Here is a 144,179-nt window from a genome sequence, read left to right on the forward strand (position 1 = left end):
ATCTACTTCTAGGAAATCCCAAAAAATCCAACGGAACTCAAAAACTTTGCTTTTATAGATGAAATTAACAAATTTTTTTTCATACCTCTAAGCTTTTGTATTTCACTCTCCATTCTCTAACCTCTGTGTTGCGTCTATGCCCATCTTCCTCGTATGCATTGGCAACCTCTCTGGCTCTTCGCACCGTCAAATGTTGAAGAACTCTGCTGTGTAGTCTACATTTTAAAAGGTAAACTAAGCTGCAACTTGCCGTTTCACGTTTGTTATTTTGTATAAAGTGAGTGAGTGTTTTATCTGTATTATATACCATATATGCGGTGAATAACAGAATAAGCCTGTGAATATATGTGGCAATAAAACAGCCACGTCCATGTTACTATTTGAATTCTCAGAAGAAATTTCCAGAACATGGGACCATGTCCCCTGCTTTTTTTTTTTTTTTTTTCCTTCAATTAATTGATACTTTACAATTTGCATGCAGCATGGCCCATGGGCCACGACACCTATCACCTATGCATCACTTTTCAAACTCTTTTTCTTTTTCTTTTTATGTTTTTTAGTTTATAATTTATTTGTTGATTTTAGATATTAACAATAAGATATTTGATTTTATTATGCAGATTAACAATTTTATATAAAAGTGAAGATCATTTGTTATATAAAAGTGGATCTCGTTTGCTAAATCAGGTTCTATTGTTTTATATTAATATTTATTTTTTTTAGACTATTCATAATCATAATAAGTTTTATATAGTGGATATTGTTCTTTTCTAATAGAAAATATGTCTAATAGAAAATATGCATCTGGATATGAAAAGCTTAAAAAAAAGAGAAGAATAGAAAAATTGATTGAATCTCAAAAAGGATCTTTAAATAAATTTGTTACTACTAATAAACAAAATATAGTAGAAAATTTAGGTGAAACATTTGTAAATGATCAAGAAACACACCAAATAGGACCACAAGATGACAAAATAAATCAAGAAATACAACAAAAGGAATATGGAGATAATGAAACAACACAACAAACCCAACAAAAGGGATATGAGGATAGTACTCAAACATGTACTGCTACAATTATTGATGGAGAATTTGGGAAAAGTACAGAAGAAAATAAAAATACCGAGGACATATCTGATTCTATTCCTTCAAATATTTATGACCCAGCTCAATGGAAATACGTTGATACAAAATTCAGAGATTTATTAGTAGAAAAGGGTCCAATTAGATATAGCGATATAAACTTTCCTAAGGATGAGAACTCTAGACATTTTTCTACTACATATTATATACGAAACTTATCAAATGGGGAGAAACATGATAGAAAATTGCTAGTATATTCAAAAGACTTGAATAGAGTATTTTGCTTTTGTTGCAAGTTGTTTAATTCAAAACTTAGTATAAGCCAACTAGCTAATGAAGGAACCGATGATTGGAAAAATCTTAGTGCTAAGCTTAAAAGCCATGAAACAACCAATGAACATATTACTAACATTACTGCTTGGCTTGATTTAGAAATGAGATTGTTAAGAAATAAAACGATTGACAAAAAAATCCAAGAACAAATTAAAAAAGAAAAAGATCATTGGAAAAAAGTGTTAATGAGAATTGTTGCTGTAGTAAAAACCCTTGGTAAAAATAATTTACCATTTCGAGGACAAAATGAAAAGGTTTACCAAGAAAATAATGGAAATTTTTTAAGTTTAATTGAAATGATTTCTGAGTTTGATCCAGTAATGCAAGAACACATTCGACGTATTCAAGATGGTGAAATTCATAATCATTATCTTGGGCATAATATACAAAATGAATTAATACACTTGCTAGCAACTGAAATTAAAAACCATATTATTAAAAAAATAAAGGAAGCAAAATATTTTTCAATTATACTTGATTGTACCCCAGATGCAAGTCATCAAGAACAAATGTCTCTCATACTAAGATGTGTTAATATTTCAACAAGCCCAATAAAAATAGATGAACATTTTTTAGAATTTATTAAAGTAGATGATACAAGTGGAAAAGGTATTTTCAATGAATTATTAGATGCAATAAAAAGTCTTGAACTTGATATTAATAATGTTCGAGGACAAGGTTATGATAATGGGTCTAATATGAAAGGAAAAGAGCAAGGGGTGCAAAGAAGATTGCTTGATATAAACTCCAAAGCATTTTACACGCCATGTGGTTGTCATAATCTTAATCTTGTTATATGTGACATGGCTAATTCTTGTCCTAAAGCTATATCATTTTTTGGAATAGTCCAACGTATTTATTCTTTGTTTTCTTCATCAACAAAGCGATGGAAAATTTTACAAGATAATGTGTCAATTCTAACTCTTAAGCGACTATCACAAACACGTTGGGAAAGTCGAATTGAAAGTATCAAAGCAATAAAATTCCAAATTCCACAAATAAGAGAAGTTTTATTGCAACTAGCAAAAATAACTGAAGATCCTAAAATAAAAAGTGAAGCTAATTGTTTAGTATCATATGAAATTGAAAACTTTGAATTCATATTAGGCATGACCATATGGTATGATATATTATTTGCGGTCAATACTGTAAGTAAAAGTATGCAATCTAAAGATATGCATATAGATGTTGCCATTGATCAGTTAAAAGGTCTTATTTCTTTTTTTCAAGATTATAGAGAAAATGGATTTAAATCTGCTATGATTTCATCGAAAGAGATTGCAATTAATATGGAAATAGAACCTGTATTTAGAACAAAACGAATAATTCATAGAAAAAAACAGTTTGATGAAAATGTCAATGAGGAGATAACACAATCTGCTGAAGAATCTTTTAGAATTAATTATTTCTTATTTATAGTAGATCAAGCAATTTCTTCAATTCAAAATAGGTTTGAACAATTTCAAATATATGAAAATATTTTTGGTTTTCTATTTGATATAAATAAATTGAAATCACTTGACGATGGTAGTTTGCAAAAAAATTGTTTTAGTCTTGAAAGCTTTTTGAAATATGATATTGATGGTTTAGATTTATTTTCTGAACTAAAAGTTTTAAAAGAAATTTTACCAGTAGTAAAAAGCACTCCTATTAATATATTAAATTAAATAAAAAGACTTGATTCTTTTCCAAATGCATGTATCGCTTACATAATTTTATTGACAATACCTATTACTGTTGCTTCTGCAGAAAGAAGTTTTTCAGAATTAAAATTAATAAAATCTTATTTAAGATCAACAATGTTGCAGGAAAGATTAAATGGACTAGCCATATTATCAATTGAAAAGGAGATATTAGAAAAACTTGAATATAAAAATTTAATTAGTAATTTTGCATCTCAAAAAGCAAGAAGAATAATTTTTAAATAAAAATATATTTAAATATAAGGTAATTAATTTGATATAAGAAAAAGGTCCAATTTTAACTTATCGCCTTAGGCCTCAAAATCTATTGAGCCGGCCCTGACTAGTTAGTTCCATTGTGACAGCAAATTAAAACTAAAAATATCATGTTACAACGAAGCATTAATTAATACAGATAAGTCCACGGTCGTTTTCATTTTGTTTGTAGAAATTAATGCTTGCTTGCAAGTGTAATGTCAAAGGGTACTGGCATTCTTAAATAGAGATTAGTGATAATATATATGGGTATATACTCATTGATCGATTTGAATCCCCAGCTCGTTCCATGCATGCATCAAATTTATCAAGTCATGATCATCATCAATCTACTTGGAACACGTACAGTACTACTGTATAACTAGTTAGCTATACAATATATATTTATATATATATATATATATATATATTAAGGGCACTTAAATTTTGCAAATGAATATATAAATGATATGCCTACAAAAAAAAAAAAAAAAGAATATATAAATGATATATTGACCAGCTTTCCGTTCTCTCTCTCTCTCTCTCTCTCAATTTTATATTTTTATTTTTATTTATAACTTAGCAAGGAAAAATAATATTTCAAGGAAAGGTCGCGCGCAATCAACGCTGCGAATAAAATGGTTTTTAGCCAGTGATGAGTAAACCAGTTTATATAATATATACATATATTAATTTGATCATGGAAAAAACGAAGTACCACTCTCACCACCAAGAAATTCAGACACGAAACCAGCTTTAACCTTAATGTCGTGTCGTTTCTGTCCCATGCAAACACATGATTAATTAGTACTGTATGGGCCGGAATGTTTCTAATGGCATGTGAGGTGCAGGGAAGATTCATCATATATAGCAATATCATATACTATATTTACAATAGAAATTTACAATAGAAATTATTTTCTTTATGTAGATCTTTATGTAGATCTACATAAAGAAAATAATTAAAAAAAAGAGTAATAATTTATAAACAGGCCCTATATATTACTTCTTATTTTATATAGCAATATGATCTATTTCACATTAAAATTAGGAACTTTAATTTACAATATCATATACTATAATACCATATATATATCAAAACCTACTTAAGGATTTTATTTTATTTTCCTAATTAGTCGCGCGAGTACTAAAATTTATATATCTTATTTTATATACAGTTTGAAGACGGATTATAAATAGTTCTGTTGATTGGATATCCGACAAACAATATATATTATTTAGCTATCTATCTCGACAAACACTGCCTTGGCCCAGTCGTACCTAAATTCATGATCTTTTTCTACGCCGACGCGTTTTTTTCCCAACCTAGCTAGCTAATAAAGCATATGGAATCATGGATTAATTAACTTGATGGAACAGTAATATTGAAACTAATCACAAAGTAGATAACACAGTGAAAGTGACAAGCGCCGAGTCATCTATCCTACGTTCTTCGATAGCTCGCGCCATATCAATTTCTCTTTTGGGAATTCCATTGGCCAGCCAATTGTGCATGCATTAATTAAATTAAATTAATTTAATTTAATTTACTTGAAATTACTAAGAATCTTTTGAGCAATTGAATATAAAAAAAAAAAAAAATTGACAATTAAGTTTAACGGTTCTTTTAATAATTTATAGGACAATATAGACTAATTTGTACATGCATGGAACTCGCTAGCTAATTAATTTATTGTTTAAACCAATAATTTAGAAGTTGAATTATACCCCGAATGGATACGGCCTCCTAGCTTATATATTTACGCAAATATTTATGCTGTTTTTATTATTATTATTCTGTTTCCTCCTAACGCTGACTCAATGCATGAGGAAAATGCATACAAGCCGACGGTCTTCTCGGAGCTCCTGATCTATAAATACATGTCTTTCACCTTATATATCCACGCACCAAGCAAAAGGCTTCCTTCTTCTTCCTATTCTTCTTCCAACCAAGTCATTAGTCATGGCATGCTATCTGCAGCCCACCTCGGCCTTCATTCCAGCCACTGCCACTAAATTATGCCTTTTCTTTTCACTTGTTGTCGGACTGGCTTCTGCTCAGTTATCCTCTAATTTCTATGCAACCTCGTGCCCTAAAGCCCTTTCCACCATTAAATCAGGTGTTGTCTCTGCTGTGTCAAGTGAGAAACGCATGGGAGCATCATTGCTACGTCTTCATTTTCATGACTGCTTTGTTAATGCAAGTCATCTCTCTCACTCTCTCCTTTTCTTTTCTTTTTTACCTTATTTAGTATCTTATCAGCATATATGTCTGTAGACTATATAGATCTGTTGCGTGAGGAGGCGCCATGTGTGAGAGAGAGCGCATGCAACAAAGTGACTACTGGTGACTGATTGACCATTTTAATTTTTGTCTAAGCTGCAAAAATCTGTGTCTTTAATTAAGATATTTTGAACCAGTTTTATTTAGTTTCACTGTACAGTTGTCTTTACATACGTTTACCAAGTTTGGTAAGTATTTGCATCTATCTCTCTTATTTGAAGAGGCTTTTACTAAATACTGCATGCTCATGATCTGTTTTGACTTTTCCAACTATACAGTTCCTATCATGTAAGCATGACAGAAAAGAAATGAAAATGAAAAATCCTTAGTTTATGATAATATCTCTTTTCTTTTCAATCAGCACGCCTTTCCCAGAATTTAGACACAGACCAAAAAGGTAAGCTGGATATATAGTTTTGGTCCCAACCCAAAGACATGACCGAAAGGTGATCTCCGCCTTCCCAATATTCTTTTTCCATTTTCCCCTTTGGATTAAAGGAGAAGGAATGGAAAAATAAAAAATAAAAAATAAAAATAAAGAAGAAGAATATATACAGCTATTAATATTGGACACGCGCGCCCCTGTTAATCTGTAACCAAAATTTAGACACACAGTACACGTGTGCGTGCGTGTGTGTAGATGTGTATATCGTGTATATACAATCTTGTCGGTGCTATTTATTTTTTTGCATGCATTGCTTTTATCAAATAAAGATTAACTCTTGATTATGCTGTACTTTATAAGTTCCATATACGGTAGGATTTCAGAAAGTAACATTAATATTGTCGATGATCTATCTGTAACAGGGGTGCGACGCATCGATTCTGTTGGACGCGGGAGGAGAGAAAACTGCGGGGCCCAATAACAATTCAGTAAGGGGATATGAAGTAATAGACAACATCAAATCTCAAGTGGAGAAAATCTGCCCTGGTGTTGTGTCTTGTGCTGACATTGTAGCAGTTGCTGCGAGAGACTCCGTCGTCGCTGTAAGGAATTAAAAAAAAAAAATCTTGCTGATCTTTTTGTTCAATTTTACTGATATTATCGAATAATTAATTATATTGCATTCTGCAGCTAGGTGGACGTAGTTGGACAGTTCAATTGGGAAGAAGAGATTCCACAACCGCAAGTGCAACTGCGGCAAATAGCAACCTCCCTCCTCCAACATTGAGTCTTAGTGGCCTTATTAGTGCCTTCTCAAACAAAGGTTTTACTGCCAAAGAAATGGTGGCTCTTTCAGGTGTGCTCGCTTAAATCATGTTTTATAAATGACTAAACCTAATTAACCATACAATGTTTCGCTATATATGATTTCTTTCTGCATGCAGGATCTCACACAATAGGTCAAGCAAGGTGCGTAACCTTCAGGCAAAGGATTTACAATGACGCTGACATAGATTCCTCTTTCAAAACATCGCTGCAATCCAAGTGTCCAAGCACGGCGCCAGCAGGAGACGACAACCTTTCCCCTCTTGATGTTATGAGTCCGGTATCTTTTGACAACGCTTACTTTAAGAATTTGGTGGCCAAAAAGGGTCTCTTGCACTCAGACCAACAGCTCTTCAGCGGGGGTTCCACAGACGCTCAAGTTAATGCTTATATCTCCAACCCAGCAAGCTTCCAAACAGACTTTGCTAATGCAATGGTGAAGATGGGAAACCTTAGCCCACTTACTGGTTCAAGTGGGCAGATCAGGACAAATTGCCGCAAAGTCAACTAAGTCAAAGCATAATTAAGTACACTAGCTAGCTAGGATCCTTTTCGATCGATATTTCTTTTGCTGATAATTAGAACACGAAGTCTAACATTGTGGCTTCGATCTGCATCCACAATCAAACCAAGTCTTCGGCAAATAATAATTGAAGCTCTATGGCGATGCCTAAAATCCTGATCATCAGCATCCACAATATATATCAGTACTACGTATTCAGCTTGTGTTGCACATACGCTCTTGGAATCTAGTAATTTGTCGTCGACATCATGATTTAGAAAACTTGATTTACACGTTCAAAGTGATCAAGAAAAGATCAATATTAAAAGAAACGTCCTAGTTGAAAGTCCTAGTCTGTATCTATAAATATATATATATATATATATATATATATATATATCAATATATATATATATCAATATAGATGAGACGTGTGGATCACTCTGCAAATCCTTGTAGGAAAATTTAATTAAATATATATATATATATATGTGGATGCTGCTTCTCACTTTCATGAATTTGACCTCTCAAACTTACTATTAGTGTAATATATATATTTTTAATTTATTTATTTTTTAAATATTTTTTAAAAATCTATAAGCATTTTTTAAAAACAAAAAAATTACACAATTTCATCAATAATCACTTATTATTAAAAAAATAAAAAATAAAATAAAATACCCAAACGTAATTTCAAAAAGACAAACTCATGATGATATATCTTGCCTATATATATATACACACGTATATGCAAGCAAATGGTATATTTTGCCTGTTTATTCAAACTGATCAGCTAATTAATTTCTTGAATTTCTCTAGAAATTAACCTCATACTTTTGTACATTGGATTCCAGAGCTAGCAAGCTGCAACACTTTAATTAACATTCGGAAAATAATTAAAAAAATGGAAAGAGACGTACGTACGCGCGTGTGAAGACGTACCTCTGATCCACTAACTGTGTTATCTTAATATATTTTCACTTTTTAATTTAAACTTATCTTATTTTATTATTATAATTTTTTATATAAAATATAATAAATAATTCAATTTTTTTTAATTTTTAAAATAATATTTTAATAATATTTTATAAAATTTATTTAAAATCACCTCAACCATCTTTCTGAATCTTTTAACATGTCGAACAAAGTTCACGGCCTACTTTCCAATCTGCAGGCATACAGTTTATAACCACGGCAAAGAATCTTCGTTGACAACTGCGCACACAAGAGACGTAAGTTGAATGATCATTAGAGCGGCTTAGAAGATCGAGCTAGCTAGGTTGCTAATTTCTGCCATGCCAATCATGACATATATAATGGGAACGTTAATTTGAAGTCTTGTAGATCATGCCATGCATGTTAGCTAGCAAACAAAGATATTGCCCTGCAACTTTAAGGAATGGATCAAGCTACAGCCCCGCTAGTCTCGCTGGACTTAACGTATTTTTTTCTGTGTATTTTTTTAATTTATTTTTTATATAATTTTTTTATATTTTTAAAAAATAAAATAAATTTAAAATATCATTAAAAAATATTTCTTTAATTAGAAAGTTAAAAAAAAATCATTAAAAAAATACTTCTTTAATCACGAAGTAAAATAAAAAATTCTACTTCGTGATTAAAGAAGTATTTTTTTAATAATATTGTAATTTTTATTTTATTTTTTTAAAATATTTAAAATTATTAAAAATATCTACATAAAAAAAAACTAAAAGAAAAATACATATAAAAAAACACTAGAGGCCAACGGGAGCCCCCAGTGGGGCATCTAGCATTTTTCATATAATAAATAATTTAATTTTTTTAAATTTTAAAATAATATATAAAAAAATAACATTATAATAATATTTTATTTAATTTTTAACATTTATCTCAACTCATCTCATTTCAACCTACTATCCAAACAGTACTTTAATACTTTGAGATCACCCTTTCTACCAAAGAATATTGCAACTATGCCGTCCAGCGGTGAGTGTTGGGCATGCTGTTTGGCCAAATGCCACTTTACTATCATTTTTATTATTATTTTTCATATTTTTTAAATGTTTTTAAATATTTTCTAAAAAATAAAAAATATACTAATACATTATTAATCACTTTTTTAATCATTAAAAAATTAAATATATTAACAATCAAAATAGGAGGCAAACTCATTTTCCTTCTAATCAAATTAACAAAGTGGTTGATCGGTCAATCGGTTAAGATCAGTGTCGACCAACTTGAACCACCCCGTTGACTGGGTTTAGCCAGTGCAGGCAGTCCCATGCATACCAATCGAAGTTGCATGGTTTGGTCCGTTCGGAATACTAAAATAAAAAAAATTCGTAGTGATACAGTAATTATAATTCACCAACTCACTACAAGAAATTAGACTTTTTCCAGCGATTTTAAGATTGCCGCAATCAAAATCGCCGTAAAAAAAGACTTTTTACGGCGATTTTTAAATCGCTGAAGAATTCCACCACAAAGTTGACGAATGTTGAAGGAGAATTTAGTGTTTATTTTTTGCGGCGACTTTTGTACGTTTAGCGGCGATTTATATCGTCGCAAAAAAATATTATAACTGTAGTAACTTTTTATTTGCGGCGAATTTGTAATCGCCGCAATAGATATTTTTCCCAGCGAATACTGCCGTTGTGAAAATCATTTTCTTATTAAGGGCGAATCAGTAACGCCGGGGAAAGTGATAAAATTAAATCCCCCGCGTTTTCCCCTCATTCCTCTAATTCCCTCCGTCTCCTCCCCCCCTCCCGTCTCTTCCGAATCCCTCTTCTCCCCCGATCCCCACTCTTCATGCCTCCACGCCGCAACCACTGCACGCCGCTGCCGACCCACCGTCGCCGTCCACCTCCACCGTCGCCGTCCAACCCAGCCAAGCCCCTTCCTCGCGGTTTCTGTCTCCCGCAGTTCTCCCTCGCTCTTCACGATCGAAGTCCTTTCTCCCTCGGGTTCCCAGTGCCGCCACGTCACCTCCATATACCGGTGTAGCTACCCCCCCCCAACGGTCCCCAGCCCCTCCACCGAAGCTTTCCCTCTCTCTCACCGTCGATCTGCTCTCCTCCTCACATATCTCGCTCAATCTCCTCGTACAAGTCCTGCGCCGCCTTCCTCCACGGCGCAATTTATGGTATAAACCCGTCTCCTTATCTCAAGGAAAATTATGTTTATGTGATTGAATGGCATTATGTTTGCATAATTGGACATATATGTATATATTCATTGCGTTGATTATGGTAGACTTAGAAGAAGTGATGTGTGGTTGGGATTGTAATGGAGTTGGAGGTGAAGTATAAAGATTGTGAAATATGAGATTTGTGTTATTTGTTCTGTGTGGAGTTTAATTGGACCTTGTTTTGAGTTCAAGCGAATTCTAGTCTTCCAAAATTTTGTTTTATCTGTGAAATTGTTTCACGAGGCCTCACCTGTGTGATGTTGTCAAACTTGATAAACTTGCATGGATACCTATATAACTTACCACATTCACACGTCTGTTTATGTGATTGAGAGTTTTTGCTTGCAAATATTAACATATCTTTTATTTACATTTGATATTCTCTCAGCATTCAAGTAAAATTTATTTTATGTATTTTTTTCCTGAATCTTCATGTATAGCAAAATATCATGATATATATATATATATAAATATATATATATATATATATTTATATAGGTCATGTGTTGACATATATAAGTTATGAATGACCAGATTTTTATTTAAAAGGTTCTAGTGTTGGCAGCTTGGATTTTTAGCTTTGTTGAATGCATCAATTCAGGTTAATCTCAAGATTGGTCCTTACGTTTAAGCTGAGTGGAACTTTGGATAATATTATAATTGTCTGATTTGCAAGTGTGAAAATTTCTCTTAATTTACTGTAAAGTTTTGACACATGCAAATTTAGCATTAACCTTTTTCCATAATAAATAAGTACTTGTTAGTAAGAGAGAGAAGAGAGGGGAGGGGGGAGGAGATGGATACTTGTCCTGCCTTGTTAATCTTCATACATATGCATGTTTATTTTATCTACAAGTCACTATCATAATGGAGATAATGTTATAATTGTTATTTTTTATTGCTCTTACTTTTGGGATATAATCATTTTTATATTGTTTTCTAGTTGTTCAAGTGAGGTTGACACATTTCCTTCAATTATTACATAACATATCGAGAACATTAAACCTCCATTGATGGAAGGTTTGGATGGTTTAGTAGCTATAAGCAATCTTCCATTCTTCCTTGGTACTTTATGGTTGAAACTATTAATGCCATTGATCCTTTTTCTTGTTCCTCTTATCTCAGAAAACCATAAAGCTTTGATGATAAATGGCCACTCTGAATTAAATGGTGCGTAGATCTCCCAGCCTATGGATGTTATGAGCGATTTTTTTTTTTGCAAATCTGTCTCTTATTAAGTGATTTTACCACTGTGTAGCAGGAAGTTTTCAACTTCATCCACACCATCAGCTCAAAGGTTTGGTTTAAAATCAGTAAAGAAAGTAAGTTGTTGATCAAATCAAATCAATCACATTGCCATGTTAGCACCAATGAATTGCTGCCACATGTCATTAATAATTGTTTAAATACTGAATATTATAAAAAACAAAACTTTGCTGCTTGGGTTGTGCTGCTCAGGTCATGTGCTCAAGTCCATGGGGACTATTTTAGTAATTCTTTATTTTATATGGTTGCCTTGCTTGTTGTTAGTAATCTCAAAAATTTTAAGTTATTGTAGCCCCTTTTCTTAATGATTTCCTAAATGCTTAATTTTTGTTGCATAATATCTTCTGCATGTAATTTTAAGTTATTAAAAGTATAGTTGCCCCATATCAATACAAATTATAAGAACTTTTAGTATAGGACATATTTATTTAAATTTGTGTACTTTGGTATCTTACTAACAGTAGGATGAAGTGCAGATTGGCGAGTTAATCATGATTATTTTGTTATACTTTCTAGGGAAATTAGTGCAAAATCCTCCGATTCTGATTAGCTTGAGTAGTTGTGACGTGAGTGCAATGCATGGAGGCAATTACCATGAAAGCAAGTGGATATTCCAGGTGCTTCTTTTGGAGAGTTCCAAAGGAGAACCATTCCTTCCATTCTAAAGGAATCAAATTGCACAAATATGCAATCTGTTTGAACTGCTATTAAACGATTTTTATTGTTATTATTGAACCCTCAATCTTATTGTCAATGCTCAACATGTGCCTAAGATTTAACTAGTTTCCATGTTCAGGTTTTATTATTGTTATGATAAGCTACAATCAGATTTTAACTTTATTTTTTAACTTGGTGGAAGGCTTATGCAGGATCACAAACACTGCAGAGTATCATTTTATTGAACCTTGTTTCAATAGGCTCACATTTGTCAGTCTTAGTGAGTTTCTTGGATGGTTGTTTATTCTGCTTTTCTAGTTTTTTTTATCAAACTTCTATGTTCTTATTTGTCAACTTGCTTCTGACAGTTGAGATTGGTTGGTGGCATGTTTTGGTTTGATGTCAAATGTAATGAACAAAAGGTTTGCAAGTTCTGGTAATAGAAGCATGTAAGTTTCTAATCCACTAATTTTCTGCACTTGTAAGTGTTGTAATAATTATTACAGCATATATTTGGCATGCTTAGAATGTTCTTTGGGATTGGAATAAAGATTGAATATTACTAGTTACAATAAAATTTGCATGACATGGTTTCCCATCTTTCATTGTTCACTCAAAGTCCACAAAGGAAGACAGTTGTGGACACACCCCAACAGTCCCTCCTTCATGATGACGTTCCCGCGACTCGAGCCTATAACCTTTGGCTCTGACGCCACTTGTTGGACGGTTGAGTTGCCAATCCACCTAAAACCAATTGGTGTTAGGGAAGGTTCATTCAAGTATTTTATGACATTCAATATGCACCCCACAAGACTGTTTTTAGTGGATATTGAAGAGGTGCCTAATCCTTTCAGTGGAATGTATTGCAGTTAGTGTGTTTGTTTGATTTATATAGTTTTGGTTGTACAGTTGACATTTGGTTATATACATATTTTTCCCTTGTTCATAATTTCAGAATGGAATCAGCATACAGGACATGGGTAAGAGAGAGGCGAGAAATACTATCACCAGAGGATTCGGATGAACTCTGTACAGAGTTGCAAACTGCTTTAGGTACTTCCAAATGGCAGGTACATTACTTTTCTTGTTTCTCTAATTTCTGCATCCCACCTATTCCCTTCTCTTTAATTTACTTTCTTTTTGTTAGTTCAATAGGTGTGCAAAGTACAATGTAATTATTGTATTACCTGTAGTATGGTTTCTGGAGGATAAAGGATCACTCAACTTAAGCCAATGTTGGTTTTTTTATTTTCTAAGATCAGTTTTATGCTTTCATGGGTTTCAATCATCGTCAATTTCTGATCCTTATCATTCAAAGCACGTCTGGTTTCTTATTCTACTTGTTCTTACAAATCGAGTTGCATTTAGAAACCTAGTTTTGGTGTTTGCCTCTGAATCCCTTATGGTGGTCATTCCTTGATCCTGCACTATTGGAACAAGACTGTGGTTAGTTAATTGTTTTCTACAAATCTAATTAATGGCCGTGCGGCCAGGTAGGCTATAGCATGATGTGAAATCGATCTGAAATAAAACAACATCTTTCTTCCAATTTATTTACAACCACTCGTACGTACAAACTCATTATGTATCTGAATTAAATAGATCCTAAATTAGCGGTTAGGAACTTCTATTTATTTATTAGTTTAGTACAAGCTAGTACTCTTTCCCAAACGGAATTAAGAGAATTAAGTTCGAATTAAGTACAGTTACAAGTAGTAGTACTACTCTACTACTAATTCTGTGGGATTTTTTTTTTTATTTTGTGAAATATATTTTCCGGCGATTAAAATTCGCCGGAAATTCTTTTTCCGTCAATTTACAGTATTTGCGGCGAAAAATATTCGCCACAAATAAGCTTTACCAGCTATTTTTTGAAATCGCTGCTGTTGACTATTAACTAAATTCCAGCGATTTTTAAATCACCGGTATTGATCTATACCGGCACATTTTTATCTCCGCAATTGTTATTTCAAAACATTTTAGTCAATAGCAGCGATTTCAAAAAATCGTTGTTGAAGCTTATTTCCGACGATTTTTCCTCTTTTTGCGACAGTATTAAATCGCTGGAATTAATTTTTCCCAGCGATTAACAATTGAATCGTATCTTGCAATTGTGGCGATAAAATGTCCTTTTGGCAGCGAATAAAAATCGCCGGTAAATAAAATTGTGTCCCGGCGATTTTTGGCTCCCTTTGGAGTAGATCAAAAGTGGAGGTTTAATACTGGCGAATATCCAGCGATTTATAAATCGTTGGAAAATGTGTTAGGCAGCGATTTTATAATTTTTCTCAGCGAAAATAAATCGTTGGGAAATGTGATTTCCCTTGTAGTGACTTCTCAAATATAATATTCTTTTCTTTTAAATTTCAGTACATTAAATCAAAATAAAACTTAAATTTTATTCACTAGCTACATATATAAAAGTTGTAATTAATTAGTTGTTACCTAGTATATAATGTTTGGGAATACAACTGTTCTCAAATTATTTTATTATTATTTAAAAATTATTTATTATAATTTATAAATTATTTCACAACTATTTATAAATAATTTGATATACACTTAACATTCAAACCGAACTTTAATCATTAATTTCTAAAAAAAAAAAATGTAGGAATTGTTATCATGTTTTGTTGTCCTGATCAATATTTATTTTGCTGATCATAATTAGAACACCAAGTCTAACATTGTGGCTTGGTGGCCTGGCCACGATCGAGGACGTCAAATCAAACCAAGTCTTCGGCAAATAATAATTGAAGCTCTATGGCGATGCCTAAAATCCTGATCATCAGCATCCACAATATATATCGGTACTACTCAGCTTGTGTTGCACATGATACGCGCTTGGAATCTAGCTTGTCGTTGACAGCTTCATGATTTAGAAAACTTGATTCACACGTTCAAAGTCAAGAAAAGAATATTAAGAAACGTCCTAACGTGTGTATGTATGTATATATATCGATCTAGAAGAGACGTGTGGACCACTCTGCAGTAGCAGAACTAGAAATTTGTTGTAGGGGAGCCGAGTAAAACTAAAATTATAATAAAATATTTTTTATTCTATTTTTTAGTCAAAATAATTTATAAGATCAAAATAATTTTGTAGAGGAGGCCAAAATATTTTTTTAGAGAGGGGATCAACACAATATGAAATAATATAATCCTATTAAATCATAAAAAACTAAAATATATTAATTTTTTTTCAAACTTTGGGGGGGCATGCAGGTCCGCCACTGCCACTCTGCAAATCCTTTTAGGAAAAATATGATCTATATATATGGATGCTCATACTCAGTTTCATGAATTTGGTCTCTCAAACTTACGAGTAGTGTAATTATATTTTTTTAAATATTTTTTAAACATCTTATAAACATTTTTTTTTAAAATAAAAAATACATCACTTCATTGATAGTCATTTTCTTAATTATTAAAAATATAAAAAATAAAATAAAATATCCAAACTAATTTAAAAAAGACAAACACATGATGATATATTTTGCCTATATATACACACACACGTATATGCAAGCAAATGGTTATATATTTTGCCTGTTTATTCAAACTGATCATCAGCTAATTTCTTGAAGTTCACTAGAAATTAACCTCAAACTTTTGTACATGGGATTCCAGCTAGCAAGCTGCAGCACTTTAATTAGGAAAATTCTACACATTATACTATCATCCTAATTACTTTCATCATACTAAATAAGATGTTGTACATTTATTACTATTAAATAATTATTTATTATATATTTCTTTATCGTCTAATGATAATAAATGTATCACGTATTATTTAATATAATTAAATTAAAATGAGAGTGTGTTATATATTATTATTCTTTTAATTAACATGCATAAAATTAAGGACATAGAGAGAGACGTACGTACGCGCTTGTGGGTACGTACCGCTGATCCACTAGCTAGATATTACTATTAAGATAGCACCGCTTTATTTCCTTTTAAATCGATTTCTTCACCTGCATCCAACTAATCCGAATGGCCTAATTAATTAATTAATTTGCTGACCGCTGTACATATTTAAAAAATAGTACCTTTGTTTGTCACTTTGTATGTCGATCGAGTACTAATGATTTTGTTCTCAACGTCGATACAACTCCTCAATTTTGATTTGATTAGCAACAATATATATAATATATCACCAAATAAACCTACCTACGTAGCCTATTATTTGAAAAAAAAATTACTCTTAACACTAGATCTAAATGTACATCATAGCTGACATGATAACAGGTAGCTAGTCCAACTAATTAATCATTTTTTATATATACTTGACGGAACTAAAAATTTTACTACATGTTTTTAATTTTCTTATTTAATAATTAATTAAGTATTTTTAATATTTTTAAGTATTATTTAAAATTATTTAATAAAATATATTAAAAAAACAATACTGTCGGCAGCCCATTTGAGCCACTCTTTATTAAATCCCGTTTGAATTAAAAATTCATATCATTTTATTATTATAATTTTTTAAAATTTATATAAAATATAATAAACAATTTAACTCTTTTAATTTTTAAAATAATAATAATAATAATAATAATATTTTATCTACTTCATTTAAAATTATCTCTATTTATTTCAACTTATTTATAAATCTAAACGTAGCGTAATTTAACATCTCTGGCTAAGTACACCTACTTTCCAATCTGCATCTTAGGATAGGACGTACTTGCATGCAGGCATAGTATCTAACACGCTATTGATGCAGTGTATAACCTCGGCAAAGAATCTTCGTTGAATAACTGCGGACACAAGAGACGTACGTTGAATGATCATTAGAAGATCGAGCTAGCTAGGTTGCTAATTTCTGCCATGCCAATCATATATATAATGGGAACGTTAATTTGAAGTCTTGTAGATCATGCCATGCATGCTAGCTAGCAAACAAAGATATTGCCCTGCAACTTTAAGCGATTGGCGTGTGGGTCAGCATATACTATACAGAGTGGCCGTGGAAATTCGATCTACGTGATCTTCTGCATGGCTATATATGTTTCACCCTATTCACATTTGTCCAAGTATGAACATGAGTACGATCGATGATCATAATAATCCTTAAGAAATGCATAATTAACTTTAAACCAAAGAAAACGAGTACAAATTAAAGAGCCTTTGGAAACCATGCAAATTTTACTTTTAACAAGATTATTCGTTGCAAATTTTGTTCACGTATGTGTTGAGGATTCTCGGATATCCTCACCTAAATTGGATAGACTTTCTATATGTGTAATGATTAATCCTTGATCCTAGGAGATTGATCATTGATTTTTGTACATGTTGTCCATTCTAATTGTAATTACCATAGATGTATATTTCCTGTATACACTCTATAAAACTCTAGAAATGGAAAACATTCACCACCCTCAAAGGTGTGGTGGTTCTTTGAAAACATTCTCATGGCATCAGAGTAATACCTGAATTAACCTCCTTTGATCCCGATGGCCTCTTATCTTTCTTTCTCTACTCTTTCTTTCAACTCCATAATTCACATGGTGACCATTAAGTTGTTCCCTTCCAATTACCTACTTTGGAAGAGTAAGCTTCTTCTCTCAATGTGGACATACACAACTTCTTCTCTCAATTATGTATCCATTATAAGTAAGAGTGAGGCCGGCCTAGTTTCAAGAAGAGTACTGGTGGTATCACTTTTCATCATCATACCCGATCATACTTCTTGATATAACTTAAAATATTTTAAGTGATTTTATATATTTACCATATAAATAAACAATCACTTAAAATATGTCACATCAAAAGAAGATGTGATTGGAGATTAAAAAAAATTAAAATGAAAGAATGGTATTTTTCTTTAAAAAATATTAGTGATGGTACTTTCATTGACGAAAAAAAAAAATCATTACATATACTTGATTTATGTAAAGATCAGTCAAATTTATAATTAATAAAAAAAAAAAGATGTATATTGGGTTAAACAGTGACTGGATGAAATTTGTTCATTTGTTCCTTTCAATTAATTTCATATTTTTATTTATATATATAACAAAAATTCTATATACAGTCACTTTTATTTATTTTTTATAAACTCCATTGATGTGATTAGTTGTATAATAAGTATGTACAAGAGACGTTCTGAAATATTTTTTATTAAATGCAAGCCAAACTTACATAATTAAAAATAGAGATATATTAATAAGACTTTTAGCAAGGGTACACGCTTGCGCCCTTTTGTTTTTCTCTTGTGTCCGTTTGCTCTCTCTACCCCCGACTTTTGTCATCCCAGTATCTCCGACCAGGGGGAAGGAGCCTCATCTCCTCCTCCCTTCCACTCACCTAGCTCTTATGTATAGGTCTATTTCTGATTTTCCTTTACTTTTTTTGAAGATACTGCCAAGAGATATTGATCTACTGCTCGTTGGCCATATACAACCACCACACACCCCTCCAAAGGAATCCATAGCCGCTGATCTGTCGGACGGTAGAAGAATTCTGTCCAGCCAAGTGGTGAGTGTGGTTCACGCGAGGATTACAGTGCGCATAGGCCTCATGCACTGCCGCATCAGAAGGAGATTCATGCCGCCACGCGCGGCGTCACTGGTGCCAACGGCTTCGAATCTTTCTGATCTGCTGCTTGTTTTGTTCTCAATGCAGTGCGTGTCCCGCAAGCGTCACCATCGTTGGTGGTGGTCCTTTACCGGTGTATCGGATTATCTTTAGGCTGCTATTCTCCTATGTTTCTGTTTTCCCTAACGAGCGATCAAGACGATGTGATCGTGATAGTCTCTTACAATTAGACCGGATCAACAAAATGCAGTGCACCCCTCTCAACTGTGGCTATTAAAAAATATTAGTACAATGAATTAAGAATAAGTAAAATACTGAATTTGTGTAAGAGATTGTCGACGCTTTACTGTTCGTCGAATTTGAGTTAAGTTTATAGTTTATTTATCAGAATATATTAAAACTGCTTTAAAGCAGCATCCCCTGTAGGATTGGGTTGGAGTCAAGTTTTTGGCTTAATAACTTGCTTTTTCATTTTTATTTTTAGTGTTGTTTTTGTTGTGTTTGAGATGATTATTGGGTACTCCTACCTCACTTAATCTTGTACACTTATAACTGTTTAGTTTGTCTTTATAATGCTAATTAACTTGTCGAGAAAAAAAAAAAAAAAGTAAACACGAGCGCCTGGTCACTATTTCTTATGTAGGACTGTTACTGCTCATTCTAAATTTTATAATCTCTAATCATATTTATTGATGTGACAATATCTTAAATGATTTCTTTTATCAACTACTTACCTAAAATTCATTTAAAATCATGTGTCACGTAACAAGCGTGTTTGGAAATGACAAAATGTTAAAATAGAACAGTGGATTATTCTTCCATGATTAGCGGTACCCTTTCTAATTACAATTTACTAGTACGCTGGGCCCTGGGGGTATTTTGAACCGGTCAAGAAAACCACTTGATCACCATATAATATATATCCACTACAGCTAGTGGACCTTAGACAAGGATTTTCCTTCAATATCAAAGTAATGGAAGTTGGTGTATAAACAGTATTATCTATTGAATCTAATAATTAAAATTGTGGACCAGAATACCCCCCCAAAACAATAAATAATGTTATTACTGACAGCAAATAATGAGATCAGACATTAGGAAGCTCCACAAAATGAGAAAAAGAGGCGTAGCCCAGCGGTGATGAAACTAAAAATCTAATTTAGGGGTCAAAAGTATATGTAAAAATTTATATAAAAAGTATGACATAAATCTATATATATAATAAAAAAATACATATTTTCTAACTACAAGTTTGAATGCATAAGAAAATAGGTAACCAGTTATGTTAATTCATGAGCTCATCTCTCTTTTATTGAATAAAACTCATGATCATTAGAAAATAGGTAACCAGTTATGTTAATTCATGAGCTCATCTCTCTTTTATTGAATAAAACTCATGATCATTAATTATGGCATTCTTATTAAACCTTTCAGTAATGTCTTTCTCAATATAGTCTGTCAAAAAATCTCCAAGGAAGTTATCTTTCTTTTTTTTGTTTCGAAACCTTGTCTTGATAATGTTCATAGCCAAAGAAGCTCGTTTCCATAGCGTAGCTATTGAAATTGGAAGTGTCAAGACAAATCGAGTTAATCTGTTACCTGGATTCAGTTTGGATCTCAAATTCATCTCAACTCATCTTATCTAATCATTACACTTTTTTTAAATTTCAATACAAAATATAATAAACAATTCAACTTTTTCAAATCTTAAAATAATAATAATATTAAAAAAATAATATTCTAACAATATTTTATTTAACTTTCAAATTTTTTCTCAACTCAATTCAGTTCAACATCTAAATGCAGCCTAAACCTTAAACTTCTCAATAGTTTTCAATACCCGACATAAATAAAAAATTGTAGGCAAGTATTGTAGATTTGGATGATAAAGAACATCGAATATGTAATATTGTAACTGAAATTTTAGTTGATCTTTCCTTGTTAAGCAAAATCTTTTGGATAAAACTTTTCTAGAAGATCATATATATTATTGTCAATTTTAAACGATTAAGAACAAATATGAATATGCACATATAGTGTTTTGCTTTGGGTCATGGATTAGAAGCTCATTACTTTGAAACATGATCATAATTGCCACTTTTAAAGTTACTCTATATTTATTTATTCTTTTTTAGTACTCTACATGTAAATCTTATACCATCCATCTCTATTTAATCATTATGCAATTTGTCATTTTTATTATTTTATCTTGCTTAAATACGTGTGTATTTAGATAGAAGAATAAAAGTGATAAATTATATGTTAATTCGATATATATGTGTGGTGTAAGACTTCTTTATATATAGGGGGTTCGCCACTAGTGTGGCCCGACGCGTTTTTCTCCCCAAACCAATTATAAAGCATACGAATCAAATTTCTTCAGCGAAACTTTTCCACTAATCAAATCAAAGGGAACAATGAGTCATATCTAAATTAATGAGTTGAAAACGCCATGAGAAAGTGAAATTAGTTGATAGCACCATGTCGTCTATACATATATATAAAATATATATAATCAGTACCTTCGAGACATTACTTCTATCCATTTGTCTCTTTCGGGAGTGTCGTCCAGCTACAATAATATGCAAATCTTGACTCAAGTTTTTCTGTGAATATATCCCAATGATCACCAAATTAAACTCCGGCCACAGAAAGTTATGAAATTTCTTTCGGAAAGATAAGCATGCACCATGCTTGCAATGAATCTACCAGTCCATAAAAAAGATCGAGAACCACAAAACAAGTACAAGAAAACAACTACTTTTAGATTCCATTATTATTATTTTCAGAAATAAATTACAATATTAGTCTCTGCATGGGTTTGGCGTTGTTAAAATAGATCCTTGGCATTTAAAAAGTTGAGTCCAAGGAACAAGATAAATCTCCTTCTACATATTAATTAGTCCTCCCATCCATTTTCTTGGGGCCGGGGAATTTGATGATATATAAATATATAGATCATGTGCACATCATCTTTCCTACAATGCTAATATATGTGCTTTATATATATATATATATATATATATATATATATATGGTGTCATCCTCTGAAACTATCATTTGTCCTAAAAAGTTAAACTTATATGAAGAAATAGATTTAATCATTTATAGTTGTCTTAACACTCTTCCTCACATGTGGACCAGACTCTTCTTCAATAAGTAGGCCCAAAACGTTAAATATTTAATTAAATCGGATAGAGTGTAAATTCAAAATTCAAATCTATAATATTATGTGAAATCATCACTTATTTAAAAATATAAATTTATGGAAAATAATAAATTTAATTATTTATATTTATCTTAACACATCACATCACATAATTACAAATTAAACACTTCAAAAGTATAGTTCAAAATTAAAAAGAAAAACTAAATTGAACAAAAATAATATGACTAGCAAGCTAGCTATCTGGTCCCATGGGCAGGGGCATCATGTGGCTATTGGGTGTCACTCCCAAGGAAGAGGTCTAGCTTGGATCCCTAGCTCCTGTTATAGTGCGCTATAGTTAGCATTGTCGTGAGGCGAGGTGGAGTTCCCATTCAAACCATGTCCGGCCGGCCTCTAATGAGGGGAAGACATATCCCCCAACAATGGGATAAATTACTTTCTACTCTGCCCACCAAGTTTACAGGGGGGAACCTGCTCGTAGCTATGCCCACCGCTCGTTTGTTCCCGCTCCCAGCTCCCGCTTGACGTGGTTGCCACGGAATAAATTAAAAAATTATAAACCAAAATTAAAACCTTGTCTTCTTCAACAAATAGAACGAAACCTAGCTAGCTTGCCTCCACAGAACGAAACCTAGTCAACATACCATTTCGTCAATCGCGTCCACATAACAACGAGGAACCTAGCCAATTCCAAGCCTCCACCTTACCCTTCAATCGCCTCCATAGAGAACTTGTGTGGAGATATTCATTTAGAGGATTTGAAAAGATCACTATGCTTGCAGGAAGGGCTTTGCCAGAAGATTGAAGAAGAAGTTTGCAAATGCATTTTGTGAACATGTACTTGGATATTTTTTCCAAAGCAGGTTGTGAATTTATACTTGTGAAAGAGAAACTGGAAGAATGCACACGGCAGCCGGAGCTTTCAACCAAATCCAATGAGTTATTCATGCTTAGGCTGCAAGAAGCTCTGGATGATGTTCATTCTCTTAATGATTACAAAGCCACTTTTAGAATCAAATTTACAAAATGTTACCCATAAAAATCATTTTCTGAATCAAAAGATTTTTGAATGGGAAGCATTGATAACAGAGCACAAAAGTTATGAGAGTACATATGAGGCCTACACCATAGAAAAGTTAGAGTTGGAGAAGATGATTAAGAAAATTATATGATTTTACTTCGTGATTAAGAAAATATTTTTTAATAATTTTTTTTTTACTTTCTAATTAAGGAAGTGTTTTTAATGATGTTATAAATATATTTTATTTTTGAAAATATTAAAAAAATCTATATAAAAAATTACTGAAAAAAAATACATAAAAATATATGAAAACACATGCTATGGCTTCTATTGGGTTGAGAGCTGTAGTATCGTCCTTTTTTTAATGTTCTAGTACCACGTGGCACGTACTATTCTTTAAACCAATAATCAAAAAGGAAAAAAACCCACCCATCATTGTGTTACGTACATGAACTCAATATTGTACATATGTAAAAAATGAATACAATTAAGGTATTGTTTAGATAGTGAAAATGTTTGATTTTATTTTATTTTATTATTATAATTTTTTAAATTTATTATATAAAATATAATAAATAATTTAATTTTTTTTAATCTTAAAATACTAATATTAATAATAATAATAAATAAATAATATTTTATTTAACTTTTATCTAATCTCAACTTAATATATAAAAAGCAAACCAAGTCTATGGTCATGTTAGAGCTCCTGTATAAATACAGGATCCTGGCCTCGTGTTTTATCTCGCACCAATTATAAAGTGAAAAGCCTACATCTTTTTTCTTCTCTTCTTCACACGAAATCGATCATTAGTCTTTTAGTCATGGCTTCCTATCATTCTACGGCCAGCTCCTTCGTTTCCACTGTCACTAAATTATGCCTTTTATTTTCACTTCGGGTGGGAATGGTTTCTTCTCAATTATCCTCTAATTTCTATGCAACGTCATTATTGACACCATCCAAAACTGCTCATTCCCAGGATCCCAAGCTACACAAAATCAGCCATGAAATCCTCATCATAATTCTAGGAATTGATTTGTAAATATTGATTCTAGGAATTGATTCGTAATTATTATTTCTTTCCTTGTATTTGTTTATTTCCATACGTAGTCTAGCCTCTTGTATCTATTTAAACCAGAACCTATCATTGTATTTGGCAAGTCATTACAATAAAAAATATTCTGTTTTCACATTCTTGACATGGTATCAGAGCCTAAAGACGATTCCTAGCCTACCCGAAACCTCCATGCCTTCCTCTTCAAACTCCATTGTTACCTCCCCATATTCCCTTCACCCCTCTGATTCCCCTAGTCTAATTCTTGTATCCGGCCTCCTTACGGGAGACAATTTTCCAAAATGGCAAAAAGCCATGACTCGAGCACTCAACGCCAAGAACAAACTCAGTTTTGTTGATGGCTCTCTCCCCAACCCTGATTCGACCTCTCCAGATTACAACCAATGGAATCAAACCAAAGACATGGTCCTTACCTGGATTTTAAACTCCATCAGTCCATCTCTAGCCAACTCTCTTGAATATCACACCAATCCACGAGATGTTTGGGTTGACTTTCAATCTCGTTTCAGTCACAGCAATAATGCCCGTCTCTATCTCCTCAAACGTGAGCTTTCCTCTCTGCAACAAAACACCACCTCCATTCATGAGTATTACAACCATATCAAACAAATATGGGATGAATTAAGCCATCTTCAAAACAACACTGACCTCAAGGATTTACAAAAACAAGCCGATGACGAACGCGTCTTCCAGTTCCTTCTTGGTCTAAATGATTCTTTTGCCCAACTCAGAACCCAAATCCTAGCTATGGAACCCCTTCCTTCCATCACAAAAGTTTTCTCTATTTTATTTCAGGAAGAGCAGCAGCGCCTTCTGCACATCCGCCCACTGCCGACAGAATCCATGGCCTTCGCAGCAACCAACTCCAGCACTGCCCGAAGCCATCTTCGCTGCACTAAATGTGGCAAAACGGGTCACACCCGTGACTGATGCTGGAGAATAATCGGGTACTCATCTGGCCGTGACCCACGCTCCAAGCCGCGCCCCTCCTTACTCGGCAAACCACCTTCTGGCTTGGCTCCGGTCGCAAATCAAGCCTCCTTCTCCGCAGATTCCTCGCCGGTACCGGGATTGACGCCGAAGCTCTACCAAAAATTGTTGGACTTGCTCACACCGACACCCCCTTCCTCCAATTTCGTCGGTAATGTCACTACTTCTCCTTCCTCCTTTGACAGCCACCACGATTGGGTCGTGGACAGCGGCGCTAGTGCGCACATGTGCCACGATCGCCGCCTATTTTCTGCTCTTAAGTCCCCCCCCCCCCTTCTCTCTCGGTGAAGCTCCCGAATGGCCATACCCTCTCTATTATGGGTATCGGCTCCTGCAACTTGTCCCCGACTCTTACCCTCTCAAATGTCTATTATATCCCTGACTTTCATTTTAATCTTCTATCTATCCCTCAGCTCACAACTAACACAAATTGCATTGTTTCTTTTTCTTCTAAAAATTTTTTGTTTCAGGACCCACAGTCTACCAGGCTGATTGGAGCGGGTGATTTTTGCAATGGGCTTTATGTGTACTGGCCCAACAATGTTCTGGCTCTCTCAGTTCAATCCACTGCTAATAAAGACTTATGGCACCAACGCCTAGGTCATCCTTCCTGCCTTATTATTCCTCAATTATTTAATAATTCTCATGTTCTTTCAAATTGTGATGTTTGTGCTCGTTCTAAGCACACACGTTTGCCTTTTTCCTCTAGTGATAATAAAAGTTCTTTTGCTTTCAATAGAATTTTTTGTGACATTTGGGGTGGATACCATACTTCTTCTATTTGTGGTTCTCATTATTTTCTCACTATAGTTGATGATTTTTCCCGCATCACTTGGATTTATCTTATGCGTTATAAATCAGAGGCCTATACAAATCTTATACATTTTTTTGCCCTTGTTCAAACTCAGTTCAATACTACAGTAAAAAAAATTCGTACTGATAACGGACAAGAATTTCTTTCGCAAAAATTTCAATCTTATCTTCACAATCATGGCATTATTCATGAACGTACTTGCATTGAAACTCCGCAACAAAATGGCGTTTCGGAGCGAAAACACAGGCACCTTCTAAATATTGCTCGTAGTCTTCGCTTCCAAGCACACTTGCCTCTAAAATTTTGGGGAGAATGTGTACTCACAACGGCATATCTCATTAACCGTACATCGAGTCGTCTCCTTCAAAATAAATCTCCTTTTGAAATTCTCTTCAATACCATTCCCAATTACAATCACCTCCTTGTGTTCGGTTGCTTATGTTACGCACAAACTCTTTGTGCTCATCGAGATAAATTCTCCCCCCACGCCTCCAAATGCATATTCCTTGGCTATCCCAGTAACCACAAAGCATACAAACTCTATAATCTCGACACACAAAAAATCTTCTTTTCTCGAGATGTTACTTTCCATGAAGACATCTTTCCGTTTCAAGATCTTCCAGATATTTCTCATTCCTCTCTCCCTATTCTCCCCTTACCCATCCCCGAACCTATCCTCTCATTACCTGCTCCCGAACCAACCCTTCCAACACCACCCCCTCCTCCTTCTATTTCCACCACGGACTCTCCCTCTCCCTCTACTTCTTTTCGTCCTCGCCGCACTACTTCTCGACCCACTTACCTTCAGGATTATGTTTGTCCAACTCTACACACAGAGCCCACGGCACCATCACTCGCTACATCAATCTCAGGTACTGCTCACCCTTTATCTGCATTTCTTTCATATTCTCGTTTCTCAACTTCTCATCTTACATTTTTACATGCTCTTACCTCTTCTGTTGAACTTTCTTGCTATTCCACTGCCCTTCGTCATTCCCACTGGCGTGAAGCAATGTCTAATGAGCTCCGTGCACTTGAAGCTAATTCTACCTGGACACTTGAACCACTCCCTCCTGGTAAAAAGCCCATTGGTTGCAAATGGGTCTTTAAAACCAATTTCAAAGCTGATGGTTCAATTGAAAGGTATAAACCTCGCCTGGTTGCAAAAGGTTATACTCAAGTTGAAGGCCTCGATTATCATGAGACTTTTGCACCTGTTGCAAAAATGACTACTGTTCGGTGCTTGTTAGCTGTAGCCGCTGCTCAGCAATGGATCATTCACCAACTCGATGTCAACAATGCTTTCTTACATGGCGATCTTGATGAAGAAGTATACATGACACCACCTCCTGGATATTGCCCTAAGGGGGAGACTCGTGTCTGCCGCCTCCGCAAATCCCTCTACGGCCTCAAACAAGCATCCCGCAACTGGTTTTTTAAACTAACAACTGTGCTTCTTGATGCAGGTTTTACTCAATCTCAAGCAGATCACTCTTTATTCACCTTGGTCAAACCCACGAGTATCACCATCGTACTTGTCTATGTTGATGATATTCTGGTTGCTGGAAATGATCTTTCCCAAATAGAGACATTCAAACATGCACTCTCTACCAATTTCAAAACCAAGGATCTCGGCCCCCTCAAATATTTTCTTGGTCTCGAAGTTGCGCGTTCCCAAAAAGGCATCTTCCTGAATCAACGAAAATATGCTCTTGATATTCTGAATGACAGTGGTCAACTTGGCGCCCGGATCGCTTCCTTTCCCATGGAACAAAACTTGAAGCTCACAAATCAAGATGGCGACCTTCTTTCTGATCCTAGTACCTATCGGCGACTCGTGGGACGACTCATCTACCTGACCATCACTCGGCCTGATATTGTCTTCGCAATGAACATCCTCAGTCAGTTTATGCATGCCCCCCGCCTTCCACACATGCAAGCTGCCACTCGTGTTCTTCGATACATCAAAGGTAGCCCAGGCCAAGGCATTTTCTTTCCCTCTTCCACTACTTTACATGTCACTGCTTATACCAATTCAGATTGGGCCAGCTGTCCCACAACGCGTCGCTCTACCACCGGCTATTTCATTCAGCTTGGCACTAGTCCTATTTCATGGCGCACCAAGAAACAAACGACAGTAGCTCGCTCTTCCGCTGAAGCTGAATATCGTGCCATGGCCGTCACCACTTGTGAGCTCACCTGGTTAAAACAACTCCTCGCTGATTTTGGTATTTCTCATCCTGAACCTTTTAGCTTACATTGTGATAATCAATCTGCTCTGCACATTGCTCATAATCCTGTGTTCCATGAACGCACCAAGCATATTGAGATTGATTGTCACATTATTCGAGACAAGATCCGGTCTGGTCTCCTCACTGCCGTCCATACGTCATCACATGAACAAGTTGCGGACATCTTCACCAAAGCCTTAGGCCGAGAACTCTTTCATCATTTTTTATGCAAGTTGGGCATTACGGACCTTCATGTGCCAACTTGGGGGGGAGTATTGACACCATCCAAAACTGCTCATTCCCAGGATCCCAAACTACACAAAATCAGCCATGAAATCCTCATCATAATTCTAGGAATTGATTTGTAAATATTGATTCTAGGAATTGATTTGTAATTATTATTTCTTTCCTTGTATTTGTTTATTTCCATACGTAGTCTAGCCTCTTGTATCTATTTAAACCAGAACCTATCATTGTATTTGGCAAGTCATTACAATAAAAAATATTATGTTTTCACATTCTTGACAGTCATCGTGTCCTAAAGCACTTTCCACCATTAAATCGGGTGTGGACTCTGCGGTGTCGAGCGAGAAACGCATGGGAGCATCCTTGCTCCGCCTTCATTTTCACGACTGCTTTGTTCAAGTCATCTCTCTCACTTTCTCCTTTTAATTTCCTTTTCTTCTTGATCATCGGTGTCTTATATATCAGCAAATCTACATCTGCATGTGTTTGCGTGAGGATATATTTATATATATATATATATATATATATATACACGTACGTGTGTGTGTGTGTCTGTGTTTTTGTGAAAGCAGCATGTTGAATTAACACTAACATCGGTAGGTTAATGATTTCTGGAGATTACCTTACCTTAGGCAGAAATATTTTCAACCATATTTATACAGTTTCACTGTACATACACTGTTACACATCCTCCATAGGTGTTAATTAGTCCAACATCGAGTCTTAAATAAAATGCAGCTAGCTAGCTTCGTCATAAATTAATGATGATACTGCATGCCTATTTTTTACATCAATTCATTCCTATAAGACAAACATAACAAGAACACAAGCAAGAAATAGTATAATTTCATTAATCTGCATGCCCTCAAGAGACGAATCCTGACTCCGCCTTGCACGTCTCTATTTTCATTATACTGTCATGCATTGTTGGTGCATGTAATTAATGTATTTTGGCACTCTTTACTTTGATCCTATCAAGATTTGAACTTCAGTTTCATGTAGCCACACGTTTAAATGAAGTCATGGAAGTTATGGTCCTTGCGATTCCAACAAAAGAATCATTATCAAATTACACTAATATACTGTGGGATCGCGTCAGTCCCGGGCTCAAGTCGCCCACTTTTGGCAGCCTGCTTGCTAACTTGTTCCATGTATAGCGAAAGACATAAAATTCATATATATATGTCTAATGGCAAATACATATATAATCATAAAGTTGTTTGGACAAAAGAAATTCACATCATGAATATATTTTGTTTTAGTTTTTCATGAACAGAACCCGGAATTTATTTTGCTAATGGAAGCTGTTGTTAGAGGTTAGATGTGTCAGCATTGGTAATTTGGAGTGAAAAGGGTGAAAAAATCCTATTAATTAAAGAATATATAGGAAGTAGTACATTTCCCCTTAGATTGTTTGGATTCGAAGATGACTTGAGATGACTTGAGATGAGCTGAGATGAGTTGTGAATAGTAGTGAGATTTGTGAGTTAAAGTTACTGAATAGTAATGAATAGTAGTGAGATGAGTTGAGATGAGCTGAGATGAGTTGAGATGACTTGCGAATCCAAACAAGCTAGATCCTCATATTTTGAAAGCATGCATGTGCATTTGTTAGTGTTGTAAGACAGATATACAGCGGCTAGAATTCCTTGTAGTAAGCAAAATAATTAACACGGTTGAATAAACAGGGGTGCAATGCATCAGTACTGTTGAACGGAACAGAGAAAGCAGCGGGCCCCAATCAGTCACTAAGGCGATTTGAAGTAATAGACAGCATCAAATCTGAAGTGGAGAAATTGTGCCCTGGTGTCGTCTCTTGTGCTGATATCTTAGCCATTTCTGCAAGAGACTCCGTCGTCGCTGTAAGTAGGAAAAAAAAAAAAAACCCGACTTCATGATGTAAACTACTAGTAAAACTGAATTATAACTACAATACTGACACACATGACTATAATAATCTTTGATCTTTTGGCATCATTTTCCTCATAATATTGAATTGGATTCAGCTGGGTGGGCCTGGTTGGACAGTTCAATTGGGCAGGAGAGACTCCACAACCTCAAGTTCAAGTTTTTCTGACATTCCTGGTGCACAATTGGATCTTAGTGGCCTTATCAGTGCATTCTCGAAAAAAGGTTTCACTGCCAAAGAAATGGTGGCTCTCTCAGGTTGGCTGGCTCAAGTTATCCTAATGAATTCTTTAAACCCTCTAAATTTTAACTCAAATATCGAAAAATATGATTACAATTTTACTATAATTTCTGCATGTAGGATCTCACACAATTGGTCAAGCCAGGTGCAGAGTCTTCCGGACAAGGATTTATAATGAAACCAATAACATAGATTCCGCTCGTTCGCAACATCGTTGCAATCGAACTGTCAAAGCACGGGAGGTGACAACAACCTTTCCCCTCTTGACGCCACCAGCCCAACATCTTTTGACAATGCTTACTTCAAGAATTTGGTGGCCAAAAAGGGTATCTTGCACTCTGACCAACAGATTTTTGGCGGGGGTTCCACCGACGCTCAAGTTAATGCTTATGTCTCCGACCAGGCAAGCTTCCTAACAGACTTTGCCAATGCAATGGTGAAGATGGGGAACGTTAGGCCCGCTTACTGGTTCAAGCAGCCGGATCAGGACAACTTGCAATAAAGCCAACTAAGTTTAAAGGCATTGCAGCCTTGCAGGGTGCATGGGTGCTTAATTTGAGTGTCATTCTCGATCGTATTAATTTTGGCTGTTTTGTGGTTGGGTGGAATGTTATGACAAGAATAAGAGCATTTTGTATGAACGTTGTTCGTGCTATATATTTTTACATTAGAAAAATGCTAGTCTGCCCACTTCATTTCTCCCTTTATTTTGACACTTCATGTATTTTAATTTTTTTTACTTAATAATTAAAGAAATGACTATTAGTGTATTGATTTTTTTATATTTTTTTAAAATGTTTTAAAATGATAAAAAAATATGAATAAAAAATAAAAAAATAATAAAAATATAATTTTAAACTGTCAATCAAAATGAGCAGTGCTATTCAGGCGGCGCGCTCTTTGACATTATAATGTCATTTTGAGACCAACATGCAAGTTGGAGGAAAAATCGTTGTATAACATGTAAAACTGGTTGAGTGTTGGATTCTAATCTCATTGAGCCTAATTAAAATTGCAAATAGACCACCAAATTACTTGGAAGTATTCGAAGGTTATGGGGTTTGTGTGCAGACAACAAAAAATCCCCATTCCTCGATGTAGACGAGATTTAAGTTTTAACACATGAATGACAATGTTGTCTTCTCACGGTCGAGCTTTAGGGCAGGTTTGGGAGTGAGATAATAATTTTGTATTTTATTTTGAAGTTTAAAATATTATATTTTAATATTATTATTATTTTAAAATTTAAAAAATATGTATTGAAATTTGAAAAAATTGAATTGTTTATTATATTTTATATAAAAATTTAAAAAATATATAATAATAAGATGAAATGATATAATATAAAAATTTAATGTTTTGTTTTGTATCCCAAACTTGGAGAGAATCCCATTCTGATGACAGACTAAACTAATAGCCCAGGATATGTATCTTCTAACCTCATTGCTGGACTCTGCCATCCTAGCTAGCAAAATAAAGTTGTTAGAAAACATGTTGGACCTTATTTTAATTGAGTAAACAGCAGGCCAAGAGCCCGGCCCTATTAAATTCTATTCTCTTTTTCTTTTCTTTTTCAAAAATAAAAAATAAATCAACAATTACTGGTTTATATAATGATAATTAATTACAAAAGGACCCCTACGAAACTATTTGAGACCTGTCTAACTGTTTCACTGAATTAGATTGATTTAGGCCCGTTTGGATCAAGTAATCTCAAAACATTTATCTTGTCTTATTTAACTATTATAATTTTTTTAAATTTTTATATAAAATATAATAAATAATTTTTAAATTTAAAAATAATAATAATATTAAAAAATAATATTTTAATAATATTTTATTTTATTTTTAACTTTAAAATATACAGATCATGTATGAATGAAAATGTTCTGAAAATTCTTCATTAGTTTCATCAGTACACTGGTAATATTTATACACAAGAGAAGGAATATTCCTTTCATAACAGAATGCATAATGCAACAATAAGAATGCAACACGTATGATAACAGAAAATGTTCTAGACTTCTCTGTTTTTGTTGTAGACTCAGTGAGGTGCTCTTGGTGTTGCGGTGGTGTCGTCTGGTGCTGTAGATGATGGAGAGCTGGAGGTGTCCTTTGGTGCTGCAGATGATAAAAAGCTGCTATTAATAATGAATAAATATATATAGAAGTTATTATTAAAGAGCATTCATTTTACACACATGATATGACATCATCTAGATTATATATCTTCTCAAGTGAGTGTTGTAAATAATCAATTAAAAGCAGCTACATAGTAAATACAAAATGTACATTATTATAATAGTTTCTCTCTAACATTACTCATTACTAATACATCTCATATCACACAATGCTCAAAACGTCATACAATGGAACCATCAATCTTGAGACACAACCATGCATGTGCTCCTTTTTTTTCTAATTTTATTCGCATGCTACATTAATATTAGAAATTCATCGAAAAATTTAATAAAATATGACAAATGGGTCAGCTTATAATTGAATAAGATGTCAAACTCGATCATACACCAAAATAACAAGATTTAATTAAAACCCAAAAAGATAAAGAGATTATCGATTGTGTAAAATTCATTATTATTTTTAAGAGTAATGCTAGATACAAGTTCCAAATAAACAAGCATCATACAAGTTTTTTGTAAAAAAAATAGGTCCCACTAATAAAGAATAATTTTTTTTACACTTTTGTAAGGTGTGGTCTACTTTTTTATAAAGGCTTGCATGAAACTTCTCTATTTGAAACTTGTACAAATCATTTCTCTATTTTTAATACTTAATTATTATAATTAAGCCTAAAAGAAATTATGGCAAGCTCTCAAATTGATTTGATGTAGACAAAACCATAACCAAAACATTTTGGAAAGTAAACCAAATTTAATTCATATCAATTCATCATTACAACTTTTTCAAATTTCAACATAAAATATAATAAATAATTTAATTTTTTCAAATCTCAAAATAATAATAATATTTAAAAATAATATTCTAATAATATTTTATCATCTCAACTCAATTCAACTCAACTCAATTTAACATCTAAACACAATCAATTTTTATTTTTTTACTTTTACGATTACATAATTAGCTAGGTAGACGAGCCAAAAGATTCCCAACAATGCAAACAGGCAGAATTAAATGTCTTGATGGAAACCTTTACCCATCTTCCCTCTTTGCAATTAATAACCACGGAAAGATCATAAGAAGAGTCAAGACGAAGATACGTCCAACCACCTTGTGTTCTAACATTAATCGTCCAACCAAATGATCAACATCCTAAACGGTTCGTTTGGATAGTTTTATTCATAACATGAATTTCATTATTAGAATTTTTTAAAATTTTTATATAAAGTATAATAAACAATTCAATTTTTTTAATTTTTAAAATAATAATAATATTAAAAAATAATATTCTAATAATATTTTATTCAACTTTCATCTCAATTCAACTCAACTCCGCTATCCAAATGGGACCTCTTATAAGTAAACAACATTGATCATGGTTGCGATTACATCAAGGTTTATTTCTTCTCAGAATTCCTCCGCAATTGGGTGTGCTTGAACAAGATGGTAGTGTCCAGCACGTGTAGCACGAGCAAATCTTACTAAGCTTGAGGTCAAGATGTTGGATTATTAAACGCACTTTGTTCGAAGCTGTAATAAACAAAGGGCATGCAGTACGTACTTTCCGTACATCGATCTAATTGTGTATGCCTTTGAAGGCATCAGCTCTCATTTCATTGATGGATTAGTTTATGTACTGAAATTATTTCCGGGGTTACCTAAATCTAATGAAGGACAAAATCATGAATCCTGTTTTATATTAAGATCTTGTAGAATTCTCTGCCTCTGGTGTTTCAGTAAATTTCGGGAATGGAAATAAATTATAGGACATTTAATATTATCAGTATATATATGCTAAAAGACTTACTCGGTGTATTTATATATCTCTAAAATCCACCATGTGAGTTCAAAGAGAGAACTTATACTTTAAGAGAACAAAAGAAAAAATTGAAAACAGGAAAAATATATAATTAGAACTAGGTCGAGGACGATCGAGGTTTGCTCATGGTGGAGATGGAATAGTACTAGTGCTAGCTCCAGCCGGCTTATGTTCCGAGAATGATACGAAATCATCGAGGTGGGTCTTTCATTTGAGATTTGAATTATTCCAAATTTGGCCACATTTTGATTAATTAGCTTCGTGTATCTTACATTTTCAACCTCATGAAGAAGAAGGACGAGCTTTGTTGATAAATTACATGGCTTTGGTACATGTTTGAAAGACAAAATTGTTATTTTCAGAAAACCCACCTATATATTATATATATATCACCATGCATTTCAGACAAAACAGAAGACAACCTAAAGCTTAATTAATATGAAAGACGCAGAGAGAATCTATAGGCAGCATGCACCTACATCCCTCTCCTCCCTTTGAAAGCTAGGCTTTTTTAATTCTCACATCCGGTAGCTAGCAGCCTCGAAGCGCAGCACCCTACCTATGCCAAAACACAATGTTGAAGTTGGTGAACCAGGGGCTCCTTCTTGATGTTCATCATCTTCCCTGGAATCAAAGGATGAACTTTGGCTTAAAACTCGCTTCATTCCATGAAACTTTGCATAAGTAATTGGAGCAGATAATGATGAATCTGATGGTGACGACCATGTTGATGAGATTGATCCTGAAGAGGGCGACGGAGACACTGTGGTAGTACCCTTTTTAAGACTGATTTTTGGGAATAAAGCATGTAAGAGATTGGATCTTGAGCGGTTCTTGATGGGTTTTTTGCTAGAATTGGAATAATAGGAGGGAGGAGGAGTAAGAGGTGGTACTAGAGTAGTGTGAGAAAAGGTATGTTTAGGAGTTCCAGGCCGAGACTCCCACATGAATGGAACAGCACCGGATACTCCCCCATAATACGGTACCCTGAGAGAAGGGTTAGCGGCAGAGCTCTCTTTGGATAAAAGCCTAGAGAAGAACTTGTCATCTTCCTCAATTTGAAGCTGGGACTTCTGGGGAAGCTCAGAGCTACCAGTACTGTACATTTGAGATTGTGGGGGTTACTTACAAAGAAATGAAGGATATATGCAGATGGGAGATGGGAGATGGGAGACTCTGATTACCTTGGTTCAGCCTACCATACTTTTGGATTATGAAAGACTATCCCACAATGAAGTCACAGTGAATATATATATATATATATATATATATATAATATAAATATATATATATATATAATAACTTCCACTTAATGACAAGTCTTGATGAATATTTTGATCTCTACTCAATTCGACCATATTTTCCAATGTATTTTACAAATTAAATTGATCAATTTCAACCAGAATCCCGGCTGAAATCAATGAGCTAGAAACTATTCCCGAGAAAAGAAAATAAAGAAGGAATTAATAAGAACGTGGGATTGCCATTAAATTTGATATATATTGATCAAGCTGATTTTTTATCCTTAAGATGATCATGTGCCAAAACTTTGTCTTTTATCTTTTTCATATGCTAGCTTGTACGAATCTAGATTCATACACAAAGCTCCACCTTAACCGTGAAAGATAGTCCTCTTATGGGGTCTACCAAAATTTAATGGATTTGTTTATATATAATATATTGCTATACCTCACATGCATCTTGGAGGAACTTAAACGTACCATTCATAACAAACAATATTACTATATATGGTCATAACAGTGACCGTCTGATGCCGATCTGAAAAAACGATCTTACTACTGCATATATGCAATTGCAGGCTTTAGAAAGAATAAACAAACCCATGCCATGGTGGTTATCATGGCCGGATGGGTCTGAACAGCATTTAAACTAGTGGGGAAGGTGACCTACCGGTGGTCCTCCTCTCTCTATGATGTATGTTCTCGAGATGGCAGTTCCATACGTACGCTCGTTAAAGTATATGCAGGGTGACCATTCGCATTATATGCACGTGTGTATGCCCACAGCCATACACGTGTCTGATATATATCTAATTCATGTAGAAGATCATCGAATAATATTGTTATTTTCTTCTCCAATTTATTTTATATATAAACCATAATTATAGTAGTTTGAAATTACTTTGAGGATAAGACAACAAGGTGGCATAAATAATCTAAGCATTCGGCCAATGGCCTTTCATGACTAGTAGAAGTCATCATGCATGACGGCCCAGCTCTCGCTCCTTAATCCCATCCAACATGTATCATGCTACCATTAATTATAATTAAGGAATTGTTCGAAGTGTCAAAGGTACTGATCAGACTTGGACGACGCCGCATTAATTTATCCTACAATTGTCCCCAAACATCTTTCAATAATTGATCCACTTTCGATCAGAATCAGAACGTGCTCACATGATGTCGTGGAATCACCAAACCCGCTTGCACATTTTCTTCCTAGCTAGCTTTCTCCCAAGTTGATATCTTCTATATACTGCAATATTTTCAAGGGCATATTATTTATATAATATATATATATATATTTTAAGAAGAGAATGGTAGCTTTTTTTTATTGATAATTTTCACTTAATGTGAATAATTACCTTATACATGAAACAGAAACTTGGGGATGACACCAAAAATCCCAAAATCAAGTTTCTAAAAAAATTATTAAGTTCCAAAAAAGAAGATACACAACATACATAGAATTAACTAGATTAGAAACTAAGAAGTGTGAACTAATTAAAGAAGCCTTAATGCCAAAAGAGTAATGCTACATGTAGTCGTGGAATGTGCAAGCGTCGTGCAGTCGTTTTAAAAAAGAGTGAGATCTACTATTAAAAAATTAATTTTTTTTTCATGTGAGTCTCGTATTTATTTACTTTTTTCAAAGTAATTGCACGGTACTTACGCACTCACTACTGCAACTATTATTTTCTTTCCCGTAGCTTTAGAAAAAAGGTGAGACTGCCTGCCAAACCTTTGGTTTCTACGTAAACATGTTTTATAGTGAAAGGAAAATAGTTCTTAAGCTGTAAAATATCTTCCCACAAATCATGATAATGCCAAGGGGTGAGATTCGCTATATATTAAGCCAATTAATCACAAGAAAGAGAATTAGATTCAACTGGGAGCTGCTTAGTTTCACTAAGTTGATAACAAAGAGTTAAAACAGATCTCAGAGCGGATAATTCTGGAAATATATTAATATATAGTACCAAAACTCAGAAAATAGGAGAAACTAACAATAATAGAACATGCAGAAGTATGTGAAATGGAGCTGTATCCCACTAACATTAAACGATAGGTGAGTATATTCATTTTAACAGTAGATGGGGCATCGATGTTTAGTGATCACAATCTTGAAGTGACATTTAGATGTACATGAATTCGAGTGATTCAGAAGTTCAATGATATCTGCAACAACTGCTGTGACCCGCCACAAACATGTTTGTTTACGCAAATTCAGCTTTTGTTGCTTTTGATAAGAAACACTCATGCGTACACAGAAAGAAAGATGGTGAGTTGACTCCTGTCTGGGGCTTAATTAACGATTGGCCCATTTTGGAAAAATATATTTTCACTTCAACGTCTGAATATTGGATCACCATGACACAAAGCTGAGAGAAGAAAATATACAACCCATCTTGATCCAAAATTAGAAACACAAAAGACACTGAACTTCTTATATATTATTGAATGGTCATGAATTAATAAGTGCTGATATCGAATTTTTCTCTTTCATCTCGAGGGGAGAGTATTCAGGAATAGGGAGGTGCATGTATGAATAATTTCCCGGGACTTTTAAAATTATTATATAAGTGACATCTAGAAAAATAATGATCTAGCATTTTTCATTATTAATTAATAATCTTTATTAATTGTTGATGCATTTTTCGGTCCAGGATGGTATTGCCCAACGATATAAGTGTACAACCCTCATTAGAAGCTTGAGCGTTGATGCGATGCTCTTATATTCATCTATGAAAGTAAAGAATAGATAAAGGGTATGGAATATAAATGAGAGAGATATATAGATTTACATTATTCGACATAAAGAATACATTCACAGGGGTGTTCAAGGGTAAATTGATCACTATACTTGGTGATTTATATCGTCTCTCATGGCCTCACGAATCTCTTAATATAATAGAGGTTGAAGAAGACCATTTTGCCTTGAGGAAGGGGGTGATCTCTTTGGAGCCCCCTGAGAGGAAGATAAAAGAAGCCTCTCTCGATGTTCTCCAAGAAGCCTCCCAAGCCGAAGATAGAAGAAGCCCCCAAGAAGCTGATGGTGTCTGTAGGGAAATCGTCCCCGTTTTGCAAGGCTTGGGTGATTGATTTCTTGTTAGTCTTATGTCTCTTCCCATTTTCCTTTTGTGTGTCTGACTTAACTTTTTTTACTTGTCACCTCCTTTAATTTTTTTCTTTTCCTTGTATCTTTGATGATGGTCCTTTTCTAGCTAACAGGCTAGTTATGACTCAACATTTGCATTTTTATGTAGTACAATGTAACAATTATTACGAAGCTTTGTATAAATGATAAATGAGAGGCAAGGGTTTCTTTTCTTTTAATTTCTTATTTTGATTTGTAATATATATGCGTTTGAATTATGGAGGCCGCCGATTAGCACTCGTGGATGAAAGCAAGATTCAATGCATATAATTACAGAGTTTGATGCAACGACGTCTTATAAGTAAGTACCTAGGGTAGAGTTTTATGCTAGCAGCTTGTATGTCCAATATAATCATGCATGAACAGTATTCATTTTCCAAGAAAATCAACAAAATCCATTGCGTTTGTCGGCACCGAAGTTTTAGCCAAGTAAACATGTAATATTTAAGATATATAGAATATATTCATAATATTCTAGAATATGTACGCATGATAATATGATATGCTCTATTATATTTAATTTATTGTGTAAATCAATTAGTATATTTGATTTATTATAATATCCTTCTTTCTTAGACCTTATTTATCTATAAATAAGGACTTTAATTTATTATACAGTTTAATACACAGAAATATAAGTTGTTCTCTCTCAATTTCATATCAGCATATCATTCTTTCAAAATATACATATAAACATTGTCCCATGAAAATATGCAAGCAAAAATAAATCAAATTTCGAAGTACCTGATCATATATATATAGTATAAATTAAGTCGCAACGGCATTTTACTCTCTCTTCGAGCGATCCTTGTTTGTATGCATTTCCATGCAACGTACCAATAATATTGGTCACCTCATGATGTTATGTTAGGTTCAAAGGAGGAAGCCATTGATTTTTCTTTCTTTTAACACACCTCAAGTTGCTTAAAGATAAATACATAAAACTTGCTCACTTCGAGGGAAGCATCTCCAATATAAGAGAAAGGAAGAAGATAATAAGAGAAAGAGAAATAGAATTTGCATTCCTTTCTGGATGGATGAACTCTAGAGCTCTTGGCTCGTATATAAAGAAGATAACCCCTACATGGGCCTAGGCTAACACAACTAAAAGCATACAAGAAAATAAAACTAAGGGTCTAAGCCCATTAGCTACATTGTAGTCCAAATAGCCTACTAAATCACAATAAAATGAATTGTAAATAGAATTAAACTGTCCCGAGGTCCACGGCCCAAGCACTTCATTTGTGGACTGTGACACTTTCTTTTCCCAAGCACTTGGGAAGCATCAATAGCGGAGACAACAACTTAATTTCTTAATTAGGAAGCACAAATTCCAAAAGAAACAAAATGGAAATAACGGCTTCAAGATACTGCTTAAGTTCTCTTTTATTGTGGTTATCGTAAAATAATTATCTTTTTAACTTGGTGGAAGAAAATCTCAAGTCAAAAACCTCAATTTCATCAAGTTATTGGTGCTATCCATTGGTCAAATTGCTTTCAACTATCTACTATTGATAAGAAAAATTATACTCATCATCCCTTAAACTATACACCTACTTTTATCTTTTTTTTTTTTTTTTTTTTGACAGGTATGTGGTATAGGGATGATGCGTAGAAGAACTCTATGGATAAACCCCCACCATAAGAATATGTACACCGAGTCTAATTTTGTTGAGGCGGTGATTGAAAACTCCAATCCTGCTTCTTTAACATTCTCAAATAGGGGTAAGTGAATAAAAGTGATTTCTTAGTAAGAAAGAGGGCACTGTGACCTCTTGAAAAGTTAAATGTATAACTAAACTCCTTGCTTATGGCAACAAATAAAGCTTCCAAGCACTTACATAAAAATAGCAAGAAAATTATAAAAGTCTTAAATTTGTTGCAAAGATTGAGGCGAAGGCATGTCGATGAGGGTGTGGTAGTGTCACGCCTCGGACTCGAGGGTGAAACCTTTTAACCTGAAATCCATAATAATGAGAACTTAAATACAATTAATCCTCCAAAATCAAATGTTTAAAAAATCCTTCCAAAGACAACAAGCTAAACACTGGCAACATTTTTTTTTTTTTTTACTTGGACTAATTCACATATACCCCTAGGCACTTATTTCACATTGCTCTTCTAATTTTGTCAAGTGTCATCTATTCCAACAGTCACAACTATCAAAGTCAACCAAAGAATATGGAGATAAATGAGTGAGTTATCAATAATTTAATAAACAATAAACTTATACTAGTATGTAAACATGAGCCAATTAATGCATAATAAAATATTCTGAAAAATAATAGTGGTATTTATGAAGCATTTCATTATAACAATAATGTAGACGAAAGATATTAGGCACACATATATTGAAATAACATGAAAAATAGAAACATATGTCATGTTTATCCATGTGGTAAGGTTGTGCATCTATACAACTAGCTAAGTAAAACATAAACCATTTTGTCTCCAAAGCGAGTACACTTAGAACAAATGCCACAATTTTACACCCATTGTATGTGTGCATGGCGAGCAGTGCAGTAGGGGTATGAGGGCTTGGTGCGTTGGACCTTTGTGGTGCAAGGGCCTAGCAAGGGTGGCCGTTGTGACACCGAGGTGCAAAGAGAGAGAGAGAGATGGATGTAACAGCATGCTTGGTGTGGTGGCTCACGGTCTCTGTGTGGGAGAAAGGGGGCGATGGAGATGTGAGGGAGAGAGTATTGGGCTAGGAGGAAGAAGAAGGATGGGGTTTCTGGGTAAGTGCTAAAAAGATGTCGTTTTGACTTCAGTTTTTTTGGGACTGGGTTTCGAACTAATTTGGGCCTGGTGCTTCTAAACGGGCGGGGTCATGATAAGTAGTCTAAGGGAGGTGAAATAGCAATGTTGTAAACCACGTTATTCCTTCGTCACAAGTGAGAATTTTTAATAAAATTGAGATGAAATTATTATTAGACATGTGACTTCTGGCTCTTTTATTAAAAAAAAAAAATACCATTCATTTAGAACGGCTGGTTTGGATGTAATGACTACAATCTATATATGTATTTATTTTACAAATGTATACATAAAATGAAATTTAAGGTGTCATTTAGATACATAAATTATATCATCATATTTGATCATTATAATTTTTTTAAATTTTTATATAAAATATAATAAATAATTTAATTTTTTAAAATTTTAAAATAATAATAATATTAAAAAATATTTTATTTAAATAATTTAAAATCAGCTAGTCTCAATATCAGTAACGTAAAAACAAGGCATGCTATGATCCAAACGCGCGCATTTTGATGCGAGATTTTTCGACAATGTCAATCATAGAAAGTTAGAAACTAGTCGGTAATTACGGTGATACCACCTTCTTAACGCGCTTTCATGATGCCCTTTGAGGAACCACAGACAGAAGGCCGTTAGACTCTCATAATTGGCCGTTGTAACTTCAAACATCAATGCACACCTTTCTCTTTTTCTCTCTTTCCCATTAGGGGCCAAATAGTTGGCACTATTTTCCGCCCTTATCCGTTCAACTATCCCGTAAATTACACCAACATCACGGTCTTTCCCGGGAATTCGCACAGAATGGAAAACCCAACGTGCACTAGAGTTCTATTTCCCTCCCTTCCTCAGGTCTCTGTGCAGCGCTCTTTCTCTCTCTCTCTTTCATTCTCATTCTACTAAACACCATAATCACCATTCAATTGTATCCCACAAACAAGTGCTAGGGTTCTGTTTTCGCCCAAATTCTGTCGTTTTTTCTTCGGACACCAATGGCTGTAACCCAAGGAACAACGGGTGGTTTGAAAACTGAACCAGAATCTACCGCTACAATCTCAGATTCGGGTATGACAGGTGGAGCAACGGTGTGTGCGAGCGGCAATGTGAAGAACGAGGGCAGTTTCGGATCTCAGATCGATACTTCGGCTCCGTTTGAGTCCGTGAAGGAGGCAGTGAGTCGATTCGGTGGACTCGGTTATTGGAAACCCCACAACAAGAGGCTGGCCGAACCCGAGGTTCTCTCTCTCTCTCTCTCTCTCTCTCTCTCTCTATATATATATATATATTTATATATAGAATATCTATATATATATATATATATATCCTTTTCTTTTAATTTCTTGCTTTTTTGTATATAACAAAGAGTGGGTTTTTAATTTTGACCTGAAAATAAAAGGTTAGAATATTTGATCTGTTCTTCAAGTTTATTTCTCATCCTCAGAGTAAAAGCAGAGTCGTGAAGTTTATACTCTATAGATTATATAGTTTAAATCCTCTTGTTGTCGTCAAGTCATATGCTGCGTGACAATTGTCATAGGCGTATGAATAGAGTGCTCCGTCAGCTGTCAAAGCTTACCATGAATGTGTTTTCTATGGCGACTGTGATCCATAGGATGACCTTCTTATGTTTTGAAAACGGTTCTACTTTGCTAAATCATCTGACAGTAATTAATCTCAATGTGACAGAAAGATTGTAATGTTCACAGGCAGACTGTTAAAAGGGCAACTTTTAGCACCCCAATGTAGTCCACATTTTGTGCACATCGTTCTTGAGCCTGGTATAATCGATCTAAACTTCCTTTTTTTAAACATCAATGTGGCTGTTTTAGAGTTCATCTCAGCCATTGTTTTCAGGATGGGTCTTGGTCAGTTGCTCTGCCTGAAATGTATTACATAGAAAGTAAATACGAATTGGGCATCCGTGTTTAAAAAGTTTTATCATGTTATGGTTAATGTTGCTTATTAAATGCATTGTTGCATTGTGGGCTCACTTACACATCACATGCCCGCCATTTGTGTCTCCTCAATTGGAATGATCCCACCGAGAATCGTGCCTCCAAAGGAGGTGCGTGTTTTTCCCTTACACATTTGGAGTTTCTGATTCTGCGGCTCTCTGAGCTCTTCGTTGCCAAAATTATCGTGGAGGTTTCCCTTTGACATTTGTAGGCATGATACCTCATTTATTTGCATCTGTCTGGTTAATGATACTTGATTGTTTTGTAACAAGTTTTCTCTATTGGCAGCATCGGATGGAGGAGGTTGACGTTACAAAACCAGAGGAACAGTCAGCACAGATGGACAAAGACCTGATCGTAAAAGAGAGGAAAACACTGGAGGTCTTGAAAGAACTGGAGTCCACCAAAGCAAGTGTTGAAGAATTGAAATCAAGGTTACAAAAAGAAGCATCTGGATTTAGTTTGACCCTTGAGACAAATATGGATGATAAGAACATGACTCATAAGGTGAAAAAGGAAGATAAGGGAAACCATGTGAATCCAAATTCAGTGGAAGGTTTGAGCTCATGCCCTTGTTCAGCTCCAGGTTTAATCTTGTTGGAACTCAAACAAGCTAAGTTGAACCTCAACAGGACCACTAATGATCTTTCTGAGATTAGAGCTTCTGTTAAATCCTTTAACAAGAAATTAGACAAGGAAAGGATCTCACTCGGAAAAACTCATGAGAGGTTAACTCTAAGTTCTTCAAAAGTATCCTCTCTTGGGGAAGAGCTAAACCAAACAAGACTAAAGCTACAGTCGGTAAAAGATTCTGAAATTAAAGTTGGTTCTGATCATGCGTTAGATATTTCGGAGGAGCTCCAAAGACTGAGTTCCGAAGCAGAACAATTCAAAAAAGTGGGAGAAGCTGCAAAGTTAGAAGTTCTGAGAGCAATGTCCGAGATTGAACACACAAAAAATAAGATAAAAACAGCTGAAATCAGGTTGGTTGCAGTCCGAAAAATGAAGGAAGCAGCTAGAGCGGCAGAAGCTGTTGCTCTTGAAGATATCAAGGCTCTATCGAACCATGTGACCCCGTCTAGAAACCATTTGCAAAATCCTGACAGAGTAACTCTTTCGTTCAAAGAGTACTTTTCTCTGACCAGCGAAGCTCAGCAGGCTGAGGAACTTTCTAAGAGGCGAGTAATAGATGCTATGCTTCAAGTTGATGAAGCAAATGTATCTAGAATGGAGATCTTAAAAAGGGTGGAAGAAGCTACAAAGGAAGTTAAAATTAGTAAGGTGGCATTGGAAGAAGCTCTGAACAGAGTGGAAGCTGCAAACAGGGAGAAGCTAGCAGTTGAGGAGGCTCTTCGCAAATGGATACGCGAGCATGGCCAGAGAAGACGTTCTGTCCACAACTCTACCAAGTTTAAGAACTCTTGCCCGTCCCTCCATCGAAGAGAGTCCCACCTACTTCACTTGAACGGGCTGAATTTGGCTAGTGATGGTTCCACACCTGTATTGAAGCCAACACTATCAATAGGAAAAATACTAAGCATGAAGCTGCTTATGCAAGAGGAGTTTGAATCAGGGATGCTGGCACAGAGAAGCTCCGTGAAGCGAAAGGTATCACTGGGTGAGATGCTTAGTAAACAATACAGTGATCAACCTTCCTTTCGGAAGGCTCAGAGGGAGGAGAGTGGTCGGAAGCAGTTGTCTGCAAAGAGAAAGCAGTCTGGATTTGCTAGGTTCTCCCTACTTTTGGCAAAGCAAAGCAAGAAAAAGAAGAGGCCAACTCCAGACTTGAGGTAACGCAGTAAGTTAATCAAGATCCCAATTACTTGTCAAAATATATATATATATATATATATATATATACTTCAAGATCTCAATCAAGCACCGACTTAAAATTTATTTTTTCAGTCCCCTTCTTTTCGTTCTGAAGTGCGTTCCTGGTTTAAAATTATGTATGATTGTGGTTCAATATTGGGTATCTCGGCCTGTAATTTGGTATTTCCATCCTGCTTGTGCTGGTTGTAAAGCTGTTCGTTATTTTTACATAATCCTTGACTTTCTTTTATGGCGAGTAAAAAGGTCATATTTGCGTATTTGGCCTTGTTTTATGCTGCGTCCCATTTCTTATAATGCGGAGAAAAGTATGTTCCAAGTTGGACTTATGTTGCTCAAGCAAAAAAAAGTCATGTCGTTGCTGATGTGATTGCAATTGCAGCAAAAGCTTCGAACTTCATTTCCAATTCCACAACATTTGTTACAAAATGAACAAAGTACGAGATTTTAGATTTTCCCAAGGAAGAAGAAGAAGAAAAAGAAACAAACCATGCATATGGCAATGTTAGATTTTTGTTTTTAACCCCACCTTGTGTATCTCTATCCAAGGCATACCTCACAATTCACGTTCAGCTTGAGCGCCGATGAACTCGACCACACTCGAAACAAGCTCCCCAACCTCAACAGGCGCCGTCGTATCGACCACCAATCTTGGGACATCGCCAATATCGTAATCCGTACAGCCAGCGTAGCCTTCCAACAGCCTCTCGATATCCCGCCACGTGGCTGGCTTGTGCCAGCTGGCAGTTCCATCAACAGAGGCGCCGCGCCGCTCGAGTCTCCTCCTCCACTCTTCTTCGTCAGTGGGCTTGCACTCGACGATGAAGACGCTGGCCCGAGAAGAATCAGCGAGCTGGACAAGGCGGTCGAGGTGGGATTTACGGGAGAGAGGGGAGTCGACGATGACGCTGATGCCGATTCGGAGCTGGGTGGAGGCGAAACGGTAGATGACGTCGTAGGAGAGGTCGTTGAGTAGGTTGGAAGCGGCGGTGGACGAAAGATGGAGGAGAGAGCGTTGGAGAGGTAAGGTGGAGTCACGGACGTCGTCTTTGTCAACGAGAGGAATTCTGAGAGATGAGGCTAAAGATTGGGCTAAAGTGCTCTTTCCGGTGCCGGGATGTCCTTTCATTAGTATTATCATTTTCTTCTCTTCGTTTGCCATTCTCTCTGTGAGTGGAGGAGCTATATGTGTGCAAAACAGAGTTTAATGCTCGGAGACGACTGGGTTAGATTAGGATCAGATTGGATGATTGTACCACTGCTTCTGTTATTTTTTAATGAAAAAAGCTTTTTTGTCTGTTTTTCAAAGGAGACACGTTGATGAGACATTAGGTAGATAATTGACATGTCATTTATCTAATTTCATATTATTTTCTTTTTAAAAATGATGATTTAAATAAAATAATCACAGTTATAAAATATTTTATAAAAATAAATTTATAAAATCACATATATATTATATTTACTTTATAATAAAAATAGATTTATAATATAATATATTAAGTTAAATCTCGTCAGTTTTTAAATTTATTAAAATATTTTTCTTTAATTTAATACAAAATAATAATAATAAAAAAACAAAGGGGTTGGGAGACAGCCCGCCAATGAGGGGTATTTTCCTCTTAAATGAGACCGTTGATTGGTACTTTATATTAATATTCTTGTTGCTGTATATAATGATCATGTTGTGAATGAAATTAATAGGTATGTGAAGTGATAGAAAATGATTCTGATTAAGAAAATATTTTCTTAATGATATTTTAAATTTATTTTATTTTTTAAAAATATTTAAAAAGATTAAAAGATCTATGTAAAAAAAAAAAATTCAAAATGGTCATACGTAATATTGTAAAAAGGAAAATGCTAGATGCCCTGCTGGGGGCTCTCGCTGGGCTCTAGCATTTTTTTAAAATATTTTTTTTAAAGAAACTATAATATTATTAAAAAATATTTTCTTAATCATTAAGTAAAATAAAAAATTATAAAAAAATATTTTTTAATATATATATTTTTTACTTTCTGATTAAGAAAGTATTTTCTTAATGATGTTTTAAATTTATTTTATTTTTTTAAAATATTTTAAAATATTAAAGATCAATATAAAAAAATTATTTAAAATGGTCATACTTAATATTGTAAAAAGGAAAATACTAGATGCCCCGCTAGGGGCTCCTGCTGGGTTCCTATTGGGCTCTAGCATTTTTTTTAAATATATATATATATATTTTTTAAATTATAATATTATTAAAAAAATATTTTCTTAATCATTAAGTAAAATAATTTTTTATAATTTTTTATTTTATTTCGTGATTAAGAAAGTATTTTTTAATATATATTTTTTACTTTCTGATTAAGAAAGTATTTTCTTAATGATGTTTTAAATTTATTTTATTTTTTTAAAATATTTTAAAATATTAAAAGATCTATATAAAAAAAAATATTTAAAATGGTCATACTTAATATTGTAAAAAGGAAAATGCTAGACTAGCATTGTTTTTAAATATATTTTTTTAAAAAAACTTATAATATTATTAAAAAATATTTTCTTAATCATTAAATAAAATAAAAAATTATAAAAAAAATTTTAGAATTTTTTATTTTATTTTATTTACTTTCTGAGTAAGAAAATATTTTTTTAATAATATTTTAAATTTATTTTATTTTTTAGAAATATTAAAAAATTTATATTAAAAATTATTTAGATAAAATATATATAAAATAATACTACATCTCAACGGGAGCTCCCAGCGGGCTGTAGCGTCACCTTAAAAAATATTATAGGAGCGGTGGGATTTAAACTTTAAAATTTAGTAGTATTATAAAAGAAGTTATAATTTAGAGCGTAAAATGCAATTTAAAGTTAAAGTTGATGGTTGCAGAGCTGTCTAAATGTTGCTTGTCACAGGCTATAAAACCTCATCTGGAATGCTCGTTGGAATAGCCCGCAAGAGTCCCCAACGACAATTCCATCCCACGCGTTGTCCAACCCACCACTCTAACGGATTATATTCTCTCTCTCGGCTACCTAGAAGTTTGGATTGAAGCGCCGGCTTATCTTCACAAGGTAAGAAAGCTAATTCCACAACTGCGAACTTTAACCCCCGACCTTTATTCTGAGATTCCCAGATTTGGTTCCTTTGTCCAATTTTCTTGGTTGTCAAAGGGGTCTGCTGCCTCTCTTTGGTTGTGATTCTTGACTCTTATGTTATTTTTAATGGTTTTTGCTGTATCTTCTGCGTATGCTTTTTATATCGAGGTTTCTTTCTTGTTATGATGTTCCACATCTTCGCCAAAATCTGTGGAATTACTCATCTGGTTTCTGGGATTGCCAATTAAAGTCTTGGTTTTGGATATGCCTTGTTTGAACCTGAGAGACACAAAATTCTTCTTTATTTATTTTTTTCCCAAACTCTTGGCACTTATCTTTGTGTAAATTATAGTGTCTTATTGTTTCTTCTCTGTTTGTGCGTATGTTTTGGGGTCTAATAACTGGACTAGAATCCATGGGAGTCCATATTATAGTGGTTGAAGATTACCTGCAAGGCAAGACGCTTGTGATTGCACAGTTAGAAGCCTTTTTGGGCTTATTCATTAATCAAGTAGAATGATCCAAAGCCCCTGTTTCAGCATTTGTATTTAGAGTCTGTTGCGTTTTAATTACGGGGTTGATTAGGCTTGTGGTAAGAGGTTTATAACTTTATATTGGCACTGATAATCAACAAGCTGCTTAGGAGTTCCGAAGATTTTACAATTCTAGATCATTATCTGGAAGAAGTCTAATATCACTAATAGGGCGTAAAGACCTTTATATCAAACTTAAACAAGAAAAGTTTTAACTAGCGCTTGGTATCACAATTGCATATCATCTTAAAAACCATAGGCAATGTTGAGGTGATTTGAAAAATAAGCGAACACCAGTGTGGAGAGTGTTTCAGCTTGTTTGAACAAAGAAATCAGCCCTAACTTATTATAAGTATGTGGGAGTACAACATATTTCATTTGAATTTAATTACCTAAGCTACATCTTTCACGTCCATTGTCAGTGTAGGTTTAAAATGCCAGTCAGGTATAATTACCATCATGGAATGTCTTACCACTAGTTTCTAATTTTTCTAATAATTTTAAAATCCTTCTCAGAAATTATTATGAGTTATGGTCTGTGTATGTTTCACTAGAAATTAATTTTCCATATCGAGGTTATGATATTTTTGTTAAATATGTGCGACTTCAGGCACAATGGACATGAGAGTTGGGCTCTTACTTCTTGTAGTGTTGGGTGCTAGTTGGGCTTGTGATGCTAGACAACTGGTGAGCACTGAGTTGCATCGTGGGAATGGAATTGAGATATCAGGTGAAATCTTCAACTGAACTCTTAATCTTGTTATTGTTCTTTAGCATTTGCATGTTTTCATTCTTTTTTTTTCACTTCTTAATCTCTAATTACCATCATATTTACTTATAAAAAAAAAAATATATCTAATTACCATTGTGTAAGGGCTGAAAATGCAAATCTAAGCCATTTCTACTTGTTCGAACCATCCGATTAGAAATTTGGTTTGCACATTAGAAGTCAACAGGGATAAGTTTAAGTCCTTGTATTTCAGCATGCCTTAATTCAGTTTTCGCAGTTTTAGATAAAACTCCAAGAAGTCCTGCTTAGCCTTGTCATAGAACTGGTAGCTTAAGTATCTATTTGTTGTCGGTGGTGCCTTTCATATTTGACAACACGTTTTTTTATAGGTAACATATTTGATAACACTTAAACTTAGCTCAGCCAAAATTACAGGCACACAGTCTCTCTCTCTCTCTCTCTCTCGCACTCTCTCTACACACACACTCACACACTTTCACTGTTGACTTTTAGGGCTTTCTAGGTTTAAATCCCACAATTAGCTTAATTTTGGGACATGATACACTGGGAACGTTACTTTGGGCTTGCTAAGGCCTTTAAATAAGAAAATCATTACATCTCTACATCAGTTTGCAGCCAAATATTGAACTTGGTTGAGATTTTCTTCAAACAAGTGCATACCTTGCCCAAGTGCGGGTGGTAAAAAGAATGCTCCCTGAACATGACAAAGTCGGGCACTTAAAATGCATAGAGCTATATCTCATCAACCTCGATATATTCTTTGCATTTTGCAAACATTTATGCTTAGAAATTAACGATTATTACTTGTAGGTGTCACCAAACTATAATCGTATTTGCCAAAAAATTCTTTCTGTAAGAATGAAATCTACAGATAGCTTCTATTGGCTATGCTAAGAAATTTAATGGTCCACGTGTACCTTTATTTTATTGGAAAGGTAAATCATTTATCCTGTCATGAGAATGTTACAAAATTTATGTTGGCACATGTTTTGGTTCAGTTATGGAGATCAACTACCAGGATCATGATATCAAAGTTCAAAGTATGGAGGAAGTTTTAGGGAATGACAAAGTATGTACATTGTGTGAGGAGTTTGCTTCCGAGGCACTTGATTACTTTGCTGAAAACAAGACCCAGACTGAGATCCTTGATATCCTCCATCTAGCCTGCTCTCGGGTTGGCTCTTTCAAACATGAGGTATATTTACTGTTTCAGCCGAGTTTTTACATTAGATAAAACAAGGTAATTGTGGTGCAAAACAGTTAGCGTCATCCCTGACCCCCAAAAGTTCAAGAGGAAACAAATTAGTTTTTGGTTGATCTCAGCCACTACAATTACTTATTTTTTCTCATGTCTAAGTCATCATACTTATTGAGTGGTGATGCTGATTGATTTTTTGAATTAATATATTTAATGATGTTGAATATTGGTCAATTTTACCTCCGTGTGCTCAATTTGAATTGCTAATAGGTTCTAGATATATATATATATATCTGTATAATTATAGTTAATCAAGAAGTTTTCTTCATAAGAAAAGAAGGCATAGCCCAAGTACACTTAATTGGAAATTTGTGTGTCAAATAAGTATTTGAAAGCTTATTTTTATGTATGGAAACATATAGAACATTGACTAATCTTAAAACTTAATTGGTGTTTGATTCCCAATGGCTGCTCCCCTTCCCCTTTTTTCTCTCCTAACTCATATTTTTCCTTTTTGCAACTGCAAAGTGCATCACTTTGGTGGACTATTATGCTCCCCTCTTCTTTTTAGAGGTTTCCTCTTTACAACCTGAAGAATTCTGCCGAAAAGTCAATTTCTGTCAACAAATTGCTATGGTTTCTTCTCAATTTCATGAAGACAGCTGTGGGCTTTGCCACCGTGCTGTTTCAGAAATACTAGTTAAGTTGAAAGATCCTGACACACAGGTATGTTCTTGCTTCATTTCCTACACATAAATCATGATAACTTTGAATGATTTATTTCAATTTAAGAGCAAATGTTTACCTTTCTGACCTTGATACACACATGGTTTTCTAGTTAGTATAATTAAAAAGGCACTAAGGTTTACAGAATGTTTAAGTTTGGGACATATGTCTCATATTATCACATTTGCATATATATATATATATATATTCTCACATGCACACACACAGAGTGAAGCCCTATACTGCTTCTGGACATCATCTAGCTGGGTTAGATTTCAGTTATATGGATGAAGGCCCAACCCAATGAGAACTGTCACCAAACTAAATATGCACACTGATGCCCTCTTTGAATTGTAAGCAAAATTCATTCCAAAAGTTGAAGAAGAAAATAAGTGCACAGATAAAGCAAGAGCCAATGTAGTTTTAGACTAGTAGCCGCTACTTTAATTAGATCAAAATCAATATGATGGAATTTGAAGATTACAAGTTCAACTTGTGATTGAAATATCAATGTAAAAACATAGTGGAAATGATGGTAAATGACAAATACACAGAACTTCAGTCAGCTGCATATATTTAGATATATATGGAATTTGAAGTTGATAATAGAATCTTGTAGTTACATAGTTGCAGTATTACTACCAGCTTAATTTAAATCATAATTTCATCATCGAAAGAATATTCATGACCATTTTGTCAGACCATTTGTTTAATTTTTCCACAATTCTATCTTGTGGAACAAAATAGGGATATATCTCACTACATACAAGGATATCTCAAACCAAAAACACAAAATTACAAGGTCCAATAGACCATTGATGATTACTGCTGAGTAGGCAACTAACACCTTATCGTACTTTTATGTCAGCTAGAGATCGTTGAGTTGCTTTTGAAGGCATGCAATTCCATGGAGAACTATGCGAAAAAGGTGAGAACAAATATGAGAAATCTTTTGGGGGGATTCTAATCAAAGAAAGTAAATTGAAATATACCCATCTACTCAGTTGATCTAAATAATTGATTTTTTTTTTTTTTCTGATTTAGTTTTACTTATAAAAAAAAATCTGATTTCTCATGTCCCTTAATCTATGTGGAGGGTCTTAACACCTGAATGATATGCTCATTCTTTTAACATGCTTGAGAACTGAATAGGTAACTTTACGATTAATGACACAAGGATGCTATATGTTGGTCTGTTCAAGGTCAGTGGAAAAAGAGAAGTACCAGAAGAGGATAACCAGGCCTTCTGCCGGGTTTTTAGTGTTTAGGGACATGTTTTGGAATGAGATATTCATGATCAGAGAAAGTATTAATTTACTGTTTATTTACTGTGCTTAATTTTATAATAGCCTAAATTCTTTGGCAGTGCAAGAAGATGGTTTTCGAGTATGGATCTCTAATCCTAGCCAATGCGGAGAAAATCCTGGAAACATCAGACATATGCACCACGCTTCATGCCTGCAATTCGCCTGCAGCTAGTAGCAATGAAGCATCACACTCGACAAAAGTATCTGTGCTATCCGATTCTTAGTTATGGCAGCAAATATCCAACGGAGTGAAAATGCACATTCGGACGATATTTATACTATCATTCAATGTCATGTGTATGTATAATAACACAACGTCATCATGGTGCTTGTGTTGTACATTATGTGCTCGATCCCAATCTACTGCTTACACGAAAGTTATTTTATCTCATAATGTTCCACAGTTCTAGGATATGATCTCATTCTCATAAGTTGATGAGTTTTGTTATCTGAACGCATACATGACCAATGTAATAATAGATGGAGAAGGATAGATGAAAAATACTTTCAGCAATACCGTTGGAAGCGGTGCAGTTAAATGGTTGTGCGTTTTCAGCTGCTTTGTCGCAAAAGATGTTTTCTCTAGGCAAAAAGAGGATGAAAAATGAGCAGATGCATGTTAAAATCTTAAAACTCTAGAGGGAAATTGTGGCATGTGGGATATCATTCCACAAGCTTTGACAGTTTGACATGTCCTACAACAATTCTCAATGATATGGTATTTACAGTGCATGGACTTATCAATAGGTTTTGGAACAGTTTCCCAATGTCAAAATGCGCAGATCACTAATCTCTACTAAAGAGCTAAAGCGTAGGCATGAATGAAGTGTGCTGGAGGTGTCCAATGGGAGATTTTCAATGCTCATGTCAAAGAAGGATTGATAAATATAAGAACGCATAAGAGAGTGCAATATTGGGCCTAAAGTCTCTTCTAACTTTTATGTAGTTCCTTGTCCAATGGTTACCCCAAGTAAGAAGAACCATTGTTGTGGCAAGTAAAAGAGACTTCTGGCCCAATGCTCGAAACTCACTCTGCATGCTTATATTGATCAACCCACCCTCTCTCTCTCTCTCTCGCTCTCACACACACACACACACACACACATGGCCACACCCAAATGCAGCAATCCGTAATTAATCTGATAGCACAAGCTGCCTCAGGTGTGCAATCGTACTAGCTAGCTAGCTAGCTTCTCTAGCTAGTTTTGTGACCATGAACAGTAAATCCACATGCAATTGTTAAGAGCGGCCAAGCATGCACAAAAAAGTAGTAGAGAGAAGAAAAAAGAAGTGGAATGGCTTCCATGAATTATTGTACGTCTACTTGAAATTTCTCTATTAAAAGCAACAAAGCTATGCCTTGAAAAGATGAAGCTTCAAGTAGTACTGGTAACACCTTCCCCGATGTCTCGACACATAAGCCTGCTCGTTTCACAAAACTACTGGTAATTACTGTCTTTTTGTTGGAGTGTCCAATCCGTACTTGCAATGGATAAGCAAGCAAATATGAACCCGACAGACTATGCTTTTGGCTTTCACCATTCCCACGACCACTCTTTGCAAGCAACTTTCCCCGTGGATAAGGATCCATTGAATTTCAGTATTTATCTTGTGATAAGATATATATATATATATATATAAGGGTAAATATTAATTATATTTGAAGCTTTTTATGCAATAGATCATATGTATTTCTCGTCTAAAAAATTCTAGTTATTCATAATTAAATTGAATCCACATTAATTTTTTTAAAGTAGATTCGTGGAAGGTATTCATTAGTCTCATCAAAATGTTTCATTTCAGCATTAAAAAAAAAAATGAATATTTAGATATTGATCGAGACACAATTAATTAATTAAGAAAGAATTTTCCATAGGAAATTTGTAATATCGCGCGCATTTAAGTTTATATATATTCAAGACATTGAGGATATTTTAATTGCATATATAGAATTAAAGTGGGGGAAAGAAGGGGACAGGCCAGAACACATTTACATATATGATACCTTGAAGGAGGAATGTTTCAGACAGATGCGTGCAGGACATGAGGAGCCCAACTATATACATGAGTAAGTGGTGCATGCATGTCTCGATGGTCGTTGAATATTGGCCCGACAGATTCAAGATATGAATAAAAATGATATTAGGTGTAGATATTTATTTTATATAAAACGAACATTAGAGCATCATTGTGATCATGATGAAGCCGGCCTAACTCCTATATATATAGTCAATAAAAGTAGCTTTTATATATTTTCTTGGATACTCCTCAACAACTACTTTTATATATATATATATATATAAAAGATCTTTTCAGCATCTTACAATTCAAATGTATTATAATATCTTACATTAATCAACCTATTAAAATACAGTCTCTAGTCCACTTAATTATCTTAGTTATTTATTAAAGGACTCTCTAAAACATGATATTTAGAATTTTATAATCAACTGATTTCACAAAAATAAAATTATAATCAGATATAATTTCATGTGAATCGTTAAATTAAATTTATAAAAAATTTAATATATACATATATATATATATAAATATCAAGTTTATATTGTGTCAAAGAGATGTATTAATTAGCTTCGTTAAATTTATATATTTATAAATAAATATTAATATAATATGTTAAATTATAAAATTAATTTTATTTTAAAATAAATATAATATATTATATAAAATTAGGTCAATTTATAAATTTATTTATAATATATTTTTACACCAGTAAGGTTGTGATATTTTATCTCATAATCTGCAGTGTGTCATCACGAATCTTTGGGAACACGTGTACGGCTGCAGAGCGTGTAAAAACGATACGAAGCATTGTAGGTCACAAGGAAGCTGGTCATAGCTGTACCTATATCATACGTGGCTCTTTAAGTGTCGTCTCCTCATCAGTGGTTAGCTCACGAATAGACCGTTCATTATGAGTGGCTGTTGAAGGGGGAAGCTTCATGGCCGGCCAATAAAAATCACACACATGTATTCAAATTTGGAAAGCAGCAACCACTTCTTTTTATTACCATAAAATAAAAATAAAACTTCCGAAATAAGAAGGAACATGTTGGTTCTAGATGGGGCTTATGGCTAACGTTGGCACTATGTTGTAATATTTTTGGTCGACAGGAAAATAACATATAACATTATGCCAATAATCATAAGCAATATGTATCCCTTGGTCCGCTAACCAACTCTTAGGATGCGTTTGGATCATAAAATACTCTCAACTCATCTTAACTCATTATTATAATTTTTTCAAATTTCAACACAAAATATAATAAACAATTCAATTTTTTCAAATCTCAAAATAATAATAATATTAAAAAATAATATTCTAACAATATTTTATCATCTCATCTCAACTCAACTCACTTCAACATCCAAACTCACCCTTAATATTTGGGGTTATCGTTCACACAATTGACGATTCATCTTTGTAAGTCTTTAAAATTGTGTTTAGTTATTGAGATGATCTCAGATAATTTAAATTAATCTATAAATAATAATATTTTATAAATCCTATTAAGATGTGTTTGAATGTATAAAGCAAATTGAGATATATTTAATTTTCAATGAAAAGTTAAAAAAATAATACATCTCATTAAAATAATTAATTTGAGATAAGTTGAGAAGGATTTCACACTTAAATATAACCTCATAACTCCTAATTTAGGTCCCTCTTTGAGACTCATGATTTTGATCTCTTCCAAAGATATTTTATCAAACTTTTTTGTTAAGATCTACAATTTAGGTAAGTCTAATAATATTCACATTTCTATTCAAATCGTGTGCAAAGATTTACCTCAGATTTGTACAAATGCACGCAGTAAATGTGGCAAAATCAAATACTCAATAATGAATAACGAATTGACACGGCTCCGCTCGGCTCGGTCTCGGAGTATAAGCAAGTACCACATCATCTTCTTATTGCCTGGAATCTACCAGTACCGTTTTCAAATATTCCCTTCTCTCTCTCTCTCTGTGCTCAGATAGCTTTCCATTTTCAAGGTCACCCTTTTGCAGGTGAGATATCTAATACGTTTTTATGATCTATTGCTTCCATATTTTGCTGTTTCTGGGAATCTGTCATATCGATTAGATCTTCAAAATTCTGATTTCATTTCCTTAGCGTAGAAGGGATTGAGTATTTTACGAAGTAGATGAGTTGCTCGTATTAGATGAGTTGCTCGTATTACATGTGCAATTTTCCTTGTAATATATTCTGTGCATTTTCTTTCTTCGATTCATTCGTTGTGTTTTTTTACTTCTGGTTGACATATTTTTTTCCCCTTCTGGTTGACATGTGCTAGCTGTATTTGCCATTTGAACTGAAACTACTTCTCGACTTTCTATGCCTGAGATTTAACGTACAGTCTTCTCGATCTTTTTTCAGTAATCTCGGGGTTATCACAAAAACCTGGGAATGCTGAAAGATGTGCTTGAAAGCTGATAATTCCTTCTTTGAAGATGATGAGGTTGTTGCTCCGTTTGGTCTGCCCTTGTTTATATTTGATGACATCGGGTGTTTGACTTACACCCCATTAGGCTTCCGTGCACAAATTCTCTATGCAGATAGAAATTTAAGAGAACACAACATTTCAAAATATGATGTCAGTGAAGATGGTTGAGCTTTTATGTTGATAAGATTGGTTCTTTCCTCGTACAATATAACTATATCAAATATATTGCACTAGCCGGTAAAAGTTGTTATATTTTGTTATGGAAAACAAAGCAAGTATATTGATGCAACGGTACGAATTAGGGAGACAATTGGGCCAAGGTACCTTTGCCAAGGTTTACCATGCAAGGAACCTTAAAACTGGCATGAGTGTGGCCATTAAGGTGATTGATAAAGAGAAAATTTTGAAGGTTGGGATGATTGATCAGATTAAGAGGGAAATTTCTGTCATGAGATTGGTTAGACATCCAAACGTGGTGGAGCTTTATGAGGTAATGGCTAGCAAAGCCAAGATTTACTTTGTTATGGAGTATGCAAAGGGTGGTGAGTTGTTCAGCAAGGTAGCCAAAGGAAAGCTGAAGGAGGATGTTGCTAGAAGATATTTTCAACAGTTGATCAGTGCTGTTGATTACTGCCATAGTCGAGGTGTGTTCCATCGTGATTTGAAGCCAGAAAACCTACTGCTGGATGAGAACGGGAATCTGAAGGTTTCAGATTTTGGATTGAGTGCCCTTGCTGAATCTAAGCGTCAAGATGGGTTGCTCCATACAACCTGTGGGACCCCTGCATATGTTGCTCCAGAAGTGATTAACAGAAAAGGCTATGATGGATCCAAAGCTGATATTTGGTCTTGTGGGGTGGTTTTATATGTTCTGTTGGCGGGTTATCTCCCATTCCAAGATTCAAATCTGATGGAGATGTATAAGAAGATTGGTAAGAGTGAATTTAAATTTCCTAATTGGTTTGGTCCCGAAGTTCGCAGGTTGTTGTCAAGGATCTTGGATCCAAACCCAAATACCAGGATATCCATAGCCAAGATAACGGATAATTCGTGGTTCCGAAGGGGGTTAGTCCCCAAGTCCCGAGTTATTCATTCAGAAGCGAAAGAACCTGCCCCTCTGGATGCTGATGCAGTTTTTGGACCTAATGCGAATAGCAGTTCCATCACAGAATCAAAGCAAGAATTGGCAAAGCCTTCTAGCTTAAACGCTTTTGATATTATCTCATTTTCTGCTGGCTTCGATTTGTCTGGTTTATTTGAGGACACTGACCAGAAGAAAGAACTGCGATTTACATCCAATAAACCTGCCTCAACCATAATCTCAAAGCTGGAAGACATTGGCAAGCGACTGAAGCTGAAAGTGAAAAAGAAAGACGGAGGGTTGTTGAAAATGGAGGGGTCCAAGGAAGGCAGGAAAGGGGTGCTGGGCATTGACACTGAGATATTTGAGATCACCCCACTTTACCATATGGTGGAGATGAAGAAGTCGAGTGGAGATACACTGGAGTACCAAAAGATGTTGAAGCAGAAAGTAAGACCAGCTCTCAAGGACATTGTTTGGACCTGGCAAGGGGAACAGCAGCAGCAAGAAGTGGGGCAACAAGACCAACAAATTCCGCATGTTCTTCTGCCGCAGGTTGTCTTACCTCCAGATTCGTAGAAGTTTGCTGTTTCTAAGGGATTAACTGTGATTTGTGTCTATATTTATTTCGAGGTTTGTCGTTGTAAATAAAGCAAATAACTACTGGAAACGACATTTATATATTTTGTTTAGTTTGTTTCATATAGCACCTCGATCCACCTACACACACACACATGGATATGCCAACTGCTATGGTAGCAGAGCGGCATCGAAGACAAGGTCTCGAAGCAGCTTGTGTTTGATGCCGTTTTCGATTAATGAATTAGTTTGCCCTTTTCGATTAAAAAAAAAAAAAACTTTGACTGAAGATGGATGGATAATTCCAAATTAATAACGTACAATTGAAATAGATGTGATCTCCAAAGTGTCATCGAGCTTGGAAACTTATCTAGCTGACAACGGGTATACTTAAATTAATTCCCCATGTTCAACCACATCATGTTTTTAACCCATCATCCTATATATTCAGTTAAAAATCTGTCTGAGTCAGGGAAATTCTGAAAACCCTTGCTTGTTCTAGTCAGGCCAAACACCCATTCTAACGAAATTATGGAGCTCTTTTCTCTGACTTAAATACGTGAGTACGAAAAAAAAAAAGGAACAGCCTCAATGTTTTATTGGAAGGCATTTTTGTTATACGTATCTGATGGTAACCACATAAAGCCATTCTTGAATCCATCGGTTAGTACAGCTCATTGCTACCGAATGGTCTTAAACGAAGAGAAGAAGATCAAAATCATCACGGAATAAAAATTGACAACAACCAAGCACCCACTTTATTTAACTTTTAGATGTAATAAGTTAAAATATCTTAATTGACAACACCCCGTGTATCCGACCTTAGCTCAGTTGGTAGAGCGGAGGACTGTAGTTGTTGCAAAAAGAGACAGACATCCTTAGGTCGCTGGTTCGAATCCGGCAGGTCGGATTTTTCCAATTTTTTGCTTTGGTTGTTTTTATTTTTAGAGTAATGGTGTGTAAACGATACACAGTCACTTTGAAAAAGAATAGAGTGGGATCTATTGTTAAAAAATTGTTATTTTTTTATATTAATATCATATTTATTCACTTTTCTTAAAGTGATTGCACGATATTTATACACTCGTGACTACAACTATCATTTTTCTTATTTTTAACAGTCACACGTTTTAATCAATTCTTCCGTGGGATGATAAATAACACGATTAAATTTATTTAGTAAAAGAATGTTAATTTTTATAAAATTAAATTTATTTTTAATTAAATTACATAATTACGTTTGTTCAATCAAACGATTAGAACTCGCCTCCAAATTGACCGACTGCTGGGACCCGAGTTCTTTAGAACGCTTTTCCCATCGAATTGGAATCTAAGAATTCTTAGAGAAGACCACAAATTGCAGCCGTATAAACGATTATGCTTATTTACCACATTTTCTCTAAATTAGAAAACTTGTCCCAAACTCCGGAGACCGACACCCTCCACCCACCAAAAAACAAAAAGCATAAAAATGGAACTAAATTAGTCGGAAATCAGGAAATGATTTTTTTTTTTTTTCCCTTTAAATCTAGATGTTACTTGCCGCATAAATGCATGCATGCCACGTGTATTCCTATCATGCTAAGGTAAGTAAACATCAATCTCCCTTATAAAGAAGAAGAGAAGGAAGATACATTGCATCCACTATTCTCAACTCTCCTCCAAAAGAGGCTATTTGCGTCTAGAGAACAGGTGTGTATTTTAAGTCCCTCATATTCTGTCCCTGTTTTCAATCAAATCACCAAAGTGATTGTACATCTTGGGTGGGATATAGATCCCCAATTGGGGGCCTTGCAAAGGATGACTTACCACCACCTTCCCCTGAACCCTGCACACTCCATTCCTTTCTGCTAAAAGAAACAGAAAAAAAAATATATTAGATTACTGTTTGATAATTTGATTTAAAAAATGACAATCATGTATCATCAGTAAGAAGAGCATATATCAGAAATAACCATTAACAAAACTGAACCATGCACAGAGGATCTATCCCATAATAGAGGTTCGTGCACTATCAATCATGAGCAGTCAAACCCTTCGAAGAAAGGTATAAGGTCATGCAATAATCTTAACTCCCTGGAAAAATGGGCAAGACAACAACATCCAGAGAAATCGTTCCACATCAAACTAAATACACCAACTTAAAATTCTCCAGGGCGATACAGCTTGAATTATTTACGAATATGCCTCTTATCACAAAAATTCACCATGTTATATATATATTTATTAGCTGTAAAACTCCACTCTAACGTTGAGAATAGAAATAATCCATATAGAGTGGGTAATTTATAAAAACAGTCATGAGTACTAAGTCCCGCATTTATAAATGATTTTTGGGATGCTTCAAGTTCACTAATCTTTTAGCGGCTATATCAGATATGGCAAGCACTTTCTCTAGATCAGTACACATCGTATAAGAGTCACCTAGTAAGGCCAGTCATGTGATACTGGAGTACTTCATGACATGACCCTGACAAGGACGTCAGAAATTTAAAAGCAATTTTTCAAAAGAATTAGTCAATGCTGCAAATGAAGTCCATTAAAATCACAATAAATCGCAAAAGCTTTTCCCTCCCAAGCAATGTGGAACCTCATTCATTACCCTCTAATACTAAATCTGAATATTAAAATCTTTCCCTCCTTAAATCCCAAACAGCCTCGTCAAGCCATTTCGTTGTGCAGACTGATGACTCAAGTCCCATACTTCTACTTGGGATTTGCGCCAATACCATTTATGATGACCCAAGGAAAGCCCAATTCACATGAGCCTATAAAATCTAAAAGAACTAGTCAATGTTATAGTTTAAGCCCAGTGGAACCATTATAAATCACAAGAACTTCCTCCCAAGTAATGTGAGATCTCATTCAATACCCTCCTCATGCTAAATCTGGGGTATTACATTAGCATTTGTGAATTGTATTTTTTGTTTTTGTTTTGTTTTGTTTTTTTTTTCTGGGATAAGTAGCATTTGCGAATTGATGTTACCTATTAATCTCATTTTAAGCGTTTTTGGTATTACACATGCATTGCCTTGTAAAATGAATAACCAGACACAATATTGAGACAATCATGTAATTGTACTTCTTTTAAATATCTATAAACTAATTACTTTCATCTTAATAATTGATTAAAAAACGATCTACATTCGAAGAACTCAATAACTTTGTTGAGGAACCACTTGGCCAGAGCTTTGAATAATAGAAATGGTATTCATATCAAGTCTCAGGAAATCAGACCATGCTTTGGCTGATTGATTTATTGGCCTGATTGTAAAAAAAAATGCCCTTATAGGAAAAACTGTGTCTTAGGGGTATAAAATGAACCTCAAGCTCGCACGAGGGTCTTAGGGGTAAGACTGTTAATCTCAAGAGTGGTCATTCCATAGAGTTGCATGATACTCTTTTTGCTCCAGAGATTCAGCACTCGTTTGAACACTTAAAATATCTAAGAATATTTGTGAATAGTAGTGAAATGGTTTGTGAATAGTACTAAAATTGTTTGAATTAAGATATTTTATTGAGTTTTGGAAAAGGAGAGAAAAAATTGAATAAAAATATTATAAAGTTAAAAAATTGTTTGAATATTATTTTTGTCTTGAAATTTGGAAAAGTGGTATTGTTTTTTGTGTTTTGTTTAGAAGTTTTGGAAAGTTGTATTAGGTTTTGTGTTTTGATAATGATTAGGTAATGATTAGATGAAAAAATTGAAAAGTTGAAATTGAAAAGCGTTTTGTGTTTGAATGATGTTCGGGAAAATATCTGAGAATACAGTCAGTGTCCAAACTAGCACTCAGAGTTACTTCGTCGATGACTCGAGCACCACCACCACCAACCTCTGGACTTCCTATCATTGGTCATTCCACTCTTCTTTTGAGTAGACAAGTCAAAAATAAAGTTAGCCATACCATCTTAAGTCGGGGTCCTACCATCCCACGTTGCTCAAACCCTGTCTCAATCTAACATACTTGAGTAATGCTAAGTACAAACCCCAAATAGACAAGACTCATGTAAGCCTTTTGTAAAAAGTAGGTCCCACTAATAAAGAATAGTTTTTTTTATACGTATTTAAGGTGAGGTCCACTTTTTTTTATAAAGGCTTGCATGGGACTTGTCTATTTGGCACTTGTACAAATCATTTCTCTTTTTCTTTTCCATATCCAGTGGTCAAACAAATATATTTTATACAAAATTTCGAATTTCATTTTGATGACCATTTCAATTCAGGCACTAATGGAATATTTCAATTCCATGTGTATGGATGTACTGTTTTGGAATTATCTATAGTTTTTTATAGATAGCTGAAACCCATAAAAACTCATAAAGATAGAGACATTGGAGTTAAAAGCTGGGATTAAAAAATATTATATTCACGAATTTAAGTTAAAAAACACAACAAAAAAATTAAAGATTTAAAAAAAAAAAAAAAAAACTAAGCAAGCAAACCAAAAATGAGAAAATGGGGAACAAATTTAAAATTACAAAAATTTAAGAAATTACAGAAATGTCATCAAGTTTTAAATTGCAGAAATGCCATCCACAATCAGAAAATACAGAAATGCCATCTAGATTTAAAATATTACGATAATACCACTAAAACATTTTGGACCAGAATGCAAATTCTGCCGGGAGTGAAACGAAATTTAGAATTAAACAAAACATGAGGGTAAAGCATACTGACAGTGAATTCCAGCCATGTTGGCCGGAAATGAAGCAAAATTTTTTTTTATATAGGTAATCAAGAAGTTTTACTCATAAAAGGAGGCAAAGCCCTAGTATACAGGAAGTATACATGAGAAGTACTTAACTAGGGAATCAAAACAAAATTTAGAACTCTGTTTTTAATATATATATATTTTTTTTACAACCCTAGTGCTTGCTTCCATCTCTGCCATCGCCACTCCATTTTGAAAACCCTTGCCTCTCCCTCTAGTGGTGCCCCTTCCCAGGATCCCACCACTGCCTCTATTGGTCTCTTATCACGTCAAAGGTACAAACCTAACTGTTATGTATGAAGCACCAAGGATTTTTTAACTAATGTTCATACATAAGGAGTTCACCAAAAATAAGCAGAATATGCATGAGAGCCTCAACAAACATCAGTCAATATAGATTGGGCACATGTTTGCATCCTCCAATGACTGAATGCCAATGCACCCAAAGCATGGACACCGCTTGCATGTCCATAAAACTCTAAAGGAGGCTTGACTTTGCTTACATAAGTCGTTAATGGTCCTAAGGTTGTAGGAACAGTATCTGACCAGGTATTAAATTTTTTTTTTTTAATAAGAGATAAATATTATTGATATGAATGAAGTTTTTTAATAAGAGATAAATATTATTGATATGAATGAAGTAGGCATAACCAGGTACTAAATTTTAAGTACACGTGTTGTGGGAAACAGGTGAAGTGGGAAAGATGCTCTCAGTTAGGTGGGTGTGCACACATGCATGCATAGTTGAGGACTATTAGGGGGAGGGAGGCCCGTTTAGGACTCAAGTCAAGACTGCACAAAAGTCCTCAAGTACACAGAGAAGTAAGAGGCTGAGACCAATTTCAATTTCAGGCACAATTTCTCTGATATTGATAGAATACGCATAGGACCATATAGAAATATGAGACAGGAATTAAGAAAGTCTAGACCATGACTAACTAAATGACTCGTAGCCTATCTTCCAAAAGATGGGGCACCAGGCTTGAGTAAACATCACCTAAAGAATAACATGCAGAAAAAATATAAATGATATTTCCTTCTATCTTCGACTATTCTGGGAAAAATTATTACATTAAGATGTGTCAAGTTACTCACCAAAGAAAAAGAGTCTCAAGTCAGTAAAAACATGCAGACATCACTAGTGTGGCATGGACATACCAAACCTTCACAGCTAATTAACAAGGAATATAAAAATGTATTTTTAATTGGAGGAATATAAAAATATATTACTATCATTGATCTTAATGTTTCAACAATATGTATGACCTAGATACACAACCAAGATCTTGGGCTTGCACTTTAGTATAAAATGGATAAAAGAAGTAGCAAACTTACTTGGACCAACAATTAGCAGGAGACATGTCTAATGGATGTTTACTTCCAGAGCTTGGACTTCCAAAAATCATTTCATTTTGTGTAAATTCTTCTCGAGGGTTGAGTGCAAAATGGTTTTCACTTCCTGCCAACGGAGGAAAGAAAGCTTTCTGTAACCAGGGTTCATGATCACTTGAACCAGTAACAGGGCTGTATGGCCCACCATTCTGCCCATTACCAAGAAAAACATTCTGAGGAGAATGAGTGCCAGAAAGGACAAGGTCATCATTTGCAAACAGTGAAGCAGTAGTTTTCTGAGATGGATGCACTAAATCTTCCTTGTTTGCTCTACTCCATTCAGGGGGCAAAAGCCAGCTCACAGGCCCACCAACTAAACCTAGACCATCCTGACCAAGAGGAGAGGTATTCCACATCTGCCAAGTTCCTGTCTCATTTGTAGTAGCATCAGTGGCAGGTAAATTATCTTGGGCCCTAGGGGTACATGGTAACCAATTAGAAGTATTATGCTTTTCTCGTGACAATGGAGACTCGATTGGAGATGGCTTGTTGACTTCAGATGAAGCAGATACTTTCTTTAAAGCACGAGGCCTTTCCAATCCCAGGTCTGTTGCAAATCCAGTGCCCAGGTCCAACTGAAAATTATGAAGTGACTCCGAAACAGGCCCAAGCAAGGATACTGGATCAGGAACATAACATGGGTCTTCAAAAAGCTCTGGCTCTTCATATTTAAATTCACAGGATGGTTCTCCAATGCGAGGAAAGATTGATTCGATTGCTGGTGAAAAACCTAAACCACTGCTTGTGGATACATTTGGATAGGTAGGCAGTGTAAATGGTGACGGCAGCCCAAAGTTAATAGGATTATCATATGATTGTGTCGATGATGTTTGGCTGCTGAACTGTGGGCTTTGAACTTCTGCTTGGAACTTTGTATTTGGTCTGCTTATGACATTGGTATTCGAAGGAGGAGCAGATGAAGATCGAGTAAATAATTGTTGCCATGATTTCTTAGGTGTTGTCCTAGGTTGTTCTGAGAGCACCTGCAAGTCAAAAGCTCAACCGTGTAACAGCATTTCTTCCACTGAATACATAAATAAGATACACTTGAGATTATCAAAGTTTGGCATGCCAGCAGGACTCAACCACAGCAAGTCGCTGCTTAACACAATAATCCCAATAAACCTAAGCATTTAATGTTAAATGACTACCTTTTCTTTCTCTCTTTATTGGGAGAATAGGGGTTGGGGATAAACAATTAAGTATATGGAAGTTATTACCAATAATCGAGAGGTATCAAATCTAAAAGCAAGCCAAGACTAAAAGTTTACGTCCAAATTCAGAAGATCAAGCTTAATTTCAATCCATCAAAAGGAGCAAAACCCGTAGGGGTTACTCAAGTGGTAAGAGCCTTGATCTTAGTGGTATGCTACCTCTAGTTCCAAGATTCAAATCCTTTGGTGCAAATAATTTCTAGGGGCCACATCCCATCATCAAAAGCCAATGATATACTTGATCTGTGTGATGGTGGCGCATTACACGGGTCCGGGGTTTAACCAGGTAAAAGACATATTGTGTTTGCACAGTCTTAAAGCTTCCTCATCATCAAACAATAAAAAGGAGCAATCTTAATAGTTATTGAAAACAAACCAGTAATATGCTTACATATACATTTGTGTCCTGGAACAGCGTCCCGACTAATCCCAAGGGTGCACAAGCCCTCGGCAAGTGCAACTTGGATAATTTAAGGGGAAAATACCCTAGTCTGAGGGCCCCTAGAGATTGTTTGCACCCAAGGGGATTTGAACCTTAGACCTGGTGGAAGCATACCCCAAGTCCAAGGCCTTTACCACTTGAGCCAACCCCTAGGGTTTATGCTTACATATATACATTATACCATAAAAACAAATGCTGACTTTCGAAATAAAAGCTTAGATATACAGAACTAATTATGATGGCTACAGAGCACATGCAATTAGCATGATACAGAAAGACAACTTCAAAAGTGAAGAAAATTACTTATATCCTAGGGGATTTAAAAAAAAAAAGTACCGATTTCCAAGGCATCCAGATAACATGCTAAAACAATGACAGTTTAAAGTAGAATGCAATGACACTTACAGCGCGATTGATGCTCTTGTCATCTCCATTTGCACATGGTTTTCCAGCTACATGTTCGTGTGGAAATAAATCTCTCTTATTAGCAAAATGATGGACATGATCAACTGAACTGTTAGGCTTGCTTTCCTTTGTAATTGCGGCAGGAATATTAGCAATATTAGCACCCTTTCCAAAAAGACTATTGCCACTAAATGCTCTAGAATGGGAAAAAATCGTACCCCTCATACGATCCAGATACCTAGTTCCATAATTTCCCCGGCTAACACTGTTTGCAGATATATTTTTCATCCCATGTCCAGTTTCGATACTCTGGCCTCTTATGCCTTCAGTCCCAGATTTCTGATGTTCCCGGCGATCAATCTCATTCTTCTTTTCCAATTCTTGCTTTAGCTCACTTTCCTTACCTGCTCTTTTTTCCAGCTCTTCTGCATCAGAATTGCTCTTACTAGACGCTTTGTCCTTCTCTTTCCTTCTCTCCTGACGCTTCTTTTCAGCTTCCTTCTTACTATCCTTTTCCCTGACAGCTGGTGATGTTTTTTTCTCAGCTTCCATTTTCTCATCCCTCAGTCTCCTACGTTCCTCCACTAGTCTTGCGACCTCCTCCCTCTGCTTTCGCTCTTCCTCCTCCAAAAGCTCCTTCTCTAACCTAGCCTGTCTCTTCTCTTCAGCTTTTCTGCGTGCTTTCTCTCCTCTACTTTCATGAAAGCTTGCCCCATTCTCGCCCTTCTTAGCCAACATCGCCCGATGCTCAGCTTCAGTCAAATTATCTTCACTTGAACTAATCCTAAAAATCTTTCTCCAAAGCCACCTAATGCTGAAGAAAAAAGATGTCAACAGCTTGCATGCAAAAATAACAACCCCCGAGTAAGACTTCTCGGCCAAACAATGTTCATCTCCGCCAAACATACCACTCCCATTCTTCATCCAATAACTAGACTTTGCTGAAACAGACCCACTGACCCAATTGCCATTCTCCAACCAATCCTGACCGCATGTCCATCCATTTTCAGACCATGCCTTTCCATTAAATATCTTCCCACCTTTTCCAACCAAATCCTTAATAATACCATTGTTTCCCATACCAGGCGGTAAGGGCAAGTCCAGAACCGGCCGCTTCGAAATATGGCCGCAATATGAACACATAAACCGACCACCACCAGGATTCTGTTCCCTATACGGAGTCAAGCAGTTCCTGCACCGCCTTGTCGCGGTTTTCCGAAGCTTCTGCAATTCTATCGCTTCAAACCTCTTCCTCTCCCTGAGCTGTGCATTCCTGCGAACACGCCAGGCTGACAGCTGAGGCATCAAAATCTCATACCAAAAGAGAGTAACCAAAAGCACAAACACACAGGCGAGCCTCGGAGATGTAATCTCAAACCGAAATGCAGGCGGCAAAAGTTGGGAGAGAGCCCAAAGTCCTATGAGTGGAATAACTAACCAAGGCAGCATCGTGGCAACCCGGCGAGACCACTTCTGAATCACACAGAGTATACACATTATCCTCTACACACGCCTATCTTCCCCGTCTCGAATCGAACCCACAAAGCCTAAAATCAAGGAAAAGTATCCAATCGCCGTCGCAGCAATGCTTTAAAACGGAAAACCCTAACGCTATTTGCCCACAGAAATCAAATACCAAGAGAAAATAAATTTCCGGGACTTGAAGAACCCTAAAAGCAATAGATAACCATACACAGCATTAGCGTTTCAATAATAGAACGTTAATCGGATGACTAAGCTCGAAAAAGATTAATCAATTTAGGTTTTCTAAAGGAAAATGTGTCAGTCAGAGCTCCGATTGTGGGAGGTTAATCTGAATGGAATGGGTGATCAGGGATTCGGAGACTTACAGAGAGGGAGTCCATTGCGAATATAATGAGAGCCAAGCTTGCAAGAGGCGATTCGGTGCCGGTAATATCCCGGTCTTGTTTTCCTGCGTATCGGGTCGAATCGGTGGCGCGGCTCGTTCTCTCCTTTACCAAAGACGAAACTGTGAGAAGAAAGACACAGAAGGTGAAAAGATAAGAGATTGAGAAGAAAATAAAACAAATATAATATTAGCAATGGTTGAACCGGATGGCTTGGACCGGGCATGTTGATTATTATATATGTTAGACTGGCTAATTTTGAACCGGGACTTAATTAAAAGGGTTTATGGAATTTTGATATTTCTATAAATGGAATTTTGGATCCCAATCTTCCCACATCTAAATCAATAATAATTATATTCCTCTATTACACAAAATCTGTCCTCTTCTCTCCTTACGCATCAAGTGTTTTTTCAATATCAAGATATACTTACTTATATAAAAATGATATTTCAACACTAATGGTATTTCAAAATATTAAAATTCATAAGTTAACGTGACTTAATAATGTAATAAGTTAGATTGTAAAATTATTTTTTATTATAAATTAGATCTAATATAATATATGAAGTCATGTCAGTTTGTGAGTTTATTTTTATAAATTTTTTTTAATTATGACTGTAGTATTTTTCTTTTATTTAAAAAACAAATTAACGTATCATATCAAATTATATTAATTTATAAATTATTTTTTAATAATTCTCTTTCTAGAGGACAAATGTACCAGTTAAATCCAATTCCCATTGACTACGCAAAAACATTAGTTTTTCTATCCTTTGATATTATGTTAGGAATAGTATAAAGGACAACAGTCATAAGGATGAACAAAAATAATAATTTTTTTTTTTTTATCATTTGATATGAATGGTATAAAGGACAATAATTAAAAGGATGACAAAACATTCGTTTTTTTATAATCATTTAATGTCACGTTAGGAATAGTATAAAGGACAATAATTAAAAGGATGGACAAAAACATTAGTTTTTTTTTATCATTTGATATCATGTTAGAAAATAGGGCAAAAGTTAAAAAGGGATGAATAACATATATGCAATCATTTAAGATCAACTGGAAAGTTTAGTTTAAGATTACATTTGGATACTGAGGTGATCTCAAATGATCTGAAAATAGTAATAAAAGAATAATTAATAATTTATGAATAATGAGACTACTTTACTTGCCAAAAACAACCCTAAAAACTGATTTTTCAATACCTATCATTGATAGTTAACAAACGGATTGTTGGCGCACGTAGATTAAAAGAAATCATAAAAATAAAAATTAAAAAAAACAGATTCAATTTAATTAACAATATAATAATCGTGAAAGCCCAAGTGAATGTACTAATTAAAATTACGTGCCTTGGTTTGACAATTAGAAGTTCAAGTTGGATTTAGGAAAGAAGTTTGGATTAAAGTTTTAAGGGGATTGAGCCATAGATTTATGAAATTACAATTTATCTCAAAATGTTAAATTGATAGAAAGAATAAGATTTAATTATTTAGATTATATTCTTAACATTATCTCTCACGTATAAAGTGTAGACTCGAACTCAGATATTTACGATCTGATAGCATGTGAAATTATCATTTATCCAAAAAACTTTAGAAACAAGTTGTGGTATCACAAGACTAAGAAAGTTTATTGCGTCGTATTGTAATATAAGTCATATATTAAACTTCAAAAAACTTTAGAAGAGTTTGCCCAAATTTGGTTTTTGCAAATCACGTTACCATATTGCCAAGATAATGACCAATAAGTACAATACGTGTTTTTCATTCAAGTCTTTGCATGCATAATGTTATTGGTCATTTTATATAATAATGTAAATTGACTAACAAGTGCATGCAAACGTGCAATGCATGGAAAGAAAGAAAGAAAATTAAACCACAACTTCTTTGGAATTGAAGAAGCCTTTAAAAGAATAACTAACATCTACTAAAACGGTGTACCTATATTTATTGGAATTGAATATGACTTTTTTTTTTAATCTCATTGATTAAGAATTTGATTATCTGAAGACAAAATTAACATAAAGACGTAAACATGAACAAGTCACAAGAATTACTTATGTTTCTTAAACATTGACATGAATACGTTTGCTAAATCAATGGCTCGGCTTAATGCAATGGGAATTTAATTTACGAAAAATTTATTCTCCTGCTGGGGCTCTCGCTTAGAAATATTTTTATTTTTTTTAGTTTTCTTTTTTACTTCTTGATTAAGTAAGTATTTTTTTAATAATGTTGTGAGTTTTTTTTTTCTTTTTAAAAATGTTAAAAAAATCATGTAAAAAAAACAAAAAACGTAGAATGCATTAGCGGGAGCCCCCCAGCAGTCGGCGTAGACCCACTCTTTAATTTATATGTAGTAGTACCATACGTTAGCAAGAAGCTTTTGTATATTAATTTAATGAAGGAAGAATAATTAGGTTATTTTTAATGAAGGAAGAATAATTAGGTAAATTTGAGTCAATTAGTTGCACCTCATGATTTAGGGAACACTATTTTGTCTTCTGATGGCTTGTTTTTATTTTATCTAATTAAGAGATAATATTCTAATCGCATAATGTTTGGGTGACGATTAGGGTACGTTTGGGTAGTGAGAAGTGTTGAGAAGTGTTGAGAATGTTTGTGAATAGTAGTAAAAAAGTAATGAAAAAGTAATAATAAAATATTGAATAGTAGTAAAAAGTAGGTGAAAAGTAATAAATAGTAAAAAAAATAAGTAAAAAGTAATAATAAAATAAAGAATAGTAGGTACTCTCACTGGCTGCGGGATAAGGTTAAGCATAGCCTGAAAGCTTAATCGAAAGATTAGCTAGAAAGAGAAGACCAAATGAATCTAAGGCCGGTGACCATGTTTTTAAAGGTCGTTGGGGTTGTGAATCCATACAATGAATCCAAAACGTTGAAACCGAAGTGCAGAACAGTAAAAACTATATAGAGAAGGAGTTGGATAGTCCAACGGAGTGATTAATTACAAATTCTGTATTTTCTTGGCTAATAGAATGAATCAAGTTGGTAGTTCGTGAGAGCACCATTGAGGGCCTCTTCACCAACACTACAATAGAAATGACTTTTTGCAAGGAAAAAAAAAATCATTGTAAAAAGTCCAATTTTAGTTGCAAAAGTGTATTTGCAACGATGAGATCATGTTCTCGCAAATGCCGTATTGGGAAAGTCTACTCCAACGATTATTTTTTTGTTATAAATAGTCACTTTTAATCACGAGATTTTATTGTTGCAAATACATTTATCGTCGTCATTTCATTGCAAATATGTTTATCTGCAACGAGATTTATATATATTATCAAAGAGATACCTTTCATTGCAGATAACTATTTGAGACACAAAAAAATTATTTGCAGCGAATGTATCACGCTACAAATAGTCTTACATAAGAGAAAAAAAATACAATATCACACATTAGGGGCCATAAGTTTCCATAACAATTTCCCACTAAACTTTTAACTCTGTTTCTCTAGTAATTATACTTATAAGAACAGAAATCTAAAGGTATCTAAATCATGAGTTGAAATCATGCATGAAAATCTTTACTCTCATATAATTTATAAACATTCATATAAAAAATCTCAATACAATTTAATTAGGTAGCATAGTCAATAATCAAGCATAATCATGAAATAAAATTCACTTGAAGTTTATATTCATGACAATTAACTTGATGTTTTTGCACTTACGATTTATGTTTGCTTCCACAACGCATTGGTTTAAGGTTGAGAATGTTGTTTCATTTGTGTCCAAGGCTGTTCATGGAGGGACTTCAACAGGGAATTAAAGAAAGAGAGCAAAATCAAGAGGGTTCCAAAATTTTCCGCTGTCATGGTTGTTGTTGCAAGAATTATGCTGCACAACAACTTGTGGTGGCTATTTGAGGCATAAGCTCCTTGCGATAATGATTGAGGCTGCTAAAAATGGTGTTGCTCTGGAGGGGCTTAAGCATAGGTGTTGAAGAATAGATAAAAAGGTTGAATTCAGAGGTGTGGAAGCTTGCTGTTTTGAGCTTAAAGGGGCCATAAGTTGCTAACTTGATGGCTTGTATAAAACAGAGAATGAAGAGGGAACAAAGTGGTGGAAACATGGGCTGAGTAGGTAAGTTGTGACTGTTTTTTGTTGTTGGCAGTAACAACAATGAAGTGGTGGTGAGTTTGTCTTCCAATACTGATCTTATGGCTATTTTTTGTACTACTGTAGCTTGAGGAATTAAAGAGATCAAATAGAAGCCAAGGAGAAAGAGATAAGATCAGAAACTGAGACAAAACCAAGGACTAGAAATTAACTACTACAATTTTGTCCAACATACAAGCTTTATCCACACACAACATGCACAATACATACAAGTCTCTCCAACCCTCCATTGAATCAATTTAAGCTCACCAAATAGCCACTTGGAAAGGACTTTAAGTATGTTGGAAAGGCCAATCTAGCATTGTTTTAAGCTTGTCGATGTCGACAATAAACCCAATCAAATATCCCAAGTAGGCCACTTCTGCAATAGCAAACCTGCACTTAGACAATTTAGCCAACAAACTATACTTGAGAACTTCAAATGTTAGTTGCAAATGATTAACATGTTCCTTTGTTGACCTAACACTCACATGTATAAGAATCCCAACCTCAAGGTGAGGGTTTAGGGCCCGATAGTTCTTTATGCTAACACCACATGTTCTTCCTGAATTTTGGCAAGGCTATAAGCTGTCAATAAATTTTTGCGGTTGGGTATTCATACAGGTAACCTAATCTCATCCCTTAACTCGCGAAGCAAATTACTTAGTTTGTAAATCTTTGTTGGCCCACTTAGTCTATTGGATAGAGTTTCAAAATTAGATCTATATTTTTCAACCAACTCCTACTTAAGTCTAGTTAAGGACTCCATTGGATCATCTTAGGAGCAGGATCATCTTAGGTGCAAAGTCCAAACCTTACCAAGAGAGCTTTCACGAACCTCGCCCAATCCTTTATTGCCCCGACTCTTTCATATCCTGAAACCAAACAAAGGCTTGTCCTTCCATATAGAAAAAGGCTAGCCTAAACTTATGTTAGGGCAATGTATTGTGAATTGCAAAAAATGATTCGCCTCATATATATTTATATATAAATATATATATATATATTTATGTATATATATCTAGCCATTAAGATCATCTCTTTGAAAAGTAGGAAAATCAAGTCTTACCGATCTAGTTAAGGTTCCCCTCCTCGCTCAACAGGTTCGTTTTGGTGGAGATGAGTGTTTGAGGAAGACTCGCCATGAAATGTGTTGTGGTTATGCTTTTGCAAATTTAAGTTCAGGGGTGGCCAACTACTGCATGACTAAATTAGATTGATGTTTAAGAGCTAACATTTCAATTTCTAAGTTTTTAAGCTAGGAGCCCTTAGACTTCTTGAGAGATGTGAGGTCATCCTATAGTTGATTGAGGTCGGTTCCTTCTACCATGGTCGTCACTGGGGATCAATCTCTGAGATCGAAATGTATTACCCTAGTCAAACAAGATTAAGGCCTTATTTATATTTGCATATGAGATGAGATGAGATGAGATAAAAGCAAAAAGTTGAATAAAATCTTATTAAAATATTATTTTTAATATTATTTTTGTCTAGGAATTTGAAAAAGATTAATTGTTTATTTTATTTTGTGTGAGAATTTGAAAAAATTATAATGATTATATGAGATGAGATGAGAGGAAAATAGTTGTGAAAACAAACGAGGCCTTATCACTAGAAAGCTTTGAGGGAAAATGGCAATATCTCACTTTGAGGGTGAGTTCCCCCAAGGAACAAAGAGAGAGTAAAAGAAGTAATAACATAATTGTATCAGACTCTCTGCATGAGGAATTTCGTACAAAACGCAACAGTAAAACATGGACTGACTTCAGAAATCTAACAACTTCCTAGATTACCAAACAAGTCAATATAAGAAATGTGGAAATAACGGCATAGACAGGCTCTAATTGGACCCAAGAGGCCCACAGGACTCGAACTAAGATAAAAACTAAAATAAGATATATGGATAGCCCACTTATAAACTAATCATAATGGCTAGGGGTGGCAATTCGTGTTTTTGGATCGTATTCGTGTCCTATCAAGTCATAAACCAACTATATGGTTTAACCTGAATCGAACCATTAAGCTAAATGTGTCAACTTCCAAACTCTAACTCGACCTATTTAGATAACGGGTGGTATCGTGTCAACCGTTTTTACCCATTTAATAATTAATTAGAAATATGTCAACACGACATGACTCATTTAATCTCGTTTCATATAAATGGGTTGAACTAACACGCATAACTCATTTGATTTGATTAACATAATCTCACATGAAAGCTAAAATTTATATTTATTAGTAGCCATAATATTTTAAAAACATAAGATTACCTACTAATAAAAAATATCAATATCTTTGAAATTTTCACATACAATAAAACTAATATTACAAACCCTATAATAACAACTATAAGCATAGGTACAAAGTTACAATCTCAACAATAAAAACATAAACTTACTTAGAAATATCAATTTTGCAACACAACAATAATAAAATTTTAATGAAATAAATCTAAATGAGTCAAAACATTATTGACCCATTTATAAATCGTGTCTTAATGAATCAACCCGTTTTAACCCCAAACACCAAACTCAAACCTACTAATTTTGTATAATATTCTTGTTGTGTTAATGGATCTTGTCACATATTGCCACTAGAGGTGTAACCGATCCGCTTTTGGATAAATTTTGGAACCAAACTAGTATACACCAGTTTTAGAAATTTAATAACCGATACAGACTAATTCATCACTGAAACCAAGACTTACGATTTTTCCTGCTTCAGTCCGATCAGTTTAGATTTTCTGGTTTACCAATTACACACGTGACACTATATAATTTGACTATTATAATTTTTTTCAATACTAAACTTAATTGTTAGAATTTAGTATTTATTATTAACAATTACTAATTCATTGTTATAATAAATAAAAAAACAAAACAAAACTAATTCATTAGTGTTCAATTATACTATATTATAAGTAGTGTCTAACTTACATAAAATATTATATTAATTTTATATTATAAGATTAATAGACTTGAATAATAAAATTAAAATTTCATGTTATATTAATTAACAATTTAACATATAATATATATAATATAATATAAAAAAGTTAAATACATATATATATATACCGGTCCAATTCAGTTTAAATCGGTTTTCAAAATATGAAAACCGTACCGCGACATTAGTTTAGAATTGGTTACAAACTGGACCGAACCTGTTTGGTTCAGTCTAGTTCAACTAGCTTTCTGGTTATTTTTTACGCCTCTAATTGCCACCCATTAATGAAAAATCTTTTAATGAGCTAACAAACACATAATAAGTTTGGGCACAACTAACCCAATGGACTCCAAGCTACCGAGAACTACATATTAAAGAACAAACAACAATATTTTACATCTAAGGTGATAAGTCCATGGAGCACATCGTTTTGGACCTGACGAAATGATGCATCTTGAATTAAAGGGAGTGCTGTCATTTTTAGTATGGTGCGGTACACACCGTTTCAATACTAAGAGTCTGTTGTCTTTTATCTTGGTGTCAGATGCACCGTTTTGGGTACCAAACTACACAAAGCGTTTAATTACTATTATTTTGTATTGTCCTATTATGGGTCAGGTTAACTAAATCTAAAGTCTGTTACAAGGAGTCTGGTATATGAGGAAGAAAAATAGTAGAAGAGAATCATCTTGAATATTCTATTTTTCAAAGTTTGTATCGGAGCTTAGAGTTACCTCGAACAATCCCTTTTACCAACACCTTAGTTACAATCCTATTTCCTTGTCATGTCATCCTGCGATCTACTATGGATTCCAGCTTAGGTTGCACCTCTCCATGGCCATGGATTGGAGGAAAAGATGCTAGTAGTTGGATCTGACTCTCAATCTTCTTCTTGAGGCATGAAACATGGAAGGTTGAGTGGATTCGAGAAGAACTTGGCAGCTTAAGACGATATGCTTCATCTCCAATCTTCTACTCCACTTGAAAGGGCACATAGAAACAAGGTGCCAACTTGAGATTCCTTCGAGTGGCTAAGGACTTATGATGATAGGGCTGCAATCTCAGGTATACCTAATCCCCAACTTCAAATTTCCTTTCTGTTCTTCTTTTATATACTTGTACTTTCATTTGGTTCCTTACTATGTCTAAGTTCTCTTTTAATATCTAGATAATTTAGCCTCTGGTTCACAATGTCTGATCAACTGAATTATTTGATGATGTCCCTAGTACATAGGTTAGTAATCAAGGTGGGGGGTATCCGTATAGGGCCTTGAATGGAGTTATTTTTATTTATGTATGATATGTGGTGTTGTACCACCATTCTGCAAATAGTAATCACTGTGCCCACTTCTAGGGCTTTAACCTTGCATAGCACCTTAGATACACTTCCAGACACTTGTTCAATGCTTCTGTTTGACCATCTGATTGGGGATGGTAAACAGAATTTTGATTGAGAGTTGACCCTTGTAAAGAGAAAAAAGCCTTTCAAAAAGAACTTAAAAAATAGGGTCTCGTTTCATCACAATGGTCCGAGGTAGACTACGTAGCTTGAAAACATGGTTTAGAAATAAATTCGCTACCACTGATGGAGTATAAGGGTGGGAGAGGGGGTATAAAATGCTCAAACTTAGTGAACTTGTCAACTACAACCGGGATTACATTTTGGCCTTGAGACATGGGCAGTCCTTCTATGAAATCCATAGAGATATATGTCCAAGCCTACTGAGGTACTAGCAAGGGTTGCAATAGCCCTGCTGGTGGGGTTGTCTCATACTTCACAGCTTGGCACATATCACACTCACATACCGATTTCTTTAAATCCCTTTTAGCTAGTTGATAGGTCTTTAAGTAGCCTAAATGTCTCCCAAAAGAGTGGTTATGAATATAGTGCATCACTTTGTTCTTAAATGTCGAGCCAGACACCATCACAATCCTACCCTTCTTTAATATTAACCCCTGTTGCAATTGAAATCCCTTTTGTGAAATTCTATTTTCCTACAAGTTTTTAAGGAGTTCCTTCATCTCAACCAAATCCTTATAGCTACCCTTAAGCTCTTCTATCCAATCAGGTGTGGGAAAGGAAATCATAGCTAAGGACTCTTCAAAACATTTAGTTTCCTCCCCTTTCTAGAGAGCGCATTTGCAACCAGATTTTCCTTTCCCTGTTTATAGTAAATTACAAAGTCATACCCCATCAATTTACTCACCCATTTCTGTTGGGCTATAGTCCCCACCCTTTGTTCAAGCAGAACTTTCAATGCTTGCTGATTCGTCTTAACCACAATAGACTAGCCTAAAAGATAAGGCCTCCACTTCCCCACAACAGTTACCAAGGCTAGGAACTCCTTCTCAAAAGTGGAGAAATGAAGTGTCTTACCCTTGAGTGTTTTACTCATAAATGCATGGAGCTATCCAGATTGCATTAAGACTGCTCTCATTCCCCTTCCACTTGCGTCACACTCATTAATAAATGGCTGGGAAAAATCAGGTAACTTGAGGGCCGAGGGTTTTGTCATTGCTGACTTTAACTCCGTAAAAGCCCTCATTGCTTCTTCATCTCAAACAAACGCATCTTTTTTTCTTGTAAATCTGTAAGTGGGCAACAATAGTCCCCTAGTTCTTAATAAATTTACCATAATACCCCGTGAGATCCAAAAAACCCCTTAGAGATTTCAAATTTGCTGGAGTAGGCCAATCTAACATTGCAAGAACTTTACTGGGGTCTGCCATCACCTCTTTTTCATTGATCACGTGCCCTAAATAATCAATTTACGGAACCCCAAACTTGCATTTGGATAACTTCACGTATAACTAATTTATCTTTAAGACTTTCAGCATCCTTTCCAAGTGTTCTAGATGCACCACCCCTTGTTGTACACTAGTATGTCATCAAATAAGACTAGCACAAATTTCTTTAAGTATGGCCGAAACACATGGTTCATCAATCCTTGGAAGGTTGACAGTGCATTATTCAACTCAAACGGCATCACTAGGAACTCATAGTGTCTCTTGTAAGTTTGAAACGCCGTTTTTGCCACATCTTCGGATAATACTCTAATTTGGTGGTATCCAAACCTCAAGTCCAGTTTTGAGAAAACTACTGACCTATACAACTCGTCTAATAATTCATCAATAACTGGAATGAGAAATGTTTCCTTAACATTTTCCTGATTAAGGGCTATATAATCCACGCACATCCTCTAATTTTCATCCGCCTTACGAATTAACAACATGGGTGAAGAAAATAGACTGGTACTAGGTCTTACTACCCCTATTTCCAATAGCTCAGCTAAAGTCTTCTCAATCTCAACCTTTTAGTAGTGTGGGTATTGACAAGGCCTCGCTGTTATAGGTTGAGTGTCTTCCTTTAATATGATTTTATGGTCTTATTCATGGGAGGGTGGTAACCTTTTTAGAACTTCAAAGATCCCTTGAAACTGAGTGAGGACTTGCTGCACATCCCCTCCCCATTGAATATTTTTGTCACTGTCTTTTCCCACCAACAAGTGTTGAAACAACCCATTCCCTCTACTAACAGAAGTCATAAGTGACTTATGATTGTCCTCTATCGTTAGTTCCTTCAAGCCCAATCCCACCAACTCAACCTCCTTCCCACCATACACAAACTTCATAGTAAGTTGGGAAAAATCTCAAACCATTGGCCCCAAAAAACTCCAGCTATTTAACTCTTACGACTATATCACAACCACCCATGGACAATATATAAAAAGAAGAGTTGAAATGAGTAACTTAGATTTTTGTCTTGACTGTATTGCAATATCCTTCACTGCTGACAATCTGCTCATTTGATATTTTTATTGTCACATTTTGAGACTTATCTACCAACAATCTTGTTTTCTTGGCAATAGAGGGATCTAAGAAATTGTGCGTCATCCAGGAGTCAACCAAAATCACCACCTGCTCCTTCCCATCACTCTTATAGTTTTGGCACTAGGTGTGCCCGTAATAGCATTAAGTGAAATTTCTGGTTTCCCCTCATTTCACAATTCTGGAGCTAACTCCTATTCTCCCTCATTATCTTCTAATTCATCATAGCATTGTAGTAAATATATCGTAGGGGTCTCACACATGGGATGGATTCCACTTCTCTTCGTAATGGTAACATAAACCATTCCTCTGAGGAAATTTTTTTTAGAATGACTAAATTTATGCACCCTTGTGCTCCCTCTTCACCAATCTGGTTATTAGTGTTAGAGTAAGGCCTTGTTGGTACTGCCCCTTTTTCTGTGCTCAACTTACAAGATCTCCTAGTACCGGTTAGATACTCCTCTTGAATATGAGCTAAGCCAAACGCAACATTTAAATTAAGAGGGTAAGCATACATATTGGTAACCTGATTTTGTCCTTCAGCCTACTGAGAAAACAACTAAGCTTTGTGGTGGTCTGAAAGTCCTAGAAATATGTTGGAAAGCACCTCAAACTGTGCTTTTGTAAGCGGCTATTGATGAGGTTTGCTTAAGACGAGTGAGTGTCTCCATTCAGTTGTCGTAAGTCATTGGTCCAAAACATACTAGCATAGCACGAACTAAGGTATCCCAGCTGTTAAACTAACCAGTGTAGAGCTTCCCCTTCCATGTGATAGGATGTGAGTAACAATCACTGCACTGAAACAATTTGGTGATATTCAAAGTATTGAGACGCCTTGAATATCCATCCAGATGGATTTTTCCCATCAAAGTGAGGAAAGTCCAAATGTATGCCCCTCTAAACTCATCATTTGTGTTGTGCTTGATCCATCTCATTTGTGACTTGCAGGTTCTTGGTGCCCATGGTGTTTTGATTAGCTACAAGAGTACGGATCATGTCTGTGAGTTGATCAAGCCTCACTCTCACATCCTACACTCACATCTTGAAGGCCCTCCTCTAATCCCTCAACTTGCTTCAGAAGCCCTTCAAGCTACTGCTTAGAGCGCGTAGCATCTGCCATTGAGGATCGTCGGCTCTGATACTAATTGTAAAGAATCTCACTAAGACAATAGATCAATAGCTTGAGAATATTATGGAAATAGAACTGGAAAATTACTTCATTCAGTACTGATAAAAGAGATTGTTCGAGACAACCCTAACCTCTAATACAGACTCTGAAAAATAGAACATTCAAGATGATTCTCTTCTACTCTTTTTCTTCCTCATATACCAGACCCCTTGTAGAAGACTTTAGATTCAGCTAACCTCACCTATAACAGGACAACGCAAAATGACAGTAATTAAACATTTTGTTTGGTTTGATACCCAAAACGATGCATCTGACACCAACATAAAAGACACTCTTACTACTGAAATGATGTGCACCACGTCATACTAAAGACAACCCAGCCCGTTGGAGAAGCCGCAGCCCACGAGCAGCATGTGTTAGTCGAACGGCGTCGTTTGGGTGAAGGGATTAAATTCCCTTGCACTCTTTTTCTTCTTCTTCCGTTGATCCCTTTGTTCTGCAATTCGGTCTACAGCTCCACGTTTTCCTCCATTTCTTGTGCAACTACTTCCCACACCCACGCCCCACGATTTTATTTGTTTCGATTCCGCACATGAGTGTCTTCCTCATCACATTTCCGAACTAATCAGACTCTATTGCGCGAACTGGTGATTTTCACCTTGGCTGGCGTCATCTGGATTCCGTGGGTCGCAACCTTCTGGTTCTTCGAAGGTGAACAATCGGCCCCCCTTTCTTTTTCGGTTTTTCTTCTTCCACCCATTGTTTTTTCTGTACCTCTTAGATGATTTTGTAGTTCTTTTTTTTTTCTCTTCCTTGGGTTTTGGCTGTGTGCAGTTTTCGTGTGTGCCGAATATTGTCTTCGTTGGGGTTATCCTCTGGAGTAATTGTTCATCTCTACTTTCGGTAATTAATCCACCTACCCTTTAATATTACTCTTAATTTTATTCTTATACTTGCTATCACACATTCCATAAACCATTGTAATTCTTCCCTTCGGTTTGTTCTATCACACACACACACTTGGTTGGCCGTGCATTGCACTTGGTCATTTTTTTTTTCCTGTGCGCAGACCATTAATTTCTTTCAGTATAAATTTTTGTGACTTTTATTTTGGGTTGATGTATTTTAATTGTTGGAGCAGTGGAGTGTGTTAGAATTAAGGATGTTGAGGAGTATAATCTTGGGTGTTTTGTGAGTCGATTTTGAAATATTATTTGAGCCTTTTTGGTGTAAAATGATGGGTATTTTGGAACTAGTTGTATTGAATTTTCGTGCAAGTTTTGAATTGTTGAATGATTAAAGTATTGATGTGTGCACTGAAATTGTTTTATTCGAAGGTTGGAAGTGAAGTTTGGGTTGGATTATATTTTAATTATTGGAGTTGCTGTGGTTAGTCTTGGAAATAATTATAGTTGGTTGGTGTTAATAGAAAGTGGTGGCTGTTTTGGGTTATAAATGCGAATGATTTGAAGAGAAGGTTGTTCGTGTTTAATTGTTAGATAGTTATGGAGTTGTGAAGGGATTGTTTTGATTTATTATTCAATAAATAGCAGTCTACTAGATTGGTTATTAAATGTTGGATATATGTTCTTTTTGTTTAGGTGGTGTTACTATTAGAGTTCCGGCTCAAGGTGTTGATAATACGAAGAAGTCAGGTAAGCGGGGTTCATATACTAGTTTTGCATAAAATAAATAAAAGGAGGTTGACTTTGAGAATAAATGTGTTTATTTTTTTTGAAAGAGATGATCTAAAAACAACCTCAGATGTTTATTCTGCATATGCATAAATTCTATATAAGAGAAAGTGTTTTTCTGTCATGACTGATGTAGACATGAGCTAGTTTTGTGTACTTTATTTCTAAACTATGTAAAAGGGCGAATAAGGAATTCTAAAAGTTTTGTTATGAACAAATGAGAATACTTTGTTTATGTTTATCTCGAACATGTGAAATGATCTAAACCTTTTCAGTGTTTTGTTTTGATATGATGTGTCATTTGAAAATCTTGGCATGAAGTTCTGATTCTATATATGTGTGTAACTGGATTTTCGATGAAATCCGTTCTGTTTCTGTTAAGGCCCAGCCACGGGTATAATGGTGGTTTATAACCCTACCACGAAGGTGAAAAATGGTATACGACCTAGCCACGAGTATAATGGTGGTTTATAACCCTACCACGGGGGTGAAACATGGAAAATGGCCCAGCCACGGGTATAATGGTGGTTTATAACCCTACCACGGGGGTGAAACATGGAATATGGCCCAGCCACGGGTATAATGGTGGTTTATAACCCTACCACGGGGGTTAAACATGGTATTGTCCCGATGTGTTTATTAAACGATGATATGATTATAAGGTGTCAGTTTAGAAATGCCAACGGATTCTCCTTTTTGGAATAAGTTTATTTTTCTGAAAACTTCGCTCTAATGTTTTTGTACAAGTTTTGTTTCTGCATTCTGAAAGTAAATGTTTTGTTCGGCTTATCAAATGTTATAAATGCTCATGTTTACATGTTAGTATATGCTCTTTGCTTGCTGAGTTGTTGATAACTCACCCCGTTAATCTTCATAATATTTCAGATGACATCGATGGTTCAGCTGAAGATCAGTATTAGAGTCTATGGAGAAGATTAGCATTGATTTGTTGCTGGGTATCTCATGATATTAGTGTTGGTGTTGGAGGTTAATTATCTTTCTTAAGTCTGATTCAATGGATTTAGACAGTTTATGGAGACTATGTTAATGTTTAATTATTTCTAGTTGTTATTTAAGACATGAAGAAGAGTTGACTTTATTTGGATTGTTGGATTGAATATTGGATAAATGAGTTTATTTGATTTATTTAATTGAAGTATTTACGTTCGATTTGAGGTTTGGAAAAATGGATATATTCTTGAATTTGGAAGTACTCTAGGCTTGTTAGAGCTGATTATCAGGTCTTATGAGTTAACTCTCCGGACCCTCGGGATCGGAGCGTTACACGTCAGGCCCCAAAATGATGTGCGCCATGGACTTATCAGAAATGTCGTTGTCTTGAGTTCATTCTCTTCCCTCTTAATCACTTCGCAACTCTTTCAGCATATCAACACAACACTTCAATTCATGTTCTTTCTCCAAATCAGGTAGGGTTCATAACACAATTATTGAATGGATACAAAATGTTTTGCTCCCTCTGAAAAAGAAAGCAAAAAGAGAGAATTGACATGCCTTCTAACCAAAGAGCTTAATACAAACATACCGAATTGTATTACTGTTATCACAGTCTCGACTTTTTGGCTGCTTCTCCATCAATTATTGTCCACTCTAGCCTTGTTAGGATAATGAAAGTATTTCATCTTATCTCATTTTATCATTATAATTTTTTAAAATTTTTATATAAAATCTAATAAAAATTTTAACCTGTTTAAATTTTAAAATAATAATAATAATATAAAAAATAATATTATATTAATAATTTATTTCATTTTTAATTTTTATTTTTATTTAAAATCATTTCATATCATTCTACTGTCTAAACTCCACTTAAATCATTAACGGAAAAGATTTTAGAGCGGCAACATAGATGACATCTTGGATCTTGTGGGTTAAAGTGCCAACATCATCTCAGAAAATACTTTCTATCTTTTTGGTTGTGCACTTGTTATCTTCGATCTTGTAGTCATTTATTTTATTTTTTGGGTTATACATTAATATTTCTTTAAATTTATGTTTAAAATTAAAAAAAATAATATTTTATTAAAAAATTGTAAATAGATTGAATGGCTATCATTGCTCTAATATGATTTAGGGCTCATTCATTTTTATAAAAAAAAATTTATTTTATCTCATTTTAATTTATTATTATAATTTTTAAAATTTTTTTAGATAAAAATAAAAACTTTATTTTTTTAAATAAAAAAATATTCTAATAATATTTTATTTAACTTTTATCTCAATACTTCTCATCTTATTTATAAAAAAAAAAAAATTCTATTTACAATCTCCACTCGAAGACTATATATGCAGATCCTTTATTAAATGAAAAAAAAAATATCATTTTAAAAGAAATATTTTTATAATTTTAAAAAAATTTTAAAAATAAAATTATCTAAACTGACATTATAATCTCCAAATAAAAATTATACTTAACATTACTCATTTACAAAAACAAAAGAGTTATTAGTTTATTTGTACTGCCACTTAAATCTAGTGCATAAGTACATCAAGAGCTTTGTTTGGAACCACAATTCCTCTCAACTCATCTCAACAACTTTTTCAAATCTCAACACAAAATATAATAAACAATTCAACTTTTTCAAATCTCAAAATAATAATAATAATAATAATAAATAATATTTTAACAATATTTTATTATCTCAACTCAACTCAACTCAACTCATTTCAACATCCAAACGTAACCTTAAAAAGAGTGTTCACAAGCCTTTCCTAATATATCTAATTTTTATTTACGATGCAATAAAAATGGGGCAATAGAATATGCTACGTACAAAACCTGACCACCGTTTCATTTGTGTTTTCTTTTTCTGGCAATTTTATGTTATTTTTTTTATTTAAAATTTTATTATTTTAATCACATATTAAAAATATAAAATTTAAGATAAAAATAACTTTTTGTATAGTTGATAATTTGTAGAAGAATAATTGTACTCCAACAAAATTACACATAATCCTGGCCATCACCGGGCACCAGCACTTCCGGCTGATAGACCAGATCACCGAGCCGTGGCCTCAACTTATCTTTCCAAATTTGTTGGCAAGATCCATCATTTCTTTCCTTCTTCCTGATCTCAACCACAACCATATCATCCGTTAACCGGTAAACCTGAATAGCCACCACGAAATAACCATCCTGCCCCTCAAGCTTTGCCCCCCACTCCTTTTTCGTCACCTTCACGTTCTCCACCTCGGCAATCTCACCTACTGTCTCGATTATCCTCTCCGGTGTTTCCTTCGACATGAACATCTCCCGTTGGACTGAGATCTCGGAGTCGCTGAACAAACCAGACAGGTCGAAACCGTATGAGAACGAGATAAGATCGAAAGCATTAATGTACTTGGCGTTCCCATCGCCTCCGTAATCCTTTAGGGCGAAATCGTCGTCAATACCACCGTGGAAGTTTATCTCTTTGTACCCCTTCTGGAACCAAGAGTCCCGCACGATCTCATCCACCGTGATCCTCGTCTCGGGGTTCGTGTCGAGTAGGCGCGATATGAAGCGGCGTAGATCTGGAGACGTCCATTTCGGATACCGAAACTCTCCCTTGTAGATTTTCCGGTACATCACCATGAGATTTTGGTCGTTGAAAGGCAAGTAACCGGCGTTTAACACGTACAGGATGACGCCGCATGACCATACATCAACCTTCGCACCATCGTAGCCTTTCTTGGAGAGAACCTCGGGTGCCACGTAAGCCGGTGTTCCGCAAAGTGTGTGGAGCAGACCGTCGGGTTGGATTTGGTCGTTCACGGCGCTGAGTCCGAAATCGGAGACCTTCAGGTTCCAGTTATCATCGAGGAGGAGATTCTCCGGCTTCAGGTCCCGGTGAAAGACGCCTTGAGAATGGCAGTATCCGACGGCAGAGATCAGCTGCTGAAAGTAGTGACGGCTAAGATCCTCGCTGAAACGTCCCTTGACGACCTTGGCGAAGAGCTCGCCGCCTTTGGCGAACTCCATGACGAAGTAGATCTTGGACTTGGTGGCTAGGACCTCAAAGAGGTTGACGACATGAGAATGGTGAAGCCGGCGCATGATGGAGATCTCCCGCTTAATATTCGCCGTGAGCCCACCTTTGATAACCTTTTGCTTGCTCACGGCCTTGATCGCAACGCTCTGTCCCGTACGTAAGTTTCTCGCGTGGTATACCTTGGCAAAGGCCCCGTAACCCAGCAGCTTTCCCAGTTCGTATTTTCCGAACAAATTCACCGCTGTCGTTGCAGAGGTGGCATCCTCGGTCTCGATAATCTGAATATCTGTCATCATTCAATAGCCCCAATACTTGTATTCTTCTCATTGAAAACACATAATTTATTGAAGGAAAGGGATAGAGCGACGAGAAACAAGAGGAACAGCAACGGCAAGAGGAACGTAAAAGCAAGGGCTTTGAAATATGAAACTTTGAAGTTATTGGAATCTTGTGAATAGCTATCCTGAAGGACGATTTGACAGAGCCACACGACAGAGAAACTAGGGATTGGATTTAGGAAACGGGAGGTGGCAACTGGCAATAGGATTCTCTGCCTCTGGAGACTGACGGGGTTATTTAAAGCTGTAGTTGTGGAAGCGATTTTCACGAGAGGGCAATGCTGTCTTTTTCATTTGTTTTTCTTAAATGGCAAGAGGGCAATGCCGTCAACTGTTGAGTTCTCGACGCTTCACTCATTTATATTCTTGGATTTATTTGTTTTATGTTGCTGACATATACGGCTACAGTTGGTTATTAAATAATTACAACTACTTTCGAATGCGAAAGGTCTGTCTCACGTGTGATGTGGCATTTGGATTCGAAAAATTTTATGTTTTAACAACTTTTAGGTTTCGTTTGGTTTCAAAAATCCTCTCAACTCATTTCAACTCATCATTACAATTTTTTTAAATTTTAACATAAAATATAATAAATAATTTAATTTTTTCAAATCCCAAAATAATAATAATATTAAAAAATAATATTCTAACAATATTTTATCATCTCAACTCAACTCAACTCAACTCACTTCAACATCCAAACACAACCTTAGTTTTAACAACTTTTTGAAGAAAAGTTTTAGAAACTGTTTGCGTAATCTCTTTTAAAAAATGTTTTTTTTAATTTTTTGTACCTAAAATATTTACAGAAAAATTTGAATCCTACTAAGATATTATTTGAATTATAAGATCCTCACATATCATATCAACTTTCAAACATTATAAATAAAAATATTTTTTAATTTCAAATTTTTAATCTTTTTATTTAATTATTATTTAATCATTACAATTTTCTAAACTTTTAAACAAAATATAAAATACAATTCAACTTTATTAAATCTTAAAAAAAAATAAAAAAATTATATTAAAACAATATTTTAATTTTAAAATATTTTTAGTCAATTTTTTTTTCTCTCCTTTTTCAAAACCTTGTGAATCATCTTAACTCAAATCATTTCATTATTATTTACAAATTATTTTATGACTATTCACAGATTATTTCATCTCATCTAACTATCCAAACGAGTCCTAAGACTAGACTACAAGTTTTTATGAGATAACATCAAATGATTAGCTTATAACTAAAACATAATAAATAGTTTTTAATTATTTCATATCATGGAAAGGTGGGAGGCCGATATATGATGATAAAATTGATGATAAGTAACGTTATGATTGATATTGTCGGTTGCCTAAATCATCGAATGAAATGGATTAAGATAAATAACTAAATTTTCTCAAGTAAAAATTAATTATGATAAAATAATACGGTTTTATTTATATTTAAAGAGTAATGATACATATATGATAATTTTTCCCATAATCATATTTTAAATTAAAGTAATATTAAATTTGGTAATAAAATAATTTTAATATTTTTAACGAAATGACACTATCGTTGGCATGATTATCTACAGAAAGAACAAGATCATGCCATGAAAAAAAAAAAGAAGTGGCAATTTGATTCGGTACTGCAATATCCAAAATTCCAAAATAATGGAACAAAGCTGAGCCTTTTACCATTTTTTCTTCTACTTCTATTTTCTTTTTCCATACATTGGCTGCTTTTCTGTATCGGAATAAAGTGATTGGCTTACGAGGTGTTTAAATAATATGAATTCGTACTCATCATGTATTATTCCAAATAAGCATCAAAGTCATTTTTTATAATAAAAAAAACTATATACAATATGGATGAGATAGAATTGCACATGATGTATATAGATAATAATTCTCTCTTGGAATAATTCAAGGAATGTTCATTTTCAGGATATGAATGATTTGTTAGTGGATATATATCATGATTATAAAAGTAAAAAATATAAATAAATAATGAATTGGTCTCTATATAATTGAAAGACAAACTATATATACATGACCTTAATTAATTTTTGTAACATGTTACATCCATCCATCCATGACTGCTTCAATAATTGTTAAGTTCCCAGAAACTTCATTCCTCCTACGACTATGATTAGTACGCGCGCATGCATACGTCAATCAATAAAAATGATAAGTCCCTTTTTTCTCAGCCGGTACTTATCCTCTCAAGTGAGAATAGTCGAGTACTTATCCTCTCAAGTCAAGGAGAGAATAGTCGAGTACTTGATAACTCGTGGGATATATATTGTTGATCCATTCTCTCCCTCGTGAATTTGAATTGAATTGATCGTCTTTAGCAGAATGAAAGATCGATAAGGTTTTTTTTTTTTTTTTTAATATTTATGTATTAGTGTTATAGCCACAAATAAATTTAAAAAATAAATTTACAAATTAATCTGATTTAATTTATATTAAAAGTAACTTTACAATTTGATATATCAAAATATGTCAGCTTGTGATTTTTTTTTATAAATCCTTTTATGATTATAGTATAATTTCTCATATACTCTTATTTATAATTAGTTATTTTTCATTTATTTTTATCACAAATATATAATTATTCTTATAATACATAGCTCGTCACAAATAATCGTTTTTGGTCAAAGATGTCTTTTGATTGATTACAAAAGTTATTTTCATGGCCCGCTTTCTACTTTCAATTGGGACGGTGAAAAAACCAATCCAAATTTTCATTTTTTTTTTTCAATCAGACACATGCTTATGAAACAAATTCATGAGTTTTGATCTTCTTCTTTTCTTTTCTTTTTTCTACGGTGGATTTGGCAAAAAAAAAAGCACATTGCTGCCTTTTGGATATATAGTGAATTGAGATAAAATAAGTTAAAATAAAAATTAAAAATTGAATAAAATATTATTATTATTTTATTTTTTAATATTATTATTATTTTGGAAGGTGTTAAATTATTTATTATATTTTGTGTAAAATTTAAAAAAATTATAATGATAAGATGAATGTGATATGCAAATATCAATATAACAGACTATAAATCGATCGGGAAATGATCAATTCGATCTAAAAAAAAAAATTGATTTGCAAATATGAATTCAATTTCTCTTTACGGAATCTCCCATGCATCCCGAGAATGGTGTTATTGTCTCCAAGATGAAGACACTTATCAAACCATCTCGTGTGTGTTTTATCGATCTGAAACATCTAATTAAGCTTAGCTAGCTATCGCTGGGAAGGTGTATGTAGCTTTCGGAAAAACCCTAATTTGATGGGATGGCTTGGCTAAGAAGTGATCATCATCAAGAGCCATGTGAAGCTGCTGTGAGTGGGAGAGAAACATCCGACATGAGGTGTGACATTTTTTAGGTTAAAAGAATAGAAATTAGTGCATGTTAATTTCCAACTAACTATCTGCTGGCTAGTCTAGCTTCATTATTCATCAGAACTTGCCCATATTGTAAGTGAGGCCCCAATGGCCAATATATAAATATACACACACACACACACACAGAGTACTATAAGGCATATATGCATGCAGTGTTGGTGATAACAGAGCATTATCCTCTGGAGATAATCAAGGCAGCAATCAAACAGAAAATCAATCCAAGTATCAAGGAGCAATACATGGCAATATAGACGTTGTACAAATGTATAGGAGTTGATTAGTTGTAAATATAGAAATTTTAGATATCTTTCCTTTTATAACTTGTACTGCTATTATTAGCTTTTTAATACTTGTAACAGTTTCCTATATAATGAAGAATCCTATGCCATAAGCAATTACTGTGGTTTCACTATTGTCTCTAAAATCCTTTCATGGTATCAGAGACCACTATCGGATTAACCTCCACTCGATTCTATGGCCTCAGAAAATTCTTCTACACTCTCCTTTAATACTATGGTTCACATGGTAACAATCAAGCTATCCTCAACCAATTTTCTCCTTTGGCGCAACCAAGTTGTTCCCCTACTGCAATGTCAAAAATACTATGGATATGTTGATGGCTCAACCCCTATGCCTTCCGCTACCACTGATTCCACAGCCCACAACATTTGGAGGCAAAATGACCAACTAGTCATGAGTCTTCTTCTTTCCTCTCTCACGGAGGAAGCACTCTCTATTGTCATTGGTCTCACAACATCAAGAGAAGTCTGGAATGCTCTTGAGACTGCCTTTAGTCACAAATCTAAGGTTCGTGAACTTCAAATAAAAGATGAACTTCATCTCATGAAGCGTGGCTCTCGCAGTATTTCTGAATACTCTCGAGTATTCAAGGCCCATTGTGATCAATTGGCAGCAATGGGACGTCCAGTCGAAGACACTGACAAAGTGCACTGGTTTTTACGTGGTCTAGGCCACGAGTTCTCGACTTTCTCTACCACTCAACTATCTTTAACTCCTATTCCAAGTTTCAAAGATATTGTTCCTAAAGCAGAAAGCTTTGATCTTTTTTCCAAGTCTATTGATCATAATGCAGGTGGTACCTCTGCCTATGTGGCTCATTCATCCTCTGCATCTTCCAACCGAAATGCAAGGCCAAATAATAATCAAAATCGATATAAAGGAGGCCAATCAAAGGCAGGAAATCGTGGCAAGCAGTAGTATAGGAGACCCCCTCGATGTCAAATATGTCGTGAAGAAGGCCATTATGCCACGGACTGCAAGATCAGATACACAAAATCTGATGCAAACATTGCTGAAGCACTTGCCAATTGCACCATCAGCAACGACACAGCAGATTGGTACACTGATATAGGAGCATCTGCACACATGACTTCTGATGTGTCTCAACTTGATAAGGTGGAACCTTACACTGGTAAGGACAGAGTTATTGTTGGTAATGGATCATCCCTACCCATTACACACATGGGTTTCTGCTCTCCCACTCCAACTCTTCAATTAAATGATGTTCTTGTGGTGCCAAACTTAACCAAAAATCTGCTTTCTGTCAGTAAATTAACCAATGATTTTCCTTTCTCTGTTTCCTTTACTGACAATGATTTCATCATACAGAATCTTCAAACTCGAAAGGTGGTGGCAAGAGGTAATCGTGTAGATGGACTCTATGTACTGAAGCGTGGAAACCATGTTTTTTCTACTGTCCTTAGCAAGCACAATTTATGTAATTCCTTTGACACTTGGCATGCCCGTTTAGGCCATGTATCATCCCCAATAATTTCCATTCTTAATAAGAAAAGTATTCTATCTGTCACCTCTATATTGCCAAATCCATCTTTGTGTGTTAGTTGTCAAAAGGCTAAAAGCCATAAACTACATTTTCCAACAACTGATAGTCGATCCAAAACAATTTTAGGACTCATAGATTGCGACTTATGGGGTCCGGCACCGATACATTCCATCTCTAGATATCGATATTATGTTGTTTTTATCGATGATAACTCTCGTTTCACTTGGTTCTATCCATTAAAACACAAAACTGATTTTTATCAAACCTTCATCAAATTTCAAACACTTGTTGAAAATCAGTTCTCGGCAAAGATAAAAAAATTTCAAAGTGATGGGGGAGGTGAATTCACAAGTACCATTTTTCAGTCTCACTTAGTCAAATGTGGTATTCACCATCAGCTCTCTTGCCCTTATACACCCTCTCAAAATGGTAGAGCCGAGAGAAAACATAGACACATCACCGAGACCGGCTTGACAATGCTTTTTCATGCCAATGTTCTTCTTCATTTTTGGGTTGAAGCCTTCAGTACAGCAGTTTTTACCATTAATCGCTTGCCCACATCTGTCTTGAATGAAGCTTCTCCATTTGAAATTCTGCATGGTAAGTCTCCCACCTATGCCATATTTCGAATTTTTTGGCTGCTTATGTTTCCCATACTTGCGAGATTATACTAAACACAAGTTTGAACCAAGAAGTCTCCCATGTATTTATCTCGGTTACCACTCCTCATACAAAGGATTTCGATGTCTAGATCCTAAATCACATCGAGTATTTGTCACTCGACATGCTCGGTTTGATGAGACAGTTTTTCCATCATCTTCATCCAATATGGAACCTCCTCATGCACTCTCAGATTATGTTTCTTTTCATGATCCCAGTCCATCCAATTATCCTTTGTCCAACATTAATTCTTCTGCAGGTTCTCAGACATTACCATCAATCACTCTGTCCAAGTCATGTAAATCATGTGCCTTGGAGTTGAACACATCTCGGAGTTCACCAATATCACTGCCTCATGTGCCTACTCCAATAGTTGAGCAAGTTCCAGACTTGCCGCTTATGCCTACTTCACAAATCGAGCCTTCTTCAGATATGCCAACTGCACCAGCTCAAAATTCTTCAACAAATCAGAATTCTCATTCCATGTTAACACGTGGAAAAGCTGGTATCTCAAAGCCTAAACATTACAATTATGTTTGTCAACTTCCTTCTTCTCCTTTATTATCATCACTATTAGTAATGAATGAACCAAAAGGATTCAAAAGTGCTGCCAAATCACCCGAATGGCTAGTTGCAATGGAAGATGAACTTCGTGCTCTCACTCACAACCAAACATGGGAACTAGTTCCTAGACCACCTGCTACTAATGTGGTTGGATCCAAATGGGTTTTTCGGATCAAATATCATTCGGATGGCTCCATTGATAGGTTCAAAGCACGCCTTGTTGCCGAAGGCTATACTCAACTTTATAGACTTGATTTTAATGACACATTTAGTCCAGTTGTTAGAGCTTCTACAGTTCGCATTGTACTCTCTATTGCAATATCTCGTGGCTGGAACATACGTCAACTTGACGTTAAAAATGCATTCTTGCATGGTCTTCTACAAGAATAGGTTTATATGGAACAACCACCGGGATATATTGATGCTTCCCATCCAAACCATGTTTGTCGTCTTAAGAAGGCAATCTATGGTTTGAAACAAGCACCGAGAGCATGGTTCCATCGCTTTAGCCATTTTTTAATCAAAATTGGTTTCAATGGCAGCAAAGCAGATTCTAGTTTATTTGTTCATTCATCAGACAATGGCATCATTTACTTACTCTTATACGTGGATGATATTGTCATCACAGGCATCAATGTGTCTCTCATTGACACTTTCATTAACAAGCTACGGCAAGAATTTTCTATGAAGGATCTTGGCAATCTAAATTATTTTTTGGGCCTAGAAGTAACTCATTCTAAAAAGGGAATGTTCCTCAGCCAAGTGAAGTATGCAAGAGATATTCTTATCCGAGCTGATCTCCATGATTCAAAGCCGATTGCAACACCAATGATTGTCTCCAATCATTTGACTACTGATGGTCCTCTCTTTCATTCACCAACAACTTATCAATCCCTTGTTGGTGCACTGCAGTATCTCACCATTACTCGGCCGGATATCACACATGCAGTAAATTCAGTAAGTCAATTCATGCATTCACCAAGAGAACAACATTTTCAAGCCGTAAAAAGAATTCTCAGATATGTTAAAGGAACTCTTCATTTCGGACTCAACATCAGTCCATCAAGCAATCTCAACATCTCGGCTTTTTCAGATGCCGATTGGGCTGGTTGTCCAGAAACTAGTCGATCAACATCAGGATATGTCATTTTTCTGGGTAACAATTTAATCTCATGGACCTCCAAAAAGCAGTCCACAGTATCTTGATCTTCGGCAGAATCTGAATATAGAGCATTAGCACTCACTGCAGCTGAAGTTAAATGGTTGTTAAACATTCTTCATGATTTACAAATTCAACCACCAGAACAGCCAACTTTACTTTGTAACAACACAAATGCCATTTTCATGACTCGAAACCAATGTTTTTAATTTCGTACCGTACCGGCCGGTACGGCCGAAATTTTTCGTTTCGGCCGTTCGGCCGGTACAGGTACTATATATGTTCCGTACCGGCCAAAATATCGGTCATACCGGATGGTACCGGCCGTTTCGGCCTAAATTTCGGCTTGTACCGGCCTATATTTCGGCCGGTATCGGCCGATATTTCGGCCTTTTTTTTTTTTTCATTTTTTCAAACTACAAGTTCATTTTTTGACCCCCAATTTAGACTAGACTATTTATAATTTATATGTATGTATGTATTTATATATAATTTATTCATATATAAACTATTATTTTAGAATATAATTGTTATATATATTTATATATATAATTTATTCATATATCGATTATCCCGAAACGGTACACGAAACGGTACCGGTACCGAAATATTTCGTTCCAGTGTCTTGACCGGTACGCCATCCGGTACGGTATTCAAAACATTGCTCGAAACCCAGTAGCTCAACGAAGGTCCAGGTATATTGATATTGATATTCACTTTGTTAGGAATTAGTCTGCAATGGTATATTGAAGATTAAAAATGTGCCATCCACCTTACAAATAGCAGACATATTCACCAAAAGTCCATCAAAACCTCTGTTTCTACTATTCCGATCCATGCTTCGCGTGTTGCCAACCACGCTTGACTTGAGGGGGGATGTTGGCGATAACAGAGCATTATCTTCTGGAGATAATCAAGGCAGCAATCAAACAGAAAATCAATCCAAGCATCAAGGAGCAATACATGGCAATATAGACGTTGTACAAATGTATAGGAGTTGATTAGTTGAAAATATAGAAAGTTTAGATAACTTTCCTTTTATAACTTGTACTGCTATTATTAGCTTTTTAATACTTGTAACAGTTTCCTATATAATGAAGAATCCTACGCCATAAGCAATTGCTGTGGTTTCACTATTGTCTCTAAAATCCTTTCATGCAGCATGCATGCATCGATCCATATTCAATCTTATAAGATCTACTGTACGTTTTTGTTTTAGGCTATATGCATATATGCATTATATATACGATCGAGTTCAACATTTACATATACGGCCTGCGATAATCCGCCCTAGCTACCCCCACGTGATCTTTATTAATTATATCTAAATATATTATCTGTATACGTACATGGGAAGCTTAGAGGGGAAAAAGAACAGGCTTAGGTTCGCGTTGATCACGACGATGATCAGCTAAATGGCTATGGCCTAGCTAGCTCATTATAAATATCATTAGATAATGAGCAATTCATATCTAAAAGATCGAGTACGTACATTCTTAAGTTGAACATGAGGAAGTGCTCAATACTCTTAAGTTAATTACTAAGCCAAAACTAAATGCCTAAAATGTATGTAGTTACGCGCGTTTCCCGATACAAACAATTAGTACTTGACCTTGCATGTGTACATGCATGTGTGTGTGTATATATATATATATATACCACACATAGAGAGAGAGAGAGAGAGGTACATTTATCTGGTGGCAAAACACCTAAGATTAATTCATAATATTCAAGAAAGATCAGAGTTAACCATATGCGGGCCGGAGTCTGCTCTCTTTTCGATCGACGTCAGCTACATTAACCGGCAAGCTATGTAGAGGATATTCATATGTTTAGAAGTCCATATCAGATTGATGACACGTTGATACTTAAAATAATGCAGATCGAGGATGGTTATGAATTATCTTGGAATTGAAAAAGAGGATCTTTCTGAACAACTCTATATATAATATATGATATAATTTGTTCCTGCTAGCAAGTATATATATATATATAGTTATTCTTATTCAGGGGAATTAAAAACTTATATATTGTTGGCCGGATGTGGGTCATAAAAACCATACGTCTCTACAATAATTCATGAGTTGAATGTGATATGCCAATTTTTTCTCTTAATTGGGAGTCAGGATCAAGGATGCATGCAAACAGCATATATAGGTAGGTTCTTTCAATAAACCTGATCTGCACTTCAAATAGAAAGAAAAAATATTCGTACGAGAGAATAAATATTAAGACCTACGAGAACAGTGTCCGTGCCCTGTTCTCTCTCTCTCTCTCTCTCTCTCTATATATATATATATATATTATAATCTTATATTGATCATTGATTACTCTTCAATCCCTCTAGTTCTAGAAAGCATTATTAAAATGTACAATATAAGTCAGCTGGTCCGTCATGTCCATTTCATATTTGCATTTCCAATGAATCATCCGAATTGAAGGTTGTATACATTAATATTGATAATTCAAACTAACCACGATCGATCGAGTGGATCGGATAAACCCTGATGTCTCTTCGATGTTATTTTAAAATCTCGCAATCCCCTTTAATTATATGTATATAATATGCTCACTAGTTTAAAAGAGATTTAAATGGTCACTGCAGGGACTATCACTAGCATATATACTCAATGCGATTGCGTCGAAGTCTTTCTAATTGCATGAAATTATTAATGCACCTTATTTTAGGTTTGAGCAGTATACATATAGCACGCTTCCCATCGGTGGTTTTGAGAAACCACAGCAGAGAGAGAGAGAGAGAGAGAGAGAGAGAGATCATTGGACTAGTATTACATCATTTTAGATAAGATAATTCCTGAATTTCTGGGTATATCTCGATCGAGCGTGAAAAAGTAACGTGTAGGTAATGGATGCATAAAGGGTACGTACGTTGCTTCTTTACTATATATATATATATATAAATATATATATGTATATATATAGTTTGGTGTCATTCTTTTCTTTTCCCTGAATTCCTAGATATATAAAGATAATGATCAATAACTCGAGTAGTATATACAATAGATGGGAGTACTGGAGAATTACTAGATTAATATTTGAGGTAATTGGCTCTAAAATCTTCTCGTCGACGAAAACGGCATGCACCTAAAATGAATTATACATTTCCCGATTATCAATTTAAAAATATTAACTTACGTGCATATGGTACTAAAATTAGGAAGTGCCAACTTGCAAGGCATATTAATTAATTATATATGAATTAGTGTACGTAACAGCATCAGCATGCATAAATGCACGCATGATATCATGCATGGTTCGTGGATTTGGAAATCCATGCGCATGTGGGACAACTACAACTACTAGCTAGCCTCATCAGATCGATCGGTAATATACATGTGATCGGTCGATTCGATCATGACATTTTTGTCGCCGTACGTTCTCTTTTAAATCTGTATCTGTTCATGTGCCGCTTTCTTACAACCTGCATATATCTCTTTTTATATATATAAAGTCTCTATCAAACAGCAATTCTTGTTTTTAACGACATTTCTTGTATTTCCGTTAAAAGTTATTCCCCTCCGTCTACTATAAATCGATAATTTCAAGATAACAATTTATTAACTCTTTTACGCCCATTTAATGATTGTTAATTTAAAACAATAATTCTTTCTGAATTTGAAAACAATAATTTATTATCCTACTTATGAAAGAATTTTCATTTAATCAAATTATGAGAAACGAGAAAAATTAAACGGTTGTATTTTTAAATTTGATGCCCTTTTTATGACTCATGAAATGACTGTATTTTCACCCACTTATTGAAATTATCAGTTCACAAATTTATCTCTAGTTATCACTTCCTGCCGATACAACTGCATGCACATCCATTCTGATATTCATTGTATCTACATCTGATGATACAATTATCCAATTAACAATTACATATTAAAAAGATAAATACAAATATATAAAATTTAAAGAATAACAAAAACGCATCAAAAATACTCCTTCTCAGGTGAAGAAATTCCGTCTCCTCTCGAGTTTGTATTCATCTTTGTGTTGTTGGAAGCTATTAGGAATTTACATATTCAAATTTTGGTCGGTTTAAGGTAATTTTCTATATCTTTAATAATTTGTTTTATGTTAACTATTAGAGAGAAAAAACATCAGTTTTCTATCAACAAGTTACTAAAGATTAATAAAAGAATCAAAATAAACATATGGGTTTTCTATCATAAAACTTGATAAAAAATAAAAAAATTAATCATACAACTGCATATTTAATTTATCTTTTATTTTTTAATTTTGTCTATACTCTATTTTTCTCAAATCATGATCTATGCTGAAGCTTCTCTCTCTCCTAAATGAAATGAGAGGACATAACCTGATGACAAATTTAATAGAGGTGCAGTAAATAATTGCCCTTTTCACGTGGTTTTGTTGCTTTTCGATATCTGAGCTCTTTATGTATCTACGTATGCTTTTATTTGTGTATCTTCTTTGGATAGTTTTAGCAAAGTTATCTGATTAATACAAATCGAATAACGCCTTTGATATTTTCACGTTTCAAAAATGTCGTAGGAATAGATATTTTGGTACGTAATAATCTATTTTACTTGTGATGTTTATTAAAATAGGATTACATAATTATTTATAAATTATATAAATATTATATCGTTATTTAATTAACTAAAAATATTACTTCCTTATTAATAAAAAATTAAATTTTAACAAAAAAAAAATTTTAATATAAATTAAGCAAACGTGTATTGTACTGCACAACGTTTCTTTCACCTAGTATATATATATATATATATATATATATATATATATATATTTATATATGTTCATATATAATTATTATCTGCTAGGTTCTAATTAATAAGATACCGAAAGCACCACCTTATAACTGGCCGGCTCAGTTAAACAAATTAATAGAAACTTAAGCTCACTTTGATCACGAGAATACAAATTTCTTCGAAGTAATTAATGTCTTTTGTCTAATAAAATAAATATTGGAGCCCAGCTTTGAATTGATTATACAATAAAATGTAGAGTTTTTATTTCTCATGTAATTAATGTATGAGATTTCATTTACCACCCTAATTTTATTATAAAACTGGCCAGGTCCGATACTACAAAAACGCCAATATATAGTACTCATGATATAAAATTGAATTATTAATCATAATAGAATAATGATGATCTTGAGGAAAAATACTTGTGCTGCAATATTATTGATTACAGATTGAAAAACTCTGGGGAGAAGCCACTGTAGTGGGAGCAACTGCTGCACACCTTACGTTGCATAAGTAAAATGACGAAAAACACCCTACAACATTCATCTCTCAAATTTGAAATTACTATAGACTGAGTGAGCTGATGAGATAGAGAGGGAATATGAGAGAGAGAGACCGACAATTAGAGAGAGAGAGTGGAGATGAGAGAGATGATGAGAGAGAGAGCGAAGATGAGAGAGAGAATTGAGATGAGAGAGAGAGATCGAGATGAGGGTGAGAGTTGATCTGATGAGAGAGAGTCGAGGGGAGAGAGAGAGACGATGAGAGAGAGACAATGGGATGAGAGAGAGATGAAGAGAGAAGCCGTTTGGTACAAAACCAAAAAAAAAAAAAAAATACATGGATTAGAAGCATCCACATAATGTGTGCACCGTTATAGTGAATGTTATATAGAAGAACTCTTACAGATTAGTACAACACCCGTAATACGAGTAATTATTAATATTGTAATGAAACAATATATATATTTATATTTATATAATCGGCAAGCTATCTAATAGTCATGTGAACAATAGATTGTTGCACCTGCTGATCACGATCTGGGCCAGTACTCTAGAAGTGGCTCAGACTACCTGATCGAAGGTGGTCGATTTGGCCACCTTAACTTCAAGCATGGTCGGCTAATATCCATGCAGGCTAGCTACCGCGAAGGGGTAATTAGTACTGAGGTATTTTTGTTCTTTTTATTTTCAGTAATATTTTTATAATTTTTCAGTTTTCATATATTTTTTATGGTTTGAAATGCCACAAGCATTTATAAATACTTTAACATGAAACATTAATATTAGATATTCGATTTTCTATAATCCACGGTATTAAATAACAACAATTAAAAAATGTATCTCTCTAATTACAATTCGATAGAGAATATAACCTGATTATGAAAGAATGATAATTTTAACTTTACTTTCAAGTGTCTCCTAATGACTAGATGCATAATTATATTGTAGATGAGAACCTTTAACCATCTCAGTGCTTAAATAGACTTCTAGCTATTATAAAATCTAGAAGTATTTTTGTCTCATTATAACTCATTCATTAACCGATATAATTTGAACTAGTATAAACCCATATAGATAATGGTGTGTGGAACGTTGAGTTTTAATAAAACTATTATATTCTCCCACTTGGCACATATGCCCATAAAACAATATTTTCCGTTCATAGGTTTATTATAAGAAATTAACCATACCATGCATGTCCATTTTCAAAAAACTTTCCTTGTATGAGTTCTGCGATATCAATGTGAAATCAGTTACCAATGCTAGTCACGGCAGTCCTCTGTTATATAACCAACAAAATTTATTCAATGTACTAGAACACTTGTAACTCAATTTAATATAATCTTTAATAGGGATAATTAAGGCTACTACTGTAATATCTTAGATTCCAATTCATGTCTACTTTAAACATTATCTTATCATTATTCGTCCACATCAATCAATGTACATATAAAGTGTAAAGATCAAACAATACAAACAATCATAATAGATATCTCTCAATGTCCAGTAAGAATATACTTAGCATATCAATGATCTCTTTAACATGCTCACATCAAAGGAATAAGCATAAGACTCATCTTTTCAATATGTTCATTAAACTGCAATCATGAATGCAATATTGATATATTATATAGACATTATTTATTTTTGTATTTTCTCCTTAACACTTCGGTATTTAAGATTTCATTAAATACATTATTTGGAGAAAATAATGTGAGGAATTCTTACAATACATTCTTAGCGCCTTGACTATAAAGTCGATAATTCCAAATCCTAATATAAGTTTCCTTAGTCATATACCATACACTATGGCCTTAAAGCATGCCACAAACTCAATCTCTATTGCACATTAAGCAGTAAAACATTTGTCACATAGTTTTTTATAAAATAACTCTTATAGATAGTAAAATACAAAGCCGTAACTATATTTTCTATCATTAGAGCAATCCCATAAAAATAGAGTTTAAATATCCAGTTACCTTAAAAATATCAATTTTTCTAAATGTAACACTATACTCTTTAATTTTTTGCAAATAACATGACACTCTTTTCACAGTTTTTCGGTCAATCATCATTGGGTTACTTTGGCAACAATCAAGGATGCCAGCTGAAAAACTAATATTCAGTCTTATACAAGTTTGTGTAATCATTAAATTCCTTTTAACCAACATATACAAAATTAATTTAACAACCTAATCAATTTTAAGGCACTGTAAAATACTAAGTATGTCAAATTTTGTTTTTAAAGCATCTATTGACCACCAATTATTAATTCAATGTCTTTCAAAATACTATGTAATTTTACTGAGACAATCCTAACAATCATTGTATTGGTATTAAAATTCATAAATCTCATTGCTAAAGTCTACGAAGGTTGTCTCATTCATAAATCTCATTTCTAAAGTTTTTTAGATACATGATTTTAATATCATAATACAAATCATGATATGTACTTGCCAAATGTCATATGCATACCTCCTGATCATAAATATAAATGTACTCCCATTGACTTTCGGGTATTTACATTAAAAATAAATTTTTCTCTTTAATCTAAACGTAGTGATGTTATTATTAATTTTCAAATACAATTTTCAAAACTAACATTTTCTAAGCAGCCATTTTGATTATTTTTTGTAGACCACAAAATCTAGACTTTTGCTCTACAATAGTTTTCATTTTTCACATCTATTTCATGACGTAACTCAAGATCATAATGAGCTACCAACGTCATGGTGATCCTGAATGAGTCATTTCAGGTTTATTAGAGATCTCTTTTTCTAATCAATGCTCATTTACGAGTGAAATCTATGATTACATATCTAACTTTATATCGTTTAACAGTGCATTTAAAGTTAGGATTTTGTCTCCAAGATTCATTTACATTCAACTTTTTAACACTTTATAGACAATTTGACCAAATTAGAGACTTTACATTGATTCATGGATTTAATCACTATTTAACGCATTGATCTTTTATAGAATTATTTCTTTCTATAACTTGTGAAAACATAAATGGATATTTATTTGTCAAATTCTAGATTTGGGAAATACACCACATAATCTAAACAAATAGCAAATCAATAAGATCATATGAGCTTACCCATTATGATGTCAGCATTGACAATTCTTCAGTGGTGTTTCTCTTATAAGATGGATGATCATTTGCTTGCTGTTCCATATTATGATTGAGATGATCAGAAAAAAGAACTCCAAGCCTTTTCGAAGATACAAACATGCACTTACTCGACAATTACATCTCTAATTTCTATTAAAATCAGGTAATAAATATATATTTTCATACCATGAAAATCGTTTACGAAGGTAGTGAGATATTCCTATCTATAAAACATTATGGGGGAAAAGGTCTATATGTGTATGTCTATATGCATTATCTCAAGAAACTCTTCACGCCATGTGGCAGATTTTCTTAATATATTTGATTTATTTTCCTTTTATACAAATCAACACACATATTGAGAGTAGAAAACCTATATGCAGAAAATATTTTATTTACTAATCTTTACAATTTTTATTTGGAGATATTCTCTAAAATTTTATGCCACAAATTGTAAATTTTTTTAATAAATCAGATTTCCTATGGTTCTAATACATGCCTATAAGTGCAGAATATTTTCAATAAAAACATTATGAAGGCATGATGACTAAAAATCTTATTGAAAGAAAAAATGGAACCGATATAAATGATATTTTGAATCAGTTAAAACATGAACATTTATGCTCGAGTTTAACCACAAAAAATGATTATCAACATTTATAGAGTTTGATTTGAAATTTATACAGACAAAATAAAGATGAACATTTAGACTCGAGTTTAATCCCAAAAAATGTATAAACATATATAAAATATATAAAAGATTTTATTCGAAACTTATACAGGAAAAAGTTTACCATTCCGTTCGAATCAAGTTTTATGCTAAGGACACTCAAACCTTCAAGTTTCATTATTTCTTTCAAAATTTAATTGACACAATTCTTACACTTCTATGACCATCACTTCCTTCATTTCCCAAAAGTTACAGTTTTTTTTCAATACAAATTAGCAAAATAAATTTGTATTAATCTAACAACCATGCTACTAACTTTTTCATATTTCGTTACTTTGATGGAATAATAATATATCTGGAATAAACCATTCTATACAAAAATAAGAACATTTCACCATTTTCATTCCTAAAATTCAAAATTTGATATGTAATAATTAATTCCATCTTCTTAAACATTATGTTGTTCTGACCCTTACCATTATCCTCAATAATAATTGATTTTAAACTTAAAATGGATAAATTAAGGTCTAGAACAAGGGCCATTCCCAAAAGAGGCCTTAGGGTAAATCTGACATGCTCATATTTCTTTAAAGTTAAAGTAATTATTTATAGTAAATATTATAATGATATTCATATACGTACTGCAAGAGAAGATTTTTATCACATTAATAATTTGATTGCGACACTCAAACAATAACATAATTCAAACCATTTTGAATTAACTAATAGTGTTATCGAAATCACTCATTTGGAAGTGAACCCAACAAACAAAATGTTCTCTCCAGTTTTAAATTTGGAATTTAAACTATTATGAATGAACTAATAGTTTCATCGAGATTCCTCCTTTGGGAGTGAATCCCAACACAAGAAATGTTTCCTCCAATTTTGAATTATCTGGATAAACTAGTTGTATCGCAAGAGTTCATTGGGAGTAAATTTTAACATACAAAGTGTTATCTCTATTTTTAAAATTTGTGGATGAACTAGTTGTATCACCAGAACTTTCATTTGGGAGTAAATTTTGACATATAATTGTTCTCTCCAAATTTAAATTCTATTGATGAATTAGTTGTATCACCAGAACTCTCATTTGAGAGTAAATTCTAGCATACAAATAATTTTCTCCAACAATTACTTCAGTTAGATAAATTAGAAGTGTCATCAAAATTCTCATTTGGGAATGGACTTTGACACATAAGTTGTTATCTCCAACATTTACTTCAGTGCGTAAACTACTATAGTTATCAAAATTCTCATTTGGGAATCACTCTGACACATAAATTGTTCTCCATCATTAATTATCACAGATCCAATCATTTTTCATTATTACCCATGCTATTATGGAGTAAATTATTTGTCATCTAAAATTAAGTAAGATTTTGTACCTTCGGGTAACCAACCGCTTCCTTGATTTTGGTACAAATTATTGACCCCTCATTTAAAATGAACAACAATTATATATACATATATGGCCAACCATTCAATAAAGTAATAATAAAAATAAAATAATTTGGCCGAATCCGATCGAGCAACCCAAGTTGAAACTTGGTTCTACACTCTGGTCATATCATGTGACTTGTTCACTGCATTGTTCTATTCTAGTTCTATGGTACAAGCCCAAATCCTTTCCCCCTATTTTTTGTTTACTCTCGGGTTGGGCCAAGGTTCTTGGGCAACTGTTATTGGCCTAAATTGTAATGGGTTTGAAACCCTACCCGTTCAGAACTCATGACTCGACTCTTTTCTTCTTCCCTTCACGCAGCCACCGCACCTTTTGGGCTTTTAAACTATGTTCAAACGTAGCCATGGGCGTCGACGACGAGGCATCCCCAACCTCTTCATGCCATCGACGTCCACCTCCCTTCCCCTCTCTCTCTCTCTCTCTCTCTCTCTCTCTCTCATTCCTAAACTCGTGCTACCATGGCCAATGGACTTTATAGCCTTCTACATCGCTGTCATAGAGATTCTTGTGAGGCGATTTTCAACCTCCTCGCAGCTCCAGACATTGTTTCTTTTATTTTTATTTTCCAAAACCCATCTCAGAGAGATATCAGGCCACCAAGCAGAGAGAGGCATCACACTGCCAACGACGTTTTCCCATACTGGGTTAGGAATAGATCACTACGGCCACCTTACGCCATCATCTCCCAACCCCACTTAGGGGCTTTCTCACTGTTCTCTCAATTTTTTTTGTCACTGAGACCACCCATATATCTTGTTCTATTAACTCTCTCTCTCTCTCTCTCTCTCTCTCTCTCTCTCTCTCAAAGACAATACATTACAAACGAAACAAAAACAAAGTTAACGAAACATTAACCACACAGGCATCAACACCTAAATACATGTGAAACCGAAACAATCACGTAAGTTTTTCTCCGTACAAAATAACATATTAACATAAACTGAGAGAACTAAACTAGTGCTAAACTATTATCATGTAAATAAAAAATACAGCCAGGAATATTAAATTTGTAATATATTTTGACGAGATCGTAGAATATCCACAATTTGTCGCTCTGATACCACATGTTAAATATTTTAACATGAAATATTAATATTTGACCTTCAATATTCTATAATCCATGATATTAAATAACAGTACATCTCTGATTACAATTCGATAGAGAATCTGATTTGACTACAAGAGAAAATTCACCCTTTACAACATGTCCGTTATTCGTTGGGTCTAGGGGTGTACACCGATGGTTTCGGCGCAAAATCGAGACCCCACCCACGTCTGCCATGAAAGTTCAGCACCGGCCGAATCCGCTCGATTGGGGAGAGAAAATCAATATTATCGGTCTCGACGCGGCGCGGTTTGGTTCTTCAGTCTGCTGTCGGCGTCTCTGTGACGGAGGAGGGATGCCGCATCCATTGTCGAGTGAGAGTAGAAGCTTAGGGTTTAGGATTGCAAAGGAAGGAAAAGACGTGAGGAAGAAGAAGAAGAGGGGGGGGGGGGAGTGTTTAATGAAACCTAATTCAAAATGGCGCCATTTGGTTTAAAGACAAACTGCGCCGTTTTATTTGTTTTTTTTTTTAAGTTCCACTTTTAAAAACGAAATCGTTTAATATACATATATTCAAAAAACATAAATGGTCGGCCTATTCAGCGGTTTCTTAGGGGCTCAAACCGGCGCCAAATCGCCGACGTCAGTTTTCCCTCAAATCCTCTCGACCGTCGATCAGTTCTTCACCAGTTTCGGCCGGTTCCTGAATCCGATAGCCGGTCTGCGTCGGAGGCGGTCGGTCCGACCGGTTACTATACAACCCTAGTTGGATCACACATTATTGACACATGATGCCAAAATATTCGTTAGATATTTTAGAGTATTGGAGCTGAATGGAATGATTTAATTGTAAAATTGTAAAAATCTAAGAATGTAAAAGACTAGAAGTATATGGAGGTTTTTCTTTTCAGACGAGAAAAAAACCCTACATAGACAATTTTGTATTCAAGTAAAAAGTTTAGGTGGGGCTCACGTACTATGTGAAAAAGCTAAAGAGCTTTCGTAGCTCTATCAAATTAAGAACATCAACCATCAAAAAAAAAAAAAAAATTAAGAACATCAAGACAAAAAAGGGGTAACCCTATAGAACGTAATGCAACCTAAAAACTTACTGCAAAATGAAAAATATGGTTCCAAACGATATCTACTTATATTATAATAAGAAATACTATACTTTATCCAAAATTTTATTATTACCAATTACAAGTATTATGTGAAACATTTTAAGTAACTACTATTTAAATAGTTGATACATAATAGCACTAATTAAAATATACCATATCAACAATTGTGAGCAAAAATGGTAAAGAATTTGGATGGAAGTGACACTTCTTGGTTATAATCCCAAAGACACATATCTATCCTATACACACCCAATTCATTGAAGAGAAATGCTTTTAACAATAAAGAGATATCACAAAAGTAAATTCACAAACTGATGTGACTTGATATGATATGTTAGATTGTAAAGTAGATTTAATATATAATATGAAATCATGTCAGTTTGAATATTTATTTTTATTAGGGGTGGACAGCAGGGACCCGCAGCCCTCTATCCTACTCCAATCCGCCCTGCCCTTGCATGGGTGGGCGGGGCCCCCCAAGCCTCGTAGGGAGAAAGCTAGTGGGGGCAGGGGGCCGACGGGCTAACCCCAATGAGTCCCCGCCCCTCTATATATTAAAAAAATATTTTAATATATTTATAGAAATATATTGTATATAAATATATGCAATGTGTTGAAGAGTTGAAGACTTGAATTTGTATTTAAGTTATCTATGGAGTCCCACATTGTTTACGTATGACTAGTAAAATAGTTTTTAAATTTATATAATGAGTTTAAAAACTATTTTACTAGTTTTAAACTTTTTTGTATTTATAAATTTTAATTTACAATTTAAATTATGTTATAATTTGGGTTTAAAAAATATTTTTGGATTCAGTAATAACTTTTTGGCCGAATGGGCAATGGGGTACTATTATTGGCTTGGGCGGGGGGCGGGACACGGGGCGAATGAGGTGTTTGACCCCACCCCTCGACACCGAGGCGGGGGGCCCACCCCCACCTCCTGGTTGTGGGGTGCATGCAGGGTGGAAAAGCTTTACCTCTACATGGTGCGGGGTATGGTCCATAGTAGGGTCCATCCCGCACCATGCAGGTATCACTCTTATATGTGACTGACCAAGGCCTGGAAAGTGGACAATCTGTTTTATGCGCAATACCCACACAGGAAAAGTACTGATCATAGTCGGCTCATGCATCTTCTCGGATCTTGTCCATTATGGCCGGCAGAGTTCTTTTGGGGCAACTATTGCAGGTCCACTGTCTGGGGCTTAGCTGGCCGATTATGTGAATCGGACAACGTAGAAGCAGGGACCAGTTTGTATTATACTTTATTTTGAGCCTTAATATATATATACCAGCCATAAAATATTGATATATGTTAGGCAAATTATAAGGAGCATATATACATGTGTGTGTGTGTATGGTCCACGTGTTTAATTAATTCAATGTCAAATAAGTTTTTGAGCCCTATATATGTATATATATTGATGGAAGCTGCTATGCCTATCCGTGGAAGCTGTACTCAGACATGCATTATTAAGGTTCGGTAGCTACGATCCATACCTCAACTCCAAAAGATTATCGTATTTTGGTTTGGTTGGTTGGTGCGCTCATGGGCGGATGGGATGGGATGGGATGGGATATATTCGATGTTAGCTAGGGCAGCTATGTTTGGCCTTATTAATCATGGAACTAGTGGTTGCGGAAAGAACCAAAGCTAGCTAATGTTGGTGCTATATATATTTGTTATACACGATCATCATCATCATCAACTGTCGGCAATGCATTATTAATAATTAATGTCGCATGGTATACTACATACTCATGAACATGATGGTGTATATATTGGCCCACCTCGTCTACATATATATATATATATATATATATATATATATATATATATATACTAGTAGTGGGGGCAACGTGCGAGGCACGTTTGCCTAGTTAAAAGAAAAACAAATAGTTGTAAAATAGATATGAGCTTTGCATTAAAAGAAAAATAAATAAATAAAAACATAATGATAAGTTTTTTTTTTATATGTAAAAAACATAATGACAAGTTAACGAAGGATAATAATATCGTCTGCCTATTGTAACTCAAGAAATAATATCGTGTGCCTACAGTCACGTTTGATCTTAATTTAAATTTATTTTCTGACAGATCCTTCAAAAAATTTAAATGATTGCATCACTATCATTAGTCGTTGAACTGAATAATTAAGGAAAATTATTTTTATATGAAAATAAAATTGTTAGTGCCTGACTTATTTGGAATTAAATTTGACAGTTTGTTAGGTCCCAGAACATGACCCGTTTCCAAAATTTGAACTATATCTGGTGCACAATTTTTACATGTAGATAAGGATGAAAGGACAAGTTGCTATATCCTTAAATATAAAATCAGAAGTTTTAGAGAACTTACATGCAAAATCTTTTTCTATAATCTCGTGTACAAGATTTGACAATTTATCACTGAATCGATTCATGGATAGTTCAAATCTGATGCTATCAACTTCACGAATGTACAGATCAATAGCCATCCACCTAGATACGAGAGAGACATCATTTGTGACCTGAAACAATAGAAAGAAAAGTACTTGATGCCATCATGTACTTCAGTAGCGAAAGCACAGTGATTTTTTTTATTATGACCCTTACAAAATTTGCTTGATATGTTACCAACTATTCCAAAAACTGCCCAATTCATTACTAATCAAAATAAGGAAACACAAAATTACAATTTACTCTAACCTCTTTACTAATTTTGCGATAAGCAATAAGATTTTTCTTGTAAGTGCAAAATGAAAATCCAAGTATAATGAGATGTGTAAAAGAAAGTTGCTTAGCTAGAGATAGAAAAAGAGAAAGAGAAAATCATGGAAACTAAACCCATTAAAATCTATGGAAGCTATGCAACGGAGGAGAGTGTTGAGAAAGAAAGTATTCAACTCCTTCATCGTCCATTCACAGTCCTCAAACTTTTTATTTTTTTCTCACAAATTACACCAACTAATGCATGTAGGAACCATTTTCCACACAACTGAAATTTGTTGGCTACCACCTAATCCTTTACTATGGTGAAAAAGATCCACTATACCTCTTCATTAATATATGTGGAATAGTTTAGAAATTAATTGCATGTCAACAATTTTCTTTTTTAATATATTCCTATTCAAAGGAAATAACACAGGTCTGCTCTAGAATGTTTCTAGTGTGTTTTCAAACCATGATTCTACAGGACCATACACTACATCTACATTCAGATGGTAAATAATATACACTATGCAAGCTTAATTAAAGGAAAGATATCAGAAATCATTTGATCCACTATATCTCTTCATTAATATATGTGGAATAGTTTAGAAATTAATTGCATGTCAACAGTTTTCTTTTTTAATATATTCCTATTCAAAGGAAATAATACAGGTCTGCTCTAATATATTCAAAGGAAATAATATACACTATGCAAGCTTATTTAAGGGAAAGATATCAGAAATCATTTGGAAGATATCCTATAAAAGCCATATACAATTTGAGAATCAAATAAATGCAAAAAATTCACAAATTTCTTCCACATTATCTTATAGATACAAGCAGTTCCTCCTCCCACCACCCACTCACACTTGTATTGTAACGCGTGACGATTAATTTGTGTGGGATGTGCAGTAAGAACAATTTCAACCTCCAACAGAAACAATCCTTCCAATGTCGAGAATAATAGACGGACAATAAAAAAGAAAAAAAAAATCTAATCTTGCCACAACAAAAGCTCTATTCTAACAATTTTGCTTAGCCGAGATTAGTGAAGTAATGCAGTTTCCAAACTCTCAAATTAATGACATTTTTTTTCTTGCTAAAGAAAAAAAAATAAACAACATGTTGTAATTTTTAAGAGCTCATTCTTCTTTAGTGTTGCTTATCAAGACAAAGTAAAAAAAAAAAAAAAAGAAGCAGAAGCCTAAGAACCAAAAAAGAGACCTGCTTGCCTGATTGCAATCTGTTTCATAAAGCTCATTTGGGAAAACTCCACCGTGCACCAGCTCATTTCCGGCTCATTTTTTCTTTTCCTCTATTTTCTCAGCAACCAAACAGGTACTCAAAAAAAAAAAAAAAAAAGAGGGAAAACAACGTCACAAGGAAGAAGATCAAAAAACCAGGAACGAGACCAGAAGTTAGAAGCAAATACAATGAAATGGGAAATAAAGGGAACCTGATCGAGGGTACTGTTCCTCTCGACTTTCTCCACGAAGTTGTCTCACACCTCATGCTGAAACACATCGTTGAGATGACTCCTGAGCACTTCAAAAGGAAAGACACCACCACCACCACCAACAACATAAGGAACAGAGGAACAAAATGAGAAAAGAATAATCACAGGATTCAGATCCAAAAAGAACAAGAAGGAAAAAAACCCAAACTGTTTCTCAGATTCACACCCAAGTGAAAAGAGAAAGATATCGAGAAAGACCATACCCACCGGGCACCAGCACTAAGAACGAGCAAGAAGAAACGAGAAATACAGAGCATGACAGAAATCTTTTCTTTGTCTTCGGAGCCTCACTTCTGAGATCTCTATGCTAGATCGGCAAGAATCAGGATCGACGAATTTGGCACCCCTCAATCTCACAGGGGCATAAATGAAACGAAATGTGTCAGACGAAAAATACTGTTCGTTCTTGTTCACTTTCGGATAGCCTCTAACGTGCATTTAACGGAAAGCAAACGAAAAACAAGAATTTCCGTTAGTGGCCGTTTCATAGCCACTTATATAATAGTAATAGATATCTCAGCTGTCTACTACAATTTGATACAGTACTCTGGCCATGATCAAAGCTGCTAGCTAGCTAGGACATGAAGGCAACATATTTTTGCAGACATCTCTTAATTAGCGTGTATTAATTATTCCTGTTGCACCTTTTTTCTCTCTCCATTAATGTTAATATTATATTACAACAAGATAAATAGTGCAAATTAAGGGTGCATATATGTATATGATCAATTCAATATACAAACATACGTACCTATCTACTCTACGTGATCATATTACTCATTCAATATTGTATATAATTAATAAATTATGGATAATGCTAGTTATAATTTATAAGTTATATATATACAGACCTTTTATAAAAAGAAAATCTCACTAAAAAAATATATTTTTATAATAGTTAGATTCATTTTTTTTACAAAATGCTCTATAGACGTACACATGCAAAATTAATTTGTCTATTTAAATATTGTACTATAATAAATTAACCATTAGTCTACTGATCACAAGACACACCACCAGTACCTGGAGCATAGAATATTGACCGCCAATTCGCTGGCGGTGGAAGTTGGTCAATTCTGGCAATAGCTGTACAAACATGAAAAGAACAGAATGAAATTTAAACGTAGGGACACAATTACAAATTAAGAAGCTATATTGCCAGTGGGATCAGATGGATGCCGGAAGGGAGAGAGCGAGAGGGTACTCTGCCATGGCTTATACCTAGCTATTGATAACCACAAGATTCAAAACAGCCAAGATCCTCACTTATCCTATGCACGGTTGAATGCTACAGATAACTCTTCATCAAGTGATAACACCGAAAGTTCAGGAGATAACTCTTGACTATATTTAAATGTATTTGAATTATTGTTATCCCTTTTGAATGTATTTGAATTCTTGTTATCCCTGTAATTTCTCCATGTAATCTTGATTCAAACTCCTTATGTAATTGTATATAAATGACAATAGCATCACACGGTTTTGGCATTGAAGCCAAGACTATTCTATAGAAATTTACACGGTACCAGAGCAATTGGCATACGCCTAGTTTCTATCGATCATTTTCTGTTCACCAATGGCTTCCACTACTTCCGCTACTTCCAATGTTAACTTTGCTCCACCAAACATTGGACATCTTGTGTCGATCAAGCTGAGTAACTCAAACTATCTGATATGGTCATCCCAGATTGTACCCGTACTGAAAAGTCATGACTTGATGGGCTTCGTGGATGGTTTTGAGCCGTGTCCATCAAAATTCCTTGTTGATAATCAAGGAAAAACAACACAATCTCTTAATCCATATTATATCCTCTGGAATAAGAAAGATTAGTGTGTGCTGAGTTGGATTAATGCAACTCTATCTGACAAGGTACTAGCCTCTGTCTATGGGATCACATCTGCTCGAGGGGTGTGGAGCTCTCTAGCAAACAAGTTTGCCTTTCATTCTCGAACCAGTGTACACCACTTGAAGAGGAAATTGCAGAATCTTCATCAAGGGTCAATGAAGTGCACTGATTTCCTTGAAAAGGCTAAACAACTGTCAGATGAATTGGCTGCAGTTGGTAAGCCACTTGAGGATGATGACTTAATGTCCTACATAGTGAGTGGCCTCAATCCCTCATTTAATCCTTTTATAACCTCCTTGTCCTTTGCTACCCGAGACAAGAATGTTTTTTTTGAAGATTTTCAATCAGAGCTCTTATCTTATGAACTTTTATTAGAAAATCAGACTCATTCCATACCACCCGAGACCAATAATTTTGCCTTCTTCACTCCCAAATCCAACCAACAGCAGTATAACCGCAAGCCCAAACACCCAGGTAAACCATATTCACATCCTCAATACTCACCAAATCCGCGTCCAAAATACTCACCAAAATCCTCTGGCTCACCTTCCTCACCTCAGCCAAATAAAATGCAGCACTCATTTTCCACTCCCAAATCACCTTGTCAAATTTGTGGAAAGTCAAATCACAAGGCATTAGATTGCTTTCACAGAATGGATTATGCATATTAGGGTCGTCATCCACCAACTCAATTGGCTGCCATGGTTGCACATACCAATGCTGAGCATGAGGAAGAGACATGGTTTGCTGATAGTGGAGCCAATCAGCATATTACCACAAATCTGGAACATCTCACCTTGCAGCAACCATACACAGGAAAAGAAAATGTAGTTGTTGGTAATGGTCAAGGTTTGGGTATTGCACATACTGGTACTGCTATTTTCCATACTCCTGAAGCTAAATTACGTCTAAATCGTGTCCTCCATTGTCCTCAAGCTTCAGTCAATTTACTTTCCATTAATCAATTTTGCCTTGATAATCGTTGTTGTTTCATTCTAACTAGTACTAATTACTTTGTGAAGGACATCCAAACGGGAGTGACGCTACTGGAAGGCAAGAGTGAAGGTGGTCTTTATCCAATGCATTTGTAGTCAATGTCTATCAATAAATCACATGCTTTGACAGCCGTTGTATGAGTTAAAGCACCTGTTTCTGTTTGGCATTCTAGATTAGGACATGCATATATTCCCATTGTATCTCAGTTATTGAATAAACATTCTTTACCTGTTGAAGGATTAGTGAATAAAACATATTTTTGTGAACCTTGTCAACTTGGCAAAGGTAAACAACTTCTTTTCCAACCTTCTACCCGTGTTTCCTCTTTTCCATTTGAATTAATTCACACCGATGTATGGTCTTGCTCTACTAAATCTCTCAATGGTTGCAAGTATTATGTTATATTCATTGATGACTTTTCACGATTCTCATGCCTTTATCCTCTCCAAAATAAATTTGATGTATACGCTTATTTTGTTAAATTCAAAACACTAATGGAAAACCAATTTTCCTGCAAAATCAAGCAATTACAATCAGATGGGGGTGGAGAGTATATGTTAAACCAATTTCAATCGTTTCTTACTTCTAATGGAATCCACCATCGCCTCACTTGTCCTCATACACCCCAACAAAATGGCCTTGCGGAACGAAAACACCGTCATGTGGTGGAAATGGGACTATCGATGTTAGTTCAATCACATATGCCCACTACGTTCTGGGTTGATGCCTTTTTAACATCTATATTTCTCATTAATAGACTACCGACCCCTACCCTTGATAACCAGACACCATTTTTCAAATTATTTGGCAAGGATCCTGATTATACCTCCTTACGTACCTTTAGTTGTGCTTGTTTCCCATTATTGAGACCATATGCAACTCACAAATTAATGTTCAGATCCAAACGTTGCATATTTCTAGGCTATTGTTCCCATTATAGTGGATATAGATGCTTGGATCCTGTCACTCACAAGGTGTTAATTTCACGGCATGTTGTGTTTAATGAGAATACATTTCCTGCTAAGGATGGATTGCAGTCACCTGAACCTCTTCCAGTGGTTTCCTCTCCAGGTACGATTTTATCTTCTCCTTTCTTTTCTGTGTCAACTTCTTCTTTACCTCAATCACGTCTTACTATTTCGGATTCTCCTACTTTTTCTTCTCCTCCCATACCAAACTCCTCTTTGACTCCACCTATTGCTCCTCTAGAATCCCTACCTACCCACACTTCCCTTGATATTTCCAATCCAACCTCTTCTCCCGTACCTGGTCCTCCTATCCTATCCATACCTGAAGTTTCCTCTTCTCCACAACCATCCCATCACCCAATGACAACTCGTTCCCAAACTGGAAATCTCAAGCCTCGCACGTTTTCAGATTTTAAACTATATTCCACCAAATATCCTCTACAAGCATTATCTAGTATTGTGACTCCACTTGAACCAACCTCTTACCGACAAGCTGCATCATTACCTGAATGGTGTACTACTATGAGAGAGGAATATGATGCTTTACTGGCTAATGAAACATGGACATTATGTCCTAGACCTACTAAGCATAATGTGGTGGGAAATAAGTGGGTGTACAAAGTAAAACAAACAACAATAGGCGAGGTTGACAGACTAAAAGCCAGATTAGTGGCACTAGGATTTGGTCAAGAGGAGGGTGTCGACTTCACTGAGACTTTTAGTCTAGTCATTAAGCCTTCTACTGTACGGGTTATTCTTACACTTGCTGTTCAATTTGATTGAGAAATCAGACAGCTTGATGTTTCTAATGCATTTCTTCATGGGATTTTGCTAGAAGATGTATATATGGTGCAACCTAAGGGGTTTGTTAATACAAATTTTCTAGATTATGTTTGCAAGTTGAACAAGTCATTGTATGGCCTCAAACAAACACCTCGTGCTTGGATTATGCGCCTATCTCACACTCTACTTGAACTCGGCTTTCTCTCCTCACCAGTGGATACCTCCTTATTTGTCTATCATAAGGGCAATATTCATTTGTTTTTCCTCGTATATGTGGATGATATTCTTGTTATAGGTACTGATCCTTCTCTTATTTAGTCTTTGATAAGAAAGCTGCAGCTCGAGTTTTAGATGAAGGACCTTGGTCCTTTAGGCTATTTTCTCGACATCCAAGCAAGTCGTGATTCCTCTGGATTACATCTTCGACAGTCCAAGTACATTAGGGATCTTCTTCATCGCACCAAGATGGCTGGGGCCAAACCTGCTTCCTCTCCTTGTACCATAGGTCTTAAATTATCTGCTAATGTTGGTGAGCCACTCACAGCTTCTCAAATTACAGAATATCGACAAACAGTGGGAGCTCTCCAATATTGCACCTTGACTAGACCTGATATAGCTTTTTCAGTCAACCAATTGTGCCAACATATGCATTCTCCTAATTCTGTTCATTGGACAGCAGCAAAACGTGTCTTACATTACTTAAAGGGCATTTCTGATATGGGATTGTGGTATACTTAGGGTGAGCAAATTCTTCAAGCTTTTTGTGACGCCGATTGGGCTGGTAATCCCGATGACCGATGATCTACTACCGAGTATGGTGTTTTCCTTGGCTCTTGCTTAATCTCATGGACTGCCAAGAAACAATCTGTGGTTGCGCATTCAAGTACTGAAGCTGAATATAGGGCATTGGCTCTTACTACCGCTGAGCTTTTATTGGATCCGTATGCTTCTCAAAGAACTCCATATTTCTTTACCTACAGTTCCTACTATTTGGTGTGACAATAGTGGTGCTCTCGCCCTTGCTTCTAATCATGTCTTCCATACTCGTACTAAACATATTGAAGTTGATTTTCACTTCATTCGTGAGAAAGTTGCTAATCGAGATATCTGCCTTCAGTTCATTGGTTCTTATGATCAAACTGCTGATATATTTACAAAGGGACTCAGTTCAACACGTTTTTGTCTGCTTCGTGACAAGCTTATGGTTGTTTCTCTCCCCATCAGCTTGCGGGGGGATGATAACCACAAGATTCAAAGTAGCCCAGATCCTCACTTATCCTATCCACATTGAATGTTGCAGATAACTCTTCATCAAGTGATAACACCAAAAGTTCAGGAGATAACTCTTGACTACATTTAAATGTATTTGAATTCTTGTTATCTCTTTTAAATGTATTTGAATTCTTGTTATCTTTGTAATTTCTCCATGTAATCTTGATTCAAACTCCTTATGTAATTGTAAATATTAGTATTAGTATAAAATTATAAATATTAGTATTAGTTAATAATTACTTGATGGTGAGTCACTGAGTTATATACTAATACTATATATTATACTATTATAGTGTTTATGTTACTACTACACATAGACTTATAGTGTGTGTGTATAATATATATATTATAATCATATAGTGATACTAATACTATATATTATATAATAATACATTAATATTATAGACTTATAGTGATTAGTTATTATGAATCATGATTAATATAACTTATAACTATATAATAGACTAATAGTATTAGTATTAGACTATTAGTAATATAGTATAGCTATATGTTAGTAATATACTGATATTAGTTATAGTGATTTAGTATAAGTTATAACTATATTAGTATAAGTATAACTATTAACTATAGTCTTAGTCTATATTAGACTATTAGTATATATATATATATATATATATTTTAATACCATATTAGAGTCTAGAAGTAGAGTCTAGACTATTAATATATATAATACTTGCATTAGTATAAATATTAGTATTAGTTAATAATTGCTTAATGGTGAGTTAGTGATAGGATTAGGTTAATTGGTCAAATAAAAATTATATACTTAATATATATATATAAATTATATATTTTTTTTTAATTCAGTTCGGTCCGGTCCAAAAAACCACTGGACCGTGGACCGAACTAGAACCACTCTGGGTTTCGGTCCGATTTATTTTTCCGGTCCGGACCGTCCGATTCGCACCCCTAATCATACCAGCTTCTTCCAGAGCATGTTGTGGCAATTTTGTTAACATTTCTTCTCATATAGACTTAAAACAAGCACCTTCCAGAGATAGTTTATGTAAAGGTATACTTGCTTGATACCAAACATCTTGATCAGTCCCACAACTCCACAACACATGCCTTGAAGATTCCTTCTCTAGATGACAAATAGGACACAGGTTATCATTTAGAATTTTCCTCTTATATAGATTGTTAAGATTAGGCAAAGCCTCATTACATGCTCTCCAAAGGAACATCCTTACTCCATTGGGCACATGTAGTTTCCACAAGGATTTTCAAAAACCATTATGAGCATGGACATTTGAGGTACCACTATCTTGATTGGATTTTAGTTCTCTATGAAGATGGTAGGCACTCTTCACTGAGAAGATGCCATTACTTGTGCCTCCCCAAGTCACTTGATCCAATATATTGCTCAAACTGATGGGGATGGTTTTTATGATGTTCACAGTATTATGAGGGAACAAATTAGAAAGCTGGGTACCATCCCATTTCATGAGAATTGGGTCAAATAAATTAGCCACCCAAATCACTTCTGATGTCTTGGCAGCCATCCGTCTTCCCATATCTTCACTTCTAAACTATTACCAATCTTCCATAATAGGCCTTCTTTTAACAGATCTAGGCTAGTTTGCATACTCTTCCAAGCTAGAGAATGCCTAAATCCCATTTTAGCATCTAGGATCGAGTCATGTGGAAAATACTTCTGTTTTAGGATGAGAGCAAGAAAAGGATCAAGACTTGTAAGTATTTTCCACCCTTACTTTGCTAGAAAAGCAAGATTGAAACTGTTGAAATTCCTAAATCCGAATCCACCTTGATCCTTTGATTTGTTGAGTGTACTCCACTTGATCCAATGAATCTTTGACTAGTCCTCATTGAAGCCCCACCAAAATTTCCTTGATAACTAATCCAACTTGTTGGTAATGGACTGAGGGAGAAGAAATATCCTCATGGTATAAGAATAAATGGCTTGCAAGACATATTTGAGCAGCACCTCGTTTCGAACAATAGTTAAACAATTAGTCTTCCAGTTTGTTATTTGAAACCACACTCTATCAATAAGGCCATGAAAGGATGCAATGACTGGGAGACCAAGGTATTTCTCAAATGAACCTGTTAAGTGCACTCTAGCAGTAGTGCATAACATGTATTGTAAGATACATAAGTACCTTTTGCTTTCTTTATCATAACCTCCATGCATTTTTATTATTCATTTTTCCATTTTTTGCCCTAAATTCAATAAATCCTAGAACCCAAATAATGGGTTCAGCTCCACCGATTTTCCTGGGGAAAGACAATCCCAATAATTTTTAGGCGCCTTAATTGGGATACATGACCAAGTACATATGATGGAGTGAAGAATATATTAGGCATAGAAATTTAGAACAAAATATATACACCCATTTAAATTAAGGCTGAAATTTTTTCAAAGAACTTGGAGTGCATGAAAATCAATATTTGATACTGACAAATTTCACTTGTATTTATGATCTTGATTGATCACGGGAGCACTTAATTAGCAGTAATGAGAAGATGTAAATTTGCTGTATTTGAATGTTGAGTTGAGTTAAGATAAAAATTAAAAGTTAAATAAAATATTGTTAGAATATTATTTTTTGATATTATTATTATTTTAAGATTTGAGAAAATTAAATTATTTGTTATATGTTGTGTTTAAAATTTAAAAAAATTATAATAATTAGATAAAATGAATTGAGATAGATTTAAGATCCAAACTAGTCATACTTTAAATTACGAACCAGCATGTTACTCAGCCCACCGTTTAACTATTTCGTTTTCTTTTATTTTTCAAATTTCAAATTTTTTACGAAGAAAAACCACTTACTAGTTACCAAAAAAAAAAAGTGTAACAGTCAAATAGTGGTAAAATGGTGGGCTCATGAATACCATTTTCCTCTAAGAGCACTCTCATTGGATTAGCTAAAAGTTAAATCCATTGAAGATTTGGCTATTAAACCATAAAATGTGATCACATTGGAATAGCTAAATTATAAATATTTGAAATTTAGCTACAATCACTTCTAAAATTATTTCCAAATTTGAAAGGAACTATTCATTCATCAAATACATTTTATATTAATTATTTCTCTCCCTTTAATATCAATTATTTATCTCTCCATTTTAAATGACAATTGAAAAAATATAATTAGAATACAATTAATAATTAATATATAATATTATGAATAGTAAAATATGATAAAATAAAATAAATTCATAATTAAAAAAATTAAAAATTTTTCAAAATTATTAATTACTCATTACTATATAATGAATAAATGGATAATCCAATGTGGAGATTTGATGTGAATAGTTAAAGTTAAATTCATCTTATATTATTTTATTGTCAAATAATGAAAAAATAGCTATTCTAATGTAAAAACTTATGTGAATGTAATAGCTAAATGTTAACTTCATCTTACATTCATAAAAAATATGCTTTTAACTTTAGATAATCTAATAAAAATGCTCTAAGTGATCATATCCTAGCTTTGCCAGAAGCTAGGCAACTTTGGCGATAATATTTTATAATATAATTCCTTGATCAGCTTCATCGGTGGCAGTCAATACTGATAATTATACAAGTAATTGGAGCTCAGTATGATGAGTTTGATGATGATCTTTAGAAAAAAATGCATTCATGATGTAATTAATTAAGAAGTGCATTAATGTTTGTCGCTAGCTACCAACTAATCAAAGCATTAATGCATAATGCATATCTATCTCTATTATATAAGAGCCTATCTCAAATGAACAGGAATGAACAGTGCATTTTCTTATTTTTCCGTGTGTCATCCGTGTGTCATCCGTAAACGTTTACTAAAATTAGCTGTAATTTTTTTATTTTATTTTAGCTGCAAATTAGCAGTAAACGTTTGACATCCGTGTCCAAATTAGCTGTCGATCACATCATATTATATAATATATCAGTACTGGTCCACCATAAGTAATTAATGGGGCAGGTTGCAGCTTTCTATATATGAATTTAAATACTAATCTCTAGCAAAGGGCACTACCAAACCAGTTTTGTTTATGAACAAATCATCAACGAATGGTGATGTTCTGCATTTACTGACATTTTATACTGATACAAGCATTTACTCACATGATGAACCCACCAAAACCACCGCAACCATTGTCCATTGAAATTTTAGTGCTTTTCATTTCCCCACCCTGACATCAACAAGTTTTGAGTACAGAATATAATTACTACTTTATCTCTATTTGGCCGTCTGCTAAGAAAAAGACTGTGCTTTGAATATAGATCATATCAAACAAAGAACACACGGCACCAACATAAGGTTTCCTCAGATCTTTTTGCTTGTGTCAGCAGAAAGAAATTGCTTGTGTCAGTAGGTTGAATCATCACATGAATATAGATAATTATACCTATTTACATATTTAAATAATTAAAAATGATAATAAAAAAGAAAAAATCACCACAAAGAAAGAAACATAAAAAAAATATTATAAAACAATCGGTCAAAATCTTCTCCAAATTGAGCTTCCCTACAAAATAAAATAAAATAAAATATATGTCAAATAAAATATACTTGTCTCATACTTCATTTCATGACTTTTTCTCCCTATCTGATTTGGAAGATTTTCTTTTTAATACACGACAGTGATGCAGGCAGATCAGTTAAATATTTATGGTGCAGAATGTGGTGAGGTAGCTAAGAATGTCATTGGTTTTACAGCTTTTACTTACTTTACAGCAGTCTGATGGGTGATATGATGGGTGATATGGGTGATAGATAAGAGGTCTGGAAAGAGGACGCCTAGAAAGAGAAGGAACATACTTTAAAAGAGATGTGTTCATCTTTGGGAGAGTTCCTATTTTCATAGTGTTCTTTGTTTGGTTCCAGATATTGTTCCTCATTACAGGTAATTTTCTGAAAAATCTTGTATTTTTTACTTCTTCTCTAATACTCCATTTTTCCTTTTACGTACTGATCATCTTTTCAGCTTCTTTGTTGTCTCTTCTCTTATCCTCTATTTTTTTCCTTTTACTGATTTTTAATATTTACTGCTGATTTTTACTCATGATTTCTTACCAGCAGATTTCAAAAACTAGAATTTTCTGGTGTTTGATCATTGTAAGTGCATGATTGTTTAGTGTAATATTTTCTGTTAGTTATTTAGAGTAAATATTTTTTTACTTTCATGTTTTTTGTTCATTGGTTACTGCCATGCTTAGTATTCTCTTTGGGTTACTGATTTGTTTTGTTTATTTTGTATTCATCTTTGGCTGTATTCAGTGTTCAACCTATTTTGTGTTTTTGACTTCTCATCTATTCTCTTCTTTTCTATTTTTTTCTCTTGCTGGTTGTTAATGTTTACTACTAATTTTTTTACAGCTGCTTTCCCAGTTGTCTAAGTGTTCTTGGCTACAGATTTCTCAAGCTAGAACTTTCTGGCGTTTCATCATTGTGAGTGCATGGTTATTTAGTGTGGTGTTTTCTAATGGTACATGCTGTGCTTTTTCTGTTTCCTATTTCCTATAAGCCTCAGCAGATGTTTAGATGGTGTGCATATATCACATAATCTATTTGCCATTCTACTCAATTGATAAAATAAATATTAGTAAATTGCACTCTCAATCTACATTAAAACCAAAGTGCTAACCTGAAAGTGAAAACGAAAAAAAAACATTGAAAACTCATGCACAAAACTCACTACCCATTTTTCATTTTTTTTTTTGTTTACTGTGTCACCAGATTTGTAGAGGTTTTGAATTTTTTTTGCTAAATTTCGGTTGGTTTTTTTTCCCCTTTATAGGTCTCAACACATATCATCACAAAAAAAAAATGAGGATATAAACAACCAACACATATCTTCACCAAAAAAAATGAGGATATAAACAACCAACACATATCTTCACCCAAAAAAATGACAATATTATATTGTAGCATTAAAACATCTATAACTTAGAAAATAAGTCCTGATCTCAAAAACGAATAAATTGAATGAGAAGGAATTTCTTTAGATGATGGAGGAAAGTTATAATAATAACTTTCTCTTATTTAAAGCTTATTATAGTAAAAATTGTGCTAAAAACATCCATCAACTTATGAAAACCTCCATCAACTTAGAACAAATAGAATATTCAATATTTTTTTTGTTTTTGTTTTGGTGTTACAATATATCACACAATAATCACAACATGCAAAAAAATAAAAAGATCATACACATCATCCAACTTCATATTCATACAAACCTCAGACCAAATAACCCAAAGCTCAAAGCAAACAACCCAAGGGTGTTTGCCCAAAAAAACAAATTGCTCAAAAGAAGAGAGAACACACAATGGATCTATTTAATCATAAATATGACAATTACAAAACCAAAAATAGCTATTACCCAGATGATCAACACAAAATAAGAAAAAATTCGATGAGATGAAAGAAAAAAACCACACTGCATGAAAAAAAATTCTATTTTGTCACAAATCCAAAAATCACACAACCAAAAAAAAATCTTCAACTCAGTTGATATATTTATCCACAAATCTGTAAATCATGCAATCAAAAAAAGCTACAAGCCAATTGATAGAAAGGAAAAAAAAAACATCAAACAACCAAGATAACAAAGGGGATCTACTAAAAGTTCAATCATCCACTTAAATCACACTTAAATCTCAAACATTCACATCACAATAAACCCAAAATCAACGGAGAGAACAAAAACTCAGTTGCAAAAAACAAGCCAAGACCAGAAAAAACAACAGATCAGAAGAAGAAAAAAAAAAACTCAGATCAGAAGAAGAAAAAAAAAAAACTCCACCTTTCCCATGAAGAACAACCGTGTTCTTCGTTGGTTGACCTAGGCTGCAGTTTTCTTCATTTTCTTTGAGACCAAACACGGGAAACATCTGTAGAGAGAGAGAGAGCAGAAAGTGAGTGGGCATATTTTTCCATTCTCAATCTACATTAAAACCAAAGTACTAATCTAAAACTAGAAAAGAAAAAAAAAATTGAAAAACTCATGCTTTTACCCGTCAAAACTCACTACACGTTTTTCAATTTTTTTTTTGTTTGCTGTGTCATCAGATTTATTGTTTTTTTATTTTTCCATGTTTCATGTTTACTTTGTTTTTTCTATTGTGGATCTGTATTTGAAGAGATGGTGTCTACTCTCAATCTACATTAAAACCAAAGTGCTAGAAAGGAAAAAAAAAATAGAAAAACTGATGTTTTACCCGTCAAAACTCACTACCCATTTTTCATTTGGAGCCCCATAAATTCATAAAACTCAAGCACCTTAGATGGTCCAACCAACATCTCAGCAGCAAACAAAAACTCCATGTATATTTTCTACATTCTCACATCCGTTATATATTTTTTTACAAAACTCGATCTTAACAGTTCAAATCATCCAATTTTGTCGTGGGAATTAGTTCTAACGTAATCTAAACAACCACCAGTAAATCAACGAAAAAAGAAACAACAATATTCAACCAACAACCCAAACTCATCTATATGCTTATATTGATAAAGATACCATGACTTGAAGTGTCTTTTATTCACGGTTCTTAACCAATATTTTGATATTGAACATGCTTTTGACATTGGGAAATAATTTTTAATGCTATAGTAGTTCTTTGGCAACAATAGATAAATATAATGTTATTTATATTGAAACAACGAATAACCAAAAAATAAGGCAACACAAAAAATCTCTTCACATATTTGAGAAAAATAAAAGGCAAGATACAGCAAACAAAAATACAGAGAAAGAAAGAAGAATAAAGCTCAACAGATGTTTATATTTTTGAAGATGTTGTCTCCAGATTTATTTATTTTTCTGTTTGATCTTTACTTTGTTTTTTCTATAGTGAATCTGTAGAGAAATTAATGGACGTAGTTCGGATCTATGGGTTTTTTTCCCGTTTGTGAATCTCCGCATATTTGAGATTTGAGATTTCAAAGTAATTTCAACAGCACTAGCCTAAACACAAAACCTAACAACACAAACACAACCACAAAAATCCTAAATTTCGGATTCAAAAATCCTAATTAAACAATTACATAATATCATCAAGCAAATTTGAGATTTCAAAGTAATTTTAAAAACACAAAAAAAAAACTTACAATGGGGAAACGAAGACAGAGGGTGAGGTGAGGCCTTGGTCCGTGCGTGGTATCATTTGTAGGCTGCGGCTAGGTTGTGTGCGACGAAGAGTGGGGCTGAGGGACCACAGAGTAAGGCTGAGGAAGAGAGACGAGGGACGAGAGAGTGAGGTAGAGACGAGATAGTGAGGCGGCAGAGACGGGAGAGTGAGGCGAGAGAGTTGAAGAAAAGCAGAGAGAGGCCATGGTGGTGGGAGAAACAGAGAGACACGGAAACGAGGGTGGGTTAGTTCGGGGAGATGGGTATGGCGGCGCAAGGTTTAGCAAGAAGAAGAAGAATAAGAGAGAACAGAGGAGAAGAAATGGGAGCGGGGGAGACGGTTTGTGCGGCGCGATACGATGGGCAAGACAGAAAAGAATGAAACCCTTAGGGTTTCATTTCAGCAGCGCCAAAACGGCTGCGTTTCCGAAGGGCTGGGCTTCCCTTTTCTCTTATACGGGCTGGGCCCGAAGTCACCCACACAAAACCCAACTAAAATAAATCACTATAAAACCACTTTAAAAATTCCAGACTCAAAGAAAAAGAATAGAGATAATATATAAAAATTCACACACACACTCCGGCCCAATAATAATAAAAATTCATCCAAACACTTCACATAACCTCCCAACAAAGAAAGCCCAATCCGAAAAATAATACACAATACAAAATACAAAACACTTTAATACAATAATAAAATAATATAATGAAAGCGATCATTAATAATAAAAAAATGAAATTAAAAAGCCAATAATAATATAAAATATTATTAGAAAATTGAAGAAAATACCTTAACACAAAATGCACAACAACTTTTGCAATAGTAAAATAAAATAATGAAAACTATCATAATAATAAAATAAAAATTTAAAATTAAACAATAATATAAAATACTATTAGAAAATTAAAATTTATATCGCATATTATTGTAATCCAGAAGGCCCAACCTGAAAAATGAAAATAATATATAAGAAAACACATTAACACAAAATACACAATAGCTTTTGCAATAATAAAATAAAATAATAAAGGCAAAAAATTTGAAATTAAAGAGGCAATAATAATATAAAATATTATTAGAAAACTAAAGTTTATCTAATATATTAAGAAAACACCAGAATACACAATAACTTTTGTAATAGTAAAATAAAATAATAATAATAATAATAATAATAATAATAATAATAATATGAAATTAAAGAGCCAATAATAATATAAAATATTATTAGAAAATGAAAGTTTATCTAATATATTATTGTGACGCAGGAGGCCGAATCTGAAAAATGAAAATAATATATAAAAAAACACATTAACACAAAATACACAATAGCTTTTGCAATAATAAAATAAAATAATAAAGGCAAAAAATTTGAAATTAAATAGGCAATAATAATATAAAATTTTATTAGAAAACTAAAGTTTATCTAATATATTAAGAAAACACCTCAATACAGAATACACAATAACTTTTGTAATCGTAAAATAAAATAATGAAAATTATCATAATAATAATAATAATAATATAAAATTAAAGAGCTAATAATAATATAAAATATTATTAGAAAATGAAAGTTTATCTAATATATTATTGTTACGCAGGAGGCGAATCTGAAAAATGAAAATAATATATAAGAAAACGTCAGCTCGGTCAAGGTGACCATCTTTTCGATTACTCTCTTGATCATCTTTTAGAGATAGAGGCAATTCGATATCTATTTACCGGTGTTAAAACGGAAATTTATGAAAATAATAATTATATTTAAAGGTCTTCATATAACTTAAATGCATATTCATGTTTTGGTTAGGTATGAGTAAAATATTTTACATTAGATTAGAAAAACTACTGTTCAATTAGGAAGCATATCCGATACTTTTAGCTCGGATTGCAGGCCTACTACATATGTCATCTCAAAATCAACTAACGAAACGAACACAACTTAGTGAAAATATGAAAATAAAAAAATACAATAATACAACAAAAAAAATCATAACATTTTTTCTAATGAAAAAATATAGATCAAAAAATGAATAATAAAAATACACAAACAGCACTTCAAAGACCAATGAAAAAATATATCGCATCTAGATCCTAATTCATATGCAAAACGAATAAAGATACCAAAAAACCTACAAATCCAGATCGAAATGCAAAAATGGACATGAAAAATACAACAAGATGGGAAAAAATGTCGAATATATAGGAACTGAAACCACATAAATCTCGAATAAATAGGAACCTAAACGACATACACAAATGACACTTCAAAGACCAACGATGTTGTGTGTGTGTGTGTGTGTGTGTTTGTGTGTATACAATGCAATCAAAACTTACAATGTCTTTTGTGTCTAAACAGGAATTATCCTCCTTATCAAGAGATCTAAATATATAAAAAACTCTCCACTGTTCATTTCAAGACCTGTAAGTGCCTTTATATATATATATATTATTATATATGTCACTATCTTGGAGACGTTTATTTCGCATTAAGTACTTATTAATTATTCATTTAGTTTGGGTTGTGTGGAACAGTATTATCCAACGTTTAGAAGAATTGTTTGTTTCGTTAACATAATGAGAAGTGGTAAGATTGTGTTAATGAGTTATGTAGCATTCGTTTTCAAATAGTAATATTAGTTTTATAAAAGTTAAGCTTTGAAACTATTTTTTGAAGATCATGGAAAACAACCGGCGAAGAAAATCTCGTATAAAGATTTACCTGAAGAGAAAAAAGAAGAACTCCGTAGAAAACAGAGAGAAAGATATGCTAAAAAAAAAAGCATCTAGAAGCAATTCCATCCAATTAAAACATTCAGCTTCATTTGGGGGTGATCAAATGACTATGTCAATTGATGAACCTTCAAATAATGATGTCCAACATATAAACATCATTCAGGATTTCACTGTTCTACAAAAAGTGTCAAAGAGACAACGAATTTTCCGCGCTGGTGTTGATATCGATGAATTGGTTTCGTCTCATGAAGTATGTGTTCCTCCTGGTGTTAATGTCTATATAGTTGATTCAGAGGCAACTTCATCATTAAACAATGTGGCGAATCGTTCTGATTGTCCGAGTGATTCTATGGATTTCCTGACACGTAAATCAGGAAACACAAACATAGATGAAACGACCGTCTCTAATCAGTTTTTGATTCAACAGGTTTTCTTGAAATTATTTTTTCATATTTCTTATTCAATCAGCCTTATATTCTTTTTTATTGAAATTTGAGAACATCCTATTCAAATAGGCTCCATGTGTTGTTCGGGAAGAGTCAAGTTTTGAAACAAGTATACCATCACCTCGTAGGGGTAAGAAACAAGTATAATTATATTATTCGTCCTTATTCCATTGTCAACTCTTGACACTCTTCCAGCAGTGTCCTTAGCCAGATCATTCAAACAATTCGATGGGTTTACGCCAATTGTCTTCTGTTCATTTTTAAACTCAATAGGTGGGGGACATCGTCGCTTTGTTGGACGTAGACAACTATTGCAAGTTGTGCCATCTGAAGCATATTCCTTGCCGTATGTGCCTTGTTGCAGACATTGTAAAGCAAAACGATTCTATCATGAAACAAACGGATTTTGCTGTGCAGATGGGACAATTTCTTTGGCCACAAATGATGTCCCTGATCAGCTTTATGATCTTTTTACCTCCGATGCAAATGAAGCCGCGCATTTTAAGACCTATGTTCGGACTTATAATAACAAGTTCGCGTTTACATCTTTTGGAGTTAAATTCGATAGAGATCTTTGCAGACGAAATAAAGGGATTTATACCTTCCGAACTCAGGGACAGATCTATCACTATATCGACGATTTAGTCCCTTTAAATGGTCGTCCTTCTTCTCTCCAATTGTATTTCTATGATACTGAGCACGAATTAGAAAATCGTATTTCTGATTCAGACAGAATGAACCCATCAATTATAGTTCAACTCATCGATATTCTTCGCATAAATCCATATTCTTTGTTTTTCCGATCTCTTGGTGATTTGCCAAATTTGGAAAATCAAGTAATCCATATAAGATCAGATGCTGGCCTAGATCAGCGTGTGTTCAATGCCCCGACATCTTCACAAGTTGCAGCAATATGGGTTGAAAATGAAGATGCAGATCAGTTGGGAGGACGGGACATTTGTGTCTTTAGTCATTCTGGTGGAAGTCATATAGTTCAGTATTATTTTGGCTGCTATGATCCACTTCAGTATCCGCTGTTATTTCCTTTTGGGGATACTGGTTGGCACCAAGGCATTAAAAGGATCAATAGAGGAAGCACAGTAATATGTAATGAAACAATCCGATCAATAGATCCTCACCAATCAATGTCAGCAGAAGAATTACTTACAAGAGAACAACGAGGTTAGAGTATAATCTTAATCTTTCCATTTTGTACTTAGAGCATTAGCATTGGTCTATACATATGCATATGCAAAATCGCCTCTTTTACATATCCACTTTGTCATTCAAGCAAAATTCTCACATTGGTTTATGCATATTTGACACAAAATAATAATAAAATATTATTATTTTATTATTATTATTGTTTTGCTAAAATCAATTTTTTTATATATATTTTGCAATTAGCATCCACTACATACATTTGACATTAATAATATAAATTCAATAATAAAAAATATACTTTTTTTTATATATTATATTAAAAATATAATAAAATGAAAAAAATATATATAATATATTATAATAATAAAATGAATGTGCAAGTGAAGATTTGTTGTGTTGTTGAAAAATGGAGAAAATGAAATGATTGTGAGAGAGAGAGTGGGAGGAGAGATAAATAATGATTACAATAATATTTGTGGGGTGAATAGTGGTTATCCAAATTTAGATAAGCACTGTTCATAGGTAGCTAAATATTTGGATATGCATAAGCCAATGTGGAGGATTTTATGGTCATATTATGCAAATATGACTTTGCATATGCATATGCATAGACCAATACTAATGCTCAGTTTGTACACGTCCAATTTTGTAATATTGCATTCCCCTTCAACTTTTGTAGCATTAAACAGAAAAATGAAGGATCCAATTATTTCGTGTCGTGAGTATTATTGCTACAAATTACAAATCAGAGAAAATTTCAGATCAATTTTGTTGCTGTCTGGTCGTCTATTGCAACAATTCGTTGTTGATATGTATGTTAAGATCGAGACGTCAAGATTAGACTATTTTCGAAGCAAACAACAACATATTCGATCTGAGTTATATCAAGGTATTGTTGATACCATTACACTTGGGGAAACTAACGCTTCTAATGTTGGAAAACGGATTATTCTGCCTTCGTCATTTATTGGGGGTCCAAGAGACATGCGAAAAAGATATATGGAAGCAATGGCTTTAGTTCAGCGTTATGGTAAACCAGACATTTTTTTAACATTGACATGCAATCCAAATTGGCAAGAAATTTCAAATGAATTACGCCTACATGAGGAGAGTCAAAATCGGCCTGATTTAGTTGCTCGGGTCTTTCGTGCAAAATTAGAAGAATTAAAGGATCGATTATTCAAGCAACAGATATTTGGAAAAGTTTCAGCATATGTTTATGTTATTGAGCACCAAAAAAGAGGCCTTCCACATGCTCATTTTCTAATTATATTACAAAGAGATTGGAAACTCTATGTGCCTGAATCTTTTGATGACATTGTATCGGCAGAAATACCTGATAAAAATACGAATTTGCACTTGCATAACGCCGTTGTCAAGCATATGATGCATGGACCATGTGGAGTGTTGAATCCAACAAATGTTTGCATGAAAAAAAATGGTTATTGCAAAAGCCATTATCCAAAAAATTTTGCATCAAGTACGACTGTTGGAAATGATTGCTTCCCAATATATAGGCGTTCTGACAATGGAATAACTGTCAAAGTGAGAGGTCATAATTTGGATAACCGTTGGGTCGTTCCATATAATCCGTATTTGCTTGCAACATTTGACTGTCACATTAACGTCGAGATTTGTTCTACTATAACAGCAGTCAAATATCTTTATAAGTACATTTACAAAGGGCATGATCGTGTTGCTTTCAATTTGGTTTCTGAACAAAATAATCAACAAATTGATGAAATCCAACAATTCCAATCAGCCCGATGGATTGCTCCGCCTGAAGCTATGTGGAGAATATATGGCTTTGTTGTTAATGAAATGTACCCAGCAGTGTATAGCTTACATTTACATCTTGAGGATCAACACCAAGTAACTTTTCGAGCAAATGAAGACTTAATCAATGTTCTCAACTCTGATCGGTCTGCAAAATCGATGTTAACAGAATTCTTTGCATTAAATCGAGTGGATGAGAATGCCAGGACATTGTTGTACAAAGAATTTCCAGAATTCTATGTTTGGAGCCAACAATACAAAGAGTGGACTTGTCGAAAAAAGAAAACTGTTATAGGTCGAATTATTACAGCAAATCCATTTGAAGGTGAGAGGTATTATCTGCGGATATTGCTAAATCATGTAAGAGGACCTTTGTCATTTGAAGATCTTAGGACAGTTGATGGTGTTGTGGCTCCAACTTTTCGTGAGGCAGCAACTATGCATGGTTTGCTACAGAGAGACAGTGGTTTAGAAGATTGTTTACATGAAGCATCTCTATATCAAATGCCGTCCAGTTTGAGACGGCTATTTGCAACTATATTGGTTTATTGTAATCCAACCAATCCGAGAGAGCTTTGGGAACGTTTTGAGCAAGATATGTCAATTGATTTTAGGTCAACTGAAGATTCTATGTTGACTGTAAGAATGCAAGTTTTGCGCTCAATCTCTTTTACACTTGAATCAATGGGGAAACACATTAATTCATTTCATCTTCTTGATGACGACATTTGTTTTGATGAAGACCAATTCGAATCTAGGGAAATCGATGATGAATTGGCTGTTGAAATTCCAGAAGAAGATAATGCTGCATCAGAAATCCTTAATAGTGAACAGCGACATGTCTATAATTCAATTTTGGAAAATGTTTTTTCAAACAAAACTGCTACATTCTTTGTTGATGGCCCTGGTGGGACAGGGAAGACATTCCTGTACAAGGCACTTCTCGCTGCAGTAAGATCAAGAAAATTAGTGGCACTTGCAACTGCTTCATCTGGTGTTGCTGCATCTATCCTTCCTGGAGGTCGAACAGCACACTCGCGCTTTAAGATTCCATTAGATACTGATGAACATAGCATGTGTTGTGTCAGTAAACAAAGTGCCATTGCAAAGCTACTACGTGTAGCAAGGTTAATTATATGGGATGAGGCCCCTATGTCAAGAAAACAACACATCGAAGCTTTAGATAAAATGTTACGAGACATTAATGATTCAGAGTTAACATTCGGTGGAAAAGTTGTCGTTTTTGGTGGAGATTTTCGCCAGGTTTTACCTGTGGTTCGTAAAGGAACAAGACAAGAACATGTTGACGCCAGTTTGGTTTCTTCTTATTTGTGGCCTACATTGATCAAACTTCGTTTAACTGAAAATATGAGAGCAAGATTGGATCCAGTTTTTTCAGAATATGTGTTAGAATTAGGCAACGGAATGCCACCAATCACAATTGACGAAACTGTAAAAATTCCTAATGGCATGCTTGTTCCCTATGAAGATGACTGTACTTCTTTGGATCATTTAATAGATGTTGTTTTCCAAGATATTCATGAATATTCAATAAATATTTCAGCTATGATGAATCGGGCCATATTAACACCAAAGAACAGTTATGTTGATGAAATAAATACATTACTGATTCATAGGTTTCCTGGTGAGCTTAGGCGATATTATAGCTTTGATGAAGCAATAGATGCATCTGAACAATCAGTTATGGAGGATTTTTTAAATACTCTAACCCCAAATGGACTTCCTCCTCATGAATTGTTACTAAAGATAAACTGTCCCATCATGTTGCTTAGAAACATTAACCCTTCAGAAGGACTATGCAACGGAACACGTCTAATTTGTCGGGCTTTTGATCGAAATGTAATTGATGCAGAAATCGCAGTTGGGCACCATAGCGGAAAAAGAGTCTTTATTCCAAGGATCCCATTCTTGCCAAATCTTGATGAAAATAGTGGTTTCCCATTCAAAAGAACTCAGTTCCCTATCAGATTAAGTTTTGCAATGATTATAAATAAGTCACAAGGGCAAACATTGGATTTTGTTGGGATATATTTACCTCAACCTGTTTTCTCACATGGTCAATTATATGTGGCTTTATCAAGGGCTAAGACTGCATCTACAGTAAGGGTTTTAATACGGCCGGTGTCGACTGATCGATCAGAAAAGAACTGTACAAAAAATATTGTCTATACAAAATTATTAAGATTAGCATGTTCAGATTAATGTTCTACAGGTAATGATTTAATTGTATAATTTGAGTTTAACTACTTAAACAAAATTATGCATTTTATAGAATTCTTTTTCTATATGTTTAGTATTGTGTTCTTTATTTCTCATTGTAATTTTTTTTTTTTAATTTAGTATTGGGTTACTACACTTACACCTTTAATATTTTTGTATGTGAACAGTTTTAAAGATGCGGACGGTTTATACATCGATAAAAGATATCACTCCAAGTACAAGGAATTGGAAAATCAAAATGATCGTGGCAGACAAGTCACCCAAACGAACAGGCCAACGCTCACCAGTGAAGTACCAAAGCCTAACGTTGATTGATCCAGAGGTATAATATTTATTTCTATCTATTGTCTTTTATTTTTTTTTGGTGTACTGACAACTGATAAATGATTTTGTTATTTTTGTATCATATTTATTAAGTTTTGTATTTTTATTTTTTTTACTACTAATTTGTAAAAAATCTTAAATATATTATTTTTTTAAAACCCAAAAATAATTTAAAATAAACAAAATTATTATACTCAATTATTTATTACAATATTTTTTTTTGTAAATTATTTATTTCAATTTCTTATACTATACAGGGAAATCGAGTACAAGCAACAATGTTTGATAAAGATATAGACTCGCGAGATGATACTTTACATATTTTCCGGTCATATTACATCAGTAATGCATATGTAAGGCCACTGGATCCGAAGTATAGAATTGAAACACATGAATATCAATGGATCTTAAATTCCAAAACGATAATTGAGGAAGTTCCAAAGGATGAAGAACAATTGGAGGCACCAAAGTACCAACTCATTCCGTTCAATGAATTAGACGCTTACAAAGACTCAATTGCAGAAATAGGTAATTCACTCTTGATTTTAGAATATTTAATTATCAATTTATTAAAAATTTAAATCTTATTTGTCAGATGTTTTAGCTGTTGCAATCAATATCAAGCCATGTAGAGAGATAACTTCAGTACATGGACCAACAACTATTCAGGAAATATATGTCATTGATCAAAGGTAAAAATATTTTTTTGGTAGTTCACTTTTTTAAAATTATGTTTCAATCTTTATTTCTTGTATATTCTGTTAATTCTTTTTTTATTCCAATTTTTGTAGCTTAAACCTCATATGTTTAACTATGTGGGGTCAATTTGTGCAAGATGAATGCAAAAAAATCTCAGAAATAATTGGGACAAAGCCAGTTATACTTGGAACAAGAATAAGAGTTGGTTCTTATAATGGTATTTTTAATAATTAACAATCTTATATTTTTCTTTTATATTGTATATGCTTGCATTAATCATGATCTCTATTTCTAATGAAGGATTGTCTCTTTCATCACGTCCGAAAAGTAAATTTATGATCAATCCTGTTCTTCCTGAGGCAACTTCATTGCAAGAGTGGTAATCGTCAGAAATAAGTCATTATTTGTTTCGTCCTACTTGAATATTAAAATCTTCATATTTTTATTTCTTATGTTGCATTTGTTTTTATGAATTTTAAGGGCGGTAATTAATGATTCATTACTTGAGAGTATTATTGCAAGATGCTTGACATACCCGTCTACATCGCTGTCTTCTGTTGGTATACGAGAAATAATCAAGAATTGTGATGTTGCTGAGTTGATCAAAAGTTTACAACCCATGGCGGTAAAATCCTATTCTTCGTAACAAATTCAAATATTTATACAATCAATTCATCTAAAAAATTATTTTTGATGTAATGTAGAAAGCAAAATTTTGGATAAAGGCGAAGATAATAGTGGTTGACTTGCGCCAGATATTTTTTTACATGTCATGTATTGGTTGTTATAAAGGAACTGGGTATGATTACAATGATAGCTTCCTTTGTTACCATTGCAAACACCAAAGTATTTCCCAACCACGGTATGTATCATTCAAATTTTTTGTTCTGTTTGATAATTTATGTGATAAATTTAATGTATAGCTTTTATTGATTCTAACTTAAAATGATATTTCCATTAATTTTATAGTTGTCGAGCATATGTTCAACTCGACGATGGTACAGGAAGACTATCTGCTGTTATGTTTGGTGAAGTTGTAGAGGAAGCATTCGGTTGTTCGGCAGTTGAGTTGATGAAGCATACTGGTGATGTATGTTTTCTTATTTTCTATTACCTTTATTGTTGTGAGTAAAAACGTCCGTCTTATAATTTTTGACATATTTACTACATTAATTTCCAGCATATATATTCTTTAAATTTTTATTAATCATGCAAGGTTATTAAAAATTTCTTTTGCAGGAACATTTGCCTTATATAGAAAATCTTGTAGCACAAGTTTCACAGAAAGAGTGGATGATTGAACTTTTAGTAGATCCCAATCGACTCAACCAACAACAGCACAAGAATTTCAATGTCATTTCTATTGATGCAGTACAAGAAGACACAAAATGATGGATCATAGTAAAAACATCAAAGGACTCATATTTTGAACTGATGTTTTTGTCGAGTTTGTTGCTAAAACTATCGATGTTATAAATATGTGTTGGACTATGTTATATTTTAAACTAATGTTTTTGTTCGGTTTGTATTAAACTTATCGCAAGTAACTTTGCTAAAACTATCAATGTTATAAATATTTGTTGGAGTATGTTATATTTTAAACTAATGTTTTTATCTTCTAATCTATGCAAGCATGTAATTATTATACTCTGCTTAACTATCATTACCCTTAAATATTTATTAGATTTCACATTTTTTCCTATATGTCTTAATTTATTGATTGAAATAAACTTTTTTTATAGAATATATATTATTTTTTTAAAATAATTATTTCACCCAACTAGGCAAACGTGCTTTGCACGTTATTTTGACCTAGTATATATATATATAAGAAGAGATATGGTATAGACGTGGCAATATCATCTCATCATCCCCTAAAGTCCAAGGTCAATCTCATATACATCACGAGTTATGTATTGATCAACAAATATAAAGCAAAAAAGTCAACTCCTCTTCTTTGTCAAAGTTCAAGAACAGACGAAAAAATAAATAAAGGAAAATAAAAAAGATAAAAGTTTGAGCTAGGCATGAAGTAAAAAATGTGTTGGAAAACGAGTAAAATCCATCGATCTCACTGTGCTAGTTGCTGCATGCTGCTGCCACCGAAAGTTGTATTTCCATATTGCATTCATATTATATATTTCATGACTCATATGGCAATTACACGGCCCTTCTTTTTGTTTCGAACGCGTATTGCTTTTTCCTTGTCTCTCATTTTTTTCATAAGAGTTGTACAAGGAAAGCAAGCTGGTTGAATCATCCAGCGAAGAGTGGACAAGAAAATGATGATTATCTGAATAATATCTTACAAGCAAACAACTGCGCGCTGTTATCCTTGACATTAATAGCCTTTTCCTATATAATCCGCCAACTGAATGAGATTGCGTCGCTTTCAAAACTCCTTATACCCAAATTCATTTATGATATCACGAGCTTAAGCTATAAAAATTAGCTTAATATTATATTTCAGGTTGTAAAATTAATTTTATTATAAATTAGATCTAATATATTATAAGAAATCGTATTAGACATTTGTGACCAGTTTAATTTTATAAAATTTTTTTGTAGTTGTATCAGTGCTGAAATACTTTATTATCATAGAAGCTCTACTATATATTGACATCAATCATTAAATAACTTTGATTTTAAAATTTAATGGTCAATGAAAAATATTAAATTATCAATATAATGATATGAATTTTCATAGTTGTTTCTTTGAAAACATCGTGCCAATGACTTGATTACCATATTTCGTGGTAATTCAATATATCGCAGCACTACCCCGTAAATCCTAAACATTGTCCTCACTCACGTCATGATTTTGCTTAATCCGTAACAAATATTACCATATACCATATGGTTTATTATTATTATTGATATTCATTATTCTTTAAAATAAGTATTTTTTCCAAAAAATAAATCATCCAAAAGGCATATTTAGAGAAGGAGAAAGGAAAAAGAAATCATTACTTTAAAGAAAAGTATCATTGGAAACGTAGGCCGGCAGCGGATGACGACCATAATGAGCCAAGTCATAACAACTCTTACCTAATGTACCAATAATTTTTTATTTTTATTTTTTATATTTTGAGAAAAAAAAAATAAAACAATAATATAATTTGGGCATCGTATAAGTGCATACCAGTTCAGCTCTCCTTCTAATTAGGTTATAATAATAGAGTCTGACCGATTGTACCAGTTAATATATAGTAATCATCTACTCAACAAATATATATATATATATATAATAAATGAATACGGAGATAAATTCAAATAATTGATTTTTATTCACCTGCCGGCGCCGGCGGTTGACAGAGCCATCTTGATGTTGTCGACCTGATCAGCACTTACATAACCATTTGTATTACTTTTCCCTAATCCAAAACCAGTTTAAGGTTCAGCTCTTACGTCGTACGTTCCAAAACGGCAGGCCTGCAAAAACCAACCAAGTCATAAAGAGTCAAAAACCAACCAATCTTATTTCTCTCCTATCTATACCCCCTTTTCATTTTATTTCTCCAAAATCCAGATTTGTTTCTCAGACAAACAACTTTCTTCTTTTCACCTCTGCTCTCAGATCATCACTTTCTTCCATCCCCACAAATTATCTTCTCTCTTCCAGATCATAGTCAATCTCTTGGGCACTCAAAGTTTCTTCTTTTGGTCCTTCATGGCCGTATCTCCGCCCCAAGCTTTCCCGCCTAGAAAACGCCGACCAATATCGGCCGCTTCCTTCATATCCCCAAAACTCTCTGACCGGAACCTTATCCAATCTCTTCTCCTTTTCACCCAAGAAATTTCGTCCCACACACCTTTCCAATTCCTTCTCAAGCGCCATTCCGTTTCCCTCATCCGCAAATCCAAGCTCCTCGCCATTCTTTTCGAAGAGCTTCTTCTCTGCAATCCCATCCCCGCTCTCTCTCCATCTGCCATCCTATGCTTAGAAGAAATGCACGTGCTTTTGCAGAGAGTCAAGGCCCTCATCGAGGACTGCTCCAACGGTAGCAAGATGTGGCTCCTCATGCAGACCGAGTCGGTGGCCAACGGTTTCCACGAGCTCACCAGAGAGTTGTCCACTCTGCTTGATATTTTCCCCTTGCAAGAGATTGACTTGAACGACGATGTTGCAGAGCTAATCGTTTTGATCAGAAACCAGCTCAATTCCCAAACCAAAGTTAATGGCGTTGTGGATCCGAGAGACGACGAGCTCAGGCTCGAGGTGTTGGCCTTGCTCGACCGGATCAAGAGGGAAATCGTGCCAGATCATTCCGAGCTCGCCGAGATCTTCGCTAGGCTAGGGCTTCGGGACGCTTCGAGTTGCAGAGAGGAGATAGAGAATCTCGAAGACGAGGTCCAAAACCAGGGCAACGAGAAATCCAAGTCCGAGGTAATAATCGCCTTGATTGGACTCGTTCGCTACGCCAAGTGTGTTCTTTTCGGAGCTTCGACTCCGAATACGGACATCCGGAGCCGGGAAACGCCATCGGAGGCAATTGTACCTGCTGATTTCAGGTGCCCGATCAGCCTGGAACTGATGCGGGACCCAGTCGTCGTGGCAACCGGACAGACATACGATAGGGAGTCAATCAAGATGTGGATCGAATCGGGACATGCCACGTGTCCAAAGACAGGTCAGAACCTGGTCCACACGGACCTTATTCCAAACCTCTCTTTGAAGAATCTTATAGCAATGTGGTGCCGCGAACAGAAGATACCGTTTGAAATTACGGCCAATAGTGTGAAAGTCAACGGCGTTACAACGAATAAAGCGGCGTTGGAAGCTACGCGGATGACGGCGACGTTTTTGATTAACAAATTGTCGGTCTCTCAGTCAATGGAGGCTGGCAACGGCGTCGTTTACGAGCTTCGTGTACTTGCCAAGACAGACTCTGATAGCCGGGCCTGCATTGCCGAAGCAGGAGCTATCCCTATGCTTGTACGTTACCTTGGCTCGGATGTAGGTTCGGAACACCCGAATCTCCAAGTTAACGCCGTGACGACGATCCTCAACCTTTCCATCTTGGAGGCAAACAAGACGAGGATCATGGAGACTGACGGAGCCTTGAACGGCATCATCGAGGTGCTACGCTCTGGCGCTACGTGGGAGGCGAAAGGGAATGCAGCGGCCACGATTTTCAGCCTCGCAGGTGTACAAATACATAGAAGGATACTCGGAAAGAAGACACGTGTCATCAAGGGATTGCTGGAGTTAGCCGAGTTGGGGCCCCGGAGTTCCAAGAGGGACGCGTTGGCAGCAATTCTGAATTTGGCGGCAGACAGGGAGGCCGTTGGGAGGTTACTGGAAGGAGGGGTAGTGCGGATGACCGTTGAATTGATGGATCAATTATCAGAGGAGGCGGTGACTATATTGGAGTCGGTGGTAAAGAGGGGCGGCTTTGTCGCTATTGCGGCGTCATATATCGCCATTAAAAAATTAACCGTGGTGTTAAGAGAGGGATCTGAGAGAGCCCAAGAAAGTGCGGCGGCAACTCTCGTCACAATCACGCGAAAAGGTGGTGCAGAGTTGGTGGCGGAGCTTGCGTCGACGCCGGGGATCGAGAGAGGGATATGGGACTTAATGCAAAGTGGAACACCTAGAGCCAGAAGAAAAGCGGCTACGCTTTTGAGGATCCTCCGAAGATGGGCTGCCGGTTTAGATGGAAATGTAATGGATGACACCATAATTTCCACCACACACATGATAAGTTCGTCCACAACAGCAACAGCAACAGCATTGCGCGTGCCTGCTTAAGATTTCAGTCTCCTCAAAACATTCTTTGAAAGGTTTTCAGAAGTACACTTGTTTTTTCTTTTTCTTTTTTTCTTTCTTTTATTTGTTTTACAATTCAATGTAAAAGATCTCATCAACGCTGCTTTTTTCTTTCTATTCTTCAAGTAACGCCTATTGATTCTTTGCTATACGATGTTTAAAATATAATTAATTACAATGGATTTTCATTATTCCATAGCAGGAGAAACGCTGGATACGAAATAACTAAGTTTTGATATAAATGAGTTTAGATTAAGTCATATTAATCTACTAAGATACTATTAATAAACGCTCAACTCACTATCAACTCGTATAATTCGAATAAATTTTATATTTAACATAAATTTATGCCTATGTTTATTTTGTTAGGATGTAATGCTGATATTATTATTTGACTATTTAATATTTAAATTTTTTTATTATTTTTTCGTTGGTGTAATTGTTTTTGGAGATATTAACTATCATGTGACTATTAAAAGCTCAAGTTATTAATTTTCTTATGTATTAAATTATGAGATATATAATTTTGATCATGATTTTAGTTGTAGTTATAAAGACTTATATAGTTATTCTTGTATTATAAATTAAATTATGTTAATAAAGTAAAAATAAATATATGAGTAAACTTGATCCATTTGTATGAAATGGGTTATGTTCAAGTTAACCCATTTGAGTTGATTAAATAGGTTGTGTCATGTCACGTGTTATTTATTTGAATTGTGTTAAGATTTTTTAGTCTAGGCCATTTAATTAAGAGAAATGTTACTATATTTTCTTAGTTATACTGATCAATTTGTCTAATTGATGTAGCATTATTATGTGGTACCACGTGATTTATTAAAAAAAATTAAAAATATAAACATTAAAGGGATAGAGAGAACTTAAGGTTTCAATTTCTCTTTTGTGTTTTCGGATGCAATTTTGTTTTGAATATATATTTTTTTATTTTTTTAATAAACTATGTGGCGCCAAATGGTAGTGTCAAGTCAATGGAAAAAAGTGAGCGGTATAATTAAAGTGACATAGCAACATTTATCTTTAGTTAAATGAGTCGTATATTAACTCATATAGTCAATTAATATTCATCATTTTGCAGTTGACACCACATGAATATCAAAGGAATACAACCTACAAGCACGAATACCCACCCCACGCCTATGAGAATCTATAGTCTCTTCTTATTAAGGTTTTAAATGCATTACCTATATTACCAATGTCATTACCTAAATGTATCTCATTGATCATTTTGAATTTTTTAGATAAGGGTGCCAAGTAAGAGTGTGCATGTGAACCAAATACCCGTTGGATCCGATTAGGATAACCCGAACCGAACCGACCCAAAGTTATTGGGTTATTATTAGAGCTGGTCTTCAGCCCAACTATTAGTCGAGTTTGTATAATTTGGTCAACCCGTCTGAGAGTATAAAAAATTTTGGGTTTTCTTTTCAGTATCATCTGATCCTGCAGCAATTCGGCTTCTCATTTTCAAAGGCAAACTTCCATGGCATCCCCAGTACTTTCTTCGTATTATAATACTCCATTATCTTCATAAAACCATTCTCCGATACTGCATTCTAATACAAAATTAAGAAAAAACAAAAGAGATGTATTGGAATAGTAAAGCTCTATCAATATTATTGATAAAGAAAAAGGGCCTATAAATAGACTTTACATTAGAACACTTCATCCTAGCACTAACCACAACTCCTATAAAATAGGACCACACATAAGACACTTTCTCAGCCATGAAATCAAATAACCAAACACCTAAAGACTTTGACAAACCTACCAATGACCAGAGCTTCCAATAAATATTAATAAATATGAAATAAAACATTTAAATCTTAACACCCTCCCTTAAACTGAAATCTGTAGAAATCAGTTTAAAAGAAAATCAACCCTCTGCAAAGTCCTCCTTTACAGCAGCACGTGAACAAAGTCCAAGTAGACCACCCAACTTCACAAATGTAGCCAACTTGAGAGGCTTGGTCTGTATATCTGCAACTTGGTCTTCACTTCAACAATAAACCAGTTTGATTGTTCCATCATTGCTGAGATCTCTTAATAAATAATATTTCACATCGATATGTTTGCTTCTTCCATGTAGCACAGGATTCTTGGAGAGTTTGATTGCTGAGTTGTTGTCACAAAAAACTGTAGTATCTTCAACTTGCTTGAACTGTAGCTCTTCAAGAATTCTTCTCAACTAGATAGCTTGACAAACAAAAGTTGTTGCAGCAATAAATTCGGCTTATGTAGTTGACAAAGTGACAATTGGTTGCTTCTTAGAAGACCAAAAAATGGCCCCTGTGCCCAACATAAAAACATAACCCGAAGTGCTCCTTCTATCATCTTGATGTCCTGCATAATCACTGTCAGTAAACCCCGAACAACTCTAACATTTCACCCTTCTTGTAGAACAGCCCAAAATCTCTAGTTCCTTGCAAGTAACGAACGATTCTCTTGGCAGCTAACAAATGCATTTCTGTTGGATTCTCCATATATCTACTTATTAAACTCACAGAATACATTATGTCTGATCTTGTTGCAGTTAAATACATCAAACTGCCAACAATTTGCTTGTAAAGTGTGCTGGCCACATTCTTCCCTTCATGATCTTTGTTTAGGTTCAAGCCAAACTCAGTTGGAGTGCTTACAAGATTACAATCCTTCATCCAAAACCTATCCAAAATATCTCGCACATACTTCTTTTGATAAATAAAGATCTCATTAGCTGACTGCACTACTTCTATGCCAAGGAAGTAATGCATCATACCAAGGCCAGACATTTCAAATTCAACCATCATAGATTTCTTGAATTCTTTAAACATGACACCATCATTTCCAGTAAATATAAGATCGTCTACATAAAAGCAAATAATGAGCACATATCCCTTATCTCCAATTTTAACAAAAAATGTGTGCTCATATGAACATTTGTGAAAGCCTTCTTTCAAAAAATAAGCTTCAATGCGACCATACCAAGCTCGTGAAGATTGTTTTAATCCATAAAGAGCTTTCTTTAATCTATACACTTTATGCTCATTTCTGATCTTAATATAACTAAGGAGTTGTTCTACAAATACCTATTCCTCCAAGTGTCCATGCCAGAATGCCAATTTGACATTCAGCTGGAAAATAGGCCACGAGTTATGCGCCGCCAATGCGATCACCAATCTGA

The 144,179-nt window shown here is 34.4% G+C and overlaps 11 protein-coding genes, 1 non-coding gene and 1 pseudogene across 16 annotated transcripts; 9 read left to right on the plus strand and 4 right to left on the minus strand.

Annotated features, from left to right (window-relative positions):
- Nucleotides 1-5,153: 5,153 nt before the first annotated feature.
- Nucleotides 5,154-15,270, plus strand: LOC108991044 (cationic peroxidase 1-like). 2 transcript variants are annotated; one of them, XR_004801211.1, is made up of 5 exons: nt 5,237-5,553; nt 6,445-6,624; nt 6,713-6,878; nt 6,967-7,444; nt 15,131-15,270. XR_004801211.1 is itself a non-coding variant. In XM_035688982.1 (4 exons), exons 1-4 carry the CDS (start codon nt 5,317-5,319, stop codon nt 7,356-7,358), a joined length of 975 nt encoding a protein of 324 aa, XP_035544875.1. In that variant the 5' UTR covers nt 5,154-5,316; the 3' UTR covers nt 7,359-7,580. The 2 variants fall into 2 exon arrangements, 1 of the variants encoding a protein (XP_035544875.1); XM_035688982.1 differs by lacking the exon at nt 15,131-15,270 and having other exon boundaries at nt 5,154-5,553; nt 6,967-7,580.
- An 8,734-nt stretch (nt 15,271-24,004) lies between these two features.
- Nucleotides 24,005-31,198, plus strand: LOC109018091 (annotated as a pseudogene).
- Nucleotides 31,199-35,162: 3,964 nt separating this feature from the next.
- Nucleotides 35,163-35,750, minus strand: LOC109015293. The gene has a single exon (XM_035688794.1). It carries the CDS (start codon nt 35,748-35,750, stop codon nt 35,163-35,165), a length of 588 nt encoding a protein of 195 aa, XP_035544687.1.
- Nucleotides 35,751-42,547: 6,797 nt separating this feature from the next.
- LOC109019256 (WEB family protein At2g38370-like) lies at nt 42,548-45,863 on the plus strand. The gene is made up of 2 exons (XM_019001526.2): nt 42,548-43,037; nt 44,046-45,863. Exons 1-2 carry the CDS (start codon nt 42,795-42,797, stop codon nt 45,549-45,551), a joined length of 1,749 nt encoding a protein of 582 aa, XP_018857071.2. The 5' UTR covers nt 42,548-42,794; the 3' UTR covers nt 45,552-45,863.
- A 280-nt stretch (nt 45,864-46,143) lies between these two features.
- Nucleotides 46,144-46,749, minus strand: LOC109019255. The gene has a single exon (XM_019001524.1). It carries the CDS (start codon nt 46,747-46,749, stop codon nt 46,144-46,146), a length of 606 nt encoding a protein of 201 aa, XP_018857069.1.
- Nucleotides 46,750-48,521: 1,772 nt separating this feature from the next.
- LOC109019257 (prosaposin-like) lies at nt 48,522-53,729 on the plus strand. 2 transcript variants are annotated; one of them, XM_019001527.2, is made up of 6 exons: nt 48,522-48,651; nt 49,819-49,938; nt 50,958-51,154; nt 51,686-51,883; nt 52,752-52,811; nt 53,250-53,729. In XM_019001527.2, the coding sequence occupies exons 2-6, from the start codon at nt 49,824-49,826 to the stop codon at nt 53,412-53,414; spliced, it is 735 nt and encodes a 244-aa protein (XP_018857072.1). In that variant the 5' UTR covers nt 48,522-48,651; nt 49,819-49,823; the 3' UTR covers nt 53,415-53,729. The 2 variants fall into 2 exon arrangements, with proteins under 2 accessions (XP_018857072.1, XP_018857073.1); XM_019001528.2 differs by having other exon boundaries at nt 48,649-48,770.
- A 3,397-nt stretch (nt 53,730-57,126) lies between these two features.
- Nucleotides 57,127-59,439, plus strand: LOC109019258 (CBL-interacting protein kinase 2-like). 2 transcript variants are annotated; one of them, XM_019001530.2, is made up of 2 exons: nt 57,127-57,219; nt 57,590-59,439. In XM_019001530.2, exon 2 carries the CDS (start codon nt 57,916-57,918, stop codon nt 59,314-59,316), a length of 1,401 nt encoding a protein of 466 aa, XP_018857075.1. In that variant the 5' UTR covers nt 57,127-57,219; nt 57,590-57,915; the 3' UTR covers nt 59,317-59,439. The 2 variants fall into 2 exon arrangements, with proteins under 2 accessions (XP_018857075.1, XP_018857074.1); XM_019001529.2 differs by having other exon boundaries at nt 57,159-57,219; nt 57,507-59,439.
- A 693-nt stretch (nt 59,440-60,132) lies between these two features.
- TRNAY-GUA lies at nt 60,133-60,226 on the plus strand. The gene is made up of 2 exons: nt 60,133-60,169; nt 60,191-60,226. It is a non-coding gene; the product is annotated as a tRNA-Tyr (tRNA).
- Nucleotides 60,227-60,907: 681 nt separating this feature from the next.
- Nucleotides 60,908-69,507, minus strand: LOC108982891 (stress response protein nst1-like). Of its 2 annotated transcripts, none has more exons than XM_018954363.2 (4): nt 69,332-69,507; nt 67,482-69,151; nt 65,364-66,403; nt 60,908-61,163 (listed from the first exon to the last, which is right to left on the minus strand). In XM_018954363.2, the coding sequence occupies exons 2-4, from the start codon at nt 68,976-68,978 to the stop codon at nt 61,055-61,057; spliced, it is 2,646 nt and encodes an 881-aa protein (XP_018809908.2). In that variant the 5' UTR covers nt 68,979-69,151; nt 69,332-69,507; the 3' UTR covers nt 60,908-61,054. The 2 variants fall into 2 exon arrangements, with proteins under 2 accessions (XP_018809908.2, XP_018809907.2); XM_018954362.2 differs by having other exon boundaries at nt 60,908-61,166; nt 69,332-69,498.
- Nucleotides 69,508-85,973: 16,466 nt separating this feature from the next.
- On the minus strand, nt 85,974-87,845 carry LOC108982892 (CBL-interacting serine/threonine-protein kinase 14-like). Its single transcript, XM_018954365.2, has one exon. The coding sequence runs from the start codon at nt 87,360-87,362 to the stop codon at nt 86,040-86,042; it is 1,323 nt and encodes a 440-aa protein (XP_018809910.1). The 5' UTR covers nt 87,363-87,845; the 3' UTR covers nt 85,974-86,039.
- A 6,381-nt stretch (nt 87,846-94,226) lies between these two features.
- Nucleotides 94,227-95,036, plus strand: LOC108999403 (uncharacterized mitochondrial protein AtMg00810-like). The gene has a single exon (XM_018976297.1). The coding sequence runs from the start codon at nt 94,227-94,229 to the stop codon at nt 95,034-95,036; it is 810 nt and encodes a 269-aa protein (XP_018831842.1).
- A 35,962-nt stretch (nt 95,037-130,998) lies between these two features.
- LOC118348045 lies at nt 130,999-136,620 on the plus strand. The gene is made up of 8 exons (XM_035688795.1): nt 130,999-134,134; nt 134,373-134,527; nt 134,787-135,057; nt 135,125-135,221; nt 135,321-135,445; nt 135,529-135,607; nt 136,198-136,318; nt 136,468-136,620. Exons 1-8 carry the CDS (start codon nt 130,999-131,001, stop codon nt 136,618-136,620), a joined length of 4,137 nt encoding a protein of 1,378 aa, XP_035544688.1.
- Nucleotides 136,621-138,559: 1,939 nt separating this feature from the next.
- LOC108981516 (U-box domain-containing protein 16) lies at nt 138,560-141,124 on the plus strand. Its single transcript, XM_018952712.2, has one exon. It carries the CDS (start codon nt 138,899-138,901, stop codon nt 140,978-140,980), a length of 2,082 nt encoding a protein of 693 aa, XP_018808257.1. The 5' UTR covers nt 138,560-138,898; the 3' UTR covers nt 140,981-141,124.
- The last annotated feature ends 3,055 nt before the right edge of the window (nt 141,125-144,179 follow it).

This window comes from Juglans regia, chromosome 3 (assembly GCF_001411555.2).
Source record: "Juglans regia cultivar Chandler chromosome 3, Walnut 2.0, whole genome shotgun sequence".
In the NCBI taxonomy this organism is placed as follows: domain Eukaryota; kingdom Viridiplantae; phylum Streptophyta; class Magnoliopsida; order Fagales; family Juglandaceae; genus Juglans; species Juglans regia.

Bases quoted from the DNA above. Each gene is read 5' to 3' on its own strand.
- LOC108991044 (XM_035688982.1), top strand. From the start codon at position 5,317: ATGGCATGCTATCTGCAGCCCACCTCGGCCTTCATTCCAGCCACTGCC. The intron at 6,625-6,712 runs GTAAGGAATTAA...TGCATTCTGCAG, and splicing joins CGAGAGACTCCGTCGTCGCT to CTAGGTGGACGTAGTTGGAC. The intron at 6,879-6,966 runs GTGTGCTCGCTT...TTCTGCATGCAG, and splicing joins AGAAATGGTGGCTCTTTCAG to GATCTCACACAATAGGTCAA.
- LOC109015293 (XM_035688794.1), bottom strand. From the start codon at position 35,750: ATGTACAGTACTGGTAGCTCTGAGCTTCCCCAGAAGTCCCAGCTTCAA.
- LOC109019256 (XM_019001526.2), top strand. From the start codon at position 42,795: ATGGCTGTAACCCAAGGAACAACGGGTGGTTTGAAAACTGAACCAGAA. The intron at 43,038-44,045 runs GTTCTCTCTCTC...CTCTATTGGCAG, and splicing joins AGAGGCTGGCCGAACCCGAG to CATCGGATGGAGGAGGTTGA.
- LOC109019255 (XM_019001524.1), bottom strand. From the start codon at position 46,749: ATGGCAAACGAAGAGAAGAAAATGATAATACTAATGAAAGGACATCCC.
- LOC109019257 (XM_019001527.2), top strand. From the start codon at position 49,824: ATGGACATGAGAGTTGGGCTCTTACTTCTTGTAGTGTTGGGTGCTAGT. The intron at 49,939-50,957 runs GTGAAATCTTCA...GTTTTGGTTCAG, and splicing joins GAATGGAATTGAGATATCAG to TTATGGAGATCAACTACCAG. The intron at 51,884-52,751 runs GTATGTTCTTGC...CTTTTATGTCAG, and splicing joins TGAAAGATCCTGACACACAG to CTAGAGATCGTTGAGTTGCT.
- LOC109019258 (XM_019001530.2), top strand. From the start codon at position 57,916: ATGGAAAACAAAGCAAGTATATTGATGCAACGGTACGAATTAGGGAGA.
- LOC108982891 (XM_018954362.2), bottom strand. From the start codon at position 68,978: ATGTGTATACTCTGTGTGATTCAGAAGTGGTCTCGCCGGGTTGCCACG. The intron at 66,404-67,481 runs GTAAGTGTCATT...TTTGACTTGCAG, and splicing joins ACAAGAGCATCAATCGCGCT to GTGCTCTCAGAACAACCTAG. The intron at 61,167-65,363 runs GTAAGTTTGCTA...TGTTTCTTTTAG, and splicing joins CCTGCTAATTGTTGGTCCAA to CAGAAAGGAATGGAGTGTGC.
- LOC108982892 (XM_018954365.2), bottom strand. From the start codon at position 87,362: ATGATGACAGATATTCAGATTATCGAGACCGAGGATGCCACCTCTGCA.
- LOC108999403 (XM_018976297.1), top strand. From the start codon at position 94,227: ATGGAACAACCACCGGGATATATTGATGCTTCCCATCCAAACCATGTT.
- LOC118348045 (XM_035688795.1), top strand. From the start codon at position 130,999: ATGTATGTTAAGATCGAGACGTCAAGATTAGACTATTTTCGAAGCAAA. The intron at 135,222-135,320 runs GTAAAAATATTT...CAATTTTTGTAG, and splicing joins ATATATGTCATTGATCAAAG to CTTAAACCTCATATGTTTAA. The intron at 135,446-135,528 runs GTATTTTTAATA...TTTCTAATGAAG, and splicing joins AAGAGTTGGTTCTTATAATG to GATTGTCTCTTTCATCACGT.
- LOC108981516 (XM_018952712.2), top strand. From the start codon at position 138,899: ATGGCCGTATCTCCGCCCCAAGCTTTCCCGCCTAGAAAACGCCGACCA.